The 142,116-nt window shown below is 44.5% G+C and overlaps 1 protein-coding gene across 1 annotated transcript; it reads left to right on the top strand.

Moving 5' to 3' along the window:
* Positions 1-33,548: 33,548 nt before the first annotated feature.
* Positions 33,549-95,883, top strand: LOC126109425 (protein phosphatase inhibitor 2-like). Its single transcript, XM_049914459.1, has 3 exons — positions 33,549-33,720; positions 55,447-55,631; positions 95,581-95,883. Exons 1-3 carry the CDS (start codon positions 33,549-33,551, stop codon positions 95,881-95,883), a joined length of 660 nt encoding a protein of 219 aa, XP_049770416.1.
* Positions 95,884-142,116: the final 46,233 nt, after the last annotated feature.

Genomic DNA, 142,116 nt, shown 5'->3' with positions numbered 1-142,116 from the left:
ATTTTGATTTGTGCAATATGTTAATATAACGTTAGTTTAAAATACTACTGATTTCTTGAAAGTCAGTGCTTCTCTTCCAGTTCTTCTTAATACATTGTTGTCAAAAATTCAAGCAAGAAACGGAAATTTTCCAAGGTTGTGTTTATTTCGTCACAAAGTACACTCCTGGAAATTGAAATAAGAACACCGTGAATTCATTGTCCCAGGAAGGGGAAACTTTATTGACACATTCCTGGGGTCAGATACATCACATGATCACACTGACAGAACCACAGGCACATAGACACAGGCAACAGAGCATGCACAATGTCGGCACTAGTACAGTGTATATCCACCTTTCGCAGCAATGCAGGCTGCTATTCTCCCATGGAGACGATCGTAGAGATGCTGGATGTAGTCCTGTGGAACGGCTTGCCATGCCATTTCCACCTGGCGCCTCAGTTGGACCAGCGTTCGTGCTGGACGTGCAGACCGCGTGAGACGACGCTTCATCCAGTCCCAAACATGCTCAATGGGGGACAGATCCGGAGATCTTGCTGGCCAGGGTAGTTGACTTACACCTTCTAGAGCACGTTGGGTGGCACGGGATACATGCGGACGTGCATTGTCCTGTTGGAACAGCAAGTTCCCTTGCCGGTCTAGGAATGGTAGAACAATGGGTTCGATGACGGTTTGAATGTACCGTGCACTATTCAGTGTCCCCTCGACGATCACCAGTGGTGTACGGCCAGTGTAGGAGATCGCTCCCCACACCATGATGCCGGGTGTTGGCCCTGTGTGCCTCGGTCGTATGCAGTCCTGATTGTGGCGCTCACCTGCACGGCGCCAAACACGCATACGACCATCATTGGCACCAAGGCAGAAGCGACTCTCATCGCTGAAGACGACACGTCTCCATTCGTCCTTCCATTGACGCCTGTCGCGACACCACTGGAGGCGGGCTGCACGATGTTGGGGTGTGAGCGGAAGACGGCCTAACGGTGTGCGAGACCGTAGCCCAGCTTCATGGAGACGGTTGCGAATGGTCCTCGCCGATACCCCAGGAGCAACAGTATCCCTAATTTGCTGGGAAGTGGCGGTGCGGTCCCCTACGGCACTGCGTAGGATCCTACGGTCTTGGCGTGCATCCGTGCGTCGCTGCGGTCCGGTCCCAGGTCGACGGGCACGTGCACCTTCCGCCGACCACTGGCGACAACATCGATGTACTGTGGAGACCTCACGCCCCACGTGTTGAGCAATTCGGCGGTACGTCCACCCGGCCTCCCGCATGCCTACTATACGCCCTCGCTCAAAGTCCGTCAACTGCACATACGGTTCACGTCCACGCTGTCGCGGCATGCTACCATTGTTAAAGACTGCGATGGTGCTCCGTATGCCACGGCAAACTGGCTGACACTGACGGCGGCGGTGCACAAATGCTGCGCAGCTAGCGCCATTCGACGGCCAACACCGCAGTTCCTGGTGTGTCCGCTGTGCCGTGCGTGTGATCATTGCTTGTACAGCCCTCTCGCAGTGTCCGGAGCAAGTATGGTGGGTCTGAAACACCGGTGTCAATGTGTTCTTTTTTCCATTTCCAGGAGTGTATTATACACAGGTGATAGTAAAGAATACAGGCCATTATCAGCTGCAACATGTATAACGGAAGACGAAAGCCGTCCGGAGTGGCCGAGCGGTTCTCGGCGCTACAGTCTGGAACCGCGCGACCGCTACGGTCGCAGGTTCAGATCCTGCCTCGGACATGGATGTGTGTGATGTCCTTAGATTAGTTAGGTTTAAGTAGTTCTAAGTTCTATTGGACTGATGACCTCAGAAGTTAAGTCCCATAGTGCTCAAGGCCAATTGAACCATTTTTTGGTAGACAAAAATGTACTTTTTTTCCAACTTAACGGATTTGCACACACCTCCTGCCAACTGGTTAAGTCTGTATGGGTTGTGATCACCTCTGGCACCAATACAGGCCTGACAACGACGAGACATGCTGTGAATGATGTCATCAACCTCATGTTGAGGCAATAACGCCCATTCTTCCTGCAGAGCTTTTCACAAGTCTCGGAGAGTGGTTGGTGGATGCTGACGTGATCCAAACAGTCTCGCTAGTGGATCCCAGATGCGCTCTATGGGGTTCAAATCGGGAGAGCGAGCAGAGCACGCCATACATGCAGTATCTTCCGTTTCCAAAAAACATCAACCACTCGTCTCTGTGAGGTCGAGCATCATCTTCCATCAATACGAAGTATGGCCGCATAGCACCTCGCAACAATAGCGCATCATATCCCAAGGTTTCCCCGCGGTACCTGAAAGCAATTAAATCTTGCTGATTCACCTGTGCAATTTCACGAAGAGGTGTTCAGTGGTCAGCATAATCCCTGCCCACACCATTTGGGATCCTCCTCGATATCTACGCCTACATGGTTACCCAGCAACTCATATTTAAGTGCCTGGCAGAGGGTTCATTGAACCACCTTCACTGTTCTCTGTTATTCCAATCTCGTATAGCGCGCGGAAAGAATGAACACCTATATCTTTCCGTACGAGCTCTGATTTCCCTTATTTTATCGTAGTGATCGTTTCTCCCTATGTACGCCGGTGTCAACAAAATATTTCCGCATTCAGAGGAGAAAGTTGGTGATTTGAATTTCGTGAGAAGATTCCGTCGCAACGAAAAACGCCTTTCTTTTAATGATTTCCAGCATCATTTCTGTGACACTCTCTCCCATTTTTTTTTTTTTTTTTTTTTTTTTTTCTCATCAGTCTACTGACTAGTTTGATGCGGCCCGCCACGAATTCCTTTCCTGTGCTAACCTCTTCATCTCAGAGTAGCACTTGCAATCTACGTCCTCAATTATTTGCTTGACGTATTCCAATCTCTGCCTTCCTCTACAGTTTTTGCCCTCTACAGCTCCCTCTAGTACCGTGGAAGTCATTCCCTCATGTCTTAGCAGATGTCCTATCATCCTGTCCCTTCTCCTTATCAGTGTTTTCCACATATTCCTTTCCTCTCTGATTCTGCGTAGAACCTCCTCATTCCTTACCTTATCAGTCCACCGAATATTCAACATTCGTCTATCGCACCACATCTCAAATGCTTCGATTCTCTTCTGTTCCGGTTTTCCCACAGTTCATGTTTCACTACCATACAATGCTGTACTCCAGACGTACATCCTCAGAAATTTCTTCCTCAAATTAAGGCCGGTATTTGATATTAGTAGACTTCTCTTGGCCAGAAATGCCTTTTTTGCCATAGCGAGTCTGCTTTTGATGTCCTCCTTGCTCCGTCCGTCATTGGTTATTTTACTGCCTAGGTAGCAGAAAATCTCTCCCATATTTCGCGATAATACAAAACGTGCTGCCTTTCTTTGAACTTTTTCAATGTACTCCGTCAGTCCTATCCGGTAAGGATCTCTTTCCACAATGTTTTGGTCTCGAAGTCGTGTTCCCCGTGCCCTCTAGATACGAATTCGTCGAGAATCACTCTCCAGACCAAATCGTGACTCATCTGTGAAAAGATCATTGACCGTCCAGGTGGTACTAGCAGTACTACTTGGTTGACTGCCCCACTCTTAGACGCTCCTTTCTGTGAAGATGCGCCACAGGTAAACAGGCTGCAGGTCTACAGCAATAAACGCCACTCTGCTGAAGCCTTCTGTACACCGTTTGCCTCGATGCAACACTCCAGTGGGTGCTGCGAGGTCAGACGCCAGTTGCAGTGCAGTACTGAGGCGGTTCGGTCGTGCCCTTACCGCTAAACAACGGTCCACTCTTTCTGAAGTCACACGTAGCCCTGTTCTGGCCTCCGGGATACAGTTTCGGTCTCTATAAACTGACGCATCATCCGAGAAACATGAAAATGAAATGTCGTGTGACTAGGGCCTCCCGTCGGGTAGATGGTTCGCCAGGTGCAAGTATTTCGATTTGACGCCACTTTGGCGACTTGCGCGTCGATGGTGATGAAATGATGATGATTAGGACAACACAACACCCAGTCCCTGAATGGAGAAAATCTCCGTCCCAGCCTGTAATCGAACCCGGGCCCTTACAATTGACATTCTGTCGCGCTGACCACTTTTTTTTTTTATAGTTTGATCCTTTAAATGAAGAAAAAACAAAAATGGTTGGGGTGAACGCAACTCGAACATCGACAGTCTTCATATCCATTCCCCACGGCATTGCCTCCTCCTCACTTTTTTAATTTTTTTTAATGGACAGATCACAACTGTGCGAAAATAAAGAAAAACTTTTCACTTGAGGGGAAACTTGAACCAAGGACCTTTTTTGTCGAACTTTTTTTTAAATTTATTGTAATTTTTTTAACTAAAAAAAGAAAAAATACCTAAGTGCCACCGCCACTTTTCATCTTATAACAAAAAAATCTGGTCCACTTCAGGCGTGGGCTCCTGGCTAAACCTACTCCAGAGAGCTGCCTATATACCAGGGGAAATATGGGAAATCAAGGTTAGGGCTATCCTTACAAACAACAAAATCTTCCTTTTTTTAATTTTATTTTTATTTCTTTTTATTTTTTTTGTGTAGTTTTGTTGTGTATTTGATCAGAGGCGTTCTGCGCCCCGCTGGTAATATGTTGAGTCACGTCTTCTCGAAATTGATGTGTTCCGTTGAATTGTTCAGAAATGTTCATTGGTTCAAACAGGAAACCTTCTTCTCTCTTGGCTTAACACATTCCAGCTGCGAGGCGGCTCGTGGAAAGCACTCCCAAGGAAGTTCGAGAAAAATTGTCTGTATTTTGGGTGACGGACAACGACATAATGACGGTCATTGAGGTATGCCCAAAAATCGAGTACAGAGTCTACAGTTTGTCCAAATAGGTAGTGAATGGCATGTCCGCGAATCAAATTCACAGCACTGGTCTTTGTCCGAGGAAAATAATCACGTTCCGGAAATAATAATGAAAGGGGAGTAATCCGATCCGGAACGTACCGTGTTAGAAAAGCCACAATACGTCGAACTATTGAGCTACCCGGGGGGCGGACCCGGGAAACACGAGAACGATTCACATTAAGCCATCGGGCCACATCAGTCTGCGACTGTTCTGCTTCCATTCTTTCAATTACCCTCCACAGTACAGAGTCTGTAGGCGGCTTCTCTGTCTATAGCATACTGCACCGTCTGTGACCACATACACGGCGACTGTGGATGTGGGATTACCCTGCAAACACTACCCGGCGTGACAGGTGCCCTGACGCCATTGCTGGTGTGGATGTCCATTGATCGGAAAGCCATCTTACGCGCACAACACGATCGTAACAACATCTGTTGATAGTTTGTATGATTATATAGTGAATTAGACACAGGAGAAATAGTTTGTTGCTTTAATTATGGGCACCAGCCGCGGGGGATTAGCCGAGCGGTCTTGGGCGCTGCAGTCGTGGACTGTGCGGCTGGTCCCGGCGGAGGTTCGAGTTCTCCCTCGGGCATGAGTGTGTGTGTTTGTCCTTAGGATAATTTAGGTTAAGTAGTGTGTAAGCTTAGGGAATCCCGTAAGATTTCACACACATTTGAACATATGGGCACCAGTGAAGTTAGTTATCAGTAATTTTCGTGCCTACACCATCCCTCTGCTTCTTGATGTGGCACTCTATGGTGTTTGACAATAGAAGGTTTAGTTTTGTTTTTCTAGTAAGTGGGTTTGGCTCCTTTTATCAGTTTTTATGTTATCTCTTCTCAACCCTACAGGCATCACCGTTTGTTCGTGTTGGTTTTGTCTGACAACTATGATACCTAGTTTTTAGCTCTTTCCTCTTCTTTATTGGGCCTGTTGCGACTCAGTTTTTATTAAACTTTTTATTTGTGTTTCTACATATAACTAGGCATGCAAGATTTATGTAGCAGGTTAATGTTTTGCAAAACAATTCCCATTCTTTATTTCTTTTTACTGTGAAGCACATACGCTTGTCACTGCAGTCTTCAGAGTGTAGTAATCGTTGTACCCTGCCTAGATTTGCTAGCTTCCTTTATAGGAAATCTTTAGCGATTATTTTTGATCTTGTTTTATTGTCTGACATTTCAATTAATGACCCGTAGTGATCTGCAATGCCTGTCTTTAAACCTATACTTTTTTTCTGTAGTATGGTATATTGGTACATACATGACCTATTAGTGTCACAGCATTTTTATTGCAAATTGTAGACTATTTACTATTAAATTAAAATCGTATGTGGTTATTAGATTCTTGAATCTCCTTGTACTGTGTAACAGTTGTCTTTCAGTGCGCCAATATTTGGGTCACCTCCTACCTTGTCCGCCTCCGTAGCCTTACCGCCTACCACGCAGGGGGCCCGGGTTCGATTCCCGACAGGGGACTGGGTGTTGTGTGTCCTTCATCATTCCCATCGTCATCATTGACTCGCAAGTCGCCGAAGTGGTGTCAGCTAAAAAGGACTTGCAATACGGTGGCCGAACTCCCCCCGAATGGGGCCTCCCGGCCAAAAATGCCATACGATCATTTCCATTTACCTCCTACCTTTATGTATGGGAATTCCCTGAAGGCCTTGTCTAGCAGCACTTCCGGCTCCATTAAAACCATTTATTTCACTATTTGATGATCTGTATAGCACTAATATCAAACACTTTTCACTGTGAAAGTTGTGCATATTGCTTCTGACGCAAATAACTTTCATGTACAGTTTTCCACTGACTATGGATTGCAGTCTTTCGCTTCATTGTGTACATATACTGCAGATCCTCCTCCTTTACGATCAGATCTGCAGAAGTAAGTTGACATTTCGTAATCCGGAACGTTGTAATCACTAGTTTCGTTTTCCTTTAACCCATGTTCTGCCATAATAAAAATTGGTGATACTTCGGTCACACCTGATTTACTTGACACGTATTGAACATTCTTCTATGGAATTCTTACAGTGGAAACATTTATATTCGTATCTAAATTTTTATGTCAACTTTTTCGCCAGCTGCCTGCGTTGTGGGTTGGCAAGAGAGCCAACCCGGTATACTAGAGGAAGCCGAAAGGCACGCGTTTTAGCTCACGCAGACTGGCGTGAGGTCTGGAACAGGACAAGGAAATTAGACTTTAGCAAAAAACGTACGTAGCTGCTGGGATACTTAACGTTAATCTATAAATGGTGAACATCGCTCTTGATGTTACATTATTCATAATCTCAATAGTAACTGGCAATGGCGCCTTGCTAGGTCATAGCAATTGACGTAGCTGAAGGCTATGCTAACTATCGTCTCGGCAAATGAGAGCGTAATTTGTCAGTGAACGATCGCTAGCAAAGTCGGCTGTACAACTGGGGCGAGTGCTAGGAAGTCTCTCTAGACCTGCCGTGTGGCGGCGCTCGATCTGCAATCACTGATAGTGGCGACACGCGGGTCCGACGTATACTACGGACCGCGGCCGATTTAAAGGCTACCATCTAGCAAGTGTGGTGTCTGGCGGTGACACCACAGCCTGTACTAAAAAATCCTTGTCCTTCAGGTATCTAAATGTCTTGTCAGTTTCTCCTCTTCCCAGTTTTGATGGTGGTATTGTTTCTTCCTCTGGTCGGCTCAGTGATGTCTCTTCTTCTGCAGGGCAGAGCGATGTTTCTACACCTGCCGATACTAGGGCCGCTGTTGTTTCTGCTGATGATGCTGGCCCTGTGGGTTACAACTCTTCACTGAACTTGGTATGAATTTGGTCTGCTAGTTGTGAAACTATCTGGATCCTCTGAGATAGGGGAAAGGCAGGTGAACTAGATGAGCAGTGCGCAATCACGGAAAATTTTCACAAATAAAAGTTTTTCCTTTCCCAGTAAGGTATTCTCGGTCGATATCTCCTGTGGAGAAAAAATGAGTTCGGAAAGGTTTGGCAGATTTTATAAAATAAATTTTCTGGCCTTCTTAATCTCTTTGTTCACGCAGGAGAAATTTAGGAGGGTGCACTTGTGTGGAATTCCTACAGTAATCGTTGTCTGCTTGTCAAGTAACATCAGTTTTTTCCCTACGCTCCTTGTGGTTTCTTTTACGTCATTTCTATAGACGTCGTGACCGCCCGGTTGGCCGTGCGGTCTAACGCACGGCTTTCCGAGTGGGAAGGAGCGCCTGGTCCCCGGGACGAATCCGCCCGGCGGATTTGTGTCGAGGTCCGGTGAACCGGCCAGTCTATGGATGGTTTTTACGCGGTTTTCCATCTGCCTCGGCGAATGCGGGCTGGTTCCCCTCATTCCGCCTCAGTTACACTATGTCGGCGATTGCTGCGCAAACGAGTTCTCCACGTACTCGTACACCACCATTACTCTACCACACAAACATAGGGGTTACATTCGTCTGCTGTGAGACGTTCCCTGGGGGTTCACCGGGGGCCGAACCGCACAGTAACCCTGAAAGAGTGGCTCGGTGTGGGGCGGCGGAGGGGTGAAGTGGACTGCGGTAGTCGTCGTGGGGTTGCGGACCACTGGGGCTGCGGCGGGGACGGAGCCTCTCCGTCGTTTCTAGATCCCCGGTTAACATACAATACAATACAATAGACGTCGTGGACACCAGCTGTTAATACCGTGCACTGGAACAGCTCTTAACGAAATCAAGAATGCTGGAGAAGTGCAGTCACATCACATTTTATTAATGTACGAAGTGTCTTGGATGCTATGAAAAGCCGGCCAGTGTGGCCGAGCGGTTCTAGGCGCTACAGTCTGAAACCGCACGACCGCTCCGTTCGCAGGTTCGAATACTGCCTCGGGCATGGATGTGTGTGATGTCTTTAGGTTAGTTAGGTTGAAGTAGTCCTACGTTCTAGGGGACTGATCACCTCAGAAGTTAAATCCCATAGTGCCCAGAGCCATTTGAACCATTTTTTTGCTATGAAAAGAAATGTGATTCAGTAATCCACACCTCAGTAACTCAGTAACACCACAGGGCATAGTGCTGAAAGACACGGTGAGCATGGCCGAGTTATGGGGCATTTCTTCCAACAGAAATTCGATCTCTTATATTAATAAGCGAACGGCCTTGACGCACTGGTAACACAGGTTCCCATTTGATCACCGAAGTTGAACGCTGTTGGGCTCGGCTAACGCTCGGATGGGTGACCATCAGGGTCTGATGAGCACTGTTGGGAAGTTGGGAACATTCAGCCCTGCGAGACAGTTGATGAGCAACTTGACTGAGAAGTAGCGGCTCGAGTCACAGAAGCTGGTAACTGTCGGGAGAGCGGTGTGCTGACCACATGGCTCTCCACACCCACATCCAGTGACACCAATCGCCTGAGGACGACTCGACGGTTGACCGTAACTGTTAGGTCTTCTCAGGCCCGTTCGACTGTTAGGTCTTCTCAGGCCCGTTCGACCAGAGATTAATTTTAGTTTTATGTTAATGGACGTTGAGAGCGATGACAATTTAAAATTCCCAGAAAGCCACAATAACAACTACACTAGTTAACAAATTTAAACTTTTTTCTGCATTTGGTTTGTAAATGGGTGAATTTACCTTATTTTGGGGTGCTGAATACACTGGTAAAATAAGTTTTTCTCTATGACGTCACATTTCCTAGATACACAGCAGAATAAAAAATGGTAATAGCGAAAATTGACACAATTAAGTCAAAGAAAAATGCACATTCAGAACGTTTGAAATGAATACTATTTTGTATGTATATATGGGTATGATGCCAATAAAAGGTCCACATTAGTTCAGAAGATATTTTCACCTTTAATCGTCTTTAGTTTTTGAAAATGAGACGACGGAGATCTCTTGGTTTGCCTTTTCATCGCTCTCCCTAACAAGACCCCAGCAGTAGACACCCATCATCAAAGGGTTCCAATGGCTTTGGTAAAGGTGTTCCATGGTAAGAATGTCTTGGTGAAATCGTTCGCCGTGCTCATCGCTTACGGCTCCCAAATTTGCCGGGAAGAAATCAAGGTGCGAATGTAAAAAGTGAATTTTAAGCTACATTCTACACCCCATCTTCATATAGTTAAGGCTACCGGCCATTGACTTCCTCCTCCTGTGCGGATGCAAACCCATTGCCCGAACTCTTACGGGACTCTGTAAGATTGACTGACGCGAGTAATGAGTGTAATGGACAGGGGCACTACGAATGTAGTGTGTGGACATTTATTTAAGTTGGGAATGTGGGTCTCACTGGGAGCGTGCAAGGGATAAGCCCCTGCAGTCGCACTATCCTCTGTGCCCTCGGTGGCTCAGACGGATAGAGCGTCTGCCATGTAAGCAGCAGATCACGGGTTCGAGTCCACATTTTCAATTGCCCCCGTTGATGTATATCAAGGACTGTCGGCAGCTTAGGGTCTTGATTTAATTATTATTCCATGTTCTTGTAGTTCTCCAACAGATCATTCACAATGCTAACAGTTTTTGTCTTTTCTGTCACCCAAAAAGCCCTTCACAATTGCTTTAAAAGAAGACCAAGCAGCTAATTGGATATCTGTGAGTTTAGTATCAGAAGTTGGATGTTTGAGCAATTTTCTTATTTGTGGTCCAACAAATATACCCTCTTTCAGCTTTGCCTCAATTAATTTGGAAAACTTTTCTTTAAAGGGACTGAAGGCCTCACCTTCTTTATCCAGAGCTTTTACGAAGTTTTCGATAAAGCGGTTCTTGATATGAAAGGAAGGCAAAATGATTTTATGGGGCTCGACCAATGAGGTTTTGTTCACACTTACGTTTCCAGGACTTCCTTATAGGACATTCCTTGACTGTATAGTGGTTCTTGGTGTCACATCTGTCCCAAAGGCACCAAAAACTGCAATATTTAGTGAAACCTGTAAGGAGTACAACAACTTTTAAAATCAGACCAAGGCTGCCATTCATGATCCTTATATTTGATTGCCTCTACCAGCAAAGCCATGGTTTCGTAAGTTTCTTTCATGTCTACTGCGTAAGCCAAAGGTACCGATGGAAATGCATTGCCATTATATAGTAGTACTGCTTTCAAGCTCGTTTTTCGTCGCCACTCCTGTGGGTTATGTTGTACACCTAGCTGCATCATCAGACCATTGACATCTTTACATACACACACTGAATTCTGCATATCGTAATAATGGGGGAAGGAAGCACCTCTTGATCTGAAACAGGAAATTTTTGTCCCTGGAGCTAGAAGGTTCCTCTGTTGCAGTCTCAACCCAAAAAGACTTCAGCTTGCTGTTTCGAAAGTCTTAGACCGCGAACCAAATCGTTCAGTTCCTTTTGATTAAAGAGCTGCAGCGAAGTGTCATGATATTGAGGGCAGTATTCTTCTATATGTTAAATACTTTGATTCACTTGACATGGTGTCTGGTTCTGTGGCTTTCAAGTTACAGACAGGAACAGGCAACCCCATATCATGGGGCACAGGCAAATCCCCGAAGGTACATTTTGATACTTTACTTTATGTCTAGTTTTGCTTGAATGTTCCGAAATATTTGTAATAATGGTTATTAGGCTCACTCCATACCACCGGGACAGCGAATGGCTCGGCGTTTTCCTTTCAGGTTGTAGAGCAGGTTATGCAGGCAATATGAAGTGCAAAACTTTTATCTTGATCACCAATAGGATAATCAAAATCCAATTTATATGCCTTCTTAACCAAATTAGTGACTGGTTTTCTTTGGGCTTTTGGACTGAGTTTCCCACACACATAACGAAAGATGTCGGGGTGGTTTAGACAGCAACGAGATTTACTAGTTGCCATTTTTATTAGTGGAAGTTTTAAAGACAAAGAGTTTGAACTATCCTTCACAGGCAACACTCACTGAGGATCTCTTTCACACCACTGGATTACCACACCAACTATTTACTGACGATTTGTAAATCTTCTAGCTCTCCTCAGCAAATCAAAAACAATTAAACATCAAAACAGAAGAACAGCATGAAGCGAAATACTGAATATGAAAAAAAAACCTTTAACATTTTGAAAGGTATATTCGGATTCTACACACCAAAATACATAATAGTTGATGTATCACATCCCAGGCGCAGAATGGCTGTTGACCAATGTTATTGGACTGAAGCCTATGTCCACTGTCCAAAACTGAATCACTTGCTTTATAATACTCACACACAAAAACACGTAACTCAGTATACGTTCCATCCAACAACTAAGTTTCCAGTCACAACGAAAATCTAAGATCTTAACCTCCTGACGTTTCGTCAATATTACAACTTTATGTGCAAACCTTTGTCAGGCTTCTTGGTCAAAAATTCTCAGAATATCATATGGCGTAAGGTACAGGATAAATGTACCAAAGAGCGTGCAGTCCCAGTACCTTGCGTTCAGTTAACTAAACTGATCAGCTCGTCACTGACGCAGTTGTGTTCAGAGCGGTATCTATGTATTTCACTGCATCTTTGGGCCACACGGCGTATTTACCAGTCGCACCCCCACTCCAAATCCAGTCCACAATGCAAGAGATCCGAGAGGCATGCGCAGTAGAGTTGGGCAACACGGTTCTTTTTCCCGATTCGATTGCTACCATTCAATCTCACATTGCAAATCGATTCCTACGATTCGTTCACGATTCTTTCTAGTCTGCGATGGCACGATTCTTACGGAATGCAAAAAGTTCTACATCTTACTCACAGATGGCAGCACATGTCTGAAATTGTCAATGGGGTCAGAATCGAACTACGTCACGATAAGATATGCCAGAAATAGTTTATTTATGAGTAAACATGCATATGACCTTAGAAGTGTGATTCTCAGTTTATACGTGTAATGCCTTAATTGATGAAAGGTCACGTTTGATTTGATTGCATCTATTGTTTTATTTCAGTATGCCAGGAAAGAAGAGTCGATTTGTGCGAAAGGTGGTGCAAAATTACGTGATATGCCAGTTTGGTTGCGTGGCTTGAACGGTATCTAACTACAGACGTCTGTTTTATAGTAACAAAATCTAGCAGTGAGGCAGACGTGGTTTGGCCCATATCATTCTATGTTTTTCTGTGCTAAGATGTCTTTCCAAGTCCACATCACCCTTATAACTCATTAACTACTTATTGTGTAAAATCGAGTTTTTTCAGGAAATACACCAATATAGATAAACTTAAAAATCAAAATCTGTATCTAAATATAAAATTTTATCCAAACTGTTAAAGCAGTTCCCAAGAAACACGAATGGAAAGACACCTATATGCAGATAAACATAAAAACCAAAACCTTAACTACATTCAATACGTACTAACAAAATTTTACGAGATGGCGTTATAAAAACAAGGAAAACAGCGTTTTTATAATATAAAATTGCGTTTTTACGAATGGAACTATGTACGATATATATACTGTAAAATTAACTTTTTACGAAATAATGGAACTATGTAGGTGAACTCAAAAATCAAAAACCAGTCTAAATACAAAATTTCATCCAAATCGTTAGGATACTCAATACTCGAAATATAATACATAATCTAAGTGCTATTGCTCCTGTGTAAAGGTGTGTGTGTTTTGCATTGCATCTGCAACAAATAAGAGGTACGTATTTATTCATCATGCTTGGATTTCTTGATTTTAATCGTGTGTATTGGGAGCTGTGTACTCGCTGTATATCGTTTCTGTCATCATTAGTTCGTGTATTACTCGCGCAAACTAAGCTAACGTCGGCGCGGTGGCTGATGGTAGCGATAGTAAATGGGAAATGCCTTTACGCTCGTTCCCGTCAGCCACCGCCAAGTGTCAGCTTGGTTTTCACGAGTAATATTACGGCCCACGAACTTCGTTTCTTCGTTCCGAGCTCCCTTTGTTCACACGCATCCGCCACTTGACTGCCATCTGGCGGTCGTAATCATTCGGCACGACTCGGCATGATTCGGAAGCTGCCTTCGAACCATAGCGTACTAAGAATCGATGAATCGTTGGAACTTAGAATCGTCACGACCCGGAAACACGCAATCGTTCTTACGATTCTTTTGAACGACGATTCGTCCGTATCACGATTCGATTCTTACGATTCTTTATTTAGAGTCGTTCAAATGGACGACTCATTCACGAACCGCCACAACTCTAATGCGCAGACGACAGTACACGGCCAGAGGCGAAGGCATTACTTGGTACTACAGCGCCAGCCATGAACGATGGCGGTTCGTCCAGGTCGACTCGTGGATGGGGATTGCATTGTTGCCGATTTCAAGCGACATTTGCGGTAAGCGCGCACACGTGCTCTGCGCATGGCGAAAGCATGTATACCGCGAATTTTGTCTCTAGGATTACCAACTTTAACTGGAACCAAAACTGGACAACTCAAAAATGTATTCTTATTATTATGCATTTATTTAACACTGTTGATACTGCGAATCCAAAGATTTCTGCTAGCCTCTAGTTTGTTATTTATATTTTGAGGTTATACTTCTTTTCTGACTTAATAGCTTTAATAATTTATTTCCCACTGTCGGACTTGACAAATTCGGCACATTTCATACAGTAGTTGAAATACACAAATAGTTCAGATTTTGCCATTTCCAGTATCAGTCGGTTTCTTTCATTGCTCCAGATATTAGGCATCACACTGAACATCCGCGCTGCAACACAAATTGTACGGTGTTACAGATAGCACGTGTTGAACAACTTTCAGCAAACGCTAACCACTCGGATGCCGCCGCTTCATGGTAAAAATGGCCACTCACAGGTATATTTTGACGACAGAAATTATCTTGAGATTTTCTCAATAACGATTGAGAAGTACGCGCTACTGCTTACACATTTTGTTGTCCTCATGGAGTACTACAAGTGTGAGAAGTTCGCAGTAAATCCGCGTTCCAAACGTCGCGGCCTCCCCTTGTGAGTCTGGCAAGTCCTTAATGACTGGCAAGACGTCATATTTCAGAAAATAGTTCGTCCCCGTTTATATTTACGTTGAAATAATCTATTAGTTTCATTATGTTCTCCATTTCAAGGGGCTCTTAAACAGTTAACTGAGAGCTAAGGGTCCAGATCAGATCTCCACTGAAGTACAAATATTTTTTCTAGATATTCCAGAAGTCTAGTATAAACTTGCTGAGTTTCTCTGACAAATTTTTTATGTCCATATTGCGGACGTATTTTCAGCTTTGTAATACTTTGAATCCGCAGAAATTATTTCTTTGTTTATTAATCGTTTCTGTACGCAACTTCAGGAATACACAATATATTTAAATTATTTGTACATAAGCACATTCCACATGGTTTACGGTTGTATTAAATTCGTAACATGGTGGACAAAATAAATGTAAATCTTTGAGAGCGTTACTTCATCGCCCACTTCACTGTTGTGTTCTTGGGCTACGATTGTCCAAATAAGTTTGACAGTATTGTCTTCACGCTGACTTAGAATATAGGGATTAAAGCAATGGCCACTTTTGGAGTAATCAATCTATAGCAGAAAAAGAGTCAAAAACGCGTAGGAACATGCCAGAGTAGTGTGGAGTACTGCCTGCAGGAACTCAAAGTTCTTAGGCTGACTCGTCTTCGCGCTTGAAGAAAACTCGTTAAATATCTTAGCCAGTAACGATTCAACATTGCATGACAGTAGTGTTATAGTCCAGTGCATTATATCCATGTCACAACGTCCTGGTGCTTCAAACTTTTATTTCTACTCCACGAAAACAGACCAGTTTTCTCCCGTTATTGGCCGAACAGTTGTCTGCAACATAAGCAACTTAGCAAACAAAAATTAGTATTATTTCATAAGCAAATAGTTGCGACCCTCAAAGACTAGTCTTAATTATGCTCTCTTTAAGATTTTTGGCTATAGAAATTGATGTTTCGTCAGCGTCTAAGTAAAAATCTGTAACAGCTGAAGTCGTTCCCATTTCTTGGTCGAAGTACCCGATAACGACTGGAAATAATTTCATATTTCTTTTACTTGAAGCATCACATGCAATCGAGAATGGAGTTGTACCAGTTTCTTCCAGAATTTGTTGCACAGAATGTGAAGCCAATACATTCTCTACAACAGCTTCAGCTTCAGACCGTCCACAGTGAATTTTCGTTGATAGTTTCAAATCCTGAAACAAAAAGTGAGGTAGGAGAGCACTTTTACAGTCCTGCGAAAGACGACTGTGATGATGTTTCGCTCCACGCTGCATTAGTATTGGTTCTGTTGCTGACGCTTCCTGACTAATTCCACTGGCACCAAATACCTGTGAACACTGGAGATTTTTTAACACATTCGACACCGTATCAATATGAGTCTTGGCACTGGGGTCATGCTTCACCGCTTTCGCTGAGTCGTATTTCACTGTAAAACTTACGCAGCATATTTTACAATACCTGGTATGTTCATCTTGTTTAGAAAGCCACACCGAAAAGTCTTATTTCTTGTAGCGATTTGAAATGACACGGTGCTGTTTTTTAGCCTGCTGCATTTGAGAAGCTCCCGATAATACGGTGTTATATACGTACACGGATCACTCCGTCACTGCTGTGCCGATCTTAAACACTTTAATTTTAAACTAAACGCATGCCGTGTGCGGTTCACATAATACAGCCACGACAAAATACTTCACATCAATCAGCCGCGCGCAACATTGGGTAAACTTGGCGCGTTCTTTTCGTCGACAGCGGTATTCCTTTTAAAGTTAGTAGGTCTTTATTGCAAGTGCCGATAATAAAATGAAAATGTGACATTGTCACAGATTGTTTTGTTAGTTGTTTTTTGCCGCTATATGGTGTAACTTTGCACAAGAACAAATAGACAGACTGCGGCATTGTAACACTGCTTTCTTGTCCACTTGCAAGTGACATGCAGCTGTCATAAGAAAACAGAAGCTAGTTAGTATTGGTCTTTCCTAGTTCGTTGTTATTGGAGCGGTTTTCAAATGTCGTGACGGCAGTGGACGACAATGGTCACCGCGATGTAACAAAAATACAAAGCCTCTTTGACCTCTTTGCTACGATTTGTCGAACAAATGAACGGACCAACGTATACTAAAATACGGGGTGATCAAAAAGTCTCTCCGCAGTACCATATTATTGTTAGCCGCGCGTATGATTGTTCGCCTGCCTGGGGTTTTCAACGAAACAATAAACGCACAGCGATACTGCAGCGATACTCTGGCCCCATTCGTAGGAGAACTTGTGTCAAGTGAAATACTGAACTGTTATTTTCAACAAGATGGTGCAACCGTGCATACAGCTCGCGTTTCAATGTCACTGCTTGCTGATGTTTTTGGTGATGGCATAATTTCACAGGGACTTCGGCCTCCACCATCGCCTGACCTTAACACCACCTCGCTCTTTCTTCTGGGGTGCAGCGGAAACAACTGTCTACAAAAACCGTTCAAAATCCATCGATAAATTGAAAACTGCAATATCCACTTTCACTGCTTCTGTTACAGAAGAAATGTTACTGCTTGTATTTAGGAACATGATTAGACGAATTGAATTGTGTGTTCAACAACGGGGGGGGGGGGGGGGGGGGGGACACTTTCAACATTTAATGTGAAAATTTGTAAGTAAAAATGAATATTCAGTGAATTAATGACTTGTATTTCACTGAGATTCATCTCGGTATATTCACTGCGGCATACGGCACGCGCGGCTAACAATCATACGGCACTGCAGCGAGACTTTTTGAACACCCCGTTCATTGGAATTCGTTGCGATAAATACACAATGCTCCCAACTTGTGACACAGTCTGATACAAAACATTGCAACCAATGAATAATAAAACTGAAAAGCTTAACTGACTCCATTTTCATTACTTGGTTTCCCTAAAAGAATTTTAAAAAAATGAAATTAGCAAATATGAATTTAGCCTAATTTAAAGGAGAGAGGAAATCACTTTTGACGTCTGGTCGGGTCGTCACCGGACACCAAAGCTTTTATTTAAAAACCAGATTACCCCGTCTATAATCGGTCTGTTTGCACCCGTCTGTCGCTTGCTTCTGCAAAATTTGTCGTTTAGCACCTCCATCTGCGGTGACAACACGCAACCGATTGAATAAAAATTCACTATTAACTCTCTATTATCACGCTTAATGCTCGAATTGGCTAAGACATTCACAGCAGAGTGCTTACAACATTACTGAAAGCTCAGTGGCTGTCGGAGAGTGCGTGACGTAGTTGCGCAGAACTAGGCTAGACGCGACCGCCATCGTTAGCGACTCTACAGTGCTGTGCTTGAACACGACGAACTGTTGTACCAGTTGAAGACGCAGATCACGAAATTTCGGGGTTCGCTCAGACTTTTGCTCGCCACTTGATATAGCGACTTCTGTTGGTGCTGTCTTCATGACATGTTGCTGCGCTATCAATATACATTGAAGCGCCAAAGGAACTCAAAACGTGACAGAATATTTAAATACTTTTCCGCGAAGGTAATGATGATTTTATTAGGTTCCGTTTGCACGCAGCAACTCTGTGGCTGTGAAAGGACGCATCTTTGGGTCGTTTTGTAGCATTATATGAAAATGTAGTACAATTTTTGAAAATAATGGGACCAATCAGTGTCAGCAGTTAAAAAGAGGAGAGAAACATACCTATTATTTGGCAGAGATTTTTCAGAGATTTGATGATGCTATGCATCTTCTGGCAGCTGATAGTCTTATAGATCACCAAAGTATGATTCATTATTTATTGACGGACTATTTCGTTATAAGCTACTGAAGAGAGAAGTTGATCACGTTCCTGAATTATAAAAGATGATATAACTCCAGAAAATATTAACAGGTTCAGTGGACACCTAAACGAACGTTGACTGGACATGGAAAAACGATTTGAAAATATTTTGAAAGAAAGATCCGTGACTCGATGAAAAGTCCTTTCACTATAAAATTGAAGAGGGAGATAAAGCGTGACAAGAAGTTTTAGGTATTAGATGTGATGAAAGAAGTAAATATAAATTCGATGGTGATGGATATGAAAACGTATAGCAAAATTTTAAAAATGTTTGCCTCGTAGCCAAATATCTGGAAAATGATAAAAGTTTATTGATACCTTTCCATACCTCATATCTTATGAAATCAGTCTTCAGTGCTGTTAATCATAATATTACTAACGAAAGTAGCCACTTAATATTTCCGAAAGAGGAGACCTACTGTTCCTTACAAAAACTGAGCCAGGTTTTCAGTATTTAGTTTCTAAGTAGCAGCCTCGTGGATGTCATTAATAATGCAATTACCGTACCTAAATGTAGTTTCGTTACAATTCAAGTTTCTATATATGCAAACTGTAAAGAAAAGGATAGAGTCAACTTGTCTAAGTTTCTTTATAAAGATTTATTCCGTCAAACTTAGAGAAAGTTGGACATAAAATATTTAATAACTAATTATAACCACCATTAATCCGCATTACAGTCGGAGGAAGGCAATGGCAAACCACCTCTACTAGGACCTTGCCTAGTAAGGCTGTGCGGGTCTCCCGCATCGTCCCCTAAGCTCTGTTACGGAGTATGGGACTTCATCATCATCATAAATTATAACGAGGATAATGGAATGTAGTTTAATTAAATCAGGCAATGCTGAGGAAATTAGATTAGGAAATGAGACATTTGAAGTAGTAGATGGGTTCTGCTATTTGGGGAGCAAAATAACTGATGATGGTCGAAGTAGAGAGGATATAAAATGTAGACTGGCAGTGGCGAGAAAAGCGTTTCTGAAGAAGAGAAATTTGTTAACATGGAGTATAGATTTAAGTGTCAGGAAGTCGTTTCTTAAAGTAGTTGTATGGAGTATAGCCATGTATGACAGTGAAACATGGATGATAAATAGTTTGGACAAGAAGAGAATAGACGCTTTCGAAATGTGGTACTATAGAAGAATGCAGGAGATTAGATGGGTAGATTACATAACTAATGAGGAGGTACTGAACAGAATTGGGGAGAAGAGGAATTTGTGACACAAGTTGACTAGAAGAAGGGATCGGTTGGTAGGACATGTTATGAGGCATCAAGGGATCACCAATTTAGTATTGGAGGGCAGCGAGGAGGGTAAAAATCGTAGAGGGAGACCAAGAGATGAATACACCAGGCAGATGCAGAAGGATGTAGGTTGCAATAGGTACTTGGAAATGAAGAAGCTTGCACAGGATAGAGTAGCATGGAGAGCTGCATCAAACCAGTCTCAGGACTGATGACAACACTACTACTAATTATTATTATATATTTTAATTTCCTGGAGCTTGAATTTATAAATTTTATAAAGTTAATGCCCTACTCCATAAAGCAAAAGTGAGCGATTTGTACTGCAGGCTACCCTCGACATAGTCATTTACAGCAAAACAATTGAATGAGTCTCGACACAATGTGTCGAACGTCTACATCTACAGTCTGGAAACCACTGTGAAGTGCATGGCAGAGGATAGGCTGTCTTCAAGTGTCTGCCAATTTGGTCCTTTCAGCAACTCTTGGGACACTCTCCCACGGGTCAAACAAATCTGTGACCGTTCGTGCTGCCCTTCTCCGTATACGTTCTATATCTCCTGTTAGGCCTATTTCGTATGGGTCCCATGCACTTCATCATTATTGTAGGATGAGTCGCACGAATGTTTTTCATTAATCTCCTTTGTAGTCTGACTGCATGTTCTCAGTATTTTAGCAATAAACCGTAGTCTACCGTTTGTTTCACTCACGACACAGCCTATACACTCATTCCATTTAGTATCCCTACAAAGTATGACACCCAGGTATTTGTATGAATTCACTATTCCATCTGTGACTCATTGATATTATGGTCACAGAATACTAAGTTTTTTGATTTTGTGAAGTGCACAGTTTTGCGTTTATAAACATTTAAAGGTAGTTGTCAATGCTTGCAGTCCTTTAAAATGTAATCAATATCTGACCGAATTATGCAGCTACTTTCAGACAGTACTTCAATATAGACAAAAGCATCATCTGCGAAATGCCTGAGGTTACTATTAATATTGTCTGTAAGGTCAATAATATATGTTACCATACATACAAGGTTTCAGCCAGGAGGCAGAGGTATAGCGCTTGATGATGAACCAGCCGTAAACCAAAACTCATTCCATGAAATGCCGAAAGTTACTGTCTAATCGAAATCAATATAGTGACAGTTACATGCGAGTTTTGACTGTTTAATGAACTACACTGTTAAAAACGTGCTCGTTGTTGCTCTTTGTCAAACATGTCAACCTGAATAAAAACCAGCAATAGAGCCGGTGAAGAGCACATCGTTGTAAACTTTTTAATAGTTTACATTATGAAAGTATATAAGTTATATGAGTAATATTTTTGCCATGCCTTACATTAGTGAGTAGTACTCAAAGTATACCCGATACAGGTACTTACGAAACTGCGGCCCGTTTTAATAATCGTTGTAGCGACGTACTTACCTGAAACAGAACGGAAATAAGTGTTAGAACAAACAGGAGACAAAAAACTACAACACTTTTTTTCGCTTATACGCGCTTCTTGCGGTCTGCTGTTACTTTTTTTTTTTACCTCAGCATGCCTGTCATCGTTTCCACATGGGTAGTCTATGCTCCGCTTTGTGTTTTTCCGTCCGCAGACGTTCTTTTGCCGTACGATATCGCCTGCACTATTTCGTCTAGAAACAGCGGTCTATATCGTTGCTAAGCTACGAACTGTCGCATGTCTCTTGTTTCTTGTGAATCTGTCATGTGATTTTATGTGTTAGTGGAGAGAGAGAGAGAGAGAGAGAGAGAGAGAGAGAGAGAGAGAGAGAGAGAGGGGGGGGGTTTGTTGACTTTGTGTGTGGATGTACACATTTCTTTAAGAGTTAACGGTGAATTCTGACGGAAATATTACGCGTCACAAATATTATCACTGATTAATGAGAACTATTTACCGCAAAGGAAACGAATTGAGCATCGTATAAGAATCTCTAGAGCTGTAACAGATAACACAATAAACAGCATGAACATTTAAAAAAATATTTGCCTTAATGTGGCTAAAGCTGGTATCGCAAAATAAAATTTAATTATAAAGCGTAATTGGAGACAGCGATACCAATTTACTAATACATGCACACATCAGAAATACTTTGAGACAGTTATCACGAAATATATATATATATACACTCCTGGAAATTGAAATAAGAACACCGTGAATTCATTGTCCCAGGAAGGGGAAACATTATTGACACATTCCTGGGGTCAGATACATCACATGATCACACTGACAGAACCACAGGCACATAGACACAGGCAACAGAGCATGCACAATGTCGGCACTAGTACAGTGTATATCCACCTTTCGCAGCAATGTAGGCTGCTATTCTCCCATGGAGACGATCGTAGAGATGCTGGATGTAGTCCTGTGGAACGGCTTGCCATGCCATTTCCACCTGGCGCCTCAGTTGGACCAGCGTTCGTGCTGGACGTGCAGACCGCGTGAGACGACGCTTCATCCAGTCCCAAACATGCTCAATGGGGGACAGATCCGGAGATCTTGCTGGCCAGGGTAGTTGACTTAAACCTTCTAGAGCACGTTGGGTGGCACGGGATACGTGCGGACGTGCATTGTCCTGTTGGAACAGCAAGTTCCCTTGCCGGTCTAGGAATGGTAGAACGATGGGTTCGATGACGGTTTGGATGTACCGTGCACTATTCAGTGTCCCCTCGACGATCACCAGTGGTGTACGGCCAGTGTAGGAGATCGCTCCCCACACCATGATGCCGGGTGTTGGCCCTGTGTGCCTCGGTCGTATGCAGTCCTGATTGTGGCGCTCACCTGCACGGCGCCAAACACGCATACGACCATCATTGGCACCAAGGCAGAAGCGACTCTCATCGCTGAAGACGACACGTCTCCATTCGTCCCTCCATTCACGCCTGTCGCGACACCACTGGAGGCGGGCTGCACGATGTTGGGGCGTGAGCGGAAGACGGCCTAACGGAGTGCGGGACCGTAGCCCAGCTTCATGGAGACGGTTGCGAATGGTCCTCGCCGATACCCCAGGAGCAACAGTGTCCCTAATGTGCTGGGAAGTGGCGGTGCGGTCCCCTACGGCACTGCGTAGGATCCTACGGTCTTGGCGTGCATCCGTGCGTCGCTGCGGTCCGGTCCCAGGTCGACGGGCACGTGCACCTTCCGCCGACCACTGGCGACAACATCGATTTACTGTGGAGACCTCACGCCCCACGTGTTGAGCAATTCGGCGGTACGTCCACCCGGCCTCCCGCATGCCCACTATACGCCCTCACTCAAAGTCCGTCAACTGCACATACGGTTCACGTCCACGCTGTCGCGGCATGCTACCAGTGTTAAAGACTGCGATGGAGCTCCGTATGCCACGGCAAACTGGCTGACACTGACGGCGGCGGTGCACAAATGCTGCGCAGCTAGCGCCATTCGACGGCCAACACCGCGGTTCCTGGTGTGTCCGCTGTGCCGTGCGTGTGATCATTGCTTGTACAGCCCTCTCGCAGTGTCCGGAGCAAGTATGGTGGGTCTGACACACCGGTGTCAATGTGTTCTTTTTTCCATTTCCAGGAGTATATATATATATATATATATATATATATATATATATATATATATATATATAGGGTGAGTCATTAACTTGCCACCTATAATAACTCCGAATGTATGATAGTAGCTGAAAAGTTTGTGGGACAAATGCTACATGGGATAACGGGGGCCATAATATGACGTTGGTTTTTTGTTGCTAGGTGGGGTCCCGTCAGAAATATGAAGGTCAACTTTGCTTTTTAAATGGGACGCTATAGTTTGGTACTTATTTTCTGATCGACTATCGAGACGGATCCATTGTTGCGTAACAGTAAGGTCATTGAAGGTCAACGAAGGTCAAAAAGGTGGCATGAACTCCCATTTCAAGAAGGTGTTCGAAGTGATGATCATTGGTATCACTGCATTACTGCAATCTTCTAATCATGGATTGAGTGGTATTCCTTATCGCTTCGGAACTTATCGAAGCACATGCTCTGACAATTCTCTCTCGTATATCGTGCAAATAGTAAATACTCGCCGAATACGGCCTATCCATCTAACGTGCCTTTGACATGCAAACACCATTCGACGGATTTGCAATACAATACTAAAAGGAACGGTAAGACTAGTAACGTCGAATCAAGCGAATGTGGATGATGGATTTCTTCGAAGAACAAGTCGATATGCTTCTCATTTACGGAGAATGCCAACGAAATTCAGTGAGTGCTAGAGATTTATACGCTGAAAGATGTCCTCAACGTACTCTTCGTACATGTCGTACATTGAATTATGTGTATGATAAATTGAGAACAACTGGATCTTTAGCACATCGGAAACATATCCGGCAAAGGAAAGTTATTAACGATAAAAAGGAAATTGGCACTCTCGCCACTGTCTTTAGAGATCCTTGTGTTAGTTCGCGTCAAATCGCAAGGGAATCTGGCACGAGCCAGAGTAGTGATGTTCGTGTTCTGCATCGCCAAAAATATCATCCTTACCATATTAGTCTCCACCAATAATTGACAGGTACGGATTGTATGCGTCGCACTGAATTAAGTCGATGGGCTGAACTTCACATTCAGAGGGATGACACTTTTATTAATTTGATTTTATTTACTGACAAGGCTACATTCACGAACCATGGAAATGTTAATTTGCATAACTTGCTTTATTGGGGCAACTGAATATCCATGTTGGCTGCGGCAAAGTTCACGCCACGTGGTCGGTGAATGTATGGTGAGGGATTCTGGAGGGCAGAATTATGGGCCCCTATTTCATTTAAGGAAATCTTAATGTTAGGAAGTACACCACATTCCTGCAAGAAACATTAGGTCTGTTATTGAAAGAAATATCTTTAGGAACAAGGAACAGAATGTGGTATCAACACGATGGGTGTCTGACACATTTTTTGCTGATGGCTAGAAATGATTTGGAAAGACAATTCCCAAATCGTTGGATTGGACGCGGAGGGGAGATGTCGTGGCCGGCTCGTTCGCCAGACTTGACGCCTCTGGATTTTTTTCTTGTGGGGATTCGTAAAAGACGTTGTTTATTGGTTCAAATGGCTCTAAGCACGATGGGACTCAACTGCTGTGGTCATAAGTCCCCTAGAACTTAGAACTACTTAAACCTAACTAACCTAAGGACAGCACACAACACCCAGCCATCACGAGGCAGAGAAAATCCCTGACCCCGCCGGGAATCGAACCCGGGAACCCGGGCGTGGGAAGCGAGAACGCTACCGCACGACCACGAGATGCGGGCCGTTGTTTATTAAGACGTTCCAAGTACACCTGAAGAAATGCGAGAGAGGATTGTCAGAGTATGTGCTTCGATAAGTGCCGATGTGATAAGGAATATCACTCAATCCATGATAAGAATATTGGAACACTGCATCGATACCAATGGTCGTCACTTCGAACACTTTCTGTAAATGGATGTTCATGCCACCTTTTTTACCTTCGTTGGCCTTCAATGACCTCACTGTTACGCATCATTGGATTCGTCTCGATAGCCGCTATCAGAAAATAAGTACAAAACTATAGCATCCCATTAAAAAAAAAGAAAGTTGACCTTTATATCTCTGAAGCGACTCCACCTAGCAACAAAAAGCGAACAGCATATTATGGCCCCCGTTTTCCCATGCAACTTTTGTCCCACAAATTTTTCAGCTCCTATCATACTTTAGGAGTTGTTGTTGGTGGTAATAGTTAGTCACTCACTCTGTTTATGAAATAAAACGAATCTAGTATCGTAAGAAAACACTCTTTGGCTTAGTGGACAACACTGTAGATAATGCCTATATTTATCGTAAGGAAACCTCCCACCAAAGCTTTGTCGTACAAAGCAGAGAATGAATAAGAGACAAAAAATGTGACACAAATGATATTGTTTGTTGGTGACGTTGTGCTGTTGAGGCTGTGGAGGTACGAGCGTCGAACGCTCGCCGTTACGTCGTCGTGATCAGCAGGAAATCTTGTATCCCAATCTATTCCACTCCCATCAGTGTACGACAGGCAAGGGTTAGTCGTGATTCGTGCGTCTACACAATGACCTTAACTAAAGATCTGGCCGAGAGAGAACCCGTAAAAATTCTAGACCTACGCAAAATCACTAAGATAGTCGAAGTCTATTGTTGACCAGTTTGGTGTGGCAGTTGAAGACAGCAAAACGAAAGCCTAAGTTATAAATTTCGCGTTCAAGAAGTCTATCACGCAGCGGAATCGTAGAAACATACTGTCCTTTGACCATCGCACTATGGACGTATAGTGATGTGCAACCCTGGCATAGAGAAACAGCAAAAGAGTTGAAAACAAATAAATTGCCTTGTCCAGATGGAATCCTGATTAAGTTTCATGAACAGACTCTATGACTCCGACTTCTTATTTAACTTGCATTTATCGCGAATCTCTCTCCCAGTGCAAAGTCCTAAGCGACTAGAAAAAAGCGCCTGTGTGTAAGAAGGGTAAAAGAACAGACACACAAAATTACAGACCAATATCGTTAACATCGGTTAGCTGCAGAAACCTTGAACGTAATCTGAGTTAGATTATTATAAATTTTCTTAAGACTGAAAGGTTTTTATCGACGTATTAGCAGGGTTTTAGGAAGCATCACTCTTGCGAAACTCGGCTTGCTCTATTCTCACATGATATCCTGCGAACGATGAATGAAGGGCAGCAAGCGGATACTGTTCTAGATTTCGGAAAAGCATTTGTAACGATGCCGCAATGCAGACTGTTAACGTAGGTACAAGCATATGGAAGAATTTCTCAGATATGACAGAACTCTAAGCCTTCTTAACTAATAAAACCCAGTATGTCCTCGATGATGAGTGTTCATCAGCGGCAAGGGTATCGTCAGGAGAGCCACAGGGAATTCAGACAGGACCGCTGTTATTTACTGTATACATAAATGATCTGGTGGACAGGGTTTGCAGCAATCTGCTGCTGTTGGCAGATAATGCTTTGTCATACGGGAAGGTGTCGCAGTTAAGTGACTTGGGAGCATACGAGGTGCATTCAGGTTCTAAGGCCTCCGATTTTTTTTGTCCGGACTGGAAAGAGATAGAAACATGCGCTTTGTTTTAAAATGAGGCCACGTTCATTGTCAATACGTCCCAGAGATGGCAGCACCGTACGGCAGATGGAATTTTACCGCCAGCGGCGAGAATGAGAACTGTTTTAAATACTTAAACTGGCGACGTTTTCCATACTTGAACAGCGTGCAATCATTCGTTTTCTGAATTTGCGTGGTGTGAAACCAATTGAAATTCATCGACAGTTGAAGGAGACATGTGGTGACAGAGCTATGGATGTGTCGAAAGTGCGTTCGTGGGTGCGACAGTTTAATGAAGGCAGAACATCGTGTGACAACAAACCGAAACAACCTCGGGCTCGTACAAGCCGGTCTGACGACGTGATCGAGAAAGTGGAGAGAATTGTTTTGGGGGATCGCCGAATGACTGTTGAACAGATCACCTCCAGAGTTGGCATTTCTGTGGGTTCTCTGCACACAATCCTGCATGACGACCTGAAAATGCGAAAAGTGTCATCCAGGTGGGTGCCACGAATGCTGTCGGACGACCACACGGCTGCCCGTGTGGCATGTTGACAAGCAATGTTGACGCGCAACGACAGCACGAATGGAACTTTTTTTTCGTCGGTTGTGACAATGGATGAGACGTGGATGCCATTTTTCAATCCAGAAACAAAGCGCCAGTCAGCTCAATGGAAGCACACAGATTCACCACCACGAAAAAAATTTCGGGTAACCGCCAGTGCTGAAAAAATGATGGTGTCCATGTTCTGTGACAGCGAGGACGTAATCCTTACCCATTGAGTTCCAAAGGGCAGTATGGTAACAGGTGCATCCTACGAAAACGTTTTGAAGAACAAATTCCTTCCTGTAATGCAACAAAAACGTCCGGGAAGGGCTGCGCGTGTGCTGTTTCACCAAGACAACGCGCCCGCACATCGAGCTAACGTTACGCAACAGTTTCTTCGTGATAACAACTTTGAAGTGATATATGACACTAGTGCGACCTGCTCTTGAGTACTGTTCGAGAGTCTGGGATCCATATTACGTGGGATTTAAGGAAGACAACGAAGCCACTCAGAGGCGGGGTGCTACACTTCTTATGTTCGAACAACACGCAAGTATTACGAATATGCTTCAGGAAATCAGTAATGAATTGCTAGAGGGAAGGCGACGTTCTTTTCGAGGAACACTGTTGAGAAAATTTAGAGAATCGGCATTTGAAGCTGACTGCAGAATGACTCTACTGCCGCTAACATAAATTTCAAGTAAGGGCCACTAAAGTGGGATACGAGAAATTAGGGCTCATACCGAGGCATACAGACAGTCTTTTTTCCCTCGCTCTATTTGCTAGTGGAACAGAAAATGAAATGACTATTAGTGGTACAGGCCATCTGCAGCCACGCATCGTACATGGCTTACAGAGTATGTATGTATATGTAGAATATATTTATCAGGGGGAAAATATTAACGATTCTGCTACAATGATCTCCAGTGTTAAAGAATGTTTTAGAATGTTCTACAGGGTGTTGAAAAAAGTCTCTCCGCAGTGCCGTATGACTGTTCGCCTGCCTGGGTTACTTCCCTTCAAGTGGACTCTCCCAACATTTCACTGCTCCGTTTATCTCAGCCAGCGTCAGTAGTATCTTTGATATGTGTATTACGTATTGAAGTGAACGTTTAAGATTAGTTCCTTTTTTTCGTTTGTTTCGTTTTTGTCACTGTTAAAATACTAACCACTGAAGAATGTGTGTTTTTAGTCGAACAAGTGTTCAAAGCTGGCGGTGAATACACGGTTTCAGTTCGTCAAACATTGAATTCAATTCAGTTTTCCCGGAGACAACACTTCTACATCGCGATACTGTGAGAGATTTGATTAACAAATTTCGAAGTACGGGTTCTGTGACAGATGCACCGAGAACTGGTCGTCCTAACGTTTCGTCTGAGGATAAACTACTCGATATTTCCGATAAAATGTTCACGAGTCCGAACATGTCAGTAAGAAAACTCGCTCAGGAAATCGACGTTAGTGTCGGAACGGCCTCTAAGGAAAAAATTAGAACTTTTCCCGTGCAAACTGACAGTCGTGCAAGAACTCAAAAATACTGGTCATGGCATAGACTGCATTATTGTCAATGGTTCAAAAATTTCGTTCTACTGGCCTAACACCACCTGACTTTTTCTTCTGGGGTGCAGCGAAAGCAACTGTCTATAAAAACCTTCCATAATCGATCGATGAATTGAAAACTGCAATAACCACTTTCACTGCTTTTGTTACAGAAGAAGTGTTACAGGCTGTGTTTGGAAACATAATTAGACGAATTGAATTGTTTATTCAACAAGAGGGGGGGGGGGGAACTTTCAACATTTACTGTGAAAATTTGTAAGTAACAATGAATATTAAATATATTTAGTAACTTGTATTTCACTGAGTTTCATTTCGGTATATTCGCTGCGGCATACGGCACGCGCGGCTACGGCACTTCGGAGAGACTTTTTCAACACCCCGTAGAATATTCTGGAATATTCCTGCGTGGCCTCGTAAAAACGATACACAGGAATATATTTACCTCTATACACGTAGACTCAGGTTGATCCTACTTTGAAAGCGAGCACCATGAACAAAGAGCGAATACAGAGTTTGTTTCTGTGGGGTCTCATGCTTTCTCTCTCTCTCTCTCTCTCTCTCTCTCTCTCTCTCTCTCTCTCTATCTACCTCTACCTCTACCTCTACCTCCCCTCCCCTCTGCCCACAGTCCTTCCAAATCTCCAAATGCACAGTCACACACTCATTTAGCGTTTCGAAGATTCCTGGGTTTTAGTATAAACTGTAAGTACATTTGTTGGAAGAAACAGCAACCAGTTGCCTTAAACAAATGTTATTTCTTTGCTGGTTTCAGTGCCCCTTTTCAGGGGATTAGAATTATCCCTTTTTAGTAAGCATCAAAAATAAGCAGGTGTATGAAGCACAGTACATGATCCACCTGACTACATACACCTGCTAATTTTTAGCGCCCGCTAATAATGTTATGATTCGAATCCTCTGAAGAAGGGCACAACGTGCCTGAAACAGGTAAAGAAATAAAATTTGTTTTAGGCAACTAGTTGCTGATATTTTCAACACACATTTAGTATTAACAATGACGGACACATTTTTTTTTATTCCTGCTCACGCATCTACACTTAAAAACAGTTTCTTTTCAGGCTACAAGTTTGCAAATAGGAATTCATCCCTGGAATGAGAAAAACCTTCCAGACATTTTATTTTAACCGACAAATGACGAAATATTTTTGTCGTTGCGTATTGAATTCCTTTCTGAGCCACTGACAGCTTTAATGACGAATAATAAAGGTCATTTTTCCTATAGTGTTGTAGATATGGGAATTATTGTTAATCTCAAATTGCGATGGATTACTACGAATTTCATTAAAGAATATATATATTATGACGGTGCTTGATGACGTACCTACATTACGACTGCGGGTGAAGACCACATATTATTCTTACTGCTCACTTTTCTGCAATCAGTTGTCAGAGAATTATTCCGCAGGACGTTACTGAGTGGAAATGTATTTAATACGTCAGGAGGTTGATTCGTTTGTTTCCGAGAGTAGTAGTTATACGAAGAGAAAAAGTAGATGGGCTAAATTTTTTGAGAAGCTCAGTTGTAAGTTTCTTCTAGTTCAAGTTTTCTTCAATATGAACACTCGAAAATTACGGAGCATTCCACTCTATTTAATGACTCCTGTTGGCGTACAACGGTTGGTATGACTGTTTGTCGTACAGAACAAAATATAGTGTGCTTCCCCAAAACATAGGGCGAGTCCATTTTCAAAGAACCACTTAATAATTCTTCTGAAAACATTGACTATCTCTTCTGGGACTTTCTCTGTAATTGTTATTTATTATAACACTAGTATCGTCTACGAAAGATGTCAGTTCTACTTGTTAAATGTTAAGCCGAACGTAATTCACATATGAGCCATAGGAGTGTAAATAAATTGAACCCTGTGGGATCCCTCTGTGATTTCTTCCAAGTCACTAAGGTTTTCTAGTCTTCTAACACTGTTTCTATTATTCAGCACAGCTTTTTGAATTCTGCTTCATATGTATGACTCCAGAATTCTACTTCATAAGTATGACTCCAGTGAACTTAAGTTTTATTAAGAGTCTAACATGATGTACACAGTCAAACGTCTTGCAATGATCGCAAAAAATACCAAATGGCAACATTTTTTCTATTTAAGAAAGACGTTTAAGCAATCATACGTCCTGCATGGCATACGATGCTTGCACAGGGGGTGTTGGTGCGTCCTTGACTTTTCTTAGTTAAAACTGATGTAGATAATTTTATTGTTTTGGCATTAAACCATCTTCTTGACGTTACATGTGAGAGTAACTGCGTAACAGTAACATTGGCCTTTATTTTTCTGAGGAGGTTCGAGTGAACACGTCGCTAAAAACACACAGTTTACAGTAAAAGGGATTCGTGCTTCGACTAAGTATCTTTTTATTAAAGGGAACACGGCCAAACAAATTTATGTTGACATGTCTTGCACACTGGGTGGTAACTGCCCTTTCTACTACATGATCAGTAATTGGCTTACTTAAGATGAACACAGTTCTGGAAGGCCAATTCAGGTCGCAACTCCTGAAGCCGTGGATGCTGGATCCTAGAAAGGATCCTGGATGATTGGAGGATAACTTTTAAAAATACTGCAGAGACTCTGCACATATCCCGAGGACATGGTCATAATATTCATGAGATTTTGGACTTGAGAAAGCCCTCAGCCAAATGGGTTCCCAAATGTGTCATTGCAGATCAGATCCGTGAAAGAGTGGTTGCTTCACAGTCCATACATTTTTTTCCCTGTATTTAGATGGGTTCGGAAAGCTGGAATATGTTGAGCTCAATCGGGAATACGTTGAGTAAAGAATCTTTTTCATACCTATAACAGCATCTTTTCCTTATAAAGCCAAGGACTTAGCAGCAAGCCCATATATGTGGCAGAAATCGCAAGTACCATCTGCTGTGCACTTTACAGTGGTTTGCGAAATATGTGTGTATCTGTACATGTTGGTGTGAAGATCTTTCATTTTGCTGAAGATGAGTAACGACAGAAAAAGGTTTTCCGATGACTGGCCTAAGTCTGTCTTCTCTACACTGCTGGCCATTAAAATTGCTACACCACGAAGATGACATCTTACAGACACGAAATTTAACCGACAGGAATAAGATGCTGTGATATGCAAATGATTAGCTTTTCAGAGCATTCACACAAGGTTGGCGCCGGTGGCGACACCTACAACGTGCTGACATGAGGAAAGCTTCCAACCGATTTCTCATACACAAACAGCAGTTGACCGGCGTTGCCTGCTGAAACGTTGTTGTGATGCCTCGTGTAAAGAGGAGAAATGCGTACCATCACGTTTCCGACTTTGATAAAGGTCGCATTGTAGCCTATGACGATTGTGGTGTATCGTATCGCGACATTGCTGCCCGCGTTCGTCGATATCCAATGTCTGTTAGCAGAATATGGAATCGGTGGGTTCGGGAGGGTAATACGGAACGCCGTGCTGGACCCCAACGGCCTCGTATCACTAGCAGTCGAGATGACAGGCATCTTATCCGCATGGCTGTAACGGATCGTGCAGCCACGTCTCAATCCCTGAGTCAACAGAGGGGGACGTTTGGAAGACGACAAACATCTGCACGAACAGTTCGACGACGTTTGCAGCACCATGGAATATCAGCTCGGAGACCGTGGCTGCGGTTACCCTTGACGCTGCATCACAGACAGGAGCGCCCGCGATGGTGTACTCGACGACGAACCTAGGTGCACGAATGGCAAAACGTCATTTTTTCGGATGAATCCAGGTTCTGTTGACAACAACGTGATGGTCGCATCCGTGTTAGGCGACATCGCAGTGAAAGCACATTGGAAGCGTGCATACGTCATCGCCATACGGGCGTATCACCCGGCGTGATGGTATGGGGTGCCATTGGTTACACGTCTCGGTCACCTCTTGTTCGCATTGACGGCACTTTGAGCAGTGGACGTTACATTTCAGATGTGTTATGACCCGTGGCTCTGCCCTTCATTCGATCCCTGCGAAACCCCACATTTCAGCAGGATAATGCACGACCGCATGTTGCAGGTCCTGTACGGGCCTTTCTGGATACAGAAAATGTTCGACTGCTGCCCTGGCCATCACATTCTCCAGATCTCTCACCAATTGAAAACGTCTGGTCAATGGTGGACGAGCAACTGGCAGGTCACAGTACGCCAGTCACTACTCTTGATGAACTGTGGTATCGTGTTGAAGCTGCATGGGCAGCTCAGCTGTACCTGTACACGCCATCCAAGCTCTGTTTGACTCAATGCACAGGCGTATCAAGGCCGTTATTACGGGCAGAGGTGGTTGTTCTGGGTACTGATTTCTCAGGATCTATGCACCCAAATTGCGTGAAAATGTAATCGTATGTCAGTTCTAGTATAATATATTTGTCCAATGAATACCCGTTTATCATCTGCATTTCTTCTTGGTGCAGCAATTTTAATGGCCAGTAGTGTATATTGCGGAATTAATTCCAGTGTTAACAAAACGCTTAAGGCTTATATGTGCATTTCTCCTCAAATATTCTCGTAGTGCCTGCTGTTTTTCCCGTCGCCTGCCTCAGTGTTGCTGTTCCCGCAGGAGAGCGAGCGCGCCCGCCATGCAGGAGTCGTCGTCCTCTGAGGAGGAGGAGGAGGGGGAGCACCACAGGCCGCAGGTCAAGCTGCCGCCGCCCCCCGCCAAGGGCATCCTCAAGAAGACCAGCTCCACCGAGGCCGGCGCGCCGTCGCACCCCAAGGCGCCGCCGGAGGCAGGTGCGACACGCTGGCCAGGTCAGCCTGCAGCGTCTCCAAAGTCGGCTCCCATCAACGGACTTGGAAATTTGTACCTCCCGCCGATATACACTATCTGATTAAAAGTATCTGGACTCCTATAAGTGGACATTAAAATGGAGTTTGTCTGCTCTTTGTCTTTATAGAGGCTTGGACTCTGCTGGAGACACTTTCAATGAGGTGTCTGAATGTGCAGGAATGGTAGGAAGATAGTGATGTTGGCCATTGCGGTCTGGAACAAAGTCGATGTTCTAACTCGTTCCGCCGGCCGGTGTGGCCGAGCGGTTCTAGGCGCTTCGGTCTGGAACCGCGAGACCGCTACGGTCGCAGGTTCGAATCCTGCCCCGGGCATAGATGTGTGTGATGTCCTTAGGTTAGTTAGGTTTAAGTAGTTCTAAGTTCTAGGGGACTCATGACCTCAGATGTTGAGTCCCATAGTGCTCAGAGCCATTTGAACCATTTTAACTCGTTCCAAAGGTCTTCCATTGGGTTCAGGTCGAGACTAGCCGAGCGGTCTTGGCGCTGCAGTCATGGACTGTATGGCTGGTCCCGGCGGAGGTTAGATTCCTCCCTCGGGCATGGGTGTGTGTGTTTGTTCTTAGGATAATTTGGGGTAAGTAGTGGGTAAGCGTAGGGACTGATGACCTTAGCAGTTAAGTCCCATTAGATTTCACACACATTTTGAACCTTTCGAGACTCTAGGCAGGCCAATCCATTTCAGAATTGTCCACAAACCACTGCCCCGCAGATCCACTTTATGACTTTTCCTCTACTACAATACTGATGTGCCGGCCGGGTGGCCGAGCGGTTCTAGGCGATTGTCTGGAACCGCGCGACCGCTACGGTCGCAGGTTCGAATGTGAGTGATGTCCTTAGATTAGTTAGGTTTAAGTAGTTCTCAGTTCTGGGGGACTGATGACCTCAGCTATTAAGTCCCTTAGTGCTCAGAGCCATTTGATAATGATGTAGAATCATGGAACATATTTTGTGTTCAGACATAATGACCTTTCTAGACTCTGAGAAGCGCATCTGCAGAAACTAGCACGGTTTTAGGAAACTGCGGCCATGCGAGACATAGGTTGGCCCTCTTTGTGCACGATATACAACAGGCTCTAGATACCGGCTCCCAGGTCGATGCCATATTCCTCGACTTTCGAAAGGCGTCCGGCTCAGTTCGCCACTGTCGCTTGCTACAAAAAGTGCGCGCTTGCGGTCTATCCGATGACATATGCGCTTCGATAGAATGTTTTCTAACAGACAGAGAGCAGTATGTCGTCCTGAATGGGGTGACTTTAACAGAAACAAGCGTAACTTCAGGTGTGCCCCAGGGCAGCGTAACAGGTCCTCTGCTTTTTACGATTTACATAAACGATCTGGTTGATGGAATTGACAGCGGCCTTAGACTGTTTGCCGATGATGCTGTTCTCTACAGGAAAGTAGCATTACACGAAAGTTCTGGACAAATCAATGAGGATTTGCAGAAAATAAATGCGTGATGTAATGACTGGCAGTTACCTCTCAATATTAGTAAGTGTAACTTACTGCGTACAAGGCGAAAATCCCCATTAATGTAAGAGTACAAAATAAATGCCCAGTCTTTTGAAACGGTACCATCCGTCAAGTATCTGGGTGTGACTATTCGAAATGACCTCAAATGGAACGATCAGATTACAGAAGTAAAGGCCAAGGCGAACTCTAGATTATAGTTTACTGGTAGAATCCTGAAGCTATGCAGTCATCCAACAAAGGAAATTGCTTACGATGCGTTAGTTCGTCCAGTCTTGGAGGATTGTTCGTCTGTATGCGACCCTTACCAGTTGGGTCTGATTCAAGAGATTGAAAAGGTCCAAAGAAGAGCGGCAAGATTCGTGACTGGTACATTTAGCCATCGCGAGAGCGTTACAAATCTCATATAAAGTTTCAAGTGGGATACACTTGCAGATAGACGACGCACTAAACGGCAGTGGCTGCTCACTAAATTTCGAAATCGAATCTTCACCGAGGATTGCGGTGGCCCAGTGTAATGTTAAGCTCCCTCTATACAGCTTAAGCGTTTTCGTGGACTTACTTGTTGAAGAATGCTGGTTCTGCTTTCTTGCAGCGCCGATGTCTTCTGCTAGCACCGGACGCTTCTCCGAAGATTTCACTGCTAGGAAGGGGGAATTTTCTCTCTCTCTCTCTCTTCTTATTTAAAAATACGCTATTTATGGAATATCATTCAATGTACCAGAACATATTTATTTCAATTTTGTACAAAAAAACAACTAAACTTGAACGTAAGCCCACATTACCGGGCACCCAAGATCAGTTAATTACACATTTCTGAACACAATTAATACATAAGCTCTTATCGTGGCTGACTATCCATGTCCAGTCCACGTACTCTCAACAGCAGTTCAACGTCTACTAAACAGTCACTATCTCGAGTCACTCCATTTGTTTTTCAACAATACAAAGCTACATTACTCTTCGCAGCCGGCCACGGAGCTTCCGGGAAGTAGTTAATTATTCTTGGCACGTCGCGCTGAACACTTGCCAGCGCCGACGAACTATCTCCCTTCCAGTTTCGCCTGCACAAACAATAAATGGGTGCAGTTTCCCATGATCATCCTTACGCCCTGCTTTAAAATAACGCTGATTCGAAATGGCTGGAACACAAGTGTCACCAGAGAGCGTTACAAATCTCATAGAAAGTTTGAAGTGGGACACACTTGCAGACAGACGATGCGCAAAACAGAAGGGGCTGCTCACTAAATTCCGAAATCCAATCTTTGCCGAGGATGTAGAGCATATATTATTACCACCAATTTTCAAATCACGTAATGATCATCATTCAAAGATAAGGGAAATAAGAGCTCGTACTGAGGCATTCAGACAGTCGTTTTTCCCTCGTGCGATCCGCGAGTGGAACAGAGGGGGAGGGGGGAATATTACTTAGGCGCGAATTGTGGCCTCCGCCAAACGCTGTTTGGTGGCTATCGGAGTATTTATGTAGATGTAGGCCGAAGAAAATTTGTACTCGCACCGAGATTCGAACCCAGATCTCCTGTTTACTAGGCAGATGCACGATCCGTTCAAAATGGTTCAAATGGCTCTGAGCACTATGGGACTTAACATCTGAGGTCATCAGTCCCCTAGACTTAGAACTACTTGAACCTAACTATCCTAAGGACATCAGACACATCCATGCCCGAGGCAGGATGTAAAGGTCGCGCGGTTCCAGACTGAAGCGCCTAGAACAGCTCGGCCACACCGGCCGGCCACTATCCGTGACGCCACACTAGCACTACAGATATATAACGTACACAGATTACGCTAGCAAATTTCCCTCACCTGATACAATGGATTAAACATATTTCATTCACTGCTAAAGTGCTGTTCCAATATCGGAGACCCTTGGCAATAAATGTGAGTCTAGAAGGAGAATAGCGATGGGGTGAGGCATGAGTTGGAATTTGTATCACGTGAGTGAGACTTACTAGGGCAGCCCAAGCAGCTGTGGTATCTGTAGTGGCAATATGGGGTAACGGATAGTGGATCCAATCTGCAAGCATGAGATCCGGCTTCGAATCCGCGTTCTGCTATAAATTATAATTCATTGCCTTGAACTACATTACCACCATAGATCACACCTAGCAAAGCATGGCTCGCGTGTCATTCCCCTCCAGCGACTGCTTCTTCTTCCAACTGTACCCGTGCAGTGACGTCATGACCTCGCTGGAGCCTTCTGTTCGTTTGTTTGTCAGCAGTCTGAGTGGGCCACCCTGACTGATAACTGAAAACGTAGGCGCTAGCTTGTTCACTGGCTGACCCACTTCGAAGGGCGTCACTGTTTTGTTAGTCCACTTGCTTCGTTGTTTTCTTCAGAATTACTCTCCATAATATTGCGCTAATGGCTGAAAGCAAGGGGAAACCACGGCCGTAATTTTTCCCGAGGGCATGCAGCTTTACTGTATGGATAAATGATGATGGCGTCCTCTTGGGTAAAATATTCCGGAGGTAAAATAGTCCCCCATTCGGATCTCCGGGCGGGGACTACTCAGGAGGACATCGTTATCAGGAGGAAGAAAACTGGTGGTCTACGGATCGGAGCGTGGAATGTCAGATCCCTTAATCGGGCAGGTAGGTTAGAAAATATAAAAAGGGAAATGGATAGGTTAAAGTTGGATATAGTGGGAATTAGTGAAGTTCGGTGGCAGGTGGAACAAGACTTTTGGTCAGGTGAATACAGGGTTATAAATACATAATCAAATAGGGGTAATACAGGAGTAGGTTTAATAATGAATAAAACAATAGGAATGCGGGTAAGCTACTACAAACAGCACAGCGAACGCATTGCGGCCAAGATAGACACGAAGTACACGCCTACGACAGTAGTACAATTTTATATGCCAACTAGCTCTGCAGATGATGAAGAAATTGATGAAATGTATGATGAAATAAAAGAAATTATTCAGGTAGTGAAGGGAGATGAAAATTTAATAGTCATGGGTGACTGGAATTCCATAGTAGAAAAAGGAAGAGAAGGAAACTTAGTAGGTGAATATGGACTGGGGTAAGAAATGAAAGAGGAAGCTGCCTGGTGGAATTTTGCACAGAGCATAACTTAATCATAGCTAACACTTGGTTCAAGAATCATAAAAGAAGGTTGTATACGTGGAAGAAGCCTGGATATACTGACAGGTTTCAGATAGATTATATAATGGTAAGACAGAGATTTAGTAACCAAGTTTTAAATTGTAAGACATTTCCAGGGGCAGATGTGGACTCTGACCACAATCTATTGGTTATGAACTGCAGATTAAAACTGAAGAAACTGCAAGAAGGTGGAAATTTAAGAAGATGGGACCTGGATACACTGACTAAACCAGAGGTTGTACAGATTTTCAGGGAGAGCATAAGGGAACAATTGACAAGAATGGGGGAAAGAAACACAGTAGAAGAAGAATGGGTAGCTTTAAGGGATGAAGTAGTGAAGGCAGCAGAGGACCAAGTAGGTAAAAAGACGAGCGTTATTAGAAATCCTTGGGTAACAGAAGAAATATTGAATTTGATTGATGAAAGAAGAAAATATAAAAATGTAGTAAATGAAGCAGGCAAAAAGGAATACAAACGTCTCAAAAATGAGATCACAGGAAGTGCAAAATGGCTAAGCAGGGATGGCTAGAGGACAAATGTAGGGATGTTGAGCCTTGTCTCACTAGGGGTAAGATAGATGATGACTACAGGAAAATTAAAGAGACCTTTGGAGAAAAGAGAACCACCTGTATGAATATCAAGAGCTCAGATGGAAACCCAGTTCTAAGCAAAGAAGGGAAAGCAGAAAGGTGGAAGGAGTAAAATGGCTCTGAGCACTATGGGACTTAACTTCTGAGGTCATCAATCCCCTAGAACAGAACTACTTAAACCTGACTAACCTAAGAACATCACACACATCAATGCCCGAGGCAGGATTCGAACCTGCGACCGTAGCGGTCCAGCGGTTCCAGACTGCAGCGCCTAGAACCGCTCGGCCACACCGGCCGGCGTGGAAGGAATATACAGAGGGTCTATACAAGGGCGATGTACTTGAGGGCAATGTTATAGAAATGGAAGAGGATGTAGATGAAGATGAAATGGGAGATGATACTGCGTGAAGAGTTTGATAGAGTACTGAAAGACATAGGTCGAAACAAGGCCCCGGGAGTAGACAACACTCCATTACAGCTACTGGCAGCCTTGGGAGAGCCAGTCCTGATAAAACTGTACCATCTGGTGAGCAAAATGTATGAGACAGGCGAAATACCCTCAGACTTAGAGAAGAATATAATAATCCCATTCCCAAAAAACAGGCGCTGACAGATGTGAAAATTACCGAACTATCAGTTTAATAAGTCACGGCTGCAAAATACTAACGCAAATTCTTTATAGCTGAATGGAAAAACTGGTAGAAGCCAACCTCGGGGAAGATCAGTTTGGATTCCTTAGAAATGTAGGAACACGTGAGGCAATACTGACTCTACGACTTATTTCAGAAGCTGGGTTAAGAAAAGGCAAACATACGTTTCTAGCATTTGTAGACTTAGAGAAACCTTTGGACAATGTTGACTGGAATACTCTCTTTCAAATTCTGAAGGTGGCAGGAGTAAAATACGGGGAGCGAAAGTCTATTTACAATTTGTACAGAAACCATATGGCAGTTATAAGAGTCGAGGGGCATGAAAGGGAAGCCGGGGTTGGGAAGGGAGTGGGACAGGGTTGTAGCCTCTCCCCGATGTTATTCAATCTGTATATTGAGCAAGCAGTAAAGGAAACAAATGAAAAATTCGGAGTAGGAATTAAAATCCATGGAGAAGAAATAAAAGCTTTAAGGTTCGCCGATGACATTGTAGTTCTGTCAGAGGCAGCAAAGGACTTGGAAGAGCAGTTGAACGGAATGGACAGTGTCTTGAAAGGTGGATATAAGATGAACATCAACAAAAGCAAACGAGGATAATGGAATGTGGTCGAGTTAACTCGGGTGATGCGGAGGGAATTAGATTGGGAAATGAGACACTTAAAGTAGTAAAGGAGTTTTGCTTTTTGGGGAGCAAAATAACTGATGATGGTCGAAGTAGAGAGGATATAAAATGTAGACTGGCAATGGCAAGGAAAGCGTTTCTGAAGAAGAAATTTGGTAACATAGAGTATAGATTTGTGTGTCAGTAAGTCGTTTCTGAAAGTATTTGTATGGAGTGCAGCCATGTATGGAAGTGAAACGGGGACGATAAATAGTTTGGACAAGAAAAGAATAGAAGCTTTCGAAATGTGGTGCTACAGAAGAATGCTGAAGATTAAATGGGTAGATCACATAACTAATGAGGAGGTATTGAATAGGATTGGGGAGGAGTTTGTGGCACAATTTGACTAGAATAAGGGACCGGTTGGTAGGGCATGTTCTGAGGCATCAAGGGATCACCAATTTAGTACTGGAGGGCAGCGTGGAGGGTAAAAATCGTAGAGGGAGACCAAGAGATGGATGCACTAAGCAGATTCAGAAGGATGTAGGTTGCAGTAGGTACTGGGAGATGAAGAAGCTTGCACAGGATAGAGTAGCATGGAGAGCTGCATCAAACCAGTCTCAGGACTGAAGACTGCAACAACAACAACAACAACAACAAGTACAGGTACAGTATTGACAAGATTTTTTCGGCTTCAATTGACTATCTGTTCATACATAGTTGGTGTATCAGAAATGAATGTAGAATATCAGAGATGGTAGAGTGGGTCGTAACAAGCGTATTTCACGCAGTAACTAACATCCGAAATCCTTAGCTTTAGGCAGTAGGCATCAGTGGACAACATCGCGCCGCCAAGAGGGTAGGCACACAACATCGTTATATTATTATTATTATTTTATGGGCTTCATTGGACTACTGAAGTCAGTTACACAAAGGTATGCACGGGTTTATATATACAGGGTGTACATGAAGTCCGCGAACACTTTCAATTATTTATTCTAGAAGCACTAAACATTGTACAGGTGTCATACTTATTGCATTTTCATGAGAAACTCTGAAAGTTTGTAAAAAAAAACATTTGATATGCGAACCATAACTGACCCGGCAGACGTCAATACAGTAATCGAATTCTTGCAGTACCCGTTCCAGCACGACATCGTAGACTGTGGCATTCGCATCCTGTACTCTCCCCGGAGCTCTGTTACATGTCGTAGAGGCGGTACAGACACCAGATCTTTAATGTGTCCCCACAGCAAAAGGTCATACAGACTGGGATCTGGTGATCTGGGAGACCACTTCATGAAACAGCTGTCCCCTTCTGTACCACGGCCGATCCATCGATGCGACAGCTCCATGTTCTGCACCAGTTCCAATCTGAATGGTTTCATAGACAGCTACTGTCGCAGGGATTTCCACACTATCATTGGAGCCATTTCGAGTTCACGGAATGCACGACGCACCGATTTCTTTGGACTCACGAATGTCTCGTATGCGCTCCACATTCACCTCCCTTACGCTGGGACGTCCAATTCTCTTTGCTGGGCACAAGCAACCATTTGTAACGAATTTGTTGTGCCAGTGGTAATTGGCCTTCCTTATTGGTCCCTTCTTACCATACTTGGTTCTAAACATCCATTGAACAACTGTAGCACACTTGTTTTTGTCAAACTCCAACAGACAGAAAGTTAGCTCCGCATCTGAACTCGCCATGTTTGTGACTAGCGCTGACTATTAGCAAATTACCAGAGTACGCTGTGGAGGTATACATGAAAAAACAACTTTAAGGGTTTCTCTTGTGCAATAAGTAATTGAGTGTTCCCCTACTTTATGTACACCCTGTAAAGAGAGAGAGAGAGTGTGTGTGTGTGTGTGTGTGTGTGTGTGTGTGTGTGTGTGTGTGTGGTTTTTTTTCCCGCGTATATGACCATGTTGTACCTTGGAACATTTGGAAAAAACCTTAATTCTTGCAGTCATTGTTGTAATTTCAGGAAATATATTAAACATCTCATCAGGACTAGCTAGTGGCGAAAGTCTTAAGTGTATGGAGGTACGACACTACAGATAATTTACTGTGATCGACACAGTTAAAGTCCTTATCACAATGAATGAAGTGGAGATACAAATCTTCCTGGAAATCTGTCTTCCCCATCATCCATTGGATGTTGGCAGTTTGGTCTCTGGTCCGTCTTCCTTTTCAAAATCTTTCTTATTCTTCAGGTAACTCTCGATCTATACATCGGCGATGTATATTGGTAGGATTTTTGTAAAACACTCACTTCGTAGGCCACTGGCGTGCCCGTCAGTACCAACCGACCGCCTGGCTATCCTCTGTCTATGGCGTCTTTGTAGGCCCTATGGAGAGGCGTGATGTCAGCACACCGCTCTACCAGCCGTTGTCAGTTTTCGGACCCATAGCAGTATCGGGAATCGAAGCCACGTCCTCCAGATGGCCCTCAACCGCGCTGACGACTCAGCCACAGAAGCAGACGTGAGATTTTTGTAAGTCCCACATTTGTGTACACCTAAGCCGAATAAAATAACGCGTTTAAAACGCAGCAACAAGTGATTCCTCCCCGTGAAGATTTTTTATAAAAAAAATGGCGGACCGGGCGAGGGGGTAAGGCAGTGGAAAGACGCTGGGCTCGCAATCGGCAGGATTACTGTTCAGATCCCCGTCGGGTTATCCTAAATCGATGAAGGCGAATACTCGGGCGATTCCTTTCAAAGAGCACTGTCGATTACCTTCCTCATCCTTCCATAACCGGAGCTTGTGCCCCAGATTGGGTCACGGTCGTTTCGTGAGTACGTGCGTGACGAGCACGGGGCCCTGAGCTATTGCAGCCTTCCATCTTTCCCGGGCTGCATTTCCTTTCCCTTCCCCTCCTTCCCTGTCCTTGCTCCTTCCCCTCTGCCCTCTCCTCTCCCTCTCTTGGTGTCCTTGTTTATGTTGGCCCCACTATCCTCCTGGTTATGTTGGCTTTGCGATTTGGCATCCTCTGGCCCCCCTCTGGGGTATGACCTCCATTACTAAATTTCTCTTCCGTAGTGTGAGCCATTTGGGGAAGAGCACCTTACCTAGTGTCTCCGACGTGTACCCTCCTAGTTCATTCCACCTTTTCTTTCACGTCATTGTCTGATGCTAGGGTGCATAGCCAGCACGGTAGCCAGCCCATGTGGTGGGGTCGCTATGTACCCTCTTGGTTGAGCCCCCTGAAACCACAATGATCACACTTCTGCTACCTGAGCTGTGACCACCTCATGTAAGCTTAGAAGTGGTTGCTTGTCATCCTGGAGCATCGGAACTGCCGGCAATGGCCGCTGTGTCAGACTGTCCTTGCTGTGGTTGGGTGGCACCCGTGGGGAGAGCCCCTGATCGGAGTGGGTGGTATCAGAGCGGACGCTATGCAAATGAAACGCATACATGTCCAGAACTCTGGTCGTTCTTCTACGTCCGTCTCTTTGAATGGAACTGATTCTTCTAGTGCTGCTTCTTCTGCCCCTTCGGCCTTCCCTTCCATGGCTACCCCCTGGGAGGAGGGTCAGGGTCGTTGGCTATGGGCGAAACCTTTCCTCCGCTATCTGGTTTGCACCAGGAGTGATGGGGATACTTTCACCAATACCAAACATTTATTTTTTGTGGAACACATTGAAGACAAGTTTGGCAAAGTGGACACTGAGCAAGATGCGGTCGGGTTCGTTGTTGATGAAAACTGCTTTAGCTGCCCAGTCTGTGGTCCTTTGTGCCTGTTGCTATCTTGGCACAATTCCTGTCTCCATTACGCCCCTTTAGTCTTTGAATATGGTTCAACGTGTAGTTTTTCACAGGGACCTCATCCTTCAAAGTGATGAGGAACTTAGGGACAATCTAGGGCGGCGGGGTGTTCACTTTGTTCATCGTGTTCAGAAAGACCCAAAGGGCAATCGCATTTATACTGGCGCCTTTATGCTGGCCTATGAAAGGGATACCCTCCCTTAGAAAGTCAAGATTGTGGTTTATCGATGTGATGTGAAGCCGTACATCCCACCACTTATGAGATATTTTAAGTATTTGCGTTTTGGACACATGCCTTCCCACTGTTCGCAGACCCCTCTCTGTCTTCCCTTCTGTAAGAATGTAAATTTTCTTTTCCTCATAGTAGTGTAGATAATGATACCGGTTTAGAGAAGTGATTGTCATCTCGCAGTCAAAATAAACCTTTCTGGGATTCTTCTGCTGTAGTGACTGTAGGCTTCGTATATGATCATCTGGGCCATTTCGCCATCAGCAAGTCCCGTGGCGTTCTCCCTTCGACCACTCAGTGTCGTCTCCGCATCGGCTATACCAGGCTGACGATTCTCGTATGGTTGAACTTGTTCTCAGTTTTCTCCGTGAAAGTGGTTTTTGTTTTCAGTTCTAAGGTTTTTAATCTTCCTCTGGAGTAGGGGCAGGGCGGTGAGGGTTGGGGTGTCCCCCACTGTAAGCTGTGTTTGGAGATTCCTGACTCCCCTCCCTGGTCAAGATCCTCTTTTCTCTGCCTTTTACTGTGTTTTTATCGCTTTTAGATTTGGTTAGTCTCCTTTTACAATACGCACTTTTACATTATAGCGGTTGAACGCTCTTGAATAGCAGGTAGTCTTGCCTGTACTGCATCAGAGGTGGGATATTTCCTGCCTCTAGCATAGCCTTGCGGTTGCCCACTTGCTGGATTTCCTCTTTTTGTTTCCACGATTGACGACACGACTGAAGTTTTACGTTTTTTTGGCCTTTTCCTTTTTATCGTTATGACTCTTATGTGATGTAAATCCATCCGAATGGACCATCTTTGACACAAGGGACTGATGACTTTGCTGTTTGGACCCTTAAACTCCCATAAAGCAACCACCCGGAGCTTGTGGTCCATCTCAGATGAACTCCACATACGCAGGGCATTAAACCTTACTCTTTCTTCATCGTGTTGTTGGCTAAATTGTGCCTGTTGCTACTCTGTAGACGACGATGCTACGCCTGTAGCTTGAGTAGGGGTATGGAGGCTAGGGGCATGGGAAGGGTACGGCAACCTTGATGGAAGGAGAGGTATGGCGCCTAGAACCCATGAGTAACTGTCAGCGCTGAATTCTCGTTTGGGAAGGGGATATTGCAACCTTCACCAAAGGAGATATGGGGCCCAAACATGCATCATAAAATTGTGGACTGCGGTGAGAGGTATTTGACCTCGGTCTAAGCATGAGGTATGCAAGTTAGGATTATAGTATGCGTAAATGACAGCACAAAGTTGTGGACCGGAAAAGGCGTATTGCAGTCTGGATTCAAGGAGATCACATCTTGTTGGACGTGTAAAAGTGACAGAAGTCAGTATGTCGTCCTCATGGGCGAGTGTTGATCAGAGACAAGGATATCATCAGGAGTGACCCTGGGGAGTGTGATATGATAGCTCTTGTTTTCTATATATATGAATGGTCTGACATACAGTGTGAACAGCAATTAGCGCTCATATTGAGGCATATGCATAGCCATTTTTCGTCTCTGTTTGCCAGTGGAACTGGAAAGAAAATTACTAGTAGTGGTACAGGGCATCTTCCGCCATGCACCGTGCCGTTGCTTGCGGGGTAAATGCAGATGTACATGTAAATGTGAGTGCAAGGTCTGATTTGGGAAGAAGGATATTAGATTGTCGATGGGAGTTCAGAAAATGTGTGGGCTGAGGCTATCAGATAATTCGACTCTAGTTGAGCAGACACAATGTCTTCCTGTTGTGTCAGTTACCCGTGTTCAATGTTCGGTTCAGAGGGATTTTTCGTTGGTAGGAGGCTTCCACTCAGTCTCGTGATGCTGATTCAGAAGCTGCTTGAATGACGAACGGCGGCTCCAAGGTCTGGACATCTGGCAACGGACCGCATTCCCCTCTGTACCACATCCAAATTACGGTACATGGTAGAAGACGACATGAAGACCAGTCGGCATCATGTTGTCCTCTCGGTCCGACTGCGGATGATGGTTTTCAGCTTAAGACTACAGAACAGGTAAATTTTTGTTTTGGGTGGGGAAGAAGGGTGTTGGAGCACTGACGTAAGAAAATGTGAGTGGGGAAGTGTCAGCATTCAAATCTGGATTGGGAATACATATACTGGAGTCCGGGCAGCAGGACGAGTATACATCTGCATCAAGTCGTGGCTTGGGAACAAGAAATATGTGAAATTTCCCTGGCATATGCGGTACTGGTGTAGGCGTGGCAGCAGCCCATTACTGTGGAGACAATGGGATTTTGGTCTTCAGTTTTTCGGGATGTATAGAATGTGCGAATGTGTTGGAGAAATTTGAATTCCGGAGGGAAGTCCACTTGCTGGAAAGGGATGAGCTGAGTGAAGGGAAAACTGATGCAGAAGATACAGTGCAGTGCATGTAATTGTTGGGGGGGTTGTTTTTGGGGGAAGAGACCAAACAGCGAGGTCATCGGTCTCATCGGATTAGGGAAGGATGGGGAAGGAAGTCGGCCGTGCCCTTTCAAAGGAACCATCCCAGCATTTGCCTGGAGCGATTTAGGGAAATCACGGAAAACCTAAATCGGGATGGTCGGACGCGGGATTGAACCGTCGTCCTCCCGAATGCGAGTCCAGTGTGCTACCACTGCGCCACCTCGCTCGGTGAGTGCATGTAATTCTACAGTTTGTAAGTTGTGGTAGAGTTCTGCAGAGAGTGGTGCAGAGAAGATTTTGGCATAAAGTGTCAGCTTTTGTAAACATTGAAAGGAGTGATAGATGTGAATCAGTCGCAGCCAATCACTCTGTACCACTGCTTATAAATACTGGCACTGAAAACCAGAATATTAGGGTTGGTACTTACTGTTACTTGTGAGATGTTACGACCCTTATCACAAATGTGGAATCATTCTCTGTCGGTACGTTAATTTACACTTTCTGTAAAAATTGCCTTTAAGTTGATCATTCTTTGCTACTGATACAGCTCTGAAGATACACGATTGATAACTGGCTGGTCAATATGAGGCGGTTGATATGTCGGAAACAAAGAAATGGTTCAAATGGCTCTGAGCAGTATGGGACTCAACATCGGAGGTCATAAGTCCCCTAGAACTCAGAACTTCTTAAGCTTAACTAACCTAAGGACATCACACACATACATGCCCGGGGCAGGATTCGAACCTGCGACCGTAGCGGTCGCGCGGTTCCAGACTGTAGCACCTAGAACCGCACGGCCACTCCGGCTGGCACGCAACCTGAAACTGCGACTGTGTAACAATATGACCGCTTTTGACGTTTAGTAATGCAGATGTCCGCATTTTAGTTCCTAAATTGTTTTGGTAGGAGACGACAGAGGCTCAACAGTAGTGAGATCTGGAGACTTTGACAGTCGCGAGGTATGCGACAATTCATTCCCGTGCTCACAAAACCGACTGGTCGGTGAGACCTTTGTGAACGGGGGCTCTGTCCTGTTGGAACACAGCTTCACCACTGGGTAAAAATTACTGTACCATGGGTTGACCCTGATCAGCCACATTAGTCACGTAATTATCAGCAGTAACCATAGGGCTCGTGGAATGCCAATGTATGACTCCCCAAATCATTAACGAAGTCCAGCCATGTTGGGACGTAAACACGGCTAGAAGTTGGAAACTGTGTGAAACAAGACACATCCGACCAAATGGCTTTTCTCCATAGCCAAGGTTTTATGGCTTCCGCATGACGTTTCCCTGTTATGGGCAATTGCATCATTTATGTGTGGTTCTGGAACAGCAGTTCACTGTTTCTGGAGCTCCCTTCGTGTTATTTTGGTGCTGACAGGGTTTGTGAATGTCACATTTAGTTCTGCAGTGATTTTTGGAGCTGTCGTCCTCGTATCTTTCGTCAGAATCTTCTTCAGTGACTGTCTGTTACATTCACTCAAAACACATTCTCGTCCGTGCTGTGCTTAGCAGATGATGTTTCTCGTCCTACCCTGCATGCGGTATACATCTACGACATGGTGCCTCTTGAAATACCAAACACCTCAGCTTCCTTGGTTACGGAAGCACACCAACCATGAAAGCACCAACATTGTGCCCACAGCGGAATTCACTCAGTTGTAACATAATGCACTCACAAATATACAGAACTCTGTTCTGACAACGACTGACGCTTGGCAACGTTTTGAGGACTTTACCAGGTGCCCTTCGAGGTCAAATGGCGCAACCTCCATCTGCATTTACGTTCAAGCATTCAGTTCTCTCTGTGTTCCCGTATTTTTGTCCAACTCGTTTCTCGCACTCTCGTCCCTATTCCGCGTAACACATAAGGCGCCACTCTTCTTTGTACTATTTGATCTCTTCTGTCAGTTCTATTTGTAATGAAATGAATAACCCTAGCTGCATACAGGCGTTGATATAAGTCAACGGGGACAGTTGAAAATGTGTGCCCCGACCGGGACTCGAGCCTGGGATATCCTGCTTACATGGCAGGCGCCTCCATCCATCTGGGCCACCGAGGACACAGAGCATAGTGCGACTGCAGGAACTTATCGCTGGCACGCCTCCCGTGAGACCACATTCGTAACTTATTGTCCCGCGGTATATTCATAGTGCCCCTGCCCCTGTACTGTGGAGTACTGTGGAAGGTAGTGTGGATAGTAACTGCATGCGCCTGCGCCTGCGCCTGCTTAGATCCACGTTTGGCGGATTGATGTCACTTAAAAGTTATAAGGGGTGACCAAAAAGTTTACTTTCGATGGGCGTATAGTCCAGAATCAATAAGCCAGTAAGACAGAATCGATGCTACCAATGCAGCTGGTTGAAGATAACCCTTAGCTAAAACACTGTGTTCTACTGAGCAACGTATTCCGTAACTGCCTGTTGTACATCCTCGTCGCCGGCCGGAGTGGTCGTGCGGTTCTAGGCGCTACAGTCTGGAGCCGAGCGACCGCTCCGGTCGCAGGTTCGAATCCTGCCTCGGGCATGGATGTGTGTGATGTCCTTAGGTTAGTTAGGTTTAATTAGTTCTAAGTTCTAGGCAACTGATGACCTCAGATGTTAAGTCGCATAGTGCTCAGAGCCATTTAAACCATTCGAACATCCTCGTCAGACCGGAATCGTCGACTGTTCAAGGCCTTTTTTAAGGGAGCAAAGGCATGATAATCACATGGGGGGAGGCCAGGACTATAAGGTGGTTGCTCGAGCGCCTCGACAGACACGCTGGCCCATACATATTCATTTTCCGATGGATGTCTACCGGTGTTGGACCTTCGGCAGCCAAGAAAAGAGTAGCAACACTCTGGTCCCGTTTAGTAATAACGTCTCCATATATCATGTTTCCGTATTTACCATACGCTCGTCGAGAATACGCGAATGCGACACTAATCCATAGCCTACACGTCGGTGCTTACATAGCCGCGCCGATGTCGCACTGCGTTGCATGTACGCTGCAACAGCACCCTTCGACAGAAACTTTCTGATGGCCCTTTATACATGAGCGACGCATGGCGGAATCATAAACTAGTACTTGCTGTGCGCAGTGCTCTGTGTTGGAGAGTAGCCTTAAAGGGAGGTTTACTATCTTTGGCCCGAAAAAAGCATGTTCTTTGAGAGTTTTCCTCGGAATGTGTTATTGATATGAATGTCAAATTTGGTTAAAATGTTTGTTGATATTTCCTCTACAAAGTGGAATTTATTCGGCTGGAAATGTCGAAGAGCAAAGGCGGAAGTGCCGTCGGAACGAAACAAAATTTCGATGTAGACCTCCACGAGCGGTATGTCACAGGTCAGCCGGCTCGTCCGAAATGAAAACGGAGTTGACGTTAACGAAGTATATAAGATTCCCTAGGAGTTGTACCTCGCTTAAGTTACTTGGACCATAGGACAGAAAATGGCGGCCATTTGAAAAAATAGGGTTTTTTCATCGATTTTTTCTTCGACGGCCAAGTAAAAATGTTAATAGTTGATGGATCGGAATAAAAGTGGTACAACTCCGAGAGAATTTAGTTTGCTTCGTCGTAAACAAAGAATCATGCCAATCGGTTCAGTACATTTGAAGTTATCATACAAGCTGCTCACTGCCAGGAAAGTCGCAATCTCCACAGTCTTCGCACCAGAATGCAAATGCTTGGGGGTTAACATCCAGACACTCGCGTTCAAACTTTCATTTGAGTTTTGTGTGTTTCCTCCCAAGCACCGGTACAATAACTCGTCCTCCGAAGAAGAAGGGAAAAAAATGGTGGGTGAAGAAGACCGATTTCAGGCAGGTGCATTTTTTTGTTCAACCGCGAATAACAGTTCCGTTCCGTATTCGGAAAAACCGTTTCAGGGGTGGATTCTAAACACTTTTATGGTTCCAAAAGTGCAATTTAAAAAAATCGATTTTTTTGAACCAAAAGATAGTAAGTTGCACCTCAATACTAGGCAGCTCGGCACTCTTCTATGTGAGGCTGTGTTCCGTATCTTCAGTGTACACACCAGGAAGAGTGGTGGTTAGCTACGTCAAGGGCAGTGCGAGATGTGATGCCAAGTAAAGGACGTCCATCATGAGTGTAACTTACAAGGACACCACGCGGCAATCCAATTTTTGTATTTTTTACTCTAAAAAATTCTCTGGCAATACGACTTTGAAGTTTTCCGAATGCCCTTAATTCCCTAACTCACGGTTCACTGTTCGGTGGACTGTGTGGACCTGTAGTATAATGCTTGAATACTCTGTCGACCGCATGCTTTCGATTCCTTTCCACTGAATATTTTTAAATAGAAGTTAATCTACGGCCATTTTTATCAGTTGTAAAATGCATACAGGCGATAAAAATTTAATTTGTAATTTTTTTATTTAAACGGTATTTATTAAAAATCCTTCGAAAAATATCAGCATCTAAGAATTTATATTCCAAACTATTATTACATTTTACACAGTTATGATTAAATTACTTTTGACCAAAACTTGGCCACTTCCAGTGCATTTTCTGTTGCTTGTTGAAGGTCATCTTCTGCACAGCAGACTGGACACAATCAACACCGAAGCATGTGCCAGACTGTCTGTTCTCCACAGTCACACCGAATATCATTTGGATCAGTGTATCCCTATTACGCCAGGTTAACTTTTGATCTCCCTACTCCGGATCTCAGTCTATTCAGGGACTTCAAAGTTGTCAATTCCCTGTCATAGCCTGGAGGTAAACCTCCAACAACTCTTTTCCAACCAGGGGGAAGATATGTCGCAGCCCTCCATAGTTGTAAATTAGCTTTTCCAGCAGTGGTTCTAAGTTCTTTGATGACCTAAAGAAACTCTCCCTTCAGTCGTTGCGGATGCGGTTCATGCCCATACAGACAACGAGTAATTTCCTGTTCCACTGCCTTTCTTTCCTCGTTCGCAGCTATCTCTCTTCGAACAGGTGGTGACGATGTTCCTGCGAGGTGGTGAAGCCATTCGACTGGAGTGGATTTCAAGCAACCTGTTACAATTCTGCAGGTTTCGTTGAGAGCTACATCTACCTTATTGGCATGAGTTTAATAATACCAAACAGGATGGGCATACTCTGCCGCAGAATAGCATAGTGCCATTGCAAATGTTCGGATTGTTTCAGGTTAACTTTCCCACTGTGATCCGGTCAGTTCCCGTAGGAGATTGTTCCTGGTGGAAACTTTCGAAATGCATTTCATGCAGTGGTTTCTGAAAGTGAGAGATCCGTCAAATGTCACTCCTAGGTATTTCGGAGTCTCTTAGTATTCCAGTTCAACCCCCGACCATACTGTTTTCAGCTTGCGAAAGGCTCCTTTGCTTCTCAAATGAAAGGCACACACTTGGGTCTTTGAAGGGTTTGGTTTAGCTTGTTTGTGTTGTAGTATCTGGATAAATCTTCAAGGTCATTCGTGAGGTTGTTCTCCGCTGATTCAAAATCTGTGCTCTGGGTGCAGAGCGAGGTCGTCAGCATATAAGAAGCTCCTGGTGTTTGGGGCTATAGATTGGTCGTTCGTGTGTATATTAAACAGAATTGGAGCCAAAACACTTCCTTGCGGGATGCAGTTCTTCTGTAGTCCCCATCGACTACGCTTTCCTTGAAAGTCTACGTAGAACCTGCGATTCTGCAGAAGGAAGGCGATGGGTCTGGTTAGAACTAAATCAAAGGACCTTGACTAGAAGTAGCTGGTGACTGACCGTATCATACGCCGCTGATAAGTCGACAAATGCCACTCCTGTCACCTTCCGAGCTTTAAAGCCATCTTCTATAAACTGTGTGATTTAGCAACTATCCAGTACAGCTTTTACTTGGACGAAATTCAGATTGCTGAGGTATCAGTTTCCCAATGCGAACTGGATTTTTGTGTGTGATACGTAATTACAAAAAAAAAAAAAAAGGCTCTGAGGTCCTCAGTCCCCTAGAACTTCGAACTACTTAAACCTAACTAACCTAAGGACATCACATACATCCATGCCCGAGGCAGGATTCGAACCTGCGACCGTAGCGGTCGCGCGGTTCCAGACTGAAGCGCCTAGAACCGCTCGGCCACACAGGCCGGCTTGTAATTACAAATAAGACGACTTGCATATATTTGATGAATTATACGTTTAATTGATGTTGGTATTCGAACAAATTGGGAAAACAATAAAAAAGATACTGAACGAAACGGGGCTCGAACCAGCGATTACTGATGTCAGGCGCTACCGATGTCTTTATATTTTCATCGATAAGTATTTTTCACTTAAAACATACTCGTAGAACATGTAACTTTGTTTAAAATGGTGCCTCATCTGATAATCGAACGTAGTCCACATACTAATAGGCGACATTCTGTCAAAGACCTAGGGGGCCCTTCCTAACAGTGACCTTGGCTTATGGAATTCAAGGAGCTAGAAGAACTTCGAGGTCGACTTTGTGATGTATTTCCAGGAGCTATATCGAACAGCTATGGAGTATTGATATTGGGATCTGAACTTCACGATCCAGAGTCCTCGCACTTACAAAACTAATCACTTTTTCACTCAACTGCAGACTCCTTGGATGCTAGCGACGATACAAAGCATGCAAGGACGCCTCAAATTTTCGAACTCGGATTTTTCGGAAACGGTTGGGAGTTGAGTCATCCGATTTACGTATGTTGAAGTCCTAGTCGTGCCCTACACATGCTGTCAGTATGAATCAGATTGGTAAGGGGCAGTTCGTACGGTACCCTTGTGAGTGAGTGCCGCATGACTATACAGTGGTTGTATCATTAGGCGACGTAACATCTTTTATCATTGGAGACCTACACGAAATTGAAACTTCCTGACAGATTAAAACTGTGTGCCGAACCGAGACTCGAACTCGGGACGTTTGCCTTTCGCGGGCAAGAGCTCTACCATCTGAGCTACCCAAGCACGACTCACGCCCCGTCCTCACAGCTTTACATCTGCCAGTACCTCGTCTCCTACCTTCCAAACTTTACAGTATCGGTGCGGCACACAGTTTTAATCTGCCAGGAAGTTTCATATCAGCGCACACTCCGCTGCAGAGTGAAAATCTCATTCTGTACACGAAATTGGTTTGCCCTATAGCTTTCGTACCAGGCCAGTGAAGAGCAGGCCGCTGTGCCAGCACCTGCGATCTTGTAGTACGCGTGTGGAATACACTACACTTTCTGTTGTCCGCACCATTAAGATACCGTGTTTTAGCAGCTCAGAGTATCGTACCAGGTGATCAAAAAGTCAGTATAAATTTGAAAAATGAATAAATCACGGAATAATGTAGATACAGAGGTACAAATTGACACACACGCTTCGAATGACATAAGGTTTTATTAGAACTAAAAAATACAAAAGTTCAAAAAATGTCCGACAGATGGCGCTTCATCTGATCAGAATAGCAATAATTAGCATAACAAAGTTAAGAAAAGGCAAAGATGATGTTCTTTACAGGAAATACTCAATATGTCCACCATCATTCCTCAACAACAGCTCTGGTCGAGGAATAATGTTGTGAACAGCACTGTAAAGCATGTCTGGAGTTTTAGTGAGGCATTGGCGTCGGATGTTGTCTTTCTGCATCCCTAGAGATGTCGGTCGATCACGATACACTTGCGACTTCAGGTAACCGCAAAGCCAATAATCGCACGGACTGAGGTCTGGGGACCTGGGAGGCCAAGCATGACGAAAGTGGCGGCTGAGCACACGATCATCACCAAACGACGCGCGCAAGACATCTTTCACGCCGCTAGCAATATGGGGTGGAGCGCCATCCTGCATAAACATTGTACGTTCCAGCAGGTGTTTATCAGCCAGGCTGGGGATGATGCAATTCTGTAACATACCGGCGTATCTCTCACCCGTCACGGTAGCAGTTACAAAACCAGAAACACGTATTTCCTCGAAGTAAAAAGGCCCGATAACGGTAGATGTGGTAAATCCAACCTACACCGTGGCTTTCTCGTCGTGCAATGGAGTTTCCACGACAGTTCTAGGATTTTCGGTAGCCCAAATTCTGCATTTGTGGGCGTTGACAGACCCTCGGAGCGTGAAATGAGCTTCGTCGGTCCACAACACGTTACTCAACCAATCGTCATCTTTTGCCATCTTTGGAAACGCCCACACCGCAAATGTCCTCCGTTTCACTAAATCGCCAGCTAACAGTTCATGATGCCGTTGGATTTTGTACGGATAGCATCGGAGGGTACGCCTAAGTGCCAACCAAACAGTAGTGTATGGAATGCCCGTGCGACGTGCGACTGCACGAGCGCTGACTTGCCCGTGCACAGACGAACCCGCTACAGTCTCCATTTCTTCCTGAACTGTCTCAGCAGCATTACGCCTTGTGCTCGGTCGGCCACTACGGGGTCTATCGTCTAAACAACCCGTGGCTTCGAACTTCGAAATCATTCTCGTCACAGCTGCATTTGTCAACGGGCCTTTACCCGTTCGGATCCCCTTCCTATGGCGATAGGATCGTAACGCTGAACTCGCACATTCCCCATTCTGATAATACAGCTTCAATAAAAGGTAACGTCAACATGCTGCGACTGCTGGCGCATCTGATTCTCTCTCTCAATACACCTCCTTTTATACACGATTGTCTTGCGCAGTCACTGACGTTTTGCTGTCTGTCGACATTTTGTGGACTTTGTTTTTTTTTTTTTTTGTTCTAATAAAACCGCCTGTCATTCCAAGCATGTGTGTCAATTTTTACCTCTATCTACATTATTCCGTGGTTTATTAAGTTTTCAAATTTATACTGACTTTTTGATCACCCGGTATAATCATCGCCTTTCACCTGATTTCACTGCTTCCTCAGTTTCCTCATGTAACTCTCCACTTCTTCTTCACTTACCAGAAACGGAAAAGAAAAAGAAGAAGAAAAAGAGGGAAATGGAGCGCAAGAAGAGCGCCAGGTTCGACGAGATGAACATCATCGCGACGCTGCACCCAGCCGACAAGGACTACGGCCACGACGCCATAGACGAGCCCAAGACGCCCTTCAACTGGGAGCTCGGCGAAGGGACCTCCGCCACCACCGAGGTTAGTCACAAGGCATCTCTCGAGATATCTTGTAAAGTCGCTTGAACAACATGTGGGAAAGGTTCTCAAAAAGTGACACCGTCTACACTCACAACTACACCCATAATACTCCACTTAACGATGTGTGGAGGAGTAGTGTGTTTCATGTAACACTGTCACTTACCCTCTGTGCTGCTCCTGTCAGTAGCTGTGTTAGAAGGAAGACTGTTACTAGGCCTTCCTATCAGTTCAAATCCCTCTCATTTTACCTGAATTTCTTCGCGCGAGATATATAGAGGAGGAAGCAATGTGCTCTTTGACTCCTGTAGGTCTGTAAGAATGCACCTACTCCAGACTGTAATAGTTAACTACACTGGCGGCTGTTATGTAATTTACATCTACATGTGCACTACTGCCCTTTAATTTAGAATTTAGTGCCTGGCAAAGGGTTCAGCGAACCACCTTCAAACTGCGTATCTACCACTGAAGTGTCGAAAAGCACGTGGGGAAAATGAACACTTAAACCTTTCTGTGCGAGCTCCCGACTTCTCTTGTTTTATTGCGATGATCGTATCTCACAATGTAGATTGGCAGCAATAAAATATTTTCGCATTAAGAGGAGAAAGCTGGCGATTGAAATTTCGTGAAGACCGCGCCACAACGAAAAACTCTAATGTTTTACTTATTGCCACCCGCAATTAGCATATCATATCTGTGAAACTCTCGCCCATATTTCACAAAAATACAAAACAAGCATTTGAACTCGTCCTCCGTCAATCTTATCTGGTGTTGTTGTTGTTGTGGTCTTCAGTCTTGAGACTGGTTTGCTGCAGCTCTCCATGCTACTCTATCCTGTGAAAGCTGCTTCATCTCCCAGTACTTACTACAACCTACATCCTTCTGAATCTGCTTATTGTATTCATCTCTTGGTCCCCCTCTACGATTTTTACCCTCCACGCTGCCCTCCAATACTAAATTGGTGATCCCTCGATGTCTCAGAACATGTCCTACCAACCGATCCCTTCTTCTAGTCAGGATGTGCCGCAAGCTCCTCTTCTCCCCAATTCTATTCAATACCTCCTCATTAATTATGTGATCTACCCATCTAATCTTCAGCATTCTTCTGTAGCACCACATTTCTGGTGTGGACTGCATACTGCGCAACAATACAGGGCTATTCCCCCCCTGCGGGTCCGGGGATTAGAATAGGCCCGAGGTATTCCTGCCTGTCGTAAGAGGCGACTAAAAGGAGTCCATCCCCCTCACGGGGGTAGTTAGCGCCTGCGTCCGGAGACGGACGGTTCCACGACCTATAATTGTGGTCTTTTTGGTTTTTCACTTCTCGTTTCTTCCTTCCTTTTGTTGGTTCCTTTCTTTGCTCTTCTCCACCTCACTGTCTTCCTTACTCTTTCCCTTGACTTCTCCTTGCCTTCTCATTGCCTTCTTCTCCTTGCCTTCTCATTGCCTTCTTCTCCTTGCCTTCTCATTGCCTTCTTCTCCTTGCCTTCTCATTGCCTTCTTCTCCTTGCCTTCTCTGGTCTCCGCCTCGGCGTTTGAGACAGTCTGTCCTCTTTCTCCCTCTCTCTCTTCTTTTTCCTCTTCTTCCTTCCTCCCTGTGCGTGCCTGAAGGCGTTCGCACGCGTAGCCGGTGACGGGGTAACGCGTAATTCCCCGCCCTGGGTAGACATGTAAGGCACGCGCGTACCCCCTGGTAAAGGCCAGGCCTGGGGAGGGGTGATTGCCTGAGCTGATACCTTCTGACCATGCCGATTGGTCCCTCCGTCTGTTTCTCGGGAGGTGTGACCTGAGGTGTAAACATTCACCTAAGGCGGGAGTGCCCTCTGAGAGGGTGCCCACAAGGAAGGAGCGCGCCATCGGAGACGCTGGCAATCATGGGGGATTCCTCCGCAATGGATTCCACTCCATCTCTCTCGACTTCTGCCCAAAAACGGAAACGTGACCAGCCACCAGTGACAAAAGTACTACCGCCTGCCCCACAGTTCCTCGTCGTTTCTCGATCTGAGGACGGAAAGGATTTTTCCTCTGTCAACCCTTTCGTTATCCAGAAGGGTGTAGATGCCATAGCCGGATCTGTCAAATCTTGTACCAGGTTGCGTAACGGTACTTTATTACTAGAAACTGAGAGTGCCTTTCAGGCACAAAAACTGCTTCGGGCCACACTCCTGTACACGTTCCCTGTCCGGGTGGAGGCCCACCGAACTTTGAATTCGTCTCGTGGTGTAGTCTATACTAGCTCCCTCGACGGATTGACTGACGAGGAGATTCAATCTTTCCTCGCTGATCAGGGCGTGACGGCTGTCCATAGGGTCATGAAAAAGGTCAACAATGACCTTGTACCGACCCGGACACTTTTCTTGACCTTCGATAGTGTTAAGCTGCCATCGCGCATCAAGGCGGGCTACGAGGTTATTTCTGTTCGCCCCTATGTCCCGACACCTACGCGCTGCTACCAGTGTCAGCGTTTCAATCACACTCGACAGTCTTGTTCCAATGCGGCTAACTGTGTCACTTGTGGCAGGGATGCCCATGAGGGTGACTGTCCACCTCCGTCTCCTCGTTGTGTGAACTGTCAGGGTGACCATGCCGCATCCTCCCGCGACTGTCCTGTCTATAAGAAAGAACGCTGTATCCAAGAAATTCGGGTCAAAGAGAAAGTGTCCACCTCGGCTGCTCGCAAGCTATTGGCTAGTAGGAAGCCCGCGCTACTCCCAGCGGGGAAATACAGTACTGTCCTCGCCTCTCCTCGGACTACCAGGGAGGTAGCAACCCAGACATGCGATCTGACCTTCAGCACCACGGTCGTCCGTTCGGCCAGTGCTAAGATCGCGCGGTCGACGTCTCCTCTTCCTCCCATCACCCCACAGACACCAGCCCCTTCATCAGCTTCTGCTAAGATGAAGACCCCGAAGTCAGATGCACGGGCCTTCAAGAAGGAACCATCCCGTGCATACTTCCTATGTACCTCGACCTCCCAGCCTTCGACCGGTACTTCCACCAAACGTCCTTCCAAGAAGGCTCATAGGAAGCACAGTTCTCCTTCTCCGCCACGGCGCATTTCTTCTCCTGCGCCACCCATCGGTTCCTGCCCCAGGCCGTCATCCGTTTCGCCTGGCCGCACCGCTGGTAGCCGTACATCTGGCCGTTCACCGGCGGAGGAAGCTCCCCCTCCCGGCCATCCTCCTGAGATGGCCGATGAACCTACAGACCCAATGGACGATGACTGTCCGCCTACTGCTAGCGGCGGCAGTGCTCGCTCGAAGCTAGGCCCTCAGCGGCCTTCCTTTTCTTACGATGGCACTTATTCACTGGAATATTCGCAGCATTTGCTCCAACCGAGAGGACTTGAAGTTGCTGCTCCGCTTGCACCGTCCGCTCGTCGTAGCCCTCCAGGAAACGAAGCTACGCCCATGCGATCAAATTGCCTTGGCACACTACACCTCTGTGCGTTTTGACCTACCCCCTGTGGTAGGTATCCCAGCTCATGGAGGGGTTATGTTGCTGGTCCGGGATGATATTTACTACGATCCCATCACGTTGCACACCGGACTGCAGGCAGTTGCCATCCGCATTACTCTCCCCACTTTTACGTTTTCCTTTTGTACCGTTTACACTCCATCGTCATCTGCTGTTACCAGGGCAGGCATGATGCAACTTATTGCTCAGCTACCTGCACCATTTTTGTTAACTGGAGACTTCAATGCCCACTATCCCCTTTGGGGCTCTCCAGCATCCTGCCCGAGGGGCTCCTTGTTAGCAGACCTTTTCAACCAGCTCAATCTTGTCGGCCTCAATACTGGCGCCCCTACTTTTCTTTCGGACACATCTCACACCTATTCCCATTTAGACCTCTCTATATGTACTCCCCAACTTGCACGCCGGTTTGAGTGGTATGCACTTTCTGATACATATTCGAGCGACCACTTCCCGTGTGTTATCTATCTCCTGCAGCATACCCCCTCTCCGTGCTCCTCTAGTTGGACCATCTCCAAGGCAGACTGGGGGCTCTTCTCTTCCAGGGCGACCTTTCAGGATCAAACCTTCCCAAGCTGCGATCGTCAGGTCGCACACCTCACGGAAGTCATTCTCGCTGCTGCTGAATATTCCATCCCTCACCCTACTTCTTCTCCACGTCGCGTACCGGTCCCCTGGTGGACCGCAGCATGTAGAGACGCTTTACGTGCTCGTCGACGTGCTTTACGCACCTTTAAACGCCACCCTACAGTGGCGAATTGTATCAATTATAAACGATTACGTGCTCAGTGTCGTCGTATTATTAAAGAAAGCAAGAAAGCCAGCTGAGCTGCTTTCACAAGCACCTTCAACAGTTTTACTCCTTCTTCTGTTGTCTGGGGTAGCCTGCGCCGGCTATCTGGCACTAAGGTCCACTCACCAGTTTCTGGCTTGAAGGTCGCGAATGACGTCCTTGTGGCCCCTGAGACTGTCTCCAATGCCTTCGGCCGCTTTTTCGCAGAGGTTTCGAGCTCCGCTCATTACCACCCTGCCTTCCTCCCCCGCAAACAGGCAGAGGAGGCTAGGCCACCTAACTTCCGCTCCACGAATTGTGAAAGTTATAATGCCCCATTCACCATGCGGGAACTCGAAAACGCACTTGGCCGATCACGGTCCTCCGCTCCAGGGCCTGATTCTATTCATATTCAGATGCTGAAGAACCTTTCTCCTGCGGGTAAAGGTTTTCTTCTTCGTACATACAATCGCATCTGGATTGAGGGACATGTTCCCGCATGCTGGCGCGAGTCTATTGTTGTCCCGATTCCTAAGCCGGGGAAGGACAAGCACTTGCCTTCCAGTTATCGACCTATCTCGCTTACCAGCTGTGTCTGTAAAGTGATGGAGCGAATGGTTAACTCTCGATTGGTTTGGCTGCTCGAGTCTCGACGTCTACTTACAATGTACAATGTGGATTTCGTAGGCGCCGCTCTGCTGTTGACCATCTGGTTACCTTGTCGACCTTCATTATGAATAACTTCTTGCGGAAGCGCCCGACCGCGGCTGTGTTCTTTGATTTGGAGAAGGCTTATGACACCTGTTGGAGGGCGGGCATTCTCCGCACCATGCATACATGGGGCCTTCGCGGTCGCCTCCCTCTTTTTATTCGTTCCTTTTTAATGGATCGACAGTTCAGGGTACGTGTGGGTTCTGTCCTGTCCGACACCTTTCGCCAGGAGAATGGGGTGCCACAGGGCTCAGTTTTGAGCGTCGCTCTGTTCGCCATCGCGATCAATCCAATAATGGATTGCCTCCCAGCTGATGTATCAGGCTCCCTTTTCGTGGACGATTTTACCATCTATTGCAGCGCGCAGTGTACACGTGTCCTGGAGCGCTGTCTTCAGCGTTCTCTTGACCGTCTTTACTCCTGGAGTGTCGCCAATGGCTTCCGTTTTTCTGCCGAGAAGACGGTCTGTATTAACTTCTGGCGCTACAAAGAGTTTCTCCCACCGTCCTTACGACTCGGTCCCGTTGCTCTCCCAATCGTGGAGACAACCAAATTTTTAGGCCTTGCATTTGACAGGAAACTTAGCTGGTCTCCACATGTGTCATATTTGGCCGCCCGTTGTACCCGTTCTTTAAATGTCCTCCGTGTTCTCAGTGGTATGTCGTGGGGAGCGGATCGAACCGTCCTACTTCGTCTATATCGGTCGATCGTCCGCTCCAAGCTGGATTATGGGAGCTTCGTATACTCCTCTGCACGGCCATCCATCTTACGCCGCCTCAACTCCATACAACATCGGGGTTTACGACTTGCGATCGGAGCATTTTATACTAGTCCCGTAGAGAGTCTTCATGCTGACGCTGGCGAATTGCCACTCACCTACCGGCGCGATATACTGCTTTGTCGGTATGCCTGTCGGCTACTGTCAATGCCCGACCATCCGTCTTATCGTTCCTTTTTTGACGACTCTCTCGACCGTCAATACAGGTTGTATGTCTCTGCCCTGCTACCCCCTGGAGTTCGCTTTCGTCGCCTCCTTCAACACCTTAATTTTTCACTCCCTGCAACCTTTCGAGTGGGCGAGAGCCACACGCCACCTTGGCTCTAGGCTCAGGTCCGCTTCACCTTGACCTCAGCTCGCTCCCAAAAGAGGTTAGCCCCGGTTTGGTCTACCACTCCCGTTTTGTGGAACTTCGTTCGAAGTTCATCAACATGACTTTCATTTATACAGATGGCTCTAAGACCAATGACGGGGTCGGGTGTTCCTTTATTGTCGGGGCACAAAGTTTCAAATACCGGCTCCATGGCCATTGTTCGGTCTTCACAGCTGAGCTCTTTGCCCTCTACCAGGCTGTTCTTTACTTCTGCCGCCACCGACATTCTGCTTATGTCATCTGCTCCGACTCCCTGAGCGCCATCCAGAGCCTCAGTGATCCGTACCCGGTTCACCCTTTCGTACACCGGATCCAACGCTCTCTTCAGCAGCTGGTGGACGTCGGTTCTCCGGTTAGATTTATGTGGGTTCCTGGCCATGTCGGTATCCCTGGGAACGAAGCTGCAGATGCCGCAGCCAAGGCTGCGGTCCTCCAGCCTCGGACAGCTTCTTGTTGTGTCCCTTCGTCCGATTTTAGCAGGGTCATTTGTCGGCGCATTTTATCGCTGTGGCATGCCGATTGGGCTGCACTTACAGACAAGCTTCGGGCCTTAAAACCTCTTCCCGTGGCTTGGACGTCCTCCTCACGCCCTTCTCGGCGGGAGGAGGTAGTTTTGGCCCGGTTAAGAATTGGACACTGCCGGTTCAGCCATCGCCATCTACTGACGGCTGCGCCGGCGCCGTTCTGCCCATGTGGGCACTTGCTGACGGTTCGACACATTTTAATGTCCTGTCCAGATTTTAACACACTGCGTCTAGATCTTAACCTGCCAAGTACTTTCGATGCCATTTTAGGGGATGACCCACGAACAGCTGCTCGTGTTCTTTGTTTTATCAATTTGACAAACCTCTCTAAGGACATTTAATGATGCTGTTTTTTAATCCTATGCCTGTCAGTGTGTCTTTTATCGTGTTTTCCCTTTTAGTTGTTGTTGTCAACTTGTGCCTCGCGGTGCGTTCTTAGAGTAGTCAGGGCGCTAATGACCATTGAAGTTGTGCGCCCTAAAACCACAAAAAAAAAAAAACAGGGCTATTCAAAAACAAGGAAGGGTCATTCTATTTGAAATTAACTAAGAGCCTGAACCTTGATATCTCAGATTTTGATGAATTTTTTTTTTCAGGTAATGTACCCAGGAACACTAGCTTAGATTTGAAATTTCAAATTTTTCTGACTTTTGGTTTTTGAGTTTTAAGGGATTAAGGATCAAAAAAGCCTCCGTTTTTGATCAATCGATGATTGTTTTAAAATGCTGTAGCTCAAAAACTATACAACCTAGAGAGCTCACACTTGCACCATTGTTTTCCTCTAAAAATTCTCTTCAGTTTGATATCTAACATGACTATGCTACCTAAATCTGGAAATTTTGAACTATTCCAAAAAACATTTTTTGAAATTTCCAAAATACGTACCATCGGATTCTTTTATAAAAATTATATGTGTTGTCCAGTCTAATTGACTACATGCATGCAAAATTTCAAGATGGGATCTGAATGGGTTCTTGTATAAAAGAATATTTTACTACCGCAATACACACTAGTGAGGTGAAAAGCAGACTATTTCTAGGCTATGAATACTAAGGTAGGCCTACGTAATTCTAACAAACTTAAATAATTATGTTAACCTTTTTATGCAACATTACCCTCTTATTGTTTGTTAATTCATTAAATGATATTTTAATGCGAGAATAAAATATATAAAACAGTAATAACTTACGAATCTTACGATTTTATACGACATTCACTTTTTATTATAAGAAAACTTGAGATTTCCATATAGGGTCAAGGCTCTAGTTTTGGCCACTACCCCACTTATGGCCACTTTGATGTAATGGGTGCAATTTTAAGCTCCTTTGGAATACCAGCCAGTCCTACCATAGATTATAATACGCAATGTGAAATATGCTATTCAATGCTATTCAATTGTGTATAGAAACATTTCTCTGTTTGGTCTTGTTTGAAGTCACCATTTAATGAAAAGATCTGTGTTGCAGAAGTTGAGTTACATAGTGTTTTTCTTTAAGCAACACACAAATTTTTTTTGTAGTCTATGTGTTGTACAAAGCATCAGAAGAAACTTAATTTATTGAGAGGTAAGATTAAGTATCATATTTTCCTTTCCTACAAGTTAAACATAATGAAACCTAAAAACGTCTCATTAATGTGGCCGTAAGTGGGACCTCGACCTTACATTAAAATGTGAATGAAATAATCAAAGCAAAAAAACTTAGGAGTATTGTACTGTGTTTTAGTGTTAAGTTGTCCAAGTGATCTAGTATAGAGCGGTGTAGTCTTAGTCTACGCCGTGCCATGTGTGTGGTAATATATCAAACATCATAAAATACGATTATTTACTATATTTATTTTTTCTAAAATGTTCCAAACAATAGAAATATATATATATATATATATATATATATATATAATTATAATACTTTACTTTTTGATAGTAGAATTTGTTACCTTACAGAAATGGCATCTCAGAAGAATTGGGCGATTATTGCTGCTGAATGTTGTAACCCTTTCAAAGTAGAACAACATAAGAAAGTCCATGTACAATCACTAAGAAATGTAACAAACTGGATGTGGTCTCTAGACTTAGGAATTATTAGTGGCATGAAAATATGTGATGTATGTAGGAAAAAGGTTAGTGACAAACACAAAACAGACCAAGTAGTTTTACCTTGCAGTAGCGAAAATGTAAACGATTCTTTTATTGATCCTCAATCTTCTGTAGACTATTTGAACAAGTAACTGGAAATCATTGGTGAGTCACCACTAAAGAAGAAAAAGTTTGCTATGCCTACCTATACAAAGAAAAAACTTGATAAAATAAAGTCTAGCTTAGAAAAGAACTTAATACCAGAATCGAGCCCTGAAGAAGTTATTACTGAACATTCCGAAGATTATTCAACAGTTAAGAGAAAAGTTTGCTCAAACAACAAAAAGAAGTGAAAACATGATGACTTTGTCTATCTTACATATGAGTTGGAGCTGTCATAAAATAGAAGAAGAATTTAGAGTGACTGTCATAAAATAGAAGAAGAATTTAGAGTGACAAACTACATGGTTCATGCATTAAAACTGTTAGTAAAAGAAAAACGAATTTTGTCAAATCCTAATCCTAAACCTGGAAGAACTCTAAATGAGAATATTGTTGACTGTGTAAAAGACTTCTACAATTCTGACGACGTTAGTAGAATGATGCCAGGGAAAAATATTGTGTGACCAAAAGAAATAAAGATGAAAGATCCAGGTTCAGAAGAGGCTAGTGTTGGCAAATTTTCAAGAAATATACAAAGCAGATTCAGAAGGATGTAGGTTGCAGTAGGTACTGGGAGATGAAGAATCTTGCACAGGATAGAATAGCGTGGAGAGCTGCATCAAACCAGTCTCAGGACTGAAGACCACAACAACAACAACAACATACTAACTATTTAAGGAAAAGATCCCTGTAAACAAAATTGGGTTTTCCAAGTTTTGCGAATTAAGACCAAGGAACTGTATCCGGGCTGGAAGAAGTGGCACACATACTGTTTGCGTGTGTATCTTACACCAAAACATTAAGCTAATGATGAATGGTGCTAAGATGAAAAATTTTGTTTTGGATGGAGATGAAACTGCTTTGAAATATTATCATTCCTGGCTAGTCAAGATGATGTGCAGTCCACCATCGCTACAATGTTTTATGGATATTTGTAAAGAATTTCCTGGCGTCTCTAGACTGAAAGATCTATTGAATGCAAATTTCACTGACGATATGATTGATGAAGTTACCTACAAAAAGTGGGTAACTGTAGATAGGTGTTACATGGAAACTGTAGTAAAAAGTACTGTTGACCTTATGGATGAGATTTTGGACACATTAATGAAGGTAAAAACTCATTCATTTTTAGCTAGTCAGCAGAAAGAATACTACAGCGAAATCAAGGACAATTTAACTGAAGACCATGTAGTAGTCAACTGTGATTTTGCAGAAAACTACTCTTTCATAGTATGAAATACAACCATCCCACTCGACTACCAAGCAAGCTGCACTGCATCCTTTCATCATATATTATAAATGGGAGGGAAAACTAAAACATTTGCAGTATGTCTTCATATCAGATTGCCTGAAACAGACAGTCTTTTCTATGTATTCAAGAAAAAAACTGCTAGAAAACATAAAGCAAAACTTGCCTTTTGGACTTAAAAAGATTACTTACTTTTCTGATGGCAGCGCTGCACAATATAAAAATAAGAAAAACTTCCTTAATTTGTGTTTGCATAAAACTGATTTTGAACTTGAGGCAGAGTGGGAGTTCTTTGAAATACCCTATGGCAAGAGTGCATGCGATGGCCTTGGCGGAACTGTTAAGCAGCTAGCTGCTAAAGCCAGCTTACAAAGGCCTTATGACCAACAAATCTTAACACTCAAACCACTTTATGTATTTGTCATGGAAAACATAAAAAACATTGACTTTGAATATTGCACAACAGAGGACTATGAACTGACCAAAGAATACTTACTTCCTCGGTTCAGCGAATCAAAAGCGATTGTGGGAACACACAAGTTTCACTAATATAAACCCTGCACAGAGAGTCAAACTACTGTCAAGCCTTATCATTCTAGTCTGGATGGGTGTCTTGAATATGTGACAACGCTGAACCAAATAACACCGTCACATATAGAAAATATTGCTGCTGGTTTTGTGGAAGTAGTATATGATGACTCTTAGTGGCTAGGATGCATTGAAGAAAAATACAATGACATGTACCGAATAAATTTTTTACACCCAAAGGGTCCAGCCCAGTCTTTTTACTATCCACAACCAAGAGATATATTAGATGTCCCAGGAAATACTCTTTTACAAACATCGAATCCAGCAACAGCTACGGGAAGAGCCTACACTTTAAGTGCTAAAGAAATGAAGTTGTCTTCTCTTGCTTTGGAAAAATATCTTAAAAGATCATAAAAGAAGCACGTTTAAATTATGTTACACCTACCCTCACTAAACACTAAGTTGTATATATACCATGTGTATTAACTTTGTAAATACCAATTAGTATTAGAAACAGAGTTCCATCCTTGCAAATATCAACAAGTTCATCTTTTTCCCAAGTGAAATTACTTATATGCCAATTTCTAATATAAGGAACTTGCTGTACATGATTACAAATAACACTGGAAAACCAAGACAAAAATAATCTCTGCCATTTACAACTAAGGATGAAGGTGAGTGGCTTTATTCAAAATTTTAACTTGTAGCACGTATATTACCAATTAAAATGTGTTCACTTCCTTCTGATGCATCATGAACATTAAATTAAAGCAACACTATATCATTTAATGGGTTAACAAACAAGAAGAGCGTAATGTTGCATAAAAAAGCTAACATAATAATTTAAGTTTGTTAGAATTACATTGGCCTACATTAGTATTCATAGCTTAGAAATAGTCTGCTTTTCACCTCACTAGTGTGTATTGCGGTAGTAAAATATTCTTTTATACAAGAACCCATTGAGATCCCATCTTGAAATTTTCCATGCATGTAGTCGATTAAACTGAACAGCACATATAATTTTTATAAAAATATCCGAAGGTATGTAGTTTGGAAATTTCAAAAAATGTTTTTTAGGAATTGTTTAACATTTTCAGATTTAGGTAGATAGTCATGTTACATACCAAACTGAAGGGAATTCTTAGAGGAAAACAATGGCGCATGTTTGAGCTCTCTAGGTTGTATAGTTTTTGAGCTACAGCATTTCGAAACAATCATCGACTGATCAAAAAGAGAGTTTTTTTTTCTTTTTAAACCCTTGAAACTCAAAAACCAAAGGTCAGAAAAAATTTGAAATTTCAAATCTAAACTAGTGTTAGAGGTACATTTCCTGAAAAAAAAATCATCCAAATCTGAGAGGTCATGGTTCAAATCGGGTAGTACAATTGGTTGATTTGACATGGAATGACCCAGAACAGATTTAATACACTTATTGCTACCAAGCTACAAAACATAGAAAGATAATTCCAACGTTCCTGGAAAGAGAAAATTTCAAATTTTTATAATTTCAATGAGAGCACCATGTGTTACACGACAAATATTAAAACGATGGATCATTTCCTGTCACACACAAAACAGCTGGTCTCTCGTTATCAAATTCACAGCTTCAGCAATGCAATGTCGCGGACTTTCAAGAGTGTCAGGGCGTAGGGGGGATAGAAACACGGTCTTTTACGTAACCCCACAGAGACAAGTTACAAGATATTAAGTCTGGAGACTTGAGAGGCCACTGGTGAGGAAGTTGTTCTGCCCCCCCTCTTCCAATCCAATGCCTTGGAATAGTGTCATTCAGGTAACGTCGGACGTGCTTAGAGAATTACCTGAAAGACACCATTCCAGGACGTTGGACTGCATAGAGAATTTCTCTAAGCACGTTCGACATTACCTGAGTGACACCATCCCATTGGTAGGGGAGGAGTAGAAGATGAATTTCATCACTGGTGGACTCCCAGGTCTCCAGACCTGTTGTTGTTGTTGTTGTTGTTGTTGTTATTGTTGTGGTCTTCAGCCAGAGACTGGTTTGATGTAGCTCTCCATTCTACTCTCTCCTGTGCAAGCTTCTTCATCTCCCAGTACCTACTTCAACCTACATCCTTCTGAATCTGTTAAGTGTATTCATCTCTTGGTCTCCCTCTACGATTTTTACCCTCCACGCTGCCCTCCAATAATAAATTGCTGATTCCTTGATGCCTCAGAATATGTCCTACCAATCCCTTCTTCTAGTCAAGTTGTGCCACAAATTTCTCTTCTCACCAATTCTATTCAATACCTCTTCATTAGTTATGTGATCTACCCATCGGATCTTCAGCGTTCTTCTGTAGCACCACATTTCGAAATCTTCTTTTCTCTTCTTGCCAAAACTGTTTATCGTCCATGTTACACTTCCATACATGGCTACACTCCATACAAATACTTTATGAAACGACTTCCTGACACTTAAATCAATACTCGATGTTAACAAATTTTTCTTCTTCAGAAACGCTTTCCTTGCCATTGCCAGTCTACATTTTATATCCTCTCTACTTCGACCATCATCAGTTATTTTGCTCCCCAAATAGCAAAACTCCTTTACTACTTTGTATCATTTCCTAATCTAATTCACTCAGCATCACCCGATTTAATTAGACTACATTCCATTATCCTTGTTTTGCTCTTGTTGATGTTCATCTTATATCCTCCTTTCAAGACACTGTCCATTCCCTTCAACTGCTTTTCCAGGTCCTTTGGTGTCTCTGACAGAATTACAATGTCTTCGGTGGACCTCAAAATTTTTATTTCTTCTTCATGGATTTTAATTCCTACTCCGAATTTTTCTTTTGGTTCCTTTACTCTTCTCCGGACCTAACATTTTGTAACTGGTATCTGTGGGGTCACTTAAAAGACCGAGTTTCTATCCTCCCTACGCCCTGACGCTCTTGGAAGTCCGCGATATCGCATTGTTGAAGATGGGAACTCGATAACTAGAGACCAGCTGCTTCGTGTGTGTCAGGAAATGAGCCATCGTTTTAATATTTGTCGTGTAACACATGAAGCTCCCATTGAATGCATAAAAATTAGGACTTGTTTCTATCTTTTGTAGTTTCGAAGCAATAAATGTTAGAAACCTGTTCCCCTTTTATGACAACCATGTACTGTAGCAGAGGACGAATAAGAATAGTGCAGGCAAGCCCTTTACTAGACCTGTTGCGTCTTCTGAGTGATCTTCCAATAAAACAGTATTTGCTTCGTGTTCCCCATAACATTTTTACCTGATCACACAAATTTCAATTGGACGTAATTGTAATTCCTAGACATTTCGTTGAATTGACAGCCTTTAGGTTTATGTGATTTATAGTGTAAGCGAAATTTAACGCATTTGTTTTAGTACTGATGTAGGTGACCTGAACTTTCCCTAATAGTCAGTTGCCACTTCTTGCAGCGTACTGATATCTTGTCTAAATAATTTTACCATTTACTTCGCTCTACTGATGACTTTCATAACTAGTTGTAGTCTTCTGTCCGCAGACTGGTTTGATGCAGCTCTCGATGCTATTCTGTCCTATGTAAGCCTCTTCACATTCGAGTAACTACTGCAACCTACACCCATCTCAACATACTTACTGCATTGGTTTCCTCCACAATTTTAGCCCCTCACATTTCCCTCCAGTACTAAATTGGTGGTCTCTTAATGTTTCGGAATGTGTCCTATCAACTGATCCCTTCTTTTAGTTAAGCAGTGTCACGTTTTTCTAGTCTTCCCAGTTCTACTCAGTACCTCTTTACTAGACGGTAAATGATAGCTTCAGCTATAAACAATTAAAGCTGGGTGCTCAGATTGTCTCCTACATCGTTTATACAAGAACATCAGAGGGTCTGTAACATTTCCTTGGGAAACGCCAGATATCACTTCAGTTTTACTCGATGATTTTCCATCGACTGTACTGTAACCTGACAGGAAATCACGAATCCTTTCGCTTAACTGAGGCAGTGCCTACAGAGCTCTACTCTTATTCGTTGACGCTCAGACTTAAACAGAGAGGAGGAGGGGTCGGAGACAGTTTCGTAGTACCAAGTATTACGCAATTTTCGTCATTGGCGAAGCATCTGAAATGCGAGTATGGGAGGGAGACAAATACCTTTTAAGATAACTTCTCAGTGTTAGTCACTGACATTATCTGTCATTAAGCCAATTATAATCATATGAGAACAGAAAAAGGCAGAGGACTGAGTCGTCTTTGTCGGAAGAAGACTGCAGGAAGTTACTGTCAAGCCAGGCACCACATCAGGCAGACTTCAGTTTGACGACAGCATCTCATTCGGTGGAGCTATGTAAGGTGTCAGGCAAATCCAACACCTTCCATGAAACCTCCCAGGGGGTCCACAACTCTTTTGTGGATACGTGCGTAGCGAGCACGGGACCCTGAGCTAATGTGGCCTTCCTTCCTTTCCGGGCTGCATACCTTCCCTTTCCGCATCCTTCCCCATCCCTATCTTCGCCCCTCCTCCCCTCACCTCTGGCTCTTTCCTTCCCTTTCTCCCCATCTGGGAGTATGGTTTGTGCCTACGTCCGGAGACGGACGCTCGGAAATGTACTGCATTCTTCGCCTTTCTTGCTTTTATGTCTTCTTCCTTCCTTTGTCCTTCTCTTTTCCTTACCTCTTCTGTTTCCCTTTTCTCCGCTGCGGCGTTTGAGACCTCTCTTCCTTCCTTTCCCTTTCTCTTTCTTCCTCCCTGTGCGTGTCTGAAGGCCGACCCACGCCCTTTGTGCGTAGCCGGTGACGGGGTAACGCGTAATTCCCCGCCCCGGGTAGACAGGTAGGACACGTACGTACCCCCTGGTAACGGCCAGGCCCAGGGAGGGGTGATTACCCGAGCTGATACCTTCCGAAAATGCCGATTGGTCCCTCCGTCCGTTTGTCGGGAGGTGTGACCTGAGGTGTGAACAATCACCTAAGGCGGGAGTGCCCTCAGAGAGGGCCCCCACAAGGGAGGAGCGCGCCATCGGAGACGCCGGTAATCATGGGGGATTCTTCCGCAATGGTTTCCTCACCTTCCACTAAGTCTGCTCACAAACGTAAGTATACTGAGTCTCAGCCACAGACGATTCTTCCATCGTTGCCACAGTTCCTTGTTGTTTCTCGGTCTGATGAAGGTCACGACTTCTCCACGGTCAACCCTTTCATTATTCAGAAAGGTGTCGACGCAATAGCAGGTCCTGTAAAGTCTTGTTCCAGATTACGGAATGGCACCCTGTTGTTAGAAACACACAGTGCCCTCCAGGCACAAAAATTGCTGCGTACTTCTCTGCTCCACACCTTCCCTGTCCGGGTGGAACCGCACCGTACCTTAAATTCCTCGCGTGGAGTCGTTTATACACGCTCCCTCGATGGATTGTCTGACGAAGAAATTCAGCACTATCTGTCTGACCAGGGCGTAACGGCAGTTCATAGAGTAATGAAACGGGTTGACACGAACATCATTCCAACCCGCACTGTCTTCTTGACATTTGACACAGTTCAACTCCCATCGCAAATCAAAGCAGGCTATGAGATAATTTCCGTTCGCCCTTACGTCCCAAACCCTACGCGTTGCTATCGATGTCAGCGGTTCAATCACACCAGCCAGTCCTGTTCCAATCCAGCCATATGTGTTACGTGTGGCAAGGATGCCCATGAGGGTGCTTGTCCACCTCCATCCCCTCGCTGCATCAACTGTATGGGTGACCACGCTGCTTCCTCTCGAGATTGCCCCGTTTTTAAGGACGAGAAGCTCATCCAGGAAATAAGGGTGAAGGAAAAGGTGTCGACCTTTGCTGCTCGAAAATTATTCGCCAGTCGCAAGCCCACCGTGCCTCAGACAGGAAAATACAGCACTGTCCTTGCTTCTCCTCGGCCAACAAAGGAGGCGGCCACGCAGACTTGCGACCTCACCTTTAGTACCACGGTCGTCAGATCGGCCAGCGCAAAGATCGCTTGTTCAACCTCACCACTTTCGCCTGCCCACTCTGTGGCTCACCCTTCGTCGAGTTCTGCTACATCTCGAGCCCAAAAGTCGGACGCCAAGTCTTCGAAAAAAGAGCATACTCGTGAAGAGTTTTTACGTACCGCAACTTCACAACCATCGGTTCCTTCTTCATCTAAACCACATTCTTCCAAGAAGGCTACAAAGAAACCCAGTTCCTCTCCTTCTCCGCCAAGGCGTGCCCCCTCTACAGCACCACCTGGCGGAAGTCGCCCTCGGCCATCTTCTGTGTCGCCGAGGCGCACTGCTGGTGGCCGGTCAACCGGCCGATCGCTGGTGGCAGTTCCTCTCCTTCTCCGCCAAGGCGTGCCCCCTCTACAGCACCACCTGGCGGAAGTCGCCCTCGGCCATCTTCTGTGTCGCCGAGGCGCACTGCTGGTGGCCGGTCAACCGGCCGATCGCTGGTGGCAGGGACTGCTCCTGACCAACCTATGGATCAGGATCTTCTGCCTTCGGCTGAATGCCATTCCATGCTGTCGGTTGCTAGCTCCGAGCAGTCTCTGAGTTGACAGCAACTTTGGTCACATTCCTCCATTTTCCTTTCACCCCATGTCCATTATCCACTGGAATATCCGCGGCATTCGAGCCAATCGGGATGAATTGTCGGTCCTCTTACGCTCCTACTCGCCGGTCATCTTCTGTCTTCAGGAAACAAAGCTGCGTCCCCATGACCGCTTTGTTCTCCCTCACTTTCAGTCCGTTCAATATGACCTCCCCTCTGTTGAAGGCACTCCAGCCCATGGAGGACTCATGATTCTTCTCCATGATACTCTCCATTATCACCCAATCCCCTTAAACAGTTCCTTCCAAGCTGTCGCCGTCCGTCTTTCCCTTTCTGGATACACGTTCTCTCTTTGTACTGTATACATTCCATCATCCACACCAATGGCACGAGCTGATCTCCTTCATCTTCTTGGTCAGCTTCCACCCCCCTATTTGCTGGTTGGGGACTTCAATGCCCACCACCCGCTTTGGGGATCTCCTCATCCTTGTCCACGTGGCTCCATATTGCTAGACGTCTTCCACCAAGCGGATCTAGTTTGCCTCAACACTGGGGTCCCCACATTTTTGTCTGCCTCCACGACAACCTTATCTCATTTGGACCTTGCGGTCGGTACTGTTCCGCTAGCTCGGCGCTTCGAATGGTTCGCCCTTGATGATACACACGCGAGTGACCACTTTCCATGTGTCCTCAGACTGCAGCCTCAACTGCCATATATGCGCCCGCGACGCTGGAAGTTTGCCCAAGCCGATTGGACACTTTTTTCGTCTCTCGCGACATTCGATGACCGTCGCTTTCCCAGCGTCGACGATGAGGTCACACATATTACCGACGTTATCCTTACAGCTGCGGAACGTTCAATACCACGCACCTCCGAATTGCCCCGGCGCCCCCCAGTTCCTTGGTGGAACGAGGCATGCCGTGATGCAATACGTGAGCGGCGACGTGCTCTTCGCATTTTCCGTCACCATCCTACTTTGGCCAACTGTATCCGCTATAAGCAGCTCCGTGCGCGATGCCGTCGCGTCATCCGCGATTGCAAGAAGGCAAGCTGGAAATTCTTTATTAGCTCATTTAACACCTTCACTCCCTCCTCGGAAGTTTGGAGTCGGCTTCGACGGTTCTCAGGCGCGCCTAGTTTCTCCCCGGTCTCTGGGCTCACTGTCGCGCATGATACCTTAGTGGACCCCGTCGCAATTTCTAACTCGTTGGGTCAGCACTTTGCTGAGATTTCGAGCTCTTCAAATTACCCGCCAGCGTTTCTCCCGAAGAAACGTGCAGCGGAAGTGCGACCTCTTGCTTTCTCCTCTCAAAATCACGAAAGCTACAATACTGTTTTCTCCATGCGGGAACTCCAACATGCCCTCTCATCTTCTCGCTCCTCCGCCCCGGGACCGGATGGTATCCATGTCCAAATGTTGCTGCATTTATCAACCCCTAGTCTGCGTTACCTCCTTCGCCTTTATAATCGAATTTGGACCGACAGTACCTTTCCCAAACGGTGGCGGGAAGCTATTGTCGTTCCCGTTCCGAAACCTGGAAAGGACAAACATCTCCCCTCTAGCTATCGCCCCATTTCTCTCACGAGTAGTGTCTGTAAGGTTTTGGAGCGTATGGTGAATTACCGTTTAGCTTGGTGGCTAGAATCCCGCAGTCTTTTAACACCAGCCCAATGCGGATTTCGGAAGCATCGTTCTGCCGTTGACCATCTTGTTGCTCTCTCCACTTATATCATGAACAATTTTCTCCGGAAACGCCAAACGGTAGCAATATTTTTTGATCTGGAGAGAGCATACGATACCTGTTGGAGGACAGGCATCCTCCGCACACTGTTCTCTTGGGGCTTTCGAGGCCGGCTGCCCCTTTTTCTTCGCGAATTTATGGCAGAGCGCACTTTTAGGGTGCGGGTGAACACTACTCTCTCCCGTACTTTCTCCCAAGAAAACGGGGTACCCCAGGGATCTGTGCTGAGTGTTGTACTATTTGCCATTCCCATAAATCCAATTATGGATTGTCTCCCTCCTGATGTCTCGGGCTCCCTCTTTGTGGACGATTTTGCGATCTACTACAGCTCTCAACGGACCAGCCTTCTTGAACGACGTCTTCAAGGATGTCTCGATCGCCTCCACTCGTGGAGCATCGAAACTGGCTTCCGTTTCTCACCCTGTAAGACCGTTTGTGTCAATTTTTGGCGACGTAAGGAGTTTCTTCCGCCCTCCTTACATCTAGGTCCTGTCAACCTTCCGTTTTCAGACGTCGCTAAATTCTTGGGTCTTATGTTTGACAGAAAACTAAGCTGGTCCTCCCACGTTTCCTATCTTTCGGCTCGCTGTCTGCGATCGCTTAACACACTCCGTGTCCTGAATGGTACCTCCTGGGGAGCGGACCGAGTGGTCCTTCTCCGCCTCTATCGCGCCTTAGTGCGCTCGAAATTGGATTATGGAAGCATAGTCTACTCCTCTGCTCGGCCGTCTATTCTTCGGCGTCTCGACTCTATCCACCACCGTGGATTACGTTTAGTGTCTGGAGCTTTTTACACTAGCCCTGTGGAAAGCCTTTATGCTGAGACTGCTGAACCTCCGCTGTCCAATCGGCGGGCAGTACTCCTGAGTCGTTATGCTAGCCATCTGTCTTCCATGCCTACTAATCCAGCCCATGACCTTTTTTTCGACGCCTCCTTTGATGTAGGGTATGCAGGCCGCTCCTCTTCCCTACTACCCCCGGGAGTCCGCTTCCGTCAACTGCTCCATTCTCTTTCCTTCCGCTTTCCTAAAACCTTCTGGACAACTTGGGGTACAGCACCGCCTTGGCTCCGTCCCCGGATCTGCCTGCTCCGTGACCTTTGTCAATTTCCCAAGGATGGTACCCCTACACTTGTTTATCGTCGGGCATTTGCTGCTCTATGTGCAGCAATGACGGAGGCCACATTTATTTACACCGACGGCTCGAAAACATCGTTAGGTGTAGGGAGTGCTTATATTGTTGGCGACACCCCAAATCAATTTCGGCTTCCCGACCAGTGTTCGGTTTATACTGCGGAGCTTTACGCTGTTCTCCAGGCTGTCCACTACATCCGCCGCCATCAGCGGATACAGTACGTAATCTGTTCAGATTTTCTCAGCTCTCTCCTCAGTCTCCAAGCTCTTTACCCTGTGCACCCTCTGGTCCACCGGATTCAGGACTGTCTGCGCTTGCTCCACCTGAGGGGCGTCTCGGTGGCGTTCCTCTGGCTCCCGGGACACGCTGGTATCTGTGGGAATGAGGCGGCTGATATAGCGGCCAAGGCCGCAGTCTCTCTTCCTCGGCCAGCTATTCGGTCGCTTCCCTTCACCGATCTACGGAGCGGTTTATGTCGCCAAGTTGCTCATTTATGGCATGCGCATTGGTCGGCACTTCCCTGTAATAAATTGCGGGAAGTGAAAGCCCTTCCTTGGGCTTGGACCTCTTCCTCCCGAACGCGTCGTCGGGAGGAGGTAATTTTAGCTAGACTCCGGATAGGGCACTGTCGTTTTAGCCATCGACATCTTTTAAGCGGCGATCCTCACCCACTCTGTCCCCACTGCTCTCAGCTGTGGACGGTAAGACACCTTTTAATTGAATGCCTCTATTTTAATCCGTTACGCTCCCGTCTACAGCTATCGCCTGATCTATCGTCGATTTTAGCAGATGACACGCGCTCCGCCGACCGCGTTCTCCAGTTTATTAGTGACAGTGAAATGGCGTCAGTCATTTGAACCTTTTTTTGGGGACAATCACCCCCTTTCTGTAGTGGATTTTTAAGCATTCTTCTATTTTTAGTTTCTCAAATTTTCTGACTTTGTTCCCATTGCTGCTGGTTTTAAAATTCGGTTTTTTACTGTCTTAAGTCACGGGCTGGGCGCTAATGACCTTAGCAGTTTTGCGCCCTAAAACCACAAAAAAAAAAAAAAACCTTCCATGAAAACCCCTACATGATAGCAAATCCGGCAATATGTCACATAGCTCCGAATAAATTCTGACATTAAATTAACCAAAGTAATACTATCAATGAGTGAGGAATTGGAATACCACAAACTAACACAAGACTGCCTAAATGCATGTCGTACCTTCCCAACGTGAAACAGACGCAGTTCCGAGGGGAGAAACGAGAACAGAAGCCGAGAGCGGAGCCGTGTAGGCTAGAAGGCCCTACAATAAGGGACGGACACCCACATCGCCAAGAGCAGCACCCAGCCCATGTTAAAAGATAGAGCCCGCCAGAAGAACAGTATAGATCTTACGATAACACTAAAAGGGCTACACCAGCTGCAAGTTTTGGCGTGAGACTATACGCATCTCTGTTACGTAGCAAACATTAAAAACATTGCCCCACCACGAAAAGTATAACGTTTCTCATTGGATAGACAGAATTTTTGTAGGCAGAGCTTAAGGTTAAAATTGAGACCCTGATTGGTCAGTTGAAAACACAGCCAGATACCTTTTTCTTAAACCCACTTCAGTAAACTGTAGTAAAGAGAGGTTAGAGGAAGTTGCTTCCGAGATAGCGAGGTGTGTGGAGTTGTGCCGCCCACCGCCCCCTGACGCTGCCTAACCAATGACAAGGTAATGAACGCATGTGATGCCGCATAAGGCTTCACTCAGAACTGCAGAAGTCTAATCTGTTACACCCCCTTCGTGCGTAATACTCGTGTCGATCGTCAGTTAAACTTCTTGGTATTCACATTTGCTACTGGAAGTTAAAATCTGAAAAGCGATGATTTTTCTGTCTTATAATTATTGAGAAGCCACATCAGCCAGTGTAATTTACGACAAGTTAAATAAGTAATTAAAGATAATTAAGGGTCACTGTAGCCCATTTTTGATAGTTTTCTCTTTTACAAAACTTAATTTAAACCTAGATTATAGATGTGATATGGCATAGGTCATCCTTCGATTCATTGTAGAACTTGGAAACCCATTCAGGGGATATTCGTTCACATTTTTTGTTGAACGTAGTTGCTTTTTATCATCCTGTACTAAAATATTTCCTTTCATCAATAGCGCAATTTATAAACAATGTTTTGTGGGTAGAATAAAAATTCCAGTGGTAAACTTAACTGCTTTTTCGACGTTATTTTACCAGCTAACTAAAAATAGGAAAGCCTTCAACCCCTTCCACTAAATTTAGTTAGTATTAAGATTCTTTTACAGGGAGTGCAGTGGAGCTGACGCTTAAATCATTAAGTATTTGATTATATCATCGCTAGTCTCACTGAACTCTACATGTCATGTGTGGTCTGGCGTCTCCTTACCAGCAACAGGTCCCAGGTTCAAACTAGTCAATTCCCTAAAAAACACGCTCACAGCGTCGTTGCGCGAAAGCGGTAGGGAGACACGACTTAGAACAACAGACACCACGCAGAATGTTAGACCTGAACTTAGATGGAAGCTGTTGCTACAGAGCCAAGGACTGGTTCTGGAGGTACTTCAGCTGCCCTCTGCTGACTACACATATGGTGAGGTCCAGCGGCCACTGCAAAGTGAGCTGCAGGGAAGTTCGAGCTATTTTCAACGATTTTCAATAATTTCAGTCTTATGTGGAAGACTTGCTTGCACTTAGTTTCAGCATCTTTCAACTCTGGTCATGGATGCAAACGCATACGCTTCTGTAGGACTACCATTTTTTAATTTTTTAAAATTTTTTTTGCAGACTATCCTTTGGTAGTCATGATATGACTTCCACGAGTATACGAGATGCGACAATAAAGTAATAAGATTCATTTTCTTCGCAAGAAGTGGCAACCCTGCAGGCCTGTGTAGGTACAATATCTTTGACCTTGGTCTATAAGCCGCTTCTAGTCCAAGCGGAACATCGATGCAACTGCTCAGTCATGAGTTGTGCTGTAGTAAGTTAACATGTGTTTGTGTCTCTCCTCACGGAAATGGAACCGCATAATATTGCTCTATGATATGCTATTTATTTTTGCGTTAAATTGGGTGGAAACACGACGACAACTTACGGTAAGGTTCAGAAGGCTTTTGGAGAGGAGGTTATGTCAAGAGCTCAAGTTTTTCGTTGCCATAAAATGTTTAGTGAAGGCAGAACGAATGTTGAAGATGAAGACCGCAGTGGACGACCGTCAACCTCACGGACGGATTTCAACTTGGCCAGGGAGTTCGCACGATCTGATCGAAGATTATCCGTGAAAATGATTGCAGAAGAACTGAACATCAGTCGAGAAACGGTTCGTCTAATAATAACTGAAGATCTTGGTATGAGAAAGATTTGTGCAAAAATGGTCCCCAAAACTCTCACACCACAACAGTGAGAACCACGGAAAAATGTGGCAGCCGATCTGTTAGAGCAAACGGGAATCAATCCAGAATTGCTGAGCCGTGTTATCACTGGTGATGAAAGTTGGTTTTTTTTTAGTACGATCCAGAGACAAAACGCCGAAGTTCGGAATTGTGCTCAAAGGGATCACCTAGACCAAAAAAAAACCTCGCATGTCAAAGTCAAAAGTGAAATGCATGCTTGTGTGCTTCTATGATTCCAAGGGAATTGTTCATAAAGTGTGGTTGCCTCCTGGACAAACGGTTAACCAATTTTACTACATAGAAATTTTAGAAAGACTTCGTAAAAGGGTTCTTCGTGTCCGTGCCATCATTGCTGATAATTGGATTCTGCATGACGATAATGCGCCATCCCATACTGCTCTGTCAGTACAGAAATTTTTAACCTCAAATTGTTCAGTACTACCACAGCCACCTTATTCACCAGATATCGCTCCGTGTGACTTTTTTCTATTTCCAAGAGTCAAAACGTCGGTCAAGGGACACCATCTTCAGACAACAGATGATGTCCAAAAAGCTGTGACGAGCGTCTTGGAGGATATTACAGAAGATGAGTTCCATTAATGTTACATCAATGGCAGAAGCGCTGGAAAAAGTGTGTGCAATCAGAAGGGAACTACTTTGAAGAAGACAACACTAAACTTGACTAAAACGGTAAGCAACATTTTTTCACATCAGTCTCATTACCTTATTGTCGCACCTCGTAGATGCCTTATCCAAATACCCACTCATGCCTTATCCCAATACCCACTCATCTGAATCACATTCCAGATTCCACGACCATGTTCGTCAAGTCAGTAAGCTATTATTGTTAACAATAGCCTTTGCATTTTCGTGTAATAAATTGAACAAACTGAGATCGTTGTTAATTTCTTAGTTAAAAGAACACCTTTATCATTGTTTTGGTGGACAACAATTTTATTGTGTCAGAAACATAGGCACATTTGAATGTATCCAATTAAAGATTGACATTTTTAAACCACCACCACCCACAAATCTTAAGTGACAACTTACACTGCCCCTCTGAAAGTCTCTTTCTGAGTAGCTTCTCACAGTATATTCTTCAATCTGATTTTTTGCTTTTATCTCCTTTGTTTTTCGTTATTTAATGTTAATTCTGGAACTTAAATTTCTTCATGCTGAACATGCTATTCTGATATTTGTTCTGGCCGTGTAAAACCCATTAGCATTCCAAGAGCGTCCGCTGTTACCATTGAATTCCATCTTGTGTTCTTCGTGAATGCAAATCCAGAGAGATGATTAAGGACTTCTGGAACCGCCCGACGTATTTTCTGCCGCACCTTTGTATAGTGATTCAGTATTGTAGAAAGGATTGATCGTCTAATACGTTCAGTGTCGCTGTAGTAATAGACCACGTACCAATTGTTGCGACTGGTGTTTCGTCCCTGTAAGGCTGGCCGCAGTGGCCGAGCGGTTCTAGGCGCTTCGGTCTGGAAACGCGCTGCTGCAACGGTCGCAGGTTCGAATCCTGCCTCGGACATGGATGTGTGTGATATCCTTAGGTTAGTTAGGCTTAAGTAGTTCTAAGTCTAGGGGACAGATGACCTCAGATGTTAAGTCCGATAGTCCCATAGTGCTTAGAGCCATTTGAACCATTTTTGTCCCTGTATGCAGGTGAGTAGAATTACAGTAGTATTCGAATGCAGTATTGGTGCTGTGCTGCTTGAGACAATAATATCTATTAAATATCCATGTCTAACGCAGCAAAACAATATGAAATGGAAGAAGCGCGTAAGGTCGGCAGTAGGGATGGCGAGTGACCGACAGCGGGTTATTCGTAGGATTCTCGCGAGACCAGTCGAGTCGAATTAAAGCAAGACGCTGGAAGCAAGTCAGAGGCACGCTGCTAGATTTGTTGCTGGTAGGTTTGATCAACACGAGATTGTTACAGGAACACTCCGTGAACTCAAATGGGCAGCTCTGAAGGGAAGACCACGGTCGTTTCGCAAAATTTTGTTTAGAAAGTTCAGAGAGCCGGAATTTACAACAGACTGCAAAATATTTCTACTTCCACCAACGTGCATCTCACGTATGAACCACAGAGACAAGACAAGAGAAATCTGGTCTCGTACAGAAGAGACAGTCGAGAATGATTTAGAAATAGCTATTACATAGGTTTTTTACAAGGTCGGAACTGAAACTTCTTTGGCTACTTACAAGTCATCATTCGTCTTCCTAAATATGAAAAATACACCATATCCCAGATCTACACCACCTACCAACTATCGTATGGGCGCTTTTGATACAAGGTACCCTCAACCATGCACTATATAGTGGCTTACAGAGTACTTATGTAGATGCAGATACAATGATCGTAAGTGTACAGGAGATGAGTCTCTCAAGAAAATCTTCGGTAAGACTAGTCTCAAAGATAGCAACCGTTCTGCTGGTCTACTGTAGAGGACACTAGTAACATTCCTGGAGGATTTCGTATTCCTCAAGAGTCACTGCATATGTGTGAGTGGCTTCCGTTCCCCATCACTCCCTTTTCTCATGCCTCGGCTTCACTCAACAGGCAGCTCCCTCACTCATTGATGATCCAAGAGGTAGGGGGCGTTACCTTGCATATAAGGAAACATTGTTACAAGACTATGTGAGGTGCCCTGCTGAGTAATTGGAATGCATTGCTTCTCTGCATTCTATGACTTTGCAGTGTATGTGTAAGTGGGCACAGCCACGTGGAATCCATCTGGCTATACATGCTGCGCATGCAGATTTGTCATCAGAAAACGTAGTATCAGTCGACATTAACAACGTCGGCCAAGACATCTGAAATTTGTTCACTGTCTCTCTCCTGTACAACAGCAAAGTGATACGCCGTAGATCGGCCACGAATCTGGGGTGCTCCCACTGAAACACTATTACGGCTTGTATAATACGAGGGTGAGTCAAACGAAAACCTTAAACTTGCAATAACAAATCGAAATTTCGCGCCGCTATCCTGTACGTTGGTAAGCGTGCTACAAACAGAGTGCAGAATTGCTTGTAGATGGCAGCATAGTGCAGATGCACACATACCGTCGCAGTATCAGTATAAAGATGGCCGCCCCACTTGCGACTTGCATCGGGGAAGAACAGCTTTCTGTTACTCGGTTTTTGCGTAGTGAAGGTGTGAAACCTATTCAAATTCATCAACGAATGAAGTTTCAGTACGGTGATGCATGTTTGTCACAGCAGCAAGTCTACGAATGGAGTAGGAAGTTCGCAAATGGTGTGACTTCAGTGGAAGATGCTCCTCGTCCAGGTCAGGCACAACAAGTTGTGACTCCACAGAACATTGCAGCAGTTGAAGCCATAGTGAAGTAAAACCGCCGAGTGACACTGAATCAAATCAAAGCGACGTGGATTGCTGTCAGCAGGTGTCCTTTTGCGACATGACAATGCAAAGCCCCACACTGCCCGTACAACAGTTGCAACAGTCACAGACCTGCATTTTGAGTGTCTTCCTCATCCACCATACTCACCAGACCTTGCCCCCAAGTGACTGTTTGGACCACTGAAAGACGCAATGGGAAGAAAGAAGTTCCGTTCTGATGAAGAGGTACGCCACGCGGGGCGTGAGTGGTTGCGTGGACTACCAAAAGAATTTTTTTCTAAAGGAATTTATGCACTCTGTAAGCGCTGGAGGACTTGAATTGAGCATGGGGGAGATTATGTTGAAAAGTGATACAGCTTTGTGCCACTTCTGCACAATAATACTTTAAAAAATATTTATGGTTTTCATTTGACTCACCCTCGTATAACTTGGCATCACCAGAGAAAAGCTTTCTCGTCCTCAGCGCGTAGCGAATCCATTCTTGTGTTTTGAAGAGCTGGCCACCTTAGCTTGCTATCGCCTGGTAAGCTGTGCAGTTTTTTAGAGATGGCCATCTCGCAAGGAGAAGTTTGCAAGCGTGGGATCGATTTTTTGAAGCAGTGGTGTAAGCTACTTGTATAGTCTCAGGCAGCACACAGAGCAGCCATTCGCCATGGTGGGTTTTCGTTTGTGGATAACTGACAAAAAAATTTCAGATTTCTTGTGAACCACTAGAGTAGGCGGTTCCAGTGCTGCCCATGGGGCGCAGGTGTTGGAAGTGCCCGTCAGCTCGCTCGTGGGTGGGCTATCTGCCGGGTTGCCCTATGGGTGTCGTGGGGTTTCCTACCGTGGGGTTTCCTACCAACAGTGGCACACTAAAAATGTCAGAGGCCCGGGCCGGCAAAACAAGTTGAGCCTCCACTTGCTGCCCCCTCCCACCCTCCTCCCCACACAGGAGTTCTCCAAGAGTTTCAAACGCAAGCGGAAGGAAGTCCCACGTTGCTTATCTTCATTTTGTGTCGTGATAATTTAAAAGATATAACGTAATTTTACGTAACACTGAAAGTGACTGCTATCGTAATCTCGTTGCTATTATTTAATAGCTATGTTGCCCCTTATACGACAGAAATCATTACATGATTTCTGTTGTCCGAATCTATTATTTATGTTTCGCAACTAAGTCGGCATAGAGCGAGCGGAGTGTATAAAAATGAATTCCTATTTCCCAAACCAAAAGGAAAGTCATTGTCTACATAAAACTTCGTTCAGTGCATGGTGGAGGGCACTTTACTTACGGATTTCAAAAAAAGCCACAGTGTTGCTCCGATCTTGATAAAATATTGTACATTTGATCTTTAAAACAAGGGGAACCTCACCGTCTACGTGAAATTTAATACGGTGTAGGGCGGAGGGTACCTTACAATAGAATTACACACCGTTTGACTGATCAACTTGGGAGTTGGCGTATGTATGTATGTTTTCGTGGTGAAGGCATTTATACAAGCCAACGTATGCGTGATGGCGGAGGGTTGGCCTACCTTTAAATAAATTCAACTTCATTCCGTCAATAAACATGAAAGTTGGCAGATATACGTATTTTTTCATAGACAGGGAAAGGGGAGATGGCACGACGGAGGCGGAGGAGGAGATATACGGAGAAAGGAGGACGTGATGGGGGCGGGGAGGGGAGAGGAGGTGCATCCAGAGAAGTGAGAGAAGATTACAAGAGAGAGGGAGCAGCAGGTAAACAAAGAAAGGGGGAAGGTGGTGAATGACTAATGGAACACTGTAATAAATACATAAATTAGGGGTGTTACTGTGAATTTGCTGTACTATTTGAAAAAGCGGAGGAGGAGGTGGACGGAGATGGGAAGATGGATGGAGGAGGAGAGGAGGATGGAGAGGAGGAGGAAGTGTTGTCAGAGAGGGGGACAGATGGAGGAGGTGGATAGAGAGAAGAGATAGGACTAAATGGACAACAGAGATGAGGGAAGAGGGGATGAACTGACATAAAACTGGGATGAATAAATATCCGGGCAACGCATAAAACTGGGATGAATAAATACCCGGGCAACGCCGGGTTTACTGTTAGTAATTAGATAAAGGCTTACTCGACAATGGGTGTGTTCATCTGAAAGAAGTTACAGAATATTTTCCTATGGTTAGATGCGGCGTATAAATTCTCGATAACTAGAGTGTTGTTCTTGATGTCTAGAGATGATAAAACTCGGTGTTTAACATAGATGACTCTACCAAAGTTCATCTAGTTGGAATTTCATCTTTATAAAGTGAACTACATAATAATCAGCTGAAAAATGCTCCTGTTGGAGCACAATAATAACAAATATGATCGTGTTTAAAAAACGAAAGCTATCGACGACGACACTGTCTGAGGAATGGTGACAACACTGCACTGAGGGTCAGCGACTGGGGTAGACAAGCAGTGGGGGAGGGTCAGTTCGCAAACACCTCGTTAGGGAACCAGTTGCTCTGGACAGCTTCGCTACCTGCTGCACCCTCGTAGGAAACCCCGCGATAGGAAAACCCATGTAGGCGCCCTATGCCTATGGACCGAACAGTTGCCCACCCCTGCCAGTGGGAGAGAACCAGTGAAAGTAGGGTCAAGTACGCTGCGTGACTTCCCGCACGCCAGCTGTCTGCCCTCGCCTGCCCACTGCTACCTGCGGGTTCCCAGCTGCCTTCGGGTGGAACAGGCTGTAACTAGACACTTAAAATAGTGTCAGGTTTCAGAATGAACCCATAGTACAGAGTCGAGTTATTTGGGTAGTATTCTGAAGGTTGAGTGTTCACATCTGTCTTTTTACATTTTTATCGCCATGACTGTGCCCATTACTTTTATTCAGTTAATAGTGTAAAAATAATTTTTATTTTTCATTTGTTTCCACATCATTTACATCACCGTATGAACTTTTCCATTTGTTCTCATTTTTGTTTTCTTTTATTCTGTTTTCATTTGGCCTCCATCTCTAAGTGATTTTAATTATTTTCGTTCACCTATTGTAATATTTAAACGTTTAAAACTGTTGATCTAATTGGTAAAAAAGAAAAGACGAAATAATCTATTTGTATTGCCTGTGCAATGCGATCAAATGCACTACTGGCCATTAAAATTGCTAAACCAAGAAGAAATGCAGATGATAAACGGGTATTCATTGGACAAATATATTGTACTAGAACTGACATGTGTTTACATTTTCACGCAATTTGGGTGCATAGATCCTGAGAAATAAGTACACAGAACAACCACCTGTGGCCGTAATAACGGCCTTTGTACGCCTGGGCATTTAGTCAAATCCGCGCGACTGCTACGGTCGCAGGTTCGAATCCTGCCTCGGGCATGGATGTGTGTGATGTCCTTAGGTTAGTTAGGTTTAAGTAGTTCTAAGTTCTAGGGGACTGATGACCACAGATATTAAGTCCCATAGTGCTCAGAGCCATTTGAACCATTGAGTCAAATAGAGCTTCGATGGCGTGTACAGGTACAGCTGCCCATGCAGCTTCAACACGATACCACAGTTCATCAAGAGTAAAGACTGGCGTATTGTGACGAGCCATGTGCTCTGCCACCATTGACCAGACGTTTTCAATTGGTGAGAGATCTGGAGAATGTGCTGGCCAGGGCAGCAGTCGAACATTTTCTGTATCCAGAAAGGTACGTACAGGACTTGCAACATGCGGTCGTGCATTATCCTGCTGAAATGTAGGTTGTCGCAGTGATCGAATGAAGGGTAGAGCCACGGGCCGTAACACATCTGAAATGTAACGTCCACTGTTCGAAGTGCCGTCAATGCGAACAAGAGGTGACAGAGACGTGTAACCAATGGCACCCCATAGCATCACGCTGGGTGATACGCCAGTATGGCGCTGACGAATACACGCTTCCAATGTGCGTTCACCGCGATGTCGCCAAACACGGATGCGACCATGGTGATGTTGTAAACAGAACCTGGATTCATGCGAAAAAATGACGTTTTGCCATTCGTGCACCCAGGTTGGTCGTTGAGGACACCATCGCAGGCGCTCCTGTGTGTGATGCAGTGTCAAGAGTAACCGCAGCCACGGTCTCGGAGCTGATAGACCATGCTGCTGCAAACGTCATTGATCTGTTCTAGCAGATGGATGTTGTCTTGCAAACGTACCCACCTGTTGACTCAGGGATCTAGACGTGGCTGCACGATCCGTTACAGCCGTGCGGATAGGACGCCTGTCATCTCGACTGCTAGTGATACGAGGCCGTTGGGATCCAGCACGGCGTTCCGTATTACCCTCCTGAACCCGTTGTAGTTGTTGTTGTTGTGGTCTTCAGTCGTGAGACTGGTTTGATGCAGCTCTCCATGCTACTCTATCCTGTGCAAGCTTCTTCATCTCCCAGTACTTACTGCAACCTACATCCTTCTGAATCTGCTTAGTGTATTCGTCTCTTGGTCTCCCTCTACGATTCTTACCCTCCACGCTGCCTTCCAATGCTAAATTTGTGGTCCCTTAGTGCCTCAAAACATGTCCTACCAACCGGTCCCTTCTTTTTGTCAAGTAGTGCCACAAACTCCTCCCCAATTCTATTCAATACCTGCTTATTAATTATGTGATCTACCCATCTAACCTTCAGCATTCTTCTGATCCTGAACCCACCGATTCCATATTCTGCTAACAGTCATTGGATCTCGACCACGCGAGCAGCTATGTCACAGTACGATAAACCGCAATCGCGATGGGCTACAATCGGCCCTTTATCAAAGTCGTAAACGTGATGGTACGGATTCCTCCTCCTTACAAGAGGCATCACAAGAACGTTTCACCAGGCAACGCCGGTCAACTGCTGTTTGTGTATGAGAAATCGGTTGGAAACTTTCCTCATGTCAGCACGTTGTAGGTGTCGCCACCGGCGCCAACCTTGTGTGAATGCTCTGAAAAGCTGATCATTTGCATATCACAGCTTCTTCTTCCTGTCGGTTAAATTACGCGTGGTGTGGTAATTTTAATGGCCAGTAGTGTATTTATTTTCCATTACTTACGTTTCTTGGATGGTAATTGTCATACAGTCACTTAAATCATAAATTCTTGCCACACGTGTCACAGATGGAGATTGAAACTTAACAAAGTTTTTTTATTACAAGGTGTACAACCTTGCTTGCTTTGCCGATAGGTGGCTACAACGGTAAGAAGCGGTCGAAAGAAACAGATCGCAGACATCAAGCAGTTAGCTCTGACCTCGTTCAATATAACCTCATTCAAGCATTAGTCGATTTGTGCCTGCATCATAAAGTTGTTCTTGATTTAAAATGTCATTTTACGAGCCTAATTCTCGTAATTTGCGGGAGATGTTACTGTTCTGTTTCAATATGAAGAAAACAGCGGCTGAGTCTCATCGAATGCTCTCAGGTACGTGTGGTAAGGACGCTGTTAGTGAAAGAATGTGTTGTGAGTGGTTTCAACGCTTCAAGAACGGTGATTTTTAACGTCGTAGACCGGCATAGTGGTGGAAGAGAGAATGTTTTCGAAGATGCGGAATTGGAGACATTGCTGAGTGAAGACTCGCGTCAAACTCGAGAAGAATTGGCACGATTAGTGGGAGTGACACAGCAAGCCATGTCAAAACGTCTCAGGGCTATGGGCGTGATTCAGAAAGAAGGAACTTGGGTCCCGTGTGAGCTGAAACCAAGAGACGTTGAACGGAGTTTGTGTGTTTGTGAATAGTTGCTTCAGAGGCAAAATCGGAAGGGATTTCGGCATCGCATTGTGACCGGGGACGAAAAACGGGTTCATTACGATAACCCTAAACGCAAAAAATCATGGGGATATCCCAGCCATTCCACGTCGACGGCCAAACCAAATACTCACGGCTCCAAGATCATGTTCGGCATTTGGTGGGACCAGCTCGGCGTCGTGTACTATGAAGTGTTAAAACCAAGTGAAACAATCACAGGTGCTCGTTATCGAACGGAAGTAATGCGTTTGAGCAGAGCATTAAAGACAATGCTCGACCCCACGTTGCAAAAGAGGTCAAAGCGCACTTGTAAACGTTAAAATGGGAAGTTCTACCCCACCCGCCGTATTATCCAGACATTGCTCCCTCTGTCACCTGTTTAGATCAATGGCGCATGCCCTGGCTGACCAACACTTCCGATCTCATGAAGAAGTCACAAATTGGATCGATTCAAAAGATGATCGTACCCTGCCCGAAAGAGGGGAGAAAGTAGTGGTCAGCGATGGAAAACACTTTGAATTATACATGTGTAACCAATTTGTTTCATTAAAGCCTCAAATGTTGGGGGGAAAAACGGCGGAAGCAAAGTTGTACACCTCGTAATTAAAGGAAATTCAAGCAAAATATGTAGCAGAGGTAACTAGTGTTGAATTGTGGTAACAAAGAAACTCAGTTAAAGTAAATACATAAAAACAGATGACCAAAGATACTAAATGAAAAAAGAATAAAAGAAAGATAAAATGAGAGTAAAAAAGAATAGTAAATCCCATAATTAAAATGCTGTGGTAAAGGATAGAAATGAAAAAATTATATTTTAAACAATTAAGTTAAATAAAAATCATGATCACAGTCGTTTCAGTAAAGTGTAAGCGTATATAAGCTAAATAATGTAATCGGTATATTACGTACAAGTCTAAAATTTAATGATACTTCAAAAGCTTTAGAAGCTCACAAGATGGTAAAGTCGTTTTTTGTCTATCACAGATACAAATGTCTACAGGGGTGAACAATTTGAGTGTGCGATAGTTCAACCACAACCACATAGTCCTACAGATTTGATTCAAAAAGTCGATGCCACGCAGGGGACGTCTCTTTGCGGGTTGTTTATACACTGATTATCCTATTTGGTACATCTGTCAGAGGCTGTTGGTTTGTGGAATTATTGGTCATATCGGCATATGTGGACATATTTTCGTTTGTAGGCTCCCTACCTGTAGCTTAGAGATTGGAAGAAACACATCGATGATGTGAAGAAACAGATTCAGCTACTTATGCTATTAGGGTTATTGCAAATTTTGGTGATAAACATAGCAGTAAATTAGCCTACTATGCCTATTTTCATTCACTGCTTCATAAGGCATATTTTGAGGTAATTCGTGATTAACAGAAAAAGTATTCATTGCACAAAAGGGTGTAATCAGAACAATTGCTCGGGACCATGCAATATCACCTTGCAGACATTTACTTAAGGAACTCAGGATATTCACGGTACCTTCGCAATACATATATTCACTTACGAAATTTGTTATTAATAACCCGCCACAATTTAAAAAACCAGCGATATGCATAGCTTCAACACTAGATAAAAGGACGATATTCACTATTCTGGGTTAAATCTTTGGCACAGAAAGGGGTGAATTACTCTGCCACAAAAATCTTTGGTCGTTTGCCAAATAGCATTATAAGTCTGACAGATAGCCAACCAACATTTAAATACAAATTAAAAGAATTTACGAATGACCACTCCTCCTACTCAATAGATGAATTTTTTAGTTATGGTGGAAAAAATTGATATACTGTAAAAAATTGATTAACTATTTTGTGTAAAGAAAACTGATGTAAAGTGACACGTTTCACATTATTACGAAATGTCTTATTGTAAAGTCACCGGTTTTTCTAGTTGGTAGTTGATAGATGATAGATTAGTACTGATCGGCCCTGGCTTAAACTCGGCGATAGTCGGTAGAGCGATGATACTGTTATTAGGTAAAGAGGACGTTACAAAAAACAGTGCTGAACTGAACTCTCGACGTGTGCGTGATATTTACTTCACCAATTGTGACCAATATTACGCTACTCGTTGTGATTAACTCGTTTATATCCGATGGTTTAACAGTTGCTATTAAAATATTAATGATAAATACAATTCAGTTCCACCGACACCCACTTCCCCATAGTTTGATTGTAATTTCAAATCTCTAATAAGGCGTAACATTGCGATTGTTTCCTAACGTCAAAGAGTTTCTATATATGCGCCGAGCGCTTCAATCACATATTATCGTAGCACGCAAAATATCACAGTTATGTCTCTAAACAATTTTGTAATTTGGAATCACAAATGAGTAAATTGGCACGAAAAGGTGGTTTATTTAACAATAACAATCACTTCCTTACAAGGCCGTGAGGAAGAAGCTTTCCCAGGTGGTGGTGGTGGTGTGGTGGTGGTGGTGGTGGTGGTGGGGGGAATGAAGTTAATTGTCTATCACTGTTCAATGCCCAACTAGAGTTCAGTTCGAGTTATCTAATTCAAAAGTTCGCTTCGGTCTAATATAAGGTAGTCCTCTATCTGAATTCTAAACGATGTTATAGTTGAAGTCAGTGTTTCGTTTCACTGCGACGTAGTAGATCGTAATTATCAATCCTCGAAAAACAATCTAACCGCGCCTACATATAAGAGTATTCAAACAAGTCTCACCAGCTTCGGCTAACTCTCGTAATGTAGTGACAATAGATCAGATTTTTCTTAGCCATTGCTTACAATTCTCAAAGAGTACTCACACGAAGTATTCTTTGAGATCGTTGGTTCTACTTAGCTAATTTTAATTATAATATTGTGCGATTTACTATCATTTTGAGTTTGAGTTTACTGCGATTCTATCTTCCTTTTGTAACTTGATAAATTACTAAGTATAAGGTTCTTGTTTCAATTACTGGTTATTATCCAAATAATAGTGATAAATGTAGGATGACTAGGTGCAACTGTTCAAAAAGGACAAGCAGCTTCTAAAAGGAGGACAAAGGAAGGAAAAAAGAGGACACATCAAATGGGTCAGCTGCAGACTAGGATACTACCCGTCAGTTTTGGACAAGTCACGTGACTGCCGGGAATTACCTGTAAAAATGGTAGATAATTGTTACTGGTGGCCAAGTGGTCATTCCCAGAGCAATATTTTTTTTTTATTTTAAGTTAAAAACATTGCCTGTGGTGACAGTGTGGCATCAATTGTTATTTATATTTACGCGTGGTTTTAAGATTTCACAAAGACGGCTGCATAAACGCCACGCCTGATTGGCTACTTTCATGTGACTTGTCCAAAGTTAACGTGTGGTAACCTCATCTGCAGTATTCCCCATCAAACATACGTTCAATTTTAATAAATGAGTTTATTATTTATAGACATAACATAAATACAGAGCTATTACAAATGATTGAAGCGATTTCATAAATTCACTGTAGCTCCATTCATTGACATATGGTCACGACACACTACAGATACGTAGAAAAACTCATAAAGTTTTGTTCGGCTGAAGCAGCACTTCAGGTTTCTGCCGCCAGAGCGCTCGAGAGCGCAGTGAGACAAAATGGCGACAGGAGCCGAGAAAGCGTATGTCGTGCTTGAAATGCACTCACATCAGTCAGTCACAACAGTGCAACGACACTTCAGGACGAAGTTCAACAAAGATCCACCAACTGCTAACTCCATTTGGCGATGGTATACGCAGTTTAAAGCTTCTGGATGCCTCTGTAAGGGGAAATCAACGGGTCGGCCTGCAGTGAGCGAAGAAACGGTTGAACGCGTGGGGGCAAGTTTCACGCGTAGCCCGCGGAAGTCGACGAATAAAGCAAGCAGGGAGCTAAACGTACCACAGCCGACGGTTTGGAAAATCTTACGGAAAAGACTAAAGCAGAAGCCTTACCGTTTACAATTGCTACAAGCCGTGACACCCGATGACAAAGTCAAACACTTTGAATTTTCGGCGCGGTTGCAACAGCTCATGGAAGAGGATGCGTTCAGTGCGAAACTTGTTTTCAGTGATGAAGCAACATTTTTTCTTAATGGTGAAGTGAACAGACACAATGTGCGAATCTGGGCGGTAGAGAATCCTCACGCATTCGTGCAACAAATTTGCAATTCACCAAAGGTTAATGTGTTTTAAAGTTTACGGCCCCTTTTTCTTCTGCAAAGAAAACGTTACAGGACACGTGTATCTGGACATGCTGGAAAATTGGCTCTTGCCACAACTGGAGACCGACAGCGCCGACTTCATCTTTCAGCAGGATGGTGCTCCACCGCACTTCCATCATGATGTTCGGCATTTCTTAAACAGGAGATTGGAAAACCGATGGATCGGTCGTGGTGGAGATCATGATCAGCAATTCATGTCATGGCCTCCACGCTCTCCCGACTTAACCCCATGCGATTTCTTTCTGTGGGGTTATGTGAAAGGTTCAGTGTTTAAACCTCCTCTACCAAGAAACGTGCCAGAACTGCGAGCTCGCGTCAACGATGCTTTCGAACTCATTGATGGGGACATGCTGCGCCGAGTGTGGGAGGAACTTGATTATCGGCTTGATGTCTGCCGAATCACTAAAGGGGGACGCACATATCGAACATTTGTGAATGCCTAAAAAAACTTTTTGAATTTTTGTATGTGTGTGCAAAGCATTGTGAAAATATCTCAAATAATAAAGTTATTGTAGAGCTGTGAACTCGCTTCAATCATTTGTAATAACCCTGTACATTCCTTAACAATTATTGATACTTCTCGGAGGGACAAATTTTTTGCAGAAGTTTAGCCTTACTTAACAGATAATTGTAAAATGACACACATGAAAATTCTTTTAAATTATATTGGACCATCAACAGACCTTTCACTGATTCAAGGCTTAATCTATTCCTCTCATCAGCCCACTGTGTGGTAATTAGAGAAAATATTCTTTCGGCATTAGCATTATGCCCTGAAATACTGAAAAAGTATTGAGCAAGCTTCAGCAACTGTGAGTGACAGTCAACTTACTTACTGTGACAAAAAAAACTTTGCCCATTTCTTACTACAAGATAATGTCCTAAATTCTGGATCATCATTATTCCTTTTTAGAAATTGCCTGAAATTGCAGAACTGATCAAAGCATTTTGCATCTTTAACTTCAAAAGCTTTACATTTCTACTGCTTTTGTCCTGTTATGTCAAGACGGAATTGTTTACAAAGCGAAAAACGTAAGACCATTCACCTCCCTTCATTCGATGCACTGCTACCAACATCTACAATTCAAGCAGCAGCTGACGACATGTAAACTGCACTTCAACCTTCCGAATACAAATAAACTGAATGTCTACGAAAAATTCAATAAAACCATGACAGTTAATACGTCGAGTTATTTCATACCTTTATTGGCCACTGAGACGTACGTTCCGCTCTACATATCTTACATTCCGCTTCAAATTCATTTCTCCCTTTCTTGAAAGCCGGATATTTGCAGGAAAGGACATCATAAAACGTACACTTTCGTTTAGGCATAGCCAAATATTTTACGTAACTCACTCGGTTAAAAATTACACTCACAAATCACACGTGCACCACAGGAAGCCTAGCCAATGCAAAGCGAAGATACGAAACCAAAATTTTAAATACTCGATATTTGCATTCGCTTATAGTCGATCAACGGTAACATCGACGATCCTGATGTAACCTACTATCACCGCCTTCGTGTGTGTTTATCACGAAGGCTGTGCCAATAGTTGAAGTATTTAAGAAAAGAGCAATAGAACGGGACGAATTATAAATTTAACTGTATTACGCTCAACTTTGCGAAAAAGCTCGACACTATAAAAATCCGCCCGGACCCTGGACAAAGAGCTAAAATGGAGGACATGTCCGGATTAATCCGGACGTCTGGTCACCCTACATAAATGGAACTTCGGTTACTTGTTCATTTGAGAGGTGGCATGAGCCCCCTCTCATATTTCTATCAGTTTTGGCTAAAGCCGACTGTATCGGAGTTACTGTGTGACTTCGCTTGTTAAAATCAATCACTGTACCGTCAGTGATTGTGTAGCGAGCCTTCTTCGTCTCCCTCAGAGGCGTATTTGTGTTGCTAGCAAGTCTTTAGTCTGGAACAACCAGGCCAGGATAATTTGTTTCGGGCTATACTCGCGACATTATCATCACCACGACGGGACGTCGAAGCAACCAGCCATCGCCTCCAGTATGCCAGATCGTGTCCTTGCAGTAAAGAAGACAGCTTGGTAATGTACGTCCGCAGCACCGGCAAATCAGGGAATTTTGCTAAGTGATAATCAGAGCTCAGCAGAGCGTGCCTGTTTGTCTTTACTAACTTTGTTCTGGCTTGGGTGTTCATTGTCTGAGTTATCACTACTGTAGCAGCAATTAATGTTGGGTTGGCTGGGTGTTTCTCTTAAGACTTGAGTTGCTAGGAATTGGCTTCACATACCACTTGGTCATAAATGTCACAATCTAGTTTAGGGACAACTTCACCTTCACAGCATTTATTTGAGTATCCAATTTGAGCCAATTTGATATATTGGAAATGTTTCATGTGTTTTGGGGTGGTGGTTAGTGTTTAACGTCCCGTCGACAACGAGGTCATTAGAGACGGAGCGCAAGCTCGGGTTAGGGAAGGATTGGGAAGGAAATCGGCCGTGCCCTTTCAAAGGAACCATCGCGGCATTTGCCTGAAACGATTTAGGGAAATCATGGAAAACCTAAATCAGGATGGCTGGAGACGGGATTGAACCGTCGTCCTCCCGAATGCGAGTCCTGTGTGCTAATCACTGCGCCACCTCGCTCGGTTTTTCATTTCATGTGTTTTGTTTATTATTTTGAGTTTAGTCATAATAAATCAAATTGTTATTTTGGACAGAACTTTCATTCTGTGGATCGGTAAAGCAACCCTTTCATTTCTCACTATGTTAATGAAACTTTCCTTTATCAAATTAAATTATTGCAGGTGCCAAACTCTTTACTACTTCACTTGTAGGGCCGATTACATTCAGTTCGCGTTTCTTCTTAATCCATGTGCAACAGCAAAAGTCTGAGTTAGAAAAGAGGGGCTTAGAGCATCATTTCCATATGAAGATTCTAGAAGAATTTAGTGTTAGTTACACTGCTAGCCCCGGCACCTCGCACACTTTTCGTGGAATTTGGAACTTGTTTTGGGGGAATTTTGCGGTATTCGTTGCTATTGTTTCTTTTTTTATTTTGCGTCCGAGGAAGTGGCATTACATTTTTTATGATCTATGGAACAAGTATTAACGTATGTATGTTTGTATGTGCTTGCGAGGTGGTTTCAGCTGTTCAGATCGATTTGTCCCCCCATGTGGCAGCTGGCAGCCCCATGCAGTGAACCTCTACATTGTCCCTCTACCATCTGCACAGGTAAGGGTAAAGAAATTTGTGTGAACTCTACCTCCAGCTTGCCCTCTGTTGCAGTCGGTGAGTGCCTGCGACCTGGCGTCGAAGCTGCTGTCGCTGAGCTCGACGATGCCGACGGTGGTGGAGAACCCGGCAGTGGCGAACCACAACACCTCCAACACGTCGCTGTCCGAGGACCTCTCGGACGTGGACCAAGAACGGCTGACGGAAGATGAAGAGAAGAAGAAGCTGGAGTTCGAGCTGCGCAGGAAGGCGCACTACGACGAGTTCAAGGTCGTCAAGAAGATGCCACCTCCCGAAGAGAGCGATGTGGAGGGCGACAACGACGATTCCAAGAAGAAGCGGAAGAAGGGCAAGTAGGGGGACAACGGGGAAACTGTTCACTTGTGTGCGACTCGGCCCGAGGGGCAGTGTGAGCCAGACCTGGACGTGGGCGCGTTCCATGTCCTGTTGTCACTGCTAGAAGCTGCATTTATTGTGAGTACTTTGTGAGGGCGTGATTTCATTTATTGTGAGAGACACAGAAAGGTGTCTGCAGGAACTATCTGTCCACTGCACCTTTTACATACTAACTGCTATACAACGATTGCAGCAGTGGAGTGATGTTTTATAAACTTTCATTACTTATGCCATGCTTCGGCTTTCATTACTTGTGCCATGCTTCGGCAGAGTTTCTTTACTTCTCATTCTGACTGTGCTCCTTGCAGTGGTGGGAGACATATTGCTTTCCCACTAACCCGTTTCTGTTTTAAGCTCGATACAACTTTACTGTACTGCAACTTAGCTATTTTTCCTTTTAAAAAAATCACATTCCATAAAAATGTATACTTCTAAATACCTGTTTCTGCAGTTAACCGAATGACAACTTGATATAATGTGGAATATGTCAAATAAGATACTTCTCTGTATAAAAAAAGCGGCTCTGTGTTGCTCAATTATGCAACTATTTTTCTTTGATTTCAAAAAAATTTGATTAATATTAGCGAACCACATACAAATAGTTCTTATTCCTAAATACATCTATGGACTAGAAGGAACTATCAAGCAGAAATAAATTTAATTTGTTTCCAAAATTTCATTCAACCTTTAATACAGAAGGGTTTTAGTCGAATATTTTTATACCTGTATATTTCGTTCCTTTCTTTCCATAAGTAATGTCAAGTTGTGAATAGTTATTGACCTACTGTTGTATTTACAAATGCTTCCATTATTTTTAAATTGTGTCTGAATCTGTACACCAAATTTCATAAGATTTATTTTTAAATAGTTGCCTACTTGAAGTTCAAAGATGGAAACAAATACTATTCTTACAGAACATTTCTCTACTTTGAATACTGTCTGCCTCTATGTGAAATTGACCCACAAAATTATTTTGTATGATATCAGAAAATGGAGACATGCAAAGTAAGGTAGTTTTCTAATGCTTTCATCATGAAAAGCAAGTGTCTGAGAATATATGTTGCATGTGACTTCTAATGCACGATCTCACCATATGCACATCGAAGGAGCTCTGTCAGTTTTGTGAGTTTCCCCTTGCTGCTCTGGTACTGCGTCACCTTGAGCAATTGAAATCAACTCATACACATTTTACCAAGAAACAGTCAATACTACTTGTAATACTCGTGAATGAATTATGGGTAAAGCCATACTCATCACTCCATTCAACTGTAGTGGTAACACAGAAATTCAGCTTGGGGATCCAGGGACAAGTTTTCACTGATGTTTTCATGCATCGCCTATACTCTAGCTTCCACAAAAGTTAGTTGTGTGTAAATGTCAGAGTGTCCCGTTCCATTCACGTTTTTATGGGCAAAAGTGGAATAAGGGAATGGGGATGAAGAACTTCAGTCAGTACTCGGACTACTACTCTCAATTACTTCTGTGAGTATAAAATCAACAAAAAACATCCTCCTTCAGTCACAACTGTTGGTGTAGAAAAAATTGTCTGGTATAGTAGCTGTCGCAGTATATATGAATAGAATAGCTGAGACGGGCCGAGACCACTCTGCATTGTTGTCAGCTTTACCACTACCTGACTACAGCATCATCGATGATGTCATTAACTGTTACCGGATTACCCCTCCCACACATCTCTGACAATTGCCCCATGTAAGGGCCATAAATTCAGAAACTGGTGGGAAATTTAAAACAACCCCATTGTGCGACACGGTTTTCCCCCACCCCTCTGACATCATTGCTCAGAGTCCTACTGTCCTAAGTCTAAATTGGTGGGAAACTGAAAATATGCAGTTATTCTATTTGTTGAAAATCCAGCATTTTGAAAGTAGGCCACTTGTGCTAAGTATAGGATTCCAGATAGTAATTCAAGATAGCCTCTGTGTTTTCCAAAGCTGTATAATTTCAGAATCCCAGATGGGGAACTGCAAATATGGGTACAGTCCAAAGGCCCACAAACTCAAGACTGTGATCCAAAATATCTGATAGGTTTTCCCCTTATGCCACAAACTGCTTTAAAATGAGGGGATATTCTAAATCCAAGAATCACATGAGCTGACTGTAGAATCCAGCCCTTAGTTTAAAATAGTGGGAAATAAAAATATCATTGGTTTTCCCACTCCTATGACATCAGTTTCTCACTGTTAGTTTAAACCCAGAATCTGATATGCCTTAAGCTATTTTACTATGCTTAAGCAATTTCCACCACACAGCTGTTGGCTCACTTGTATGGTTTAAGCATTTACTGTAAAAATAGAATATGAATATTTATGTTTTTACTAAACAGAATGCTGGGGGGACGATGGTCACTTCCACACTCAGAGCATGTGCAGAGGTCAGCAGCCTCTGGGCACTCGGGCCCATCAAGGTGCGACTCTGTGCTTCATGTTGGAGAGACCCTCAACAACTGCATTAACCAGCGAAGTCCACATGCAATAAGTCACACAGCAGAGGTAGTGTTAAGTTTGTCTGCCCAGTGTCGAGTGTACACTTCTAATGGAGGATGAATGAATCTCTTTTTCTACAAAATAAGAGAGGAAAACATATGTCTGCCTACCATAAGCAATTAAAAAAATGAAGGCTTTTAATGATTTGTAACTGTGTCTCTCCTTCTAGAAAAGATATATATGTAATGAAGATGTATGTACATGTTACAAACATTTATGGAAGGATTGAGGCAGGAAGAAAGAAAATGAGCGAGTAGTGATTAGGAAAGTAGTTTTGATTGTAATATGTTTCTTCTTAAAACAGATTTTGCAGCAGGAAAGACCCTACACAAGTAGCACACATAATGTGCAAACAATATACACTGACAGAACAAAATCGAAGTACCAAGATGCGTTGTGCGACATAAATGGAAATTGGTAGGTGTGTTTCTTCATCTGAAAGACTGGTGCTAGTAGAGGCACTATTAGGATACAATCAGGTTTGCATTAAATACTCGTTGTAACGGTTATGAGCGTTAGTTACTTTTGATATTGGAGATGGTGATCTGATGTTAGTCAAGAATTCCTTTAAGGGGGGTAGGACATCAAACGGGCCAACTTGGAGCAGGAGAGGCACCACAGGACATTTTAATTTCCACTGTCTATACTTTTACATATAAATTCATAAAACTTTGTCAGCATGACCAGGAAGGATTCAGAATTCACACTCATAGTAGTGGAAGTTCGAAAACATAACGAAATGATTTTTTTTTTATGTGAAATTTCGTCATTTTTTTCACTTACTAATTGCAGTATTTGTTGCTATAGGTACACTTTTCTTCATAAGTACGAGAGATTCTTCGATGAATTTTGCACGGCATACAAACCATACTTAAAGGTGTATGAAACACTACAATTTTCCAAATCTATTAAAAACTGTGGTAAAATTGAGGTAATTAACTATACAATGTGTGTTTTTTCTAAACATGAAGTTTAAAATATAACAGTTCATTCGTTTTTTCATAAATTAAATAAATTCTAGAGTTTCATACACCTGTGAGTATGTTATGTATGCTGTGAAAAATTCATCGAAGAATCTCTCTAACTTATGAAGAAAAGTGTACCTATAGCAACAAATGCAGCCATTAGTAAGTGAAAAAATGATGAAATTTCGCAGGTAAAAAAAAAACTTTTGTTATGTTTTCGAACTTCCACTGCAATGAGTGTGAATCCTGAATCCTTCCTGGTGATGCTGACAAAGTTTTATGAATTTATTTGTAAAAGTACAGATACTGGAAATTAAAATGTCCTGTGTTGCTTCTCCTGTCCACTTCGACGTCCCATCCCCCTTAAGGCAACATAAACGCCATGATTAAAACCTCACTGAATTTGAAGGATACCACGTAACAGGGCTACAAGAAGCTGGATGTTCATTATGCGATATCGCAGAAAGGCTCGGCAGGATTGTAGCCACTGTACATGATCGGTGGTAGAGGTGGTGGCGAGAACATCTGGTCGCAAGACGCTGGGCTTCAGATGACTACGTGACACTACCAAGAGGAAAGACGACCATGTTAAGTGTATGGCGCATCGTACTAGATTTGCAACAGAATTTGTGTTGGGTTGTTTTTGGGGAGGAGACCAGACAGCGAGGTCATCGGTCTCATCGGATTAGGGAAGGACGGGGAAGGAAGTCAGCTGTGCCTTCTCAAAGGAACCATCCTGGCATTTGTCTGGGGTGATTTAGGAAAATCACGGAAAACCTGAATCAGGTTGGCTGGACGTGGGATTGAACCGTAACCTCCCAAATGCGAGTCCAGTGTGCTAGCCACTGCGCCACCTCACTCTGTCAGAATTTGGGCAGCAGTTCATACCACAGTGACACACCTCAAGGACAGGTCCGAGCAAGATTCCCTCTAGCTTTTATTCCATTGACCCTGAAACCACCACCATTTGCGGTGTCACTGGTGTCAAGTAAGAGCTTATTTTAGGCCAGGGTGGAAGTCTGTTGTGTTTTCGGATAAAAGCCATTTAACCCTGGTGCCAGTGATGGCCATGTGTTGGTTAGAAGGAGCCCAGTAGAGATCCTGCAACCAAACATTCATCATCATCATCATCATCATTTAAGACTGATTATGCCTTTCAGCGTTCAGTCTGGAGCATAGTCCCCCTTATACAGTTCCTCCATGATCCCCTATTCAGTGCTAACATTGGTGCCTCTTCTGATGTTAAACCTATTACTTCAAAATCATTCTTAACCGAATCCAGATACCTTCTCCTCGGTCTGCCCCGACTTCTCCTACCCTCTACTGCTGAATCCATGAGTCTCTTGGGTAACCTTGCTTCTCCCATGCGTGTAACATGACCCCACCATCTAAGCCTGTTCGCCCTGACTGCTACATCTATAGAGTTCATTCCCAGTTTTTCTTTGATTTCCTCATTGTGGACACCCTCCTGCCATTGTTCCCATCTACTAATACCTGCAATCATCCTAGCTACTTTCATATCCGTAAAGTCAACCTTGTTGATAAGGTAACCTGAATCCACCCAGCTTTCGCTCCCATACAACAAAGTTGGTCGAAAGATTGAACGGTGCACAGATAACTAAGTCTTGGTACTACCTTCCTTCTTGCAGAAGAGAGTAGATCGTAGCTGAGCGCTCACTGCATTAGCTTTGCTACACCTCGCTTCCAGTTCTTTCACTATGTTGCCATCCTGTGAGAATATGCATCCTAAGTACTTGAAACCGTCCACCTGTTCTAACTTTATTCCTCCTATTTGGCACTCAATCCGTTTAGATTTCTTTCCCACTGACATTACTTTTGTTTTGGAGATGCTAATCTTCATACCATAGTCATTACATTTCTGATCTAGCTCTGAAATATTACTTTGCAAACTTTCAATCGAATCTGCCATCACAACTAAGTCATTTGCATATGCGAGACTGCTTATTTTGTGTTCACATATCTTAATCTCACCCAGCCAGTCTATTGTTTTCAACATATGATCCATAAATAATATGAACAACAGAGGAGACAGGTTGCAGCCTTGTCTTACCCCTGAAACTACTCTGAACCATGAACTCAATTTACCGTCAACTCTAACTGCTGCCTGACTATCCATGTAAAGACCTTTAATTGCTTGCAAAAGTTTGCCTCCTATTCCATAATCTTGTAGAACAGACAATAACTTCCTCCTAGGAACCCGGTCATATTCCTTTTCTAGATCTATAAAGCATAGATACAATTCCCTGTTCCACTCATAACACTTATCCATTATTTGCCGTAAGCTAAAGATCTGGTCCTGACAACCTCTAAGAGGCCTAAACCCACACTGATTTTCATCCAATTGGTCCTCAACTAATACTCGCACTTTCCTTTCAACAATACTTGCGAAGAGTTTACCCACAACGCTGATTAAAGAGATACCTCTGTAGTTGTTACAATCTTTTCTGTTTCCATGTTTAAAGATTGGTGTGATTACTGCTTTTGTCCCAGGCCATTTCAATTATCCTGTGTAGCCATTTAAGACCTGACATTCCACTGTATTAGATGAGTTCCGACTTAATTTCATCCACCCCAGCCGCTTTATTGCACTGCAATCTATTGACCATTTTTTCCACTTCCTCAAATGTGATCCTATTTCCATCATCATTCCTATCCCATTCTACCTCGAAATCTGAAACATTACTGATCGCATTTTCACCTACATTGAGCAACTCTTCAAAATATTCCCTCCATCTGCCCAAGGCATCCACAGGATTCACCAGCAGTTTTCCTGACCTGTCCAAAATACTTGTCATTTCCTTCTTACCTCCCTTTCGAAGACTGCTAATTACACTCCAGAATGGTTTTCCAGCAGCTTGACCCATAGTCTCCAACCTGTTTCCAAAGTCTTACCACGATTTCTTCTTTGATGCTGCAATTATCTGTTTGGCTTTGTTTCTTTCTTCAACATAACTTTCTCTGTCTACCTGGGTTCTGGTATGTAGCCATTTTTGATACGCCTTCTTTTTCCTTTTACAGGCTGCCTTGACTGTATCATTCCACCAAGCTGTTTGCTTCATCCTACTTTTACACGCTACTGTTCCAAGACATTCTTTAGCCACTTCTAGTACTGTGTCCCTGTACCTTGTCCATTCCTTTTCCAATGACTGTAATTGACTACATTCAACTAACTGGTACCTTTCTGAGATCGCTGTTATGTACTTGTGCCTGATTTCCTTATCCTGAAGTTTCTCCACTCTTATCCTCCTACATATGGACCTGACCTCCTGCACTTTCGGCCTCACAATCCCCATTTCACTGCAGATTAAATAATGATCAGTGTCATCAAAGAATCCCCTGAATACACGTGTGTCCCTCACAGCCTTCCTGAATTCCTGATCTGTTATTATATAGTCAATGACAGATCTGGTTCCCCTGCCTTCCCAAGTATACCGGTGAATGTTCTTATGTTTAAAAAAGGAGTTTGTGATTACTAAGCCCATACTGGCACAGATATCCAAGAGCTGTTTCCCGTTCCTGTTGGCCTCCATATCCTCTCCAAATTTACCCATAACCATTTCATACCCTTCTGTTCGATTTCCAATCCTGGCGTTAAAATCACCCATGAGCAGAACACTGTCCTTGTCCTTTACTCTAACAACTACATCACTGAGTGCCTCATAAAAACTATCCATCTTATCTTGATCTGTCCCTTCACAATGCGAATATACTGACACAATCCTAATTTTCTTGCTAGACACTGTCAAATCTATCCATATCAGTCGTTCGTTTACATACCTTATTGCAACTACGCTGGGTTCCATTTCTTTCCTGATGTAAAGCCCTACACCCCATTGTGCTATTCCTGCTTTGACTCCTGACAGGTAGACCTTGTATTCTCCCACTTCTTCTTCTTTCTCACCCCTTATCCGAATGTCACTAACAGCTAAAACGTCCAGCCCCATCTTACTTGCAGCCTCTGCCAGCTCTACCTTCTTCCCAGAGTAGCTCCCATTGATATTAATAGCTCCCCATCTCATTACCATTTGTTTGCCAAATCGTATCTTAGGAGTCCCTGGTTTGTCAGTTAGAGGTGGGACTCCGTCACCTCCAAAGGTCCGAGGCATTTTGCTCTGATTGTTGCCAGCATCATATTTAGAGTACCAGGGAAGCAGGTTGCTAGCCTTACTTGCCCCGAGTCCCATTGGGTTTTACCCCTAACGGCTGAGGGACTAACCGGTGGATTTGGTAGTCTTTGCCGTATGAGCACAAAGGTGACCACGACTCAGAATATGTCCGAGATGCCCAGCCTTATTCCAAAGTAACTGGTATCCCGACTGTCGGGACCACTTACTTGGCCACTCATACGTTGCCCATGGTTCATGAACTAGGACATGACTACAGGAACCCACACCATGAACCACAAACATCTATCTGGGGTGCAATTTTGTATGACAGCAGAAGCACTCTCATGGTTAACCCATGCACCGTGACTGCAAGGTTGTATCTCAGCCTTGTGATGTGGCCTGTCGTGCTGCTGTTAGTGAACAGCATTCCAGAAGCTGTTTTAAAAAAGGAACGCTCACCCATATATCGCTTTTAACCCAGCACGCTCTACCGAATGTCGATATGTAGTCTCGGCTTGCTCAGTCACCAGATCTGTCACCAATGGAGAACATATGGGACATCATCAGATTACAATTCCAGGGTTATCGGCAACCAGCATTAAACATCCCTGTATTGTCCAACCAAGTGCAGCAGGCAGGCAATTTCATCTGACGAACTGACATCAAATTCCTATACAATACAATACAATACAATGCATGCATGTCTGCATGTTTACATTCAACATCCTGGCTGTTGCACCAATTATTAATGCACCAGCAGTTCACAATTGCTATGGCTTATCTGCCACTTACACTGACTTAAAAGCATTGCAATGTTAATTAATTAAATCCATTACCTAGACAAATCTATTGCAGAAATTTCATTACTCTACATTAATTCTTCATGGTGTTGCAATTGTTTTGCATCTGTGTGCATGCTACACTACCAGACTCGTGCACGTAGGTACACAGAATTCTCCCCCCCCACTACCCCCCGGCCCGGTCTCTCTCTCTCTCTCTCTCTCTCTCTCTCTCTCTCTCTCTCTCTCTCTCTCTCTCACTCTAACACACACACACACACACACACACACACATACACACACACACACACACACACACACACACACACACAATGCTGTGATAGCAGGTATTAGCAGGTCACACTGTTCCATATACAAACATGCATATTTTCACTATATATACAACACATACATTGATCCACTCTGCCATTCACATGAACCTTGTGCATACGGCAGAGTTTGTCTCATCAGCACAAATGACCCACTTATCATGACATGAGAGGCCAATTTTCAGCTGCAGAACACTGTCTAATGTCGTTACAGTTGAATATTGAGTTGGCACAACATATCCTGAGGAGGAGGTGAACACCGCAACACTTCCATGCAAGCACTTCAAGTAAATCTCAACTGTGAGAGCCTCTGAGACTGCGCTCTGCATATCCTTTGTCCATACTGTGTGGTACATATGCTGAATGGTATCTCCATATTTTTGAGTGGAGGCCTACAAACTTAACAGTCAGCTACCTAATGCCTTGTATTTCATTAATCTGGCAAACTTACTATTAGCTAGCTCTATGCCATAACGATTATCAGCTGCATATCGGCGTGTGTGGAATGCATCTGGATGGCACCTTATAGCTTCATATTGATTGCAACCCTTCGCCTAATACATGTCCATATAAAGTAACTTTGGCTCTGAAAAATGTGTTTTTGCAACCATGTGTTAGAACACGTACATGTGGAGTTTAGGTAGCTCTAATATACACACACAAACATGTTTCATAAACTTTAACAAAACCTTCGTCATCTACAGAATGATAAACTCTTTACTGAAGATTCAGGCCTGTTTAAAATTTGATCACATGATACAATCTCCTGCGCTGTAAAGCCCATCTCAACAGGTAACTAAATGAATTTCGTGATGGTCTCATTTTTGCACAGTTCTTTTCCGAAAGTTGTTTCATTTATAAGTTTATAAAAATCCCTCTTAAATGAACAGATCACAGAAGCCCTCTTCGGTATTTAGATCAAAGTATTCCTTCAACGAGAAGGGAACACTGTGGGTGACTCTATCCAGTTCCAAACCTAACACAAGATGGTGCTGAAGATTACGATAATTTTGTATGCACTTTGTTTCTCTCTCGAGAGTTGTCAACAATGTGGGGTGGGGATCTTATCATGGAACTCAGTGCTCTGGGCATAAATGCAAATCGGTGTTCCCATCAAACAAACTATTCGGATACATTAAGTCTACCTCCAAAACGTACCCCATTTCGGAAACTACCACCACAGATCAAAAATTACTCAATGCGATGATTTCTTCACTGGGCAGCCATTGAAACCTCGTTGCATGGAATACTAATATAAATTGTTAACGTTCAAGCTAAAGGTATGCTCAAGAAGTTGCCGTTGAAAGGCCATGCATTTCACAATAGGTGTTTCAATCTGGCAAAATCGTCCCACCTACGCACCACGATAAAGATATCCATTTTGTAAAACGCCATATGTCTTGCTGCAGGGACACGTCCATAGCTGCCAGCTACACATCCTCGTCTGAAAGGAATCATTGATTCTTAGACCTTTTTTGAGGGACTGAAGGCATGACAATCGCAAGGGATGGACTATAGAGCAGGTCCTTGAGTGTCTCCCACTTGAGTTGTCTCGTCGAGTACACCGTTCGCCTGGTGCAAGTCTTCCGAATTGACGCCACTTCGGCGACTTGCGTGTCGATGGGGATGAAATAATGATGATAAGGACAACACAACATCCAGTCCCTGAGCGGAGAAAATCTGCGACCCAGTCGGGAATCGAACCCAGGCCGTTAGGCATGACATTCCTTCGCGCTGACCACTCAGCTACCAGGGTCGGACGTCTGTAATGAGGCTAAGCTTGAAGACTAACCGGCGTCTCGTGTCGAGTCGCGACTAGTATGGAACTTCGCGCTTCATTCCACAGCATTGGATTTCGACCGACATGCTGCCCCACACAAATTCTCTTTTCACTGATAGGTGACTAACGGAGTTTTTCCTTAAGTCAGTTGGTCCTGTTTTGACGTATTTGGTAATAACGTTGCTGCAATTCACACTTCTGCATTTAACACATCCACATCAGGTTCAAATGGCTCTGAGCACTATGGGACTTCACTTCTGAGGTCATCAGTCCCCTAGAGCTTAGAACTACTTAAACCTAACTAACCTAAGGACATCACACACATCCATGCCCGAGGCAGGATCCGAACCTGCGACCGTAGCGGTCGAGCGGTTCCAGATTGTAGCGACTAGAACCTCTCGGCCACTTCGGCTGCACATTAGGAAGATGGATATAAATGTCACCCTAATCCCTTGCCTACACATCGGTGCTTATATACCAGCATTAAGGTTGCGCTATGGTGCATATACGCTGCAGCAATGTCCTCAAACGGAAATATTTTGATCGCCCTTTATAAGCGATGAATCTTAAACAGATCGATGTCTGAAATATTCACCCATACACAGGTATTTAGGCAGTTTATAACAGTAAGACAGAGATCTGAAACTAAATTTTTAACTGCGATACTGCACTATACTTCGAGGGGCAGATGTGGACGCTGGTCATAATTTATTGGTCATGAGCTGCTGTCGAAAACTGACGACACTGAATAAAAAAAGGAAAACTATGGAGATAAGACCCAGATAAAATAAAGGAACCGGAGTTTGTTGAAAGATTCAGAGGAATCATTAGGCTACGTTGGACGGAAACTAGGGGTGTGTTCAAAAAGTCTCTCTGCAGTGCCGTATGATTGTATGATTGTTCGTCTGCCTGGGTTACCTCCCTTCAAGTGGACTCTCCCAATATTCCACTGTTTCGTTTATCTCAGCCAGCGTCAGTAGTATCGTTGGTGTGTGTCGTTACGTGTTCACGTGAACGTTTTAGTTCGTTTGTTTCGTTTTTGTCACTGTTAAAATGCTAACCATTGAAGAAAGTGTTCAAAGCTGCCGGTAAATACACAGTTTCAGTTCGTCAATCATTTAATTCAGTTTTCCCGGAGACAACACTCCCACATCGCGATAGCGTGCGAGATTTGATTAACAAATTTAGAACTACGTATTCAATGACAGATGCACCGAGAAGTGGTCGTCCTAACGTTTTATCTGAGGATAACCTACTCGGTATTTCCGATAAAATGTCCACGAGTCCGAACAAGTCAGTAAGAAAACTCGCCCAGGAAATCGGTTAGTGTCGGAACGGCCCACGCAGCTGTAACGAAAAAATTAATACATTTCCCATACAAAGTGACATTCGTGCAAGAACTGAAAAGTACTGATCATGGCAAGAGACTGCATTATTGGCAATGGTTCAAAAATATCGTTCAACAAAATGGAAGGGATATTCTTAATGAAAAGTTCTTCACTGATGAGGCGTGGTTTCATTTACCCGGGTACATGAACTCGAAAAATTCTCGTATGTGGAGTACTGCAAATCCAGTGTGTATTCATGAGAAACCATTTCATTCTATGAAAATAGGAGTTTGGATTGCAGTTTCTAGACGTCGGATTGTGGGTTGCATATTTTTCAACGAAACAATAAACGCACAACGATATTGCAGTGATATTCTGTGCCCACTCGTAGGAGAACTTGTGTTAATTGAATTACTGAACGGTTATTTTCAACAAGATGGTGCAACCGCGCATATAGCTGGCGTCTCAATGTCACTGCTTGGTGATGTACACTCCTGGAAATTGAAATAAGAACACCGTGAATTCATTGTCCCAGGAAGGGGAAACTTTATTGACACATTCCTGGGGTCAGATACATCACATGATCACACTGACAGAACCACAGGCACATAGACACAGGCAACAGAGCATGCACAATGTCGGCACTAGTACAGCGTATATCCACCTTTCGCACCAATGCAGGCTGCTATTCTCCCATGGAGACGATCGTAGAGATGCTGGATGTAGTCCTGTGGAACGGCTTGCCATGCCATTTCCACGTGGCGCCTCAGTTGGACCAGCGTTCGAGCTGGACGTGCAGATCGCGTGAGACGACGCTTCATCCAGTCCCAAACATGCTCAATGGGGGACAGATCCGGAGATCTTGCTGGCCAGGGTAGTTGACTTACACCTTCTAGAGCACGTTGGGTGGCACGGGATACATGCGGACGTGCATTGTCCTGTAGGAACAGCAAGTTCCCTTGCCGGTCTAGGAATGGTAGAACGATGGGTTCGATGACGGTTTGGCTGTACCGTGCACTATTCAGTGTCCACTCGACGATCACCAGTGGTGTACGGCCAGTGTAGGAGATCGCTCCCCACACCATGGTGCCGGGTGTTGGCCCTGTGTGCCTCGGTCGTATGCAGTCCTGATTGTGGCGCTCACCTGCACGGCGCCAAACACGCATACGACCATCATTGGCACCAAGGCAGAAGCGACTCTCATCGCTGAAGACGACACGTCTCCATTCGTCCCTCCATTCACGCCTGTCGCGACACCACTGGAGGCGGGCTGCACGATGTTGGGGCGTGAGCGGAAGACGGCCTAACGGTGTGCGGGACCGTAGCCCAGCTTCATGGAGACGGTTGCGAATGGTCCTCGCCGATACCCCAGGAGCAACAGTGTCCCTAATTTGCTGGGAAGTGGCGGTGCGGTCCCCTACGGCACTGCGTAGGATCCTACGGTCTTGGCGTGCATCCGTGCGTCGCTGCGGTCCGGTCCCAGGTCGACGGGCACGTGCACCTTCCGCCGACCACTGGCGACAACATCGATGTACTGTGGAGACCTCACGCCCCACGTGTTGAGCAATTCGGCGGTACGTCCACCCGGCCTCCCGCATGCCCACTATACACCCTCGCTCAAAGTCCGTCAACTGCACATACGGTTCACGTCCACGCTGTCGCGGCATGCTACCAGTGTTGAAGACTGCGATGGAGCTCCGTATGCCACGGCAAACTGGCTGACACTGACGGCGGCGGTGCACAAATGCTGCGTAGCTAGCGCCATTCGACGGCCAACACCGCGGTTCCTGGTGTGTCCGCTGTGCCGTGCGTGTGATCATTGCTTGTACAGCCCTCTCGCAGTGTCCGGAGCAAGTATGGTGGGTCTGACACACCGGTGTCAATGTGTTCTTTTTTCCATTTCCAGGAGTGTATTTCAATGAAGGAAGCAGCTGAAGATGCACTCAAGGAAAGTGATGACAGTGAAAGTGGTGATATTTGTTCATGTTTTGGTGGCAGCTTCCAGAAACGTGGACACACTTCACTAAATGGTGTCGTGACAGCTACATCATTTGATACCGGCGAGGTAATTGATGTAGAGATTCCAAGCAAGTGCTGTAAAACATGTGGCAGTAAAACTGAATAAGAGCATGAACATAACTGTGAGATGGATTATACTGGTCCAAGTGGTGGGATGGAAGTAGCAGGAGTTCTCGGGGTTTTTAATCGTTCAGTGGCAAACAGAGGTGTCAGATACACACAGTATTTAGGGGACGGTGACAGCAAGGCTTATAACCAGGTATGTGCAGAACAACCCTATGGTCCTAATGTCACAATTTCTAAATTAGAGTGCATTGGGCATGTCCAGAAGAGAATGGGGTCCAAGCTGCGCAGATTATTGAAAGATAAATCAAAAATACTATTGAAAGATGGTAAGAAGGTAGGTGGTAAAGATCCCCTGACAAATGATGAAATAGATATATTACCGAATTATTATGGCTTGACCATAAGAAGAAATTTAGGGAATTTAGAAAACATGAAAAAAGCTGTATGGGCTGTTTCTTCCATAAGCTTTCCACAAATGAAAATTCAGTGCCCGATTGATCCTGACACTTGGTGCAAATACAGGAGAAGTGTCAGATATGACCACAAACATTCTTTACCTCCATCAGTAATAATGAAATTAAACCCACATCTAGAGACCTTTGTAAAGATACCTTGTTGAAGACATATCTTCGTGCGAAAACCCAAAATTTAAAAGAATGTGTGAATTCTGTCATTTGGAACCGGTTACTGAAAACTGAATTTGTTTAGCGTACAACCCTCAAATTTGGTGTTTATGATGCTATTTTATGCTTCAATGATGGTGTAATTAGAAAACTTGATGTTTTGGAATTATTGGGCATAAAATCTAGTACAAATACTCTAAAATCCTTCGTGCAAATAGATAAAGAGAGAATCCGCAAAGCAGATATTGCTGAAAATGCACAAAAAAGCCAGACATAAAAGAGGAGGGACGAAGAGAAGAAAAGAAGATCAGTATGATTCAGAAGATGCTCACTACGGTGCAGAAAAATATTAGTGGTAAGTAATTCTCATCAATAACTATATTAGAATTGCAATATTTAACTTTAGAAGGATTATCCCAAAACGACATTTTTTCACTTTCAGGTACCGTTATTTGATAAACTAATGGTGTTAGAAACATGAAATTTAGTCAATTTGAACATTGAGAACCATCAAAGAATCAGAAACTCTTTTATAACAATTAATGCACAAAAAAATTAAATTTTACTAGTGAAACCGTATGTTAGTATTGAAATTCGTTACGTGAACAATTAGTTTCAGTGGCCTCAGCATAATGTCATCAAAGAAATTTAGAAAAAAAGCTAGCACTTTTTACTTTGCACTTATTTATTTTGCAAATTCGATTTCAGATTACTGCCTGAACAACTGATCATTTTTTACTGACTTGAACAGAATTAAATACTAGAATACGTACCAAACCAAACAGCCATGTGCTCCAAGCTATATGTAAAACAATAAAACTTCCACACTCTTAATTCGTGCGTTTCTTTAGATTTGGATTTTTTTGCAGTGATTCATTCTGAAACTTGAAAAATGAAATTGCTTTACTTATATACTGAAGCATCTGTTGTACAACAGTTAACTGAAAGTAGACTGAGGCTGAAAATCGTAAAAGTGAAATTATTCATTAATCAACTGGATGTAACTATTCAATTTGCATCTTATGATACTTGGTTCACATATAAGAAAAAAAGGAAACAAGGACCCTACTTGGTAACAATGTCTGGGGGCAATGAGAACACAATCGCCCTGACTTTAACTGATTATTATTTAAATGAATTTTATCAATCAAGCTGGGTTAGCCGTCACTACTTTCTACCAGTGAACAGTGTTACTTCAGTGCTGTGCATACGGCGAAACTCAGAGCCGGCAACGTATCTGTGTTGCTGGAACTGCTGCTGTTGTTGAAGACGGTAGCATCTTGTGGGGCCACGGGCAATCGTAATTAATACAACCTCTTCCGCCCGTCCACTGTCTGTACTGCTCTAGACATCTGGCCGGCGCGTGTACATCATGGCGCCTAAATGGTACTCTCTACTGCGAGAGCGTTAACACCACACTTCCGCACACTACAAGCGCTGGAACCCGTCTCTCGCTCTCTCCGCGGGCTCTGCGCAACAACCCCCTACCCAAAGGTTTTACAACGCACAAGCACTGCTATTATCGTTGCCAGTCGATGCAAATAACAATTCGTTTGGCTTTTCCCCAGAACTTATAAGTTTCACAGTAAGACACAGATAAATACAACAAAACGTCAACAGTCTTCTACCTAAATGCACACATACAGTGAAGCAGTGTCCTTACTTATTAAAAGAAAAGCATTTAAATTACAAATATTTACATACAATTCAGCAAAAAAAAACCTTTATACATCGGTAGAAGGTACCATGCATCCTGCATTTTCGGTGTTACAACTTCTTCAACATGTAAGTAAGCTGTTTAGATTTTTATGTTGGTAACGCCACGTAGCGCTCTGTATGCAAATCACTGGCTGTGCTGTGTGCAGTATGTGGCTGGGTGGCATTGTTGGAATATTCGCTATTGTAGTGTTGGGCAGTTGGATGTGAACAGCGCGTGGCGTTGCGCAGTTGGAGGTGAGCCGCCAGCAGTGGTGGATGTGCGGAGAGAGATGGCAGAATTTTAAGAGCGGACGATCTGGACGTGTGTCCATCAGAAAGAGTAAATTTGTAACACTAGATGTCATGAAGTGATATATATATTATGACTTTTCAACACTATTAAGGTAAATACATTGTTTGTTCTCTATCAAAATCTTTCATTTGATAACTATGCCTATCAGTAGTTACCGAGCGGTCTAAGGCGCTACAGTCATGGACTGTGCGGCTGGTCCCGGCGGAGCCGGCCGCGGTGGTCTAGCGGTTCTGGCGCTGCAGTCCGGAACCGCGGGACTGCTACGGTCGCAGGTTCGAATCCTGCCTCGGGCATGGGTGTGTGTGATGTCCTTAGGTTAGTTAGGTTTAAGTAGTTCTAAGTTCTAGGGGACTTATGACCTAAGATGTTGAGTCCCATAGTACTCAGAGCCATTTGAACCATTTTTTTGGTCCCGGCGGAGGTTTGAGTCCTCCCTCGGGCATGGGTGTGTGTGTGTTTGTCCTTAGGATAATTTAGGTTATATTGTGTGTAAGCTTAGGGACTGATGACCTTAGCAGTTAAGTCCCATAAGATTTCACACACATTTGAACATTTATCAGTAGTTAGTGTCTTCAGTAGTTAGAATCTTTTATTTAGCTGACAGAATTGCGCTCACTGTATTGCAGTAGTTCGAGTAACATAGATTTTTGTGAGGTAAGTGATTCATGAAAGGTATAGCTTATTGTTAGTCAGGGCCATTCTTTTGTAGGGATTATGAAAAGTCAGATTGCGTTGCGCTAAAAATATTGTGTGTCACTTTAGTGTTGATCAGAATAAGTAAAGAGCGAAGTGTCTGAGTACGTTCAGTTCTGCTCAGCTGTTTGAAAATCAAATAACGTAAAAGGTTTACCAGCACAGTAATTCATAAATTTTTGTAAGGGGATGTTTCAAACAGTCTTTCGACAACTGGCCATTGGCCTCTGCCAGGAGCAATTCCCAAATCGTCAGTTAATTCGAACTTCCGAGTAATGCTCTTCAACACCGTGCGGAAAGAGGACCCCTCCGTATTCGGTTAATGCATCGATACTCCCTAAGGGCAGCTTTACGAGCAAAGCCCTGCTCACGTTGTTGAGTCCCTTGCTGTCTGTCAGCAACCATAAAGCACACTGACACTTGTCTTTCAACCCTACAAGTACTCGCTCCTAACGGCAAGTTATGACACTTAACACTACTAACAACGGAAGTTCTGTAGCGCACAATTCGCAAATCATTTCCGTGAAATCTGGTACCCATACCGTAAGTACACTGAAGCACCAAAGAAATTCGAGTAGGCACGAGTATTCAAATACAGAGATAGGTAAACAGACAGAATACGGCGCGGCAGTCGGCAACGGCTATAGTATAACGCAAGTGTTTGGTGCAGTTGTTAGATGCGTTACTGCTGCTGTAATGGCACGTTATCAAGATTTAGTTTGGACGTGGTGTTATAGTCGGCGATTGAGCGATGGGACACAGCATCTCCCAGGTAGCGATGAAGTTGGGATTTTCCCCTACGACGAGGCTAAGCCACGCGAATATCAGGAATCCGGCAAAACATCACATTGCTGCAGATTTCAGTCCTGGACTAGCAGCAAGTTCAACATGCAAACCATTCAACGAAACATCATCGATATGGGCTTTCTGAGGCGAAGGCCCACTCGTGTACCTTTGATGACTGCACGACACACAGCTTTACGCCTGACGTGGGCGCTCAATACCGACAATGGACTGTTGATGGCTCAAAATATGTTTCCTGGTCGGACGAGTCTAGTTTCTAATCGTATGAACCGTATGGCCGTGTATGGGTATGGAGACAACCTCATGAATCCATGGACCCTGCATGTCAGCAGGGGACTGTACAAGCTTGTGGGGGCTCTGTGTTGGTGTGAGGCGTGTGCAGTTGGAGTGACGTCGGTCTCCTGATACGTCTAGATACGACTGTGACAGGTGACGCGCACGTAAGCATCGTGGCTGATCGCCTGCATCCATTCATGTCCATTGTGCATTCTGATGGCGTTGGGGAAGTCCAACGAGACAATGCGACCAGAATGAGATTTTCACTCTGCAGCGGAGTGTGCGCTGATATGAAACTTCCTGGCAGATTGAAACTGTATGCTAGACCCAGATTCGAACTTGGGACCTTTGCCTTTCCTGGGTAAGTGCTCTACCAACTGAGCTACCCAAGCACGACTCACGCCCCGTCCTCACAGCTTTACTTCTGTCAGTACCTTGTCTCCTACCTTCCAAACCTTCTCATTCTGGAAACAACCCCCAGGCTGTGGCTAAGCCACGTCTCCGCAATATCCTTTCTTTCAAGGGTGCTAGTTCTGCAAGTTTGGCAGAAGAACTTCTGTAAAGTTTGGAAGGTAGGAGACGAGGTACTGGCAGAAGTAAAGCTGTGAGGACGGGGTGTGAGTCGTGCTTGGGTAACTCAGTTGGTAGAGCACTTGACCGCGAAAGGCAAAGGTCCCGAGTTCGAGTCTCGGTCTGGCACACAGTTTTAATCTGCCAGGAAGTTTCAAGACAATGCGACACCCCACACGTCCAGAAATGCTACAGAGTGGGTCCAATAACACTCTTCGGAGTTTTAGACACTTCCGCTGGCCACCAAACTCCCCAGACATGCACACTATTGAGAATATCTGGGATGCCTTTCAACGTCCTGTTCAGAAGACATCTCCACCCCCCGTATTCTTACGGATTTAGGGACAGCCCTGCAGGATTCATGGCGTCAATTGCCTCCAGTGCTACTTCAGACATTAACAGAGTCCGTGACACATCGTGTTGCGGCACTTCGCAGGGGCCCTACACTATATTAGGCAGGTGTACCAGTTTCTTTGGCTCTTCAGTGTAGTTTTCTGCGTACACCGGATCAAGTAGCGGAAGTTTAATTATAACCACCATGTATAATCTACAACCCATTAGGTGGCTTTCAGAGTACAGATGTATTGTGCATAAAAGGCGCACACAAGCTAAAAGTACTTGGCGCGCGCGCACTTGTGTGTGTGTGTGTGTGTGTGTGTGTGTGTGTGTGTGTGAAGTATGAACCACGTGTCCCAAGCTTGTGACGGGACTTGGGGAAACTTATTACGTCAAGTTTTTACGGCAGTTTTGCACGCTCTGTTTCTTTTTACTGCGTATTCTTGTTTACGTACGTCCCCCTTGCCCTGCCTCTAGCCGCCTGCCGCACCGGACGTTCCAAGGCTTCTGACGCCGTCGTGCAAACTTCTGCTACACGCGTGTGTGCCGCGCCCTGGTGGCACGCAGTGACAGCACGAGCTACGGTTGGGCCTCTACTGTCTCTCCCCCTTGCCTGCAGAGTTACTGTCCGTAAATTTCTCGAAAAATGGTCTCTCTGTACTCGCCGCAGGTTACTACCAGACGTGGCTGCAGAAAACTACGGCAGTTTTGTGGACTCTTAGTCACGGGTAATACATCAGAGACACGGACTGTGCTCTTCGGGCCTCAAGTTTTGCGAGTTTTGCGAGACACTTGCTCCCAACGCTCTTCGCTTGTCGTAATACAACATTCATTCCGTCAACGTTTGAAGAGTGCAAATGTCAAAAATCCATTTATTTATTTATTTTTTTATTTTTTTATTTTTATTTTATTTTATTTTATTTTATTTTATTTTTTTTTTTTTGCTCGTTGTGTTTGGTCGTTGCGTACGTCACATGACATCCGTTAAAGTTCGTTTGTTCATCGTTCCACTCAGTTTTTTTTTATTACAGAAGCCAACTAGCTCTCTGACCGAACACGCTGAGCTACCGTGCCAGCATTATTCTAGGCACTAAATCTGACATTTATCAGGAGAATCGCAAAACAGTGTATCTCTTTGTGTCCATAGCTTTTTTTTTCAAAAAAGATAAGCTATTCTCATACAATAGAATTATGCTGCTCGTCTCATCACTGCAAAAAGTAATGGAACAAATTAGAAAGTAACTGAAACTTCCTGGCAGATTAATACTCTGTGTCGGACCGAGACTCGAACTCTGGACCTTTGCCTTTCGCGGACAAGTTCTGCAAGGTTCGCAGGAGAGCTTCTGTGAAGTTTGGAAGGTAGGAGACGAGGTACTGGCGGAAGTGAAGCTATGAGGACGGGGCGTGAGTCGTGCTTGGATAGCTCAGTTGGTAGAGCACTTGCCCGCGAAAGACAAAGGTCCCGAGTTCGAGTCTCGGTCCGGCACACAGTTTTAATCTGCCAGGAAGTTTCATATCAGCGCACACTCCGCTGTAGAGTGAAAATTTCCTTCTAGAAAATAACTATTTTATCAAGATGCACCAGGGACCCGACAGGTTCCAAGTGCCAATTAGCAAGTTTTTGTTTCAACAGCCATTAGTACAGAGGCACTGCACTCTATTTACGAATACAGAAACACAGCAGTAATATTTTAGCTGGTAGACCTGTAGGCAACAAAAACAATTTCTCCTTTCTTTTAATTTTTTTCCAAGAGTATAACAAGATTAAAGTTAAGGAAAAAATTCTCTCAATACCCTTTTCTGTTTCTTACGCAACTCAAGTACCGGGCACAGACTTTGCCAAGTTTACCGTAAAACTCTCTGTGCCGTTGAAGAGGAAATGGCAACAGTGTCAACATTTCAGCTGATAAACATGGCTGGTGTTTCAGACGAACTACGGCATGAAATACGTCAGCCTTCACCTTTTCTCTTTTGAACAGACTGATATTTTTCGTTTGTTCTGTGTCGTAGCAAAAAATTTTATGTAGCTAATAGCTGACAAATCTGGCATTGCCCGTCTGTTCATTCTGTCAGTTTCCTATTAGAAACGAAAACAAAAAAATTAACTGTGCTTCTAGTTTAATATTTAAAAAATTTCGTTTACATGTATTCATAAAAACACGACTGAAATTTGAAACAGTAATATAAAGAAATAAGCATAATGTTCAAAATAAATAAGTGCAGTTCCTCCGCGTGTCTACAACGCAATTTTGTAAACGACTCTATGGCAAAACCTCTTCGTAGCTCTATATACAATTACTGGTTTCGCCTACAGTCGTTTTAGGTTCGCGTTTGAAAGGTGTCAAACGCACTGCTATGTGCCTGACTCAACTATAGCAATACCTAAGTAGTAAACAATAAACCTAATAAAGCCCGCCCGGTTAGCCGTACGGTCCAACGCACGGCTTTCCTGATTGGGTAGGAGTGCCTGGTCCCCGGCACGAATCCGCCCGGCGGACTTGTGTCGAGGTCCGATGAGCCGGCCAGTCTGTGGATCGTTTTTCGGCGGTTTTCCATCTGCCTCAGCGAATGCGTGCTGGTTCCCCTTGCTCCACCTTCGCTGCACCATGTCGGCGATTGCTGTGCAAACAAATTCTCCACGTACGCGTACTCCACCATTACTCTACCACGCAAACATAGGGGTTACACTCGTCTGGTGTGAGACGTTCCCTGGGGGAGTCCACCGGGGGCCGAACCGGACAATAACCCTAAAAGAGTGGTTCGGTGGGGTCGGCGGACGGGTGAAGTGGACTGCGGTAGTCGTCGTGGGATTGTGGACCACTGCGGCTGCGGCGGGGACGGAGCCTCTCCGTCGTTTCTAGGCCCCCGGTTAACATACAATACAATACAATACAATACAATACAATCTGCAAAAACTTCATGCATGATGCGGCATTTTTTCACACATTTCAATGTTTATGAAGTCATGCGTCTTGAACCATGTGCCCTACAATGACAGATTTCTGTAGCTACACGCATAGGTGAGTACTGTCTGCGAAATATGTTGCGAATCGAGTTAGTAGCAGAGAAGTAAGGAATTTAAACGTCACGCACAATGATACAGTTTTTCACGGCTATCAGTTTTTTTGACTTCACTTCTCCTGAACTATTTGTGGTACCGTGATACGATTTTGTATGTGCATTTAGCGACATATATGGATATGTTGTTGTTGTTGTTGTATCTTTTGTTGTTGTCTTCAGTCCAGAGTCTGGTCTGATGCAGCTCTCCATGCTAATCTCTCCTGTGCAGGCTTCTTCATCTCTGTGTAACTACTGCAACGTACATTTTTCTGGATCTGTATAGTGTATTCATGCCTTGGTCTTCCTCTATGATTTTTACCCTCCTCGCTTCTCTCCAATACTAAATTCATGATCATTTGATGCCTCAGAACGTGTCCTACCAACCGATCGCTTTTTCTAGTCAAGTTGTGGCACAAATTCCTCTTCTCCCCAATTCTATTCAGTATCTCCTCATTAGTTACGTAATCTACCCATCTAATCTTCAGCATTCTTCTGTAGCACCACACTTCGAAAGCGTCTATTCTGGTCCAAACTATTTATGGTCCATGTGGCACTTCCATACAAATGTTTCACTCTATATAAATACTTTCACAAAAGACTTCCTAACACTTAAATCTATACTCGGCGTTAAGAAATTTCTCTTCTTCAGAAGGGCTTTCCTTGCCATTGCCATTCTGCATTTTATATCCTCTCTACTTCAGTCATCAACAGTTACTTTGTTCTCCAAATAGCAATATGGATACTGTCTGCGAGACGCATTGCCAAGAGAGTCAGTAGCACAGAAGTAATAAATTTTAGGAGATGTAGAACATACATACGCCCATATGTAGAACCAGTTTTGTAATACGTGTGGATCTGATGCGGATGCCCATCTTGATCACAGTTTGGCCCTAGAGTATTCGGAGATCTTAAAAATTTGTGGTAAGTTCCTATGGTACCAAACTGCTTAGGTCATCGGCCCCTAGGCTTACACACTGCTTATCGAACTTAAACTTACACTAACGACAACACACACGCCCATGCCCTAGGGAGGACTCGAACCTCCGACGGGGGGAGCCGCGCGAACCGTGGCAAGGCGCCTGAGACCGCACGGCTAGGAGACCTTAAACGCCCGCATTGTCAAAGATGTTTCTGGAACATGTTTAAAATCAGAAAACTTGTAGTATCCACTGTAATTCCATGGAGTGGGTTCACAGCTTTAGTTCACCCAACAGTCTTGTGCAAATTTTGCAAAACTGACAAATATGCTTCGTTGCGGAGCACTTCCAAGAAAATGACCGCTCGTTTGTTTCATTACACAAGTCATGTCGCGAACGTTACTTTACAGCCGTCGTTTGCAGTCTTAGGGTGAAGGTTTCAATTACGTTTCATGCACTAAACTTAAGTGATTTTTCAGAGATCGTTATTTGTACCCCTGTTTAATAACACTGTAATACTGATTATATAATTTACCGACGGCTATAATGAAAAAAAAAAAAAAAAGTACTAGCACTAACATGCGACAGGATGTGGTGGAGCTTACAGCTTGTCAAACCAATGTCGATACATGTACAGGGTTATTACAAATGATTGAAGAGATTTCACAGCTCTACAATAACTTTATTATTTGAGATATTTTCACAACGCTTTGTACACATATACAAAAACTCAAAAAGTTTTTTTAGGCATTCACAAATGTTCGATATGTGCCCCTTTAGTGATTCGGCAGACATAAAGCCGATAATCAAGTTCGTCCCACACTCGGCGCAGCATGTCCCCATCAATGAGTTCGAAAGCATCGTTGATGCGAGCTCGCAGTTCTGGCACGTTTCTTGGTAGAGGAGGTTTAAACACTGAATCTTTCACATAACCCCACAGAAAGAAATCGCATGGGGTTAAGTCGGGAGAGCGTGGAGGCCGCGACATGAATTGCTGATCATGATCTCCAGCACGACCGATCCATCGGTTTTCCAGTCTCCTGTTTGAGAAATGCCGAACATCATGATGGAAGTGCGGTGGAGCACCATCCTGTTGAAAGATGAAGTCGGCGTTGTCGGTCTCCAGTTGTGGCATGAGCCAATTTTCCAGCATGTCCAGATACACGTGTCCTGTAACGTTTTTTTCGCAGAAGAAAAAGGGGCCGTAAACTGTAAACCGTGAGATTGCACAAAACACGTTAACTTTTGGTGAATTCCGAATTTGCTGCACGAATGCGTGAGGATTATCTACCGCCCAGATTCGCACATTGTGTCTGTTCACTTCACCATTAAGAAAAATTCTTGCTTCATCACTGAAAACAAGTTTCGCACTGAACGCATCCTCTTCCATGAGCTGTTGCAACCGCGCCGAAAATTCAAATCGTTTGACTTTGTCATCGGGTGTCAGGGCTTGTAGCAATTATAAACGGTAAGGCTTCTGCTTTAGCCTTTTCCGTAAGATTTTCCAAACCGTCGGCTGTGGTACGTTTAGCTCCCTGCTTGCTTTATTCGTCGACTTCCGCGGGCTACGCGTGACACTTGCCCGCACGCGTTCAACCGTTTCTTCGCTCACTGCAGGCCGACCCGTTGATTTCCCCTTGCAGAGGCATCCAGAAGCTTTAAACTGCGCATACCATCGCCGAATGGAGTTAGCAGTTGGTGGATCTTTGTTGAATTTCGTCCTGAAGTGTCGTTGCACTGTTATGACTGACTGATGTGAGTGCATTTCAAGCACGACATACGCTTTCTCGGCTCCTGTCGCCATTTTGCCTCACTGCGCTCTCGAGCGCTCTGGCGGTAGAAACCTGAAGTGCGGCTTCAGCCGAACAAAACTTCATGAGTTTTTCTACATATTTGTAGCGTGTCGTGACCATATGTCAATGAATGGAGCTACAGTGAATTTATGAAATCGCTTCAATCATTTGTAATAGCCCTGTGTATACATATTTCATTCACTGTACACTCACATAGTACTCATCTTTTGTACCAGGCATCTATGACCCTAAAACTGAGAGATATATGATACATATGCTTAAATATTTCACGAAAATGCGTTTTGCAGACAATGAGTCAGAAATTGTCTCGTTATCGACTTGGCAGCAATAAACAAACTAATTCACGGCACAATATAATAGTAATCTTATAGATCTTATAATTAAATTTTCCTCGAGACACGTAAGTCTCATCTTCATCTACGATAACAATGAAAGCTGAATAAATGAATTAAAATTTGTGCGACGGCCAGGACTTACACCTGCGTCTCCTTGCTTACTAGGCAGGAATGCTAACCATTACACCACCTCAGCAATATTACAGTAATTTTAGGCATAGTGCTGTGGTGGTGTAATGGTCGGCATTCCTGCCTACTAAGTAGGGAGACCTATGTTTCAGTCCCGGCTGAGGCACAAATTTTAATTCATTTATTCAGATCCATGAGAATTCTCCAATAGTGGCACTTCAGTTTCAGCAAGTGATGACTGTGAACATATACGTCGTCAACCAGGCCAATGGATGCATCAGACGGCGGACGCAGGCAGGTGGGGGTCGTATGGTGTTCTGGAAGATGGAAGACATCCACCTGGGCTTTCGTGGGACGTGTGTTAGTAATCGAAGGCACTGTGACAGTTGTGGACTATGTGAGCATTACTGCACACACGTGCATCATTTCGTCTCACTGCCTTCACTGACCGTGAAGGCAGCTTCCACCAGGACAACTGTCTGTGTTAGAAGGCCGGAACCATGCTACAGTGATTGGAGGTGCATGGCAGGGAACTCACGTTAATGCCCTGGACACCAAATTCGCCTCATGTGAACCTGTTGGAATGCTATCGGGCACCACCTCTGCGTCAACTAACTACCCGCCAGTTATTTACCTGTGCGAAGGCATCTAGTGCCATATACTTCTGGTAACCAACCAAGGACTTGTCGAAATCAAGCCATGCAGAATCGCTGATGCATTGCGTTGCAGAGATGACCAACATCCCTGAGTCTTGGTGGTCAAGGGAAGGCATGACTCGGTTACGATTTTGGACGGGGCCATAATCATCTACATCTACATCCATACTCCGCAAGCCACCTGACGGTGTGTGGAGGAGGGTACCTTCAGTACCTCTATCGGTTCTCCCTTCTATTCCAGTCTCGTATTGTTCGTGGAAAGAAGGATTGTCTGTATGCCTCTGTGTGGGTTCTAATCTCTCTGATTTTATCCTCATGGTCTCTTCGCGAGATAAACGTAGGAGGGAGCAATATACTGCTTGACTCCTCGGTTTAGGTATTTTCTCGAAACTTCAACAAAAGCCCATACCGAACTACTGAGCGTCTCTCCTGCAGAGTCTTCCACTGCAGTTTATCTATCATCTCCGTAACGCTTTCGCGATTACGAAATGATCCTGTAACGAAGCGCGCTGCTCTCCGTTGGATCTTCTCTATCACTTCTATCGACCCTATCTGGTACGGATCCCACACTGCTGAGCAGTATTCAAGCAGTGGGCGAACAAGCGTACTGTAACCTACTTCCTTTGTTTTCGGACTGCATTTCCTTAGGATTCTTCCAATGAATCTCAGTCTGGCATCTGCTTTATCAACGATCAACTTTATATGATCATTCCATTTTAAAACACTCCTAATGCGTACTCCCAGATAATTTACGGAATTAACTGCTTCCAGTTGTTGACCTGCTATATTGTAGCTAAATGATAAAGGATCTTTCTTTCTATGTATTCGCAGCACATTACACTTGTGTACATTGAGATTCAACTGCCATTCCCTGCACCATGCGTCAATTCGTTGCAGATCCTCCTGCATTTCAATAAAATTTTCCATTGTTACAACCTCTCGATATACTACAGCATTATCCGCAAAATGCCTCAGTGAACTTCCGATGTTATCCATAAGGTCATTTATGTATATTGTGAATAGCAACGGTCCTACGACACTCCCCTGCCGCACACTTGAAATCACTCTTACGAGGAGCATTCAAGTTCTAAGGCCTCCGATTTTTTTTCTAATTAACTACTCATCCGAAATCGATGAAACTGGCGTTACTTCTCGACGTAATCGCCCTGCAGACGTACATATTTTTCACAACGCTGACGCCATGATTCCATGGCAGCGGCGAAGACTTCTTTAGGAGTCTGTTTTGACCACTGGAAAATCGCTGAGGCAATAGCAGCACGGCTGGTGAATGTGCGGCCACGGAGAGTGTCTTTCATTGTTGGAAAAAGCCAAAAGTCACTAGGAGCCAGGTCAGGTGAGTAGGGAGCATGAGGAATCACTTCAAAGTTGTTATCACGAACAAACTGTTGCCTAACGTTAGCTCGACGTGCGGGTGCGTTGTCTTGGTGAAACAGCACACGCGCAGCCCTTCCCGGACGTTTTTGTTGCAGTGCAGGAAGGAAGGAATTTGTTCTTCAAAACATTTTCGTACGATGCACCTGTTACCGTAATGCCCTTTGGAACGCAATGGGTAAGGATTACGCCCTCGCTGTCCCAGAACATGGACACCATCATTTTTTCAGCACTGGCGGTTACTCGAAATTTTTTTGGTGGCGGTGAATCTGTGTGCTTCTATTGAGCTGACTGGCGCTTTGTTTCTGGATTGAAAAATGGCATCCGCGTCTCATCCATTGTCACAACCGACGAAAAGAAAGTCCCATTCGTGCTGCCGTTGCACGTCAACATTGCTCGGCAACATGCCACACGGGCAGCCGTGTGGTCGTCCGTCAGCATCCGTGGCACCCACCTGGATGACACTTTTCGCATTTTCAGGTCGTCATGCAGGATTGTGTGCACAGAACCCACAGAAATGCCACCCTCGTGGCCACAGCTCTTGCATCCGGCTGTCCACGCGCGCCGCCAGCGGTCCCAGTGTGTTGTCGCACTGGGCGGACCTGTCTCCTCCTGAGTCCCCAAGATTAGATTAGATTAGATTATTATTAGGGGTTGGGTTGGGTTGTTTGGGGGAAGAGACCAAACAGCGAGGTCATCGGCCTCATCGGATAAGGGAAGGAAGTCGGCCGTGCCCTTTCAAAGGAACCATCCCAGCATTTGCCTCGAGCGATTTAGGGAAATCACGGAAAACCTAAATCAGGATGGCCGGACGCGGGATTGAACCGTCGTCCTCCCGAATAGTCCCCAAGAGAACTGCACACTCACTCGACCCGGAAGTACCACGACGTCGCCCCACATATAGGGCCACAGTTACTACATATCGATAACCGCCGCTGCTGCCACTAGCAGACAGGCAACCAAGTGGCGCCAGTCAACATGAAAAGAAGACAAACAACCTCAACACTGTCAACTAAACGATACCGTCTGGCCTCCAACAGAGGGCGGAAACCTATAAACAGTACCAACGCGAGCCGCAGCACGGCTCACTGCTGTTTCGAGTGATTTTTCCATCGGCAGGGTAATTGAACAGTGATGGATTTCCTCGCCTATTTACTCACGATGTGGTACGTTTATTTACAGTATTGGATCAAGTGAAAATGGGCGTACCAGTGATCGGTCATCTGAGAGTGTTCTTGCATTTCTTCTGGCGTTGTTGCCTCCATGTAGGCCACAGCATCGTCTGCAGACAGTCCCATAGAGCTTTCGACGTGACCCACTAGGACAGTAGTCTGTACATACTACTGTAAACAGCAATATCCCTTGGGGTACTCGAGACATTACATCTGTCGATTTCGTCCCGTCAAAAATAACGTATTGACGTCAATCTCTTAGAAGGTTCTGAACCCAGTACAAACCTGATTTGACACTTTCTAAATTCATATTTTGCTCACTAAACGGAAGTCCATAACTGTATGGATTGCCTTCTGGATGTCAATGAACACGATATCAACACGGGCGCCTTTCTCCGTGGAGCTCTGGACCTCATGCTGGAACACAGCTCGCTGTGTTACGTCACATTTCTGTATATAGCCTCCCTTTTGGTTTTTAGAGAGGAGATTTTCACTCTGCAGAAACGTCAGAACTCAATAATTCTACAACAGTTTGACGTCAGCGATATGCGCCTACAAATGGTACATCAGTTATACAAACCTTATTGTAAACAGGAATGACGTGTGCCTTTTTCTCCAAATCCCTTAGCAGCATTCATCGCCCCAGCGACCTACGATAAACTACGGCTAGAAGGGGAGCAAGTTGTTTCGCATAGCCGGCCGGAGTGGCCGAGCGCTACAGTCTGGAACCGCACGACCGCTACGGTCGCAGGTTCGAATCCTGCCTCGGGCATGGATGTGTGTGATGTCCTTAGGTTAGTTAGGTTTAAGTAGTTCTAAGTTCTAGGGGACTTATGACCACAGCAGTTGAGTCCCATAGTGCTCAGAGCCATTTGAACCTTTTTTTAAATTTTTGTTTTGCATATCTCTGTAGAATTGAATATGTGTCTCATCCGGGTGAAATGTCTTTGCGCTCATGAGCGATGGTAATGAATTTTCTATGCCCGGATCACTTATTTCAGAATCTGATATTTCGGAGTTGACTGGAAGACTGAAGGGAAGACCCCTCTGATGATCTTCCGCAGTGAGCCGATTTTGGAAGACCGAATCCAGCATTTTGGTCTCCTGTCATCTCCTTCTTCAGTGCCACTACGGTCACTCCGCCGTAAAAAAATAATTTCGATGCGGCGGTTGGTCACTCAGTACGAATCGCTCTTTTATGCTGTAAAGCAGCGGTTGCCAGCCTTTTTGAAACCATTACCTCTGAATGAGTTAGCCCAATGAAAATTATGGAACAGCATACTCGCCGCGCAAAGCAGCCATCCAGGAGACAACTTCCAGCAGAACTAGGCTGCTTCCTATGTGTTTGTGTGTGTGTGTGGAGTCGGCTAACCACATGTGGTCGCGCACGTACATAATATTTCAGGATCGCCGGCCCGAGCGCACAATAGTCGTCGGTGCCCTTTGAAGCGATTTAGCTGGGCGGTCAGGGACACCCCTTTTCGGCCATATCGTGTTTTCCGCGCTGACGCCCCTAGCCTGCTGTAATCGACGTTTGATCACCGTTCCCGCTCACCTCCCCCATATTCCCCTCCCCCCCCCCCCTCCCACACACACACAGCTATCAGAGACCCCCTCACGCCCACAACACACACATACCGCCCTGCGCCCACGCACTTTTCCTGATATACTACCTCGCCAGCTGGTGGCCAGTTCGGTTTCGGCCGTAATACACGGCGCCGGCCAGCTGCGTGTGTGCGGGGGCGGGAAATTGGAAGAGGGTAGGGGGGGCAGCCGTGTTGTGGCTGCGATTTCGGAATCCGCATTACCTGTAGTCCCGGGGCCGCCACCAGCGTGCGTCCAAAATGCTGTTTGTCCGCGTGTGTGTGTGTGTATGTGTGCGGGTGAAATGATAGCCGGCAGATGGAGGGTGGGGGGGGGGGGGGGGGACGTATTTGAACAGGCGCCGCGCCGCGCCGTTGAGTAAATTCCGCGGTTTGTTTTCGGTGTGCGGCCGCGTCTGTGATGACGCCGGCCATTGATCGGTTGGCCGCTATCATCGCAGAGCCCCATAAACGGCTGCAGCGCTAGGGGGGAATGAGTTTAGCACCTGCCGCGATTTGTCGACAGAGCAGACCTACTGTGCCGGCGCGCGCGCGGCCACTCGTTTTTCGCAGTGCGGAGTTGGCACCACTGGCGCAGGTGGGGGAGAGCGTCCCGCTGTTCACACACGCGCGCAGAGCCATCTGCCGGGTGATTGCTCGCAGCGTGGACGTGGGGGAGTCACCGTGATTCCCGTTCGCCACATGTGACCGCATAGCTTAGCAGGTATTGTGGATGTGCGTGTACCGCTAAGGCCTTATCCACGCACGAGAGACATACTGACGCCCTGCACGGATACGGTACTTTTGCACACACATACGCACAAGTGACAAGAAATATGAACAAAGAACCCCTAGTACAAGCACACAAATGTTTCTGCATACCGAAAATGTACTGATGATTAATCGGACAGAGATCGTGCTAAAAACGAATTCACTCTGTAAATCCTTGACATCCAGAGGATCCAAAATTGTTAAGGCTTTCGTGGCCACTTGTTGACAAACTGCCTATTGGCTTCTGCCTCGGGTTCTTCGGCCGACGTTCATCTAATGATTTTTCTGACGTTTCACCAGCACGAGTGGCTGGCGTTGTCCCTCCATTGCCATTCACCACCGGCAATGGAGGGTGAAGCTTTGACAATGCCAGCCACTCGTGCTGGCAAAACGTCAGAAAAATCATTAGATGAACGTCGGCCGAAGAACCCGAGGCAGAAGCCAATAGGCAGTTTGTCATCCAGAGGATCGTTCGTAATGGAGTAACGCTAAGGCCGTGCTCCTTGACTTTCGATAGACGGAAAAAGCATGCGAAGTTCAGAAGAACGCGAAATCCCGAAGATTGGCTAAAATTTTCAGGCGCCCGAAATTTGGCACGGACTTCAATGCGAGATGCCTTTAATAGTTTCCACAACGAAACATTGTCTCGAAATTTGGTAAAAAATCAGAAGAAATTCTGGTCGTATGTAAAGTACACAAGCAGCAAGACGCAGTCAATACCTTCGCTGCGCAGTGCCGATGGCACTGTTACCGACGACTGTGCCGCTAAAGCGGAGTTATTGAACGCAGTTTTCCGAAATTCCTTCACCACGGAAGACGAATGGAATATTCCAGAATTTGAAACACGAACAGCTGCTAGCATGAGTTTCTTAGAAGTAGATACCTTAGGGGTTGCGAAGCAACTCAAGTGCTTGATACGGGCAAGTCTTCAGGTCCAGATTGTATACCGATTAGGTTCCTTTCAGATTACGCTGATACAATAGCTCCCTACTTAGCAATCATATACAACCGCTCGCTCACCGACAGATCTGTACCTACAGATTGGAAATTTTGCGCAGGTCGCACCAGTGTTTAAGAAGGGTAGGAGGAGTAATCCATCGAACTGCAGACCTATATCATTGACGTCGGTTTGCAGTAGGGTTTTGGAGCATATACTGTATTCAAACATTATGAATCACCTCGAAGGGAACGATGTATTGATACGTAATCAGCATGGTTTCAGAAAACATCGTTCTTGTGCAACGCAGCTAGCTCTTTATTCGCACGAAGTAATGGCCGCTGTCGACAGGGGATCTCAAGTTGATCCCGTATTTCTAGATTTCCGGAAAGCTTTTGACACCGTTCCTCACAAGCGACTTCTAATCAAGCTGCGGGCCTGTTGGGTATCGTCTCAGTTGTGCGACTGGATTCGTGATTTCCTGTCAGGAAGGTCGCAGTTCGTAGTAATAGACGGCAAATCATCGAGTAAAACTGAAGTGATATCAGGTGTTCCCCAGGGAAGCGTCTTGGGACCTCTGCTGTTCCTGATCTATATAAACGACCTGGGTGACAATATGAGCAGTTCTCTTAGGTTGTTCGCAGATGATGCTGTAATTTACCGTCTAGTAAGGTCATCCGAAGACCAGTATCAGTTGCAAAGCGATTTAGAAAAGATTGCTGTATGGTGTGGCAGGTGGCAGTTGACGCTAAATAACGAAAGGTGTGAGGTGATCGACATGAGTTCCAAAATAAATCCGTTGGAATTCGATTATTCGATAAATAGTACAATTCTCAAGGCTGTCAATTCAACTAAGTACCTGGGTGTTAAAATTACGAACAACTTCAGCTGGAAAGACCACATAGATAATATTGTGGGGAAGGCGAGCCAAAGGATGCGTTTCATTGGCAGGACACTTGGAAGATGCAACAAGTCCACTAAAGAGACAGCTTACACTACACTCGTTCGTCCTCTGTTAGAATATTGCTGCGCGGTGTGGGATCCTTACCTGGTGGGATTGACGGAGGACATCGAAAGGGTGCAAAAAAGGGCAGCTCGTTTTGTATTATCACGTAATAGAGGAGAGAGTGCGGCAGATATGATACGCGAGTTGGGATGGAAGTCATTAAAGCAAAGACGTTTTTCGTCGCGGCGAGATCTATTTACGAAATTTCAGTCACCAACTTTCTCTTCCGAATGCGGAAATATTTTGTTGAGCCCAACCTACATAGGTAGGAATGATCATCAAAATAAAATAAGAGAAAAAATGGTTCAAACGGCTCTGAGCACTATGGGACTTAACATCTACGGTCATCAGTCCCCTAGAACTTAGAACTACTTAAACCTAACTAACCTACGGACAGCACACAACACCCAGCCATCACGAGGCAGAGAAAATCCCTGACCCCGCCGGGAATCGAACCCGGGAACCCGGGCGTGTAAAATAAGAGAAATCAGAGCTCGATCAGAAAGGTTTAGGTGTTCGTTTATCCCGCGCGCTGTTCGGGAGAGGAATGGTAGAGAGGTAGTATGATTGTGGTTCGATGAACCCTCTGCCAAGCACTTCAATGTGAATTGCAGAGTAATCATGTAGATGTAGATGTAGATGTAGCCTCTCCTTCTTGCGATCGTATGTTCCCGTGACCACCGCTTCCAGCAATCATGTGCAGTGCCTACATCCCTGCCAAGACTTTCTGTAACATTACAGACGGAACATCCAGCATCTCGTTGCCCAATTACACGACCTTGTTCAAACTCCGTGACGTGTTGTCAATGGCGTCTAAGTGCCTTAAAGGCATTCTTGAATAACATCAACTCATCACGTCCAACCTCGGTAAAGCGAACCTCACTTGCATCCTCGTAGAGGGGCTTCTAGCTTCACTCTTGTGCGACTGGTGGGAAATTTGAAGAGACGTCATGTATCAGATGTAAAAACACGCCTACCAACTTTCGTTTATCTTACACAACTCACCGTTGATGTTACGACTTTTTTGCGTCAGCGTAGATCAGCACTGTTCTTAACTGAACACAATACCAGCTTACGGAATATCGGATATACTTTGTGACTGCATCCTTGACTTTCCAGCAACAAAAACTCGACACCTCCTTCTTGAAGAGATTAAATCGTCAAATGCAAAAATATTTAGAAATTTTCCCAAAGAAGTTTGTAACACTACAATCAATATTGTTTATAACTTGCTGATTAATTCTGCATAATGTCAAGCGTATATTTTTTACTATGTGATGTCTTTGATCTGCTGTAAAGAAGTGGAAAGGTAGTCTGACATGTTTACTGTTTGCAAGTTAAGTTCTTTGTATTATTTGGAGGTAAATGGTATTTAATTGTGGTATATTTGTGTTGACTTCTTAATATGTTTAAATAATGAGATTTTTCAAAATATGTTTGCTGGCAACTATGTAATAACTGGTTCATACATAGGGACTTTGTAGTGTATAAAGAGAAACGCAAAGTAGTTCCCCTCTGTAGCTGTAGTGAGTTGGCGCGCTAGGAGAAGGTGGATGTGGCGCTCAGTCTGGGCGGCAAGTGAGAGAGCACCGTAGCCAGTGGGCAGCAAGCAACTGACGAGTAAACAACGCAGGTGCCGAGTGAGACTTACAAGTGGAATAGAATTGCCTCGTATTTAATATGTAGCTGTAAAATGGTGATATCGATTTGGGAAAAGCTCTGAAAATGATATTAACAACGCCAAGAAGAGGTAAATAGAGCTAATTACTGCCAATCGAAAGACCTCCTAGCTACCACATGCTAGCCACCACGATTGTGCAACCACTTAGTCACATATACGGAAGGTCAGAACTGTATTACTGAATGAACCAGTAATGTTGTGTTTGGTTTTGTAAAAATATAATCCTAATATTCAAAACGAGTTTGAACAATGTGTCCATCCTATGCACTTATCCAGATAGGATCCTCTGATGATATCGCAGAGTGTCCTTTGCATAAAAAAGCGCTAACAGTTTTACAGTGCATTTCATTGATGTGTGGCAAAGTTATGCCAGTACTCTTAATGTGCAGGGTAAACTTTACTTGTTTTTCATAAATACAAAAGAGATTATTTATGTTTGAGTATTTTGAAACTTAACTAGAAAATGAACTTTAATATCAGTTTAGGAAAGAGAATTACTTGGAAAACAGAAGTGTTCTAATGTTTGTTGCCTTAAAGTTGTTTTCAAAACTACTCGCTTCACAAGTGGTATCTTAAAACACTTTGTCTTGAGGTTGTTTCAAATAAAAGTTTATTGGAGATTATCTCTGATTTTGTAGAGATTTTGTCAGGGTAAAGAGTGTTAAAATAGTATAAAATTATTGGTCTAAAATGAAAGAGTAATCCAATTCTACCTTAGTGCTACATAATTTTGAAAGTGTGTATAGTTTTGTTGTTACAATGAAAGGGGTAGTTTGTGGGACCACATTTCTTTCCCATCATAATAAAATGATAAATCAGATTAGTAGGTTTCTGGCTAATGAAACAGACAAGCAAAGGTAGAAGGTTTGTATGCTGTGTCTCCTTATTGCTTTTGTATAGTAAATGTGTGTATTAATTGTACGTAACTATTATCATGTTATCTGGTCTTGTGTGGGTTGTGAAGAGCAAGTTTAGATTATATTAGATAAAGGCAAAAGTAATGATTAAAGTAAACAAGAGAAAGGTTCAAATGGTTCAAATGGCTCTTAGCACTACGCGACTTAACTGCTGAGGTCATCAGTCGCCTAGAACTTAGAACTAATTAAACCTAACTAACCTAAGTACATCACACACGTCCATGCCCGAGGCAGGATTCGAACCTGCGACCGTAGCGGTCACGCGGTTCCAAACTGAAGCGCCCAGAACCGCACGGCCACACCGGCCGGCACACAAAAGAATGGGCCCATTTGCAAATCTTGTGACTGCTTTACTACTTATGTGACAACTGCTGCTATTCACCGTGTAATTTGTCCATTTGGGTGTGTTCATTGCAGTTTACAGAACATTATTTAATGAAAGTTCGTTTTGAATTAGTAAAAATAGGTTGTTTATAATTAATGTTTTTATACTATTATGCCTATTTAGGCTAACGACTGCATAACTATTTCATTTGACAGTAATCAGTTTCTGTTACTGCTTGCAAAATTATTTCTTTCTGTTCACTACCTACAGCTATTTTTACGAAATTAAGGTTCGATACCAATTTTCAGTTAGGCAAACTCGGTCAAACTTCTAAAGTCCTGTCAGATGGTAACATCCACTGCCAGTCTAGGCCATATTTGACATATTTACTACCGCAGTAGTGGTACACGTGGCTGCCTTGTGACAGAAATAAAACTTGTGGTGACTAGATTAAAGTGCATGCCGGTATAACAAGCGGGGCAGTAGTGTTTTAAGTTCACAGTGTTATTGCTTATTACGATATCCGTGTGTGCGTGTGTGTGTGTGTGTGTGTGTGTGTGTGTGTGTGTGTGTGTGCAGGTGCAGGAAAACAGTTGACATGAAAATTATGTTCTCGGAGAGTCAAGCAATTATCTCTCCCACCTACCAATATCTTGAGGCCATGAAGGTAAAATGCGAGGGATAAGTGCTCTCTTGGACGCTTCCTGCGAACCTTCCGCCAATGGATCAGGGAACAGGGGAAATCACAGTGGTACAAAAGTAGGCTACACCACACACCGTAAAGGGGCTTTCGGTGTATGCATGTGTATGGAGATGTAGCACATGAAGGGGAAGTAACAGTTAAGAAGGGAGAGAGATAGTATTGTAGCCTATCCCCAATATTATTCAGTCTGTACATTGAACAAGCTGCAAAGAAGCATGTGCAGAAATATGGAATGGAAAGTATAGTTGGAGATGAAACAAACAAGTTTAGGTTTGTCAATGACAATATAATTTTGTCATCTGCAACAAAAGACTTGCAAGAGCAGTTGAACAGAATGGATAATGTCTTGAAGAAGGATGTAGAATTGTAACACTATCGACCTTCTTAGAGTCGACAGACTTCGCGCTAATGAAGCGAAGAATGAGAGATTTGTACAGTATGCAGTGTATAAGAGTGTCTGCAGAAGATAATATTATTTGACTGTGTGAAGTTTAATGTTTATATGTAATTAACAAATGTTTATACTGTTGTGTAAGTAACAAGAAATATCTTTTATTTAACTTTGTATAATTGTTTGTAAAGTGAAGTCAACACCAGCTCAGGGCTAAAGTTAATATAGGTGAAAACCAGTAGGGATTTACCGACGTTCTGGAAGGTCGGAGAAGGTGGAGATTTTTTGCTGCTAACGGAAGCAGGTAGGAGTGGGGAGAAGTGGGGCGAGTCAGACAGGCGCAGGACAGGTGGCGTAAGCTGATGCGCACTGTACTCCGCAGTATTGTTTAAACAAAGCCAAAGTTTTAACTGCTTAACAGATGCGAGCGAACGGGAAGTGCCAAGGTACAAATTTGCAACGCTTTAGAGAAGATGTAAAATTACGTCTACTACGAGTGTCTGTTCCTGGATGTTAAATGGTCGAAGGCATAGGTTTTGATGAAAATAGCTTTGAAAATAAGGGAGATATGATTTTCCAAAGTGCTTGTGGGGTCATATTGACCCCAGTGGAACTAGGGAGCTTACAACAACAGCTGATAGAAGAAACCCTGACAGTGGGCACTAATATAAGCGGTAAATTATATTTTCAGTGTTGCTGGTGTTTGGTGTGACAGCTGCTAATCGTAATATTCTTCATTCTATTTTCATAAATGTTCCATTCAAGGACCATATTGACCCCAGTGGTACTCAGTGCAAAAACCGTGAGTAAATTTTTAATGTGTTGTAAGCATAAAAATTAATGAAACACCGTTGGATACAATTGTCCCAGAGGGAGGAAGTCATATGTTTTGAAAATTATAGTTTTGCAAACAAGGAGGATACATATTTTCAATGTGCTTATGGAGTTATATTGACCCTAGTGGTATTAGGAACGCTAAGTGCAAATTCAGACACAGACACTGTGATGCACCTGTCACCCTAGCCGCAGGAGAACAATGTCTGTAGGATACGTGGAATATGTACTCTCTTCTCACAATGCGCCACCCTCGTTGCTCTGTACTGTTAGCGTGGGACGACATGTGTAACTAGCACTCTGAAGTGGGGTTGTGTTGGTTTGGGGGAGGAGACCAGACAGCGAGGTCATCGGTCTCATCGGATTAGGGAAGGACGGGGATGGAAGTCGGCCGTGCCCTTTCAAAGGAACCATCCCGGCATTTGCCTGGAGCGATGTAGGGAAATCATGGAAAACCTAAATCAGGATGGCCGGCTCAGGAGGTCTCTGAAGTCACATTGCGAGGCGTGAAGGAATAGTGAGTTTGGTAAAAAGGGAAGTGTGCGTGTGGGGGGGGGGGGGGGGGCAGGCGGGAAGATAACAGAGCGAGACCAGGGGATGAATGCAGTGAGCAGGCGCAGATGCAAATGTGTCACATTACTTATCTGGTACATTAGTTGTCCTGAGGTTAGGAGGTTTACACAGAGTGTATTAGTGTGGGGAACTTACATTAAACTAGTCTTCATACCTCAGAGCACAAGGACACGATAGCTATGTTAGGCCAGTTAGACGAGGACTCGATCGAAAAGTTTGCATTCTACATCTACGTCTACATGGATACTCCGGAAGCTATCCAACGGTGTGTGGCGGAGGGCACTTTACGTACCACTGCCATTACCTCCCTTTCCTGTTCCAGTCGTGAATGGTTCGTGGGAAGAACGACTGCCGGAAAGCCTCCGTGCGCGCTCGAATCCCTCTAATTTTACATTCGTGATCTCCTCGGGAGGTATAAGTAGGGGAAAGCAATGTATTCGATACCTCATCCGCGACGCAGAGCGCCTCTCTTGCAGAGTCTGCCACTCGAGTTTGCCAAACATCTCTGTAACGCTATCACGGTTACCAAATAACCCTGTGACGAAACGCGCCGCTCTTCTTTGGATCTTCTCTATCTCCTATGTCAACCCGACCTGTTACGGATCCCACACTGATGAGCAATACTCAAGTATAGGTCGAACGAGTGTTTTGTAAGCCACCTCCTTTGTTGATGGACTACATTTTCTAAGGACTCTCCCAATGAATCTCAACCTGGTACCCGACTTACCAACAATTAATTTTATACGATCATTCCATTTCAAATCATTCCGTACGCATACTTGCAGATATTTTACAGAGGCAACTGCTACCAGTGTTTGTTCCAGTATCATAACATAAAATCATACAATAAAGGATCCTTCTTTCTACGTATTCGTAATACATTACATTCGTCTATGTTAAGGGTCAGTTGCCACTCGCTGCGCCAAGTGGCTATCCGCTGGCGATCTTCATGCATTTCGCTGCAATATTCTAATGCTGCAACTTCTCTGTATACTACAGCATCATCCGCGAAAATCCGCACGGAACTTCCGACACTATCTACTAAGTCATTTATATATATTGTGAAAAGCAATGGTCCCATAACACTCCCCTGTGGCACGCCAGAGGTTACTTTAACCTCTGTAGACGCCTCTCCATTGAGAACAACATGCTGTGTTCTGATTGCTAAAACCTGTTCAATCCAGCCACACAGCTGGTGTGATATTCCGTAGGCTCTTACTTTGTTTATCAGGCGACAGTGCGGAACTGTATCGAACGCCTTCCGGAAGTCGAGGAAAATGGCATCTACCTGGGAGCCAGTATCTAATATTTTCTGGGTCTCATTTCAGATACATTTGCTCTAACTAGGGCATTATTTCGTACAGAAGTGAGTTGCTCATATTGGAATTATGTGGCAAGCGGCTCATTTACTGGAACGTCTTTGCTTCTATTGCCTTGTACTTTCGTCGGCGTCACTTATCGGTATTATTTAAGAAACATACTCCTTGTGTATATCTGGATGTAGACCAGAGGGTCGGCGGAAGTTGTCCGCTGCTGTTAATACAGGTAGTCCGAAATGGAGTGGAGTGACTTCCGCCGGTAGCGGCGATGTTTGCCTGCCGGCTGTGACGTCACCGCTCCCTGTTTGCCGTGCGCTCCCGATGATGGTGGCGCGCGGCGCGGCCGAACCGCCGCACGCCCGACTAAACCCGCTGATAGCGCGCGGCGTTTATTTTTGGGGTGGTAGGCGGCGCCTACCTGGGCCGGCGTGTTTGGCGGAACGGACGGACAGTCCGAGGCGGAGCAGTGCGTGAGGCCGCAAAGCCAGCCGCACGCGCAAACACGCGCGCACGCACCGCGGCGGCTGCGGCTGCGGCTGCTATTTGCCGACGAGGACTGACACGCGCGCGGCTAAATATGCATCAGCATTTGTGGCGGCGCGTTGCCGCGCTGCGTCACGCGATGCGCTGCGCGTCTGCCTGCTAATGAGTGCGTTCGTTTAATGCGCTCCGCGGCGGAAAGCCTCCGTCCACCCATTACGTTTCACCAACTGCGTCAAGAAAGGCGCCTACAACCTGCGCTGTTTCAACTTCGCGGATGGCTTTCCGCTAAACTGTTATCCACTACAGCTCGTACAGCCTCCGTTCTTTTCCTACAACAAATCAGCGGCTCTGAGCTCTAGGGGTGTTACATCTACATCTACATCTACATCTACATCCACATCTACATCCATACTCCGCAAGCCACCTGACGGTGTGTGGCGGAGGTTACCTTGAGTACCTCTATCGGTTCTCCCTTCTATTCCAGTCTCGTACTGTTCGTGGAAAGAAGGGTTGTCTGTATGCCTCTGTGTGCGCTCTAATCTCTCTGATTTTATCCTCATGGTCTCTTCGCGAGTTATACGTAGGAGGGAGCAATATACTGCTTGACTCCTCGGTGAAGGTATGTTCTCGAAACTTCAGCAAAAGCCCGTACCGAGCTGCTGAGCGTCTCTCTTGCAGAGCCTTACACTGGAGTTTATCTATCATCTCCGTAACGCTTTCGCGATTACTAAATGATCCTGTAACGAAGCGCGCTGCTCTCCGTTGTATCTTCTCTATATCTTCTATCAACCATATCTGGTACGGATCCCACACTGCTGAGCAGTATTCAAGCAGTGGGCGAACAAGCGTAGTGTAACCTACTTCTTTTCTTTTCGGATTGCATTTCCTTAGGATTCTTCCAATGAATCTCAGTCTGGCATCTGCTTTATCGACGATCAACATTATATGATCATTCCATTTAAATCACTCCTAATGCGTACTCCCAGATAATTTATGGAATTAACTGCTTCCATTTGCTGACCTGCTATTTTGTAGCTAAATGATAAAGGATCTTTCTTTCTGTGTATTCGCAGCATATTACACTTGTCTACATTGCGATTCAATTGCCATTCCCTGCACCGTGCGTCAATTCGCTGCAGATCCTCCTGCATTTCAGTACAATTTTCCATTGTTACAACCTCTCGATACACCACAGCATCATCTGCAAAAAGCCTCAGTGAACTTCCGATGTCATCCACCAGGTCATTTATATATATTGTGAATAGCAACGGTCCTATGACACTCCCCTGCGGCACACCTGAAATCACTCTTACTTCGGAAGACTTCTCTCCATTGAGAATGACATGCTGCGTCCTGTTATCTAGGAACTCCTCAATCCAATCACACAATTGGTCTGATATCATCAGTCCCCTAGACTCAAAACTACTTAAACCTAACTAACCTAAGGACATCACACACATCCATGCCCGAGGCAGGATCCGAACCTGCGACCGTAGCGGTCGCGCGGTTCCGGACAGTAGCGCCTAGAACCGCTCGGCCACTCCGGCCGGCTTCCTACGACACAGAGAATGATTAATAAGCCAGTCGTCCCCACACGGGGGAGGGGGGGGGTGATTACTTCCTTAGGGATAAAATGTAATTTTCTGAGAGATAAAAACAATAGTGTTGAATTGCATTTGAGTCACGACATTAATTTATTTTTAGAATGAATATTACACTGTCTCGTTAGACTGGTTACTTACGTTGCCAATAATGGCATTCTTTCCAAATATTATCATTGAGTGACACAATTTCGTGTATACTACTGTTTGTTGCGGGCTTTCTAAAATAAAATGAAATGCTGTGGCCCTCAACTACGTACCCTCTCACTCAGAGCTGAAATATTAAAACTTTTGCCTGGTTTCGTTGCCTAGGGGCTGGGATACGTAGTTGAAGCATTACAAGCCAAATACTGCTGAGTCTGCAGTTGTTGTTGTGGTCTTCAGTCCTGAGACTGGTTTGATGCAGCTCTCCACGCTACTCTATCCTGTGCAAGCTTACTCATCTCCCAGTACGTACTGCAATCTACATCCTTCTGAATCTGCTTGGTGTATTCGTCTCTTGGTCTCCCTCTGCGATTTTTACCCTCCACGCTGCCCTCCAATACTAAATTGGTGATCCCTTCATGCCTCAGAACATGCCCAACCAACCGATCCCTTCTTCTAGTCAAGTTGTGCCACAAAGTTCTCTTCTCCTCAATCCTATTCAATACCTCCTCATTAGTTATATGATCTACCCATCTAATCTTCAGCATTCTTCTGTAGCACCACATTTCGAAAGCTTCTATTCTCTTCTTGTCCTAACTAGTTATTGTCCATGTTTCACTTCCATACATGGCTACACTCCATACAAATACTTTCAGAAACGACTTCCTGACACTTAAATCTATACTCGATGTTAACAAATTTCTCTTCTTCTGGAACGCTTTCCTTGCCATTGCCAGTCTACATTTTATATCCTCTCTACTTCGACCATCATCAGTTATTTTGCTCCCCAAACAGCAAAACTCCTTTACTACTTTAAGTGTCTCATTTCCTTATCTGATTCCCTCAGCATCATCCCACTTCATTCGACTACATTCCATTATCCTCATTTTGCTTTTGTTGATGTTCATCTTATACCCTCCTTTCAAGACACTGTCCATTCCGTTCAACTGCTCTTCCAGATCGTTTGATGTCTCTGACAGAATTACAATGTCATCGGCGAACCTCAAAGTTTGTATATCTTCTGCAAAGTTTTCTTTTGTTTCCTTTACTGCCTGCTGAATATACAGATTGAATAACATTGGGGAGAGGCTACAACCCTGTCTTACTCCCTTCCCAGCCACTGCTTCCCTTTCATGCCCCTAGACTCCTGTAACTACCATCTGGTTTCTGTACAAATTGTAAATAGGCTTTCGCTCCCTGTATTTTACCCCTGCCACCTACAGAATTTGAAAGAGAGTATTCCAGTCAACATTGTCAAAAGCTTTCTCCAAGTCTTCAAATGCTAGAAACGTAGGTTTGCCTTTCCTTAATCTAGCTTCTAAGATAAGTCGTAGGGTCAGTATTGTCTCACGTGATTACATAAGCTGCCAATAATTGCATTCTTTTCAAATATTGCCATTAATGTGTGACACGATTCTAGGCGCTTCAGTCCGGAACCGTGCTGCTGTTACGGTCGCAGGTTCGCATCCTGCCTCGGGCATGGACGTGTGTGATGTCCTTAGGTTAGTTAGGTTTAAGTAGCTCTACGTTCTAGGGGACTGATGACCTCAGATGTTAAGTCTCATAGTGCTCAGAGCCAGTTGAACCATTTTTATTACTGCAAAACACTTACTGGTGTTGATGGTCCAGCAACTAAATAAAATATAAGTTGAATAAAAGGGAAACAATAGATTAATACTTCAGGTAATTAGTTATGAACAACAACATAGCCACTTCTAAACGCGTACTACGTCTTCACTGCATTCTTTTGTAGGGATTATTGAAAGTCAGATTGCATTGCGCTAAAAATATTGTGTGTCAGTTTAGTGTTGATCAGAATAAATAAAGAGCGAAATGTCTGAGAGTACGTTCAGTTGTGCTCAGCTGTTTAAAAATCAAATAACGTAAGGGGTTTACCAGCACAGTAATTCATAAATTTTTCTAAGGGGAAATTTCAAGCTGAGACATACAGGACACATGTGCTTAGGTGTCTAATGAAAATCTTTCAACTTCTGCCAGTTCAGAAGTAAGGAGTGCAGCAGTCGTTATGTGTGAACAGTAGGCCTAAGTATAGTTCATGCATTTTACTTTGTTTGATTCTAAATGAGAGTACAGAGAGTGGGTCACTAGGATAAATATTGGTGCAGAGGAGGCATGTTTTGTAACAAGTATCAATCCTCAAAGTGGATAGTTTGCTATCTTTTCTGAGAAGGAGTCACAGGTAACACTCGTGATGTATTGAAAATTGCTTCATCATTCATCAAAAATTTTCTTAGAAATAAATAGAAAGCAACAGTCTCACCAAATCATTAATTCTCGAATTATAAACCACCTATTGTGCTGGTGTAAGCTGTCACAAGCACACCGGATGGCAAGGATAATGCGCGAAAAGCGATTAGTAGGTGCTGGATCGAGCATACGTATTACGAGACAGGCCACAGACACACCGACAAGCAACAAGCCGCCAACGCCCTCTCAGCGCCGGCCTGTGTGGCCGAGCGGTTCTAGGCGCTTCAGTCTGGAACCGCGCGACGCTACGGTCGCAGGTTCGAGTCCTGCCTCGGGCATGGATGAGTGTGATGTCCTTAGTTAGGTTTAAGAAGTTTGTAAGTAGCCTGTTTATGTTTTCTTATTGGCAACGTTACGTAGCGCTCTGTATGAAAATCACTGGCTGTGATGTGTGCAGTCTGTGGCTACTTTGCATTGTTGTCTGCCATTGTAGTGTTGGGCAGCTGGATGTTAACAGCGCGTAGCGTTGCGCAGTGGGAGGTGAGCCGCCAGCAGTGGTGGATGTGGGGAGAGAAATGGTGGAGATTTGAAGTTTCTAAGACTGGATGGCATATACACTCCTGGAAATTGAAATAAGAACACCGTGAATTCATTGTCCCAGGAAGGGGAAACTTTATTGACACATTCCTGGGGTCAGATACATCACATGATCACACTGACAGAACCACAGGCACATAGACACAGGCAACAGAGCATGCACAATGTCGGCACTAGTACAGTGTATATCCACCTTTCGCAGCAATGCAGGCTGCTATTCTCCCATGGAGACGATCGTAGAGATGCTGGATGTAGTCCTGTGGAACGGCTTGCCATGCCATTTCCACCTGGCGCCTCAGTTGGACCAGCGTTCGTGCTGGACGTGCAGACCGCGTGAGACGACGCTTCATCCAGTCCCAAACATGCTCAATGGGGGACAGATCTGGAGATCTTGCTGGCCAGGGTAGTTGACTTACACCTTCTAGAGCACGTTGGGTGGCACGGGATACATGCGGACGTGCATTGTCCTGTTGGAACAGCAAGTTCCCTTGCCGGTCTAGGAATGGTAGAACGATGGGTTCGATGACGGTTTGGATGTACCGTGCACTATTCAGTGTCCCCTCGACGATCACCAGTGGTGTACGGCCAGTGTAGGAGATCGCTCCCCACACCATGATGCCGGGTGTTGGCCCTGTGTGCCTCGGTCGTATGCAGTCCTGATTGTGGCGCTCACCTGCACGGCGCCAAACACGCATACGACCATCATTGGCACCAAGGCAGAAGCGACTCTCATCGCTGAATACGACACGTCTCCATTCGTCCCTCCATACACGCCTGTCGCGACACCACTGGAGGCGGGCTGCACTATGTTGGGGCGTGAGCGGAAGACGGCCTAACGGTGTGCAGGACCGTAGCCCAGCTTCATGGAGACGGTTGCGAATGGTCCTCGCCGATACCCCAGGAGCAACAGTGTCCCTAATTTGCTGGGAAGTGGCGGTGCGGTCCCCTACGGCACTGCGTAGGATCCTACGGTCTTGGCGTGCATCCTTGCGTCGCTGCGGTCCGGTCGCAGGTCGACGGGCACGTGCACCTTCCGCCGACCACTGGCGACAACATCGATGTACTGTGGAGACCTCACGCCCCACGTGTTGAGCAATTCGGCGGTACGTCCACCCGGCCTCCCGCATGCCCACTATACGCCCTCGCTCAAAGTCCGTCAACTGCACATACGGTTCACGTCCACGCTGTCGCGGCATGCTACCAGTGTTAAAGACTGCGATGGAGCTCCGTATGCCACGGCAAACTGGCTGACACTGACGGCGGCGGTGCACAAATGCTGCGCAGCTAGCGCCATTCGACGGCCAACACCGCGGTTCCTGGTGTGTCCGCTGTGCCGTGCGTGTGATCATTGCTTGTACAGCCCTCTCGCAGTGTCCGGAGCAAGTATGGTGGGTCTGACACACCGGTGTCAATGTGTTCTTTTTTCCATTTCCAGG

The sequence above is a fragment of the Schistocerca cancellata genome, chromosome 12, assembly GCF_023864275.1.
Source record: "Schistocerca cancellata isolate TAMUIC-IGC-003103 chromosome 12, iqSchCanc2.1, whole genome shotgun sequence".
Taxonomy (NCBI): Eukaryota; Metazoa; Arthropoda; class Insecta; order Orthoptera; family Acrididae; genus Schistocerca; species Schistocerca cancellata.
The sequence above is the reverse complement of the archived record's forward strand: the minus strand, read 5'-3'. Positions and strand labels throughout refer to the sequence as shown.

What these genes read in the sequence shown, in the direction of transcription:
- LOC126109425 (XM_049914459.1), top strand. Translation starts at nt 33,549, where the DNA reads ATGCAGGAGTCGTCGTCCTCTGAGGAGGAGGAGGAGGGGGAGCACCAC. An exon ending in AGGTGCGACACGCTGGCCAG is followed by an intron (nt 33,721 to 55,446) that starts GTCAGCCTGCAG and finishes TTCACTTACCAG; the next exon opens with AAACGGAAAAGAAAAAGAAG. An exon ending in GGACCTCCGCCACCACCGAG is followed by an intron (nt 55,632 to 95,580) that starts GTTAGTCACAAG and finishes CCTCTGTTGCAG; the next exon opens with TCGGTGAGTGCCTGCGACCT.